Here is a 144,179-nt window from a genome sequence, read left to right on the forward strand (position 1 = left end):
CCTTTACCCCGCTCATGCCCCATGTATCTCTCCGCTTCCCCCCCACCCCCTGCTCATGCCCCGTGTGTCTCTCCCCTTCCCCCCACCCCCGCTCATGCCCTGTGTGTCTCTCCCCTTCCCCCCACCCTCCGCTCATGCCCCGTGTCTCTCTCCCCTTCCCTCCTACCCCCGCTCATGCCCCGTGTCTCTCTCCACTTCCCCCCTAGCACCCGCTCATGCCCCGTGTCTCTCTCCCCTTCCCCCCCAGCCCCCGCTCATGCCCCGTGTCTCTCTCCCCTTCCCCCCACCCCCCGCTCATGCCCTGTGTCTCTCCCCTTCCCCCCACCCCCCGCTCATGCCCCTTGTGTCTCTCCCCTTCTCCCCCACCCCCTGCCCCATGTGTCTCTCCCCTTCCCCCCCACCCCCCGCTCATGCCCCGTGTCTCCCTACTGTTCCCCCCACCCCCGCTCATGGCCCGTGTCTCTCTCCACTTCCACCCACCCCCCGCTCATGCCCCGTGTCTCCACTGTTCCCCTCCACCCCCCACTCATGACCTGTCTCCCCTGTTACCCCCACCCTCCGCTCATGCCCCTTGTCTCCCTTGTGTTACCCCCCACCCCCGCTCATGCCCCGTGTCTCTCTCCTTCCCCCCACCCCCTGCTCATGCCCCGTGTCTCCCTCCTTTCCCGCCACCCCCCGCTCATGCCCGTGTGCCTCTCCCCTCCCCCACACCCCCGCTCATGCCCTGTGTGCCTCTCCCCTTCCCCCCCACCCCCCGCTCATGCCCCGTGTGTCTCTCCCCTTCTCCCCCGTCCCCTGCTCATGCCCCGTGTGTCTCTCCCCTTCCCCCCACCCCCTGCTCATGCCCCGTGTCTCCCTACTGTTCCCCCACCCCTGCTCATGGCCCGTGTCTCTCTCCACTTCCCCCCACCCCCCGCTCATGCCCCGTGTCTCCCCCGTTCCCCCCACCCCCCGCTCATGACCTGTCTCCCCTGTTACCCCCCACCCCCCGCTCATGCCCCATGTCTCCCTTGTGTTACCCCCCACACCCCCATGCCCCGTGTCTCCCTCGTGTTACCCCCCACCCATGCCCTGTCTCCCCTGTTACCCCCCATCACCCGCTCATGCCCCGTGACTCCCTTGTGTTACCCCCCACCCCCCGCTCATACCCCATGTCTCTCCCCTTCCCCCCCACCCCCTGCTCATGCCCCGTGTCTCCCTCCTTTTCCCCCACCCCCCGCTCATGCCCTGTGTGTCTCTCCCATTCCCCCCCACCCCCCGCTCATGCCCCGTGTGTCTCTCCCCTTCTCCCCACCCTCCGCTCATGCCCCGTGTGTCTCTCCCCTTCCCCCCCACTCCCCGCTCATGCCCCGTGTGTCTCTCCCATTCCCCCCCACCCCCTGCTCATGCCCAGTGTCTCTCTCCCCTTCCCCCCACTCCCGCTCATGCCCCGTGTCTCTCTCCCCTTCCCCCCCTCATGCCCCGTGTCTCTCTCCCCTTCCCCCCACCCCCCGCTCATGCCCCGTGTCTCTCTCCCCTTTCCCCCCACCCCCCGCTCATGCCCCGTGTCTCTCTCCCCTTCACCCCCACCCCCCGCTCATGCCCCGTGTGTCTCTCCCCTTCCCCCCACCCCCTGCTCATGCCCCATGTCTCCCTCCTTTCCCCCGACCCCCCGCTCATGCTCCGTGTGTCTCTCCCCTTCCCCCACACCCCTCTCATGCCCCGTGTGTCTCTCCCCTTCCCCCCACCCCCCGCTCATGCGCCGTCTGCCTCGCCCCGTCCCCCCACCCCCCGCTCATGCCCCTTGTGTCTCTCCCCTTCCCCTCCACCCCCCGCTCATGCCCCATGTCTCCCTACTGTTCCCCCCCACCCCCTGCTCATGCCCCATGTGTCTCTCCCCTTCCCCCACCCCCCGCTCATGCCCCGTTTGTCTCTCTCCCCTTCCCCCCGCTCATGCCCCGTGTGTCTATCTCCCCTTCCCCCCCACCCCCGCTCATTCCCGGTGTGTCTCTCCCCTTCCCCCCACCCCCCGCTCATGCCCTGTGTCTCTCCCCTTCCCCCCACCCCCCGCTCATGCCCCTTGTGTCTCTCCCCTTCTCCCCCACCCCCTGCCCCATGTGTCTCTCCACTTCCCCCCACCCCCCGCTCATGCCCCGTGTCTTCCCTGTTCCCCTCCACCCCCCGCTCATGACCTGTCTCCCCTGTTACCCCCACCCTCCGCTCATGCCCCTTGTCTCCCTTGTGTCACCCCCCACCCCCGCTCATGCCCCGTGTCTCTCCCCTTCCCCCCACCCCCTGCTCATGCCCCGTGTCTCCCTCCTTTCCCCCCACCCCCCGCTCATGCCCGTGTGCCTCTCCCCTCCCCCCACCCCCCCGCTCATGCCCTGTGTGCCTCTCCCCTTCCCCCCACCCCCCGCTCATGCCCCGTGTGTCTCTCCCCTACTCCCCCACCCCCTGCTCATGCCCCGTGTGTCTCTCCCCTGCCCCCCACCCCCTGCTCATGCCCCGTGTCTCCCTACTGTTCCCCCCACCCCTGCTCATGGCCCGTGTCTCTCTCCACTTCCCCCCACCCCCCGCTCATGCCCCATGTCTCCCCTGTTCCCCCCACCCCCCGCTCATGACCTGTCTCCCCTGTTACCCCCCACCCCCCGCTCATGCCCCATGTCTCCCTTGTGTTACCCCCCACCCCCCCATGCCCCGTGTCTCCCTCGTGTTACCCCCCCACCCATGCCCTGTCTCCCCTGTTACCCCCCATCACCCGCTCATGCCCCGTGTCTCCCTTGTGTTACCCCCCACCCCCCGCTCATGCCCCGTGTCTCTCCCCTTCCCCCCCACCCCCTGCTCATGCCCGTGTCTCCCTCCTTTCCCCCACCACCCGCTCATGCCCCGTGTGTCTCACCCCTCCCCCCCGCCCCCGCTCATGCCCTGTGTGTCTCTCCCATTCCCCCCCACCCCCCGCTCATGCCCCGTGTGTCTCTCCCCTTCTCCCCACCCCCCGCTAATGCCCCGTGTGTCTCTCGCCTTCCCCCCCACTCCCCGCTCATGCCCCGTGTGTCTCTCCCATTCCCCCCCACCCCCTGCTAATGCCCAGTGTCTCTCTCCCCTTCCCCCCCACTCCCGCTCATGCCCCGTGTCTCTCTCCCCTTCCCACCCACGCCCGCTCATGCCCCGTGTCTCTCTCCTCTACCCCCCCACCCCCCGCTCATGCCCTGTGTCTCTCTCCCCTTCCCCCCACCCCCCGCTCATGCCCCGTGTCTCTCTCCCCTTTCCCCCCACCCCCCGCTCATGCCCCGCGTCTCTCTCCCCTTGCCCCCCACCCCCCGCTCATGCCCTGTGTGTCTCTCCCCTTCCCCCCACCCCCTGCTCATGCCCCATGTCTCCCTCCTTTCCCCCGACCCCCCGCTCATGCTCCGTGTGTCTCTCCCCTTCCCCCACACCCCGCTCATGCCCCTTGTGTCTCTCCCCTTCTCCCCCACCCCCTGCTCATGCCCCATGTGTCTCTCCCCTTGCCCCCCACCCCCCGCTCATGCCCCGTGTCTCCCTACTGTTCCCCCCACCCCCGCTCATGGCCCGTGTCTCTCTCCACTTCCCCCCACCCCCCGCTCATGCCCCCTGTCTCCCCTGTTCCCCTCCACCCCCCGCTCATGACCTGTCTCCCCTGTTACCCCCACCCCCCGCTCATGCCCCTTGTCTCCCTTGTGTTACCCCCCACCCCGGCTCATGCCCCGTGTCTCTCCCCTTCCCCCCACCCCCTGCTCATGCCCCGTGTCTCCCTTCTTTCCCCCCACCCCCCGCTCATGCCCGTGTGCCGCTCCCCTCGCCCCACCCCCGCTCATGCCCTGTGTGTCTCTCCCCTTCCCCCCCACCCCCCGCTCATGCCCCGTGTGTCTCTCCCCTTCTCCCCCACCCCCTGCTCATGCCCCGTGTGTCTCTCCCCTTCCCCCCACCCCCTGCTCATGCCCCGTGTCTCCCTACTGTTCCCCCCACCCCTGCTCATGGCCCGTGTCTCTCTCCACTTCCCCCCACCCCCCGCTCATGCCCCGTGTCTCCCCTGTTCCCCCCACCCCCGCTCATGACTTGTCTCCCCTGTTACCCCCCGCTCATGCCCCATGTCTCCCTTGTGTTACCCCCCACCCTCCCATGCCCCGTGTCTCCCTAGTGTTACCCCCCCACCCATGCCCTGTCTCCCCTGTTACCCCCCATCACCCGCTCATGCCCTGTGTCTCCCTTGTGTTACCCCCCACCCCCCGCTCATGCCCCGTGTCTCTCCCCTTCCCCCCCAGCCCCTGCTCATGCCCCGTGTCTCCCTCCTTTCCCCCCACCCCCCGCTCATGCCCGTGTGTCTCACCCCTCCCCCCCTCCCCGCTCATGCCCTGTGTGTCTCTCCCATTCCCCCCACCCCCCGCTCATGCCCCGTGTGTCTCTCCCCTTCTCCCCACCCCCCGCTCATGCCCCATGTGTCTCTCCCCTTCCCCCCCACTCCCCGCTCATGCCCCGTGTGTCTCTCCCATTCCCCCCCACCCCCTGCTCATGCCCAGTGTCTCTCTCCCCTTCCCCCCCACTCCCGCTCATGCCCCGTGTCTCTCTCCCCTTCATCCCCCCACCCCCGCTCATGCCCCGTGTCTCTCTCCTCTACCCCCCCACCCCCCGCTCATGCCGTGTCTCTCTCCCCTTCCCCCCACCCCCCGTTCATGCCCAGTGTCTCTCTCCCCTTCCCCCCACCCCCCACTCATGCCCTGTGTGCCTCTCCCCTCCACACCCCCGCTCATGCCCCGTGTCTCTCTCCCCTTTCCCCCCACCCCCCGCTCATGCCCCGTGTCTCTCTCCCCTTCCCCCCCACCCCCGCTCATGCCCCGTGTGTCTCTCCCCTTCCCCCCACCCCCCGCTCATGCCCCATGTCTCCCTCCTTTCCCCCCACCCCCCGCTCATGCCCCGTGTGTCTCTCCCCTCCCCCCCACCCCCTGCTCATGCCCCGTGTGTCTCTCCTCTTCCCCCCGACCCCCCGCTCATGCCCCGTGTGTCTCTCCCCTTCCCCCACACCCCGCTCATGCCCCGTGTGTCTCTCCCCTTCCCCCCACCCCCCGCTCATGCCCCGTCTGCCTCGCCCCTTCCCCCCACCCCCCGCTCATGCCCCGTGTGTCTCTCCCCTTCCCCTCCACCCCCGCTCATGCCCCATGTGTCTCTCCCCTTCCCCCACCCCCCGCTCATGCCCCATGTCTCCCTACTGTTCCCCCCCAACCCCTGCTCATGCCCCATGTGTCTCTCCCCTTCCCCCACCCCCCGCTCATGCCCCGTTTGCCTCTCTCCCCTTCCCCCCCGCTCATGCCCCGTGTGTCTATCTCCCCTTCCCCCCCACCCCCGCTCATTCCCGGTGTGTCTCTCCCCTTCCCCCCCACCCCCCACTCATGCCCCGTGTCTCTCCTCTTCCCCCCACCCACGCTCATGCCCCGTGTGTCTCTCCCCTTCCCCCCCACTCCCCACTCATGCCCCGTGTGTCTCCCTCCTTTCCCCCACCCCCCGCTCATGCTCCGTGTGTCTCTCCCCTCCCCCCACCCCCCGCCCATGCCCCGTGTGTCTCTCCCCTTCTCCCCCACCCCCCACTCATGCCCCGTGTGTCTCTCCCCTTCCCCCCCCCCGCTCATGCCCCGTGTGTCTCTCCCCTTCCCCCCACCCCCCTCTCATGCTCCGTGTCTCCCTCCTTTTCCCCCACCCCCCAATCATGCTCCGTGTGCCTCTCCCCTTCCACCCCCACCCCCCACTCATGCCCCGTGTGTCTCCCCTGTTCCCCCCCACCCCCTGCTCATGCCCTGTGTGTGCGCCCTGTAACCCCACCCCTGCTCATGCCCTGTTCCACCACCCCCGCTCATGCCCCGTGTACGCCCTGTTCCCCCACCCCCGCTCATGCCTCGTGTCTCCCTCGTGTTCCCCCCACCCCCCACTGTGTCTCATCGTGTACCCCCACACCACCTCGCTCATGCCCTGTGTGTCTCCTGTTGCCCCCACCCCCCGCTCATGCCCCGTGTGTCTCCTGTTGCCCCCACCCCCTGCTCATGCCCCGTGTCTCCCTCGTGTTCCCCTCCACCCCCCGCTCATGCCCGTGTTTCCCTCGTGTAACCCCCACACCCCTGCTCATGCCCCGTGTCTCCCTCATGTTCCCCCACCCACCGCTCATGCCCCTTGTCTCTCTCCTTCCCCCCCACCCCCACTCATGTACCGTGTGTGCCCTGTTCCCCCACCCCTCGCTCATGCCCCGTGTGTGCCCTGTTCCCCCACCGCCCTGTCCCCCCCACCCCCAGCTCATGCCCCGTGTGTGCCCTGTTCCCCCACCCCCCGCTCATGCCCCGTGTGTGCCCTGTTTCCCCCACCCCCCGCTCATGCCCCGTGTCTCCCTCGTGTTCCTCCCCACCTCCCACTCATACCCTGTGTCTCCCTCATGTTCCTCCTCACCCCCGCTCATGCCCCGTGTCTCCCCTGTTCCCCCCCCACCAGCTGCTCATGCCCCGTGTCTCTCTCGTGTTCCCCATAATAGAATGCTATTTATATCAATGCATTGTTCAATGCACTAATTAGGGTATGATATTTATTGCAATGATCCTTGACACTTGTTTCGCAACATTATAATAAGAATCCCTTGTACACATATTTCATGAAAAGTACATACACATGTGATGTCCTCAGTGATGTCATCAATGACATTTGTGATGTCATCTTTGATGTCCTGGGTGTTAGTCTTAGCAGTGCACGGTGGTGGCGCAAGTTATGGTTGCTTAGCTTACCATAACTGGCGAATTTCAAGGGTTTTTCAGTTTTACTTGGAACCATGACAATGTTTTTTCACTGAATTTCATAGGTTTTTAGTAGCGCAACTTAACCATAACGTCCCTTTTAACAAAGTTTTTTCATTGAATTTCATAGGTTTTTATTAGCGCAACTTAACCATAACGTCCCTTTAACAAAGTTTTTTTACTGAATTTCATAGGTTTTTATTAGCGCAACTTAACCATGACGTCCCGTTAACAAAGTTTTTTTACTGAATTTCATAGGTTTTTAGTAGCGCAAGTTAACCATAAACACCCTTTAACAAACTTTTTTCACTTTACACAGAATGTTGCAAAGTAAGAATTTATGCTCGTTCACAGTGAAAGTCAGCTGCTTCAATTTTTTGCCGGAGTGGCCCACGATTCGCACTATAAGGTTCTATTGTTTTTTGACCTTGACAGACAGGGATCGTGCCAAAAGACTTCTTTTGAAGGAGGGGTGCAAAAACGTAAGAGAGGATAAGGATGACATTTCTGAAACGAAACCTCTTTTATATATTATATCACTATGAGAAAGATCGTTGGCACAGATGGAGTCGTATTTAGGGACTGCATTATGCGTAGACAATGGAAAATGCCAATATAATGTAAGTAACCCTTTAAATTATTTTATACCTGAATATAATAACAATAGCGTGGCGTTAAAGCCCGGTTAAGTTGTACTTGTTTGTTCAATGTGGCATATTGTTTTGTACCGCGCACTATCACCGCCGAAGTGGTCCGCTGGCGCTCAGACGGTTCTGAAAAAAGCACAGGAGAGAGGGTGGGTTAGTGAGAATAAGTTAACATACTCCGTTGCACTATCCTTGCTAGCAAATAGTTTCACGCCCTAATAAATAAAATGAATATTTTTAATGGAGATCGGCTCATGAGACTAATTTATGTTTTTAAAACAGGTACATCCTTCCCTACTGTCAATGCCACGATTTTCAGATCCCGGCCGACGCATTTTTTAACTGCCAGGTGCAGCTCCTAGGGAACAACTTCATGACCCTCACCATTTTATGCGACAATCGACAAGGACCAATATGCCCTAACGCGGTACTAGCGGCTAGAAGCAACATACCAACCGTTATGTTGGTCTAATGCCTCGTTGTTGGGACAGCCTTCCGATTATCAGTGCGACCACAGTCCTTCTTTTATCATAAACCAACACCCTGTGTAACGCAAAGGAACAGCACGTGACTCAAGATTAATTTTGCAGATCGACAGCAAAGACAAATGCAAATCGCTGAATATTCTCTAAACAATTAATGTCAAATAAATGTACTTTACGAAATGTACAATCTTGCTGTTTGCTTTTAAATCACAGTTTCATATTCCGAATTGTGGCGTGCTGTGTTGTGAGATGATCTGTGTTGTTTTCCGGATTCTGTATGAAGTCGCGTAGGAGCAGTGTTGGCAACTCCTTAGTAAGAAAAGTAGCTATTGGCCATCATAAAAGTAGCTAGAATTAGCTAAATGATTTCATAACCTAATTTGCATAATTCACCAGGTGCATGATGGGTGATTGCCGAGGGCATGGTTGTTATAGCCTCTCATTGAGCTCACCCCTTTTTTGTGATGAAAGTCGCGAATGCACAGATGCAAACTCATTACATCCATATGCATACATTCACATGCAAATGCACTAGTATTTAAATAAACCCCACAATGATTAGGTTGTTCTATTGTCGCTTCTTAAACGTGTACTGCCATTTTTAATATGCTAGTATTTTATAATCCATAATGCCTCGTTGTTGGAACAGCCTTCCGATTATCAGTGCGACCATAGTGCTTCTTTTATCATAAACCAACACCCTCTGTAGCGCAAAGGAACAGCGCGTGAGTCAAGATGAACTTTTGCGGATCGACAGCAAAGACAAATGCAAATCGCGGAATATTCTCTAAAAATTTGATGTCAAATAAATGTACTTTATGAAATGTACAATCTTGCTGTTTGCTTTTAAATCACAGTTTCATATTCCCAATTGTGGCGCGCTGTGTTGTGAGATGATGTGTGTTGTTTTCCGGGTTCTGTGTAAAGTCGCGTAGGACTGGAGACGACTGGGTGCGTTTGGCTACGCACCCTGTAACGTCACGGAGAGAGGCGGGGAATATGACTGCTTTGATAATGTCAGGCTTAGGGGCGGGAGATATGATTTAGTGTCGTGAAAACAGGTCAGCCAGGTCGATGGGGCAAGTGATAGGATTATCACATAATGTCGGCGCACAGCAGCCTGATTTATCGTTTGTTTAGTGGACAAAAAGTCGGGTAAGGCCCATAGGAAATTGTAATGTCAGCGGACATAAGGAGGGTTCTTAGAACACTTTCAATCTGAGAACGAACTATACGGACAGCGTCCTCAGGACACCCCCATTTTGTTTATATACCAACATTTAAGGACACCGCAAGTGTTCTTAGCTCAATTTTAGCTTGCTTACGAACAAAACGGACACATACTCCGTCCTCGGAACACCCCACCATTTAGTTTATATAGAACATTTCAGAACAGCCGCGTTGTCCGCAGACAAATCGAACACAACAAAAGCGTCTAGCACATAAAAAAAACAGAACATTGAACCTATCTCATACTCCCCCACCCTCCCTAAACACTCGTACACACCAACACACTCCACTAATTACAATTTTTAATCCAAGTACCACCGCGCTGTCCGCGGCCGTCGGCGAATGCAAGATGGCGGGCGCCACAAAAAATCTGACGCGCTTCACGCGCCACGCCGTCCAATCAGCGAACATGTCACATGTCCGCGGACATCACGCAAGCCGCTTGGCCAATCTGGGCGCTTTCCGCGGAGCGAACAGGGAAGTCCGTCCGCAGAACGAACAGAGATATCAGTAATTTTTTTGCCTTACATTTTGATCATTTTAAAAAAAACTACTGGACGGATTTACACCAAATTTTCAAAAGCACGCTTTTGGGACCAAGCCCCCGCTCCTGCCGCACATTTGGTGTAAATCCATCCAGCGGTTTGGGCTGTAGGCGTGCACAAAGTTTTTTCCCATTGTGTCTATGGGAAAAAACAAAAGTTTTGGGACCCCCCCTGGTCCAAACCTCTCCAAACTTTGCAGAAGAATTCAGAGTGGGCCATATACTTTTTTTTCAAAGTTTGGTGAGGATTCGTCCAGAGGGAGCGAAGTTATAAGCCACCCAAAAAATGCTCTTCCTATGGAAACGCCAACTTAACCATAACTACATGGACGCTACCGCGTCCATGTAATATATATATATATATATAATGGAGTAGAAGTCGAGCCCCTGTTCGCTTCAGGGTACCCAGGAAATTGCATTCTTTTTCCATAAGTCCTGGATCACTGTGGCCAATGGCTTTCTCTGATTCTGGGAATAGGAGTGACCATCAAACCCGAGGGAGTCAGAGTCTTTGCAAATTCTATCTTCTAACCCCTTCTCACAATGTGGTTAACCCATGCATCTAATGATAACACCTTCCCTTCGTTGTAGAACCAGAGACCCCTGCTGGCCAAGCATCAGAATTTCGGGGCATTTCCCAAAGGAGAGGGTTTCCTGGTCAACTGCTGCAACCCCTGAATAGGCATGGATGGCCATCAAAAACTGCCCTTGCCCCCAGACCTAAAACTAACATGCTTCTTTTTAGACTGTCCGACTTGGTAGAGTCCGGCCAGCTCCTTAATGTGTCTATCCACCTAGAAATCCTGGTGCACGTAATCTTCCAGAGAAGTCCCAAAAAAGGTGTCCTTCAAAGTTAATTCTCGGAGCTGCATTTTTTTACGTTCATCAGTATGCATGTCTCGCAGATGTGTCACCTACTGACCGTCACGTCTCCTATTTTGAGTGCCCGATGCCTTTATTACATCATATGGAGAGGCTGATACTAGCTCTACGAGCTCTATGTGGAAGTCCATGTTCCCAATAATTTGTACACATTCTGAACCATCCTCTATTGTCCTGGAATGCTGCGCAAACCTCCCAAGTGATGGTTGTGGCGTATACAATGTATAAGGGCTTGTCCTTGGGATTAGGAGTGATCCTGAATATGGGCCTCATTACAACTCAGGCGTTAAGGGTTAACGCCGTCGTTAACCCTTAACGCCTGATTCCGATTTTAACGGCTGCTTTTAGCAGCCGTTAAAATCCATGGCGCTAAACCGCCTTGGTGCTAATTTCGCCACCGTAATTTACGGTGGCGTAATTAGCGCCTTCCCCACTCCCATTATGCCCTATGGGGCAAAAATGGGAATGGGAAAGGGTAAAATGGGAAATGGGGATTTACCGCCCCACTCACCTTGGAATGGGGCGGTAAATCCGCCATCCACCATGGTGTAAATGTAGTTTACACCATGGTGGTAAAGTTGGCGTACTTACCGCCTGGGTCGTAATGACCCCCTATGTCTTTTTCAATGCAGAACCTGCTTTTTTGATGATCCCATGTTGACTGTTTCGTCAGGAGTCATTAGTGCCCGTCCCTCGGCTTGGGAGAGTGTCCTGAATCTGCAGTGACTGTGCAAGTTCCTATCTTCCCCTTCAGGGCAAACATGTTTGCCTTATATCAAGGGAGACTCACTCTATCTGCTTCATTCCACTTCTTTTGCATCTCTTGTTTTACCTCAGGGAATTCATGAAGCCTCTGTTTATAAGCTCTCTTAAATTACTCGTGAGGGATCTACGTGTTTTGAAAAACACCTTTTTAAACGTGCACACTTTGTGCACTTTTTGGAGAATTTAATTGACCCTTTTTTTTAAATGAATCTTCCTTACCTCAACCTCCCACCAGTCCGCTTCTGTTATCGTTAAGACTTGAATCCCCTTCCGTTAACCCCTCCTCCCCTGGGTCCGTTAAAGGGTTGTCAGAGAGCTCCTCCAGGTCCTTCTTCCTTCCTTTTACGCCAGATCTCGTATTTTTCCCTTTCGATCATGAAGGTATGGGCGGACTCCCCCGTAAGCCACCCTGCCTCAGTGAATGTGACACAAATTAAAAGGGGCACTCTGGGGAGCCAACCCCTTAGATATCAGGGAAAAAGCCTTGCGGCAAAAAACCCTGTAGTCGCAGAAGTTTGTGTCAGTGGATGCGATAGCCAAGAGGATCGTAGTAACGGGAGCGGAATGTCCTCTGATGTAACAATCCACCTTAACACAACGGAGGGAGCCAGTCAAGAGAAGGAGGTTAATGGGATAGTGTAGAGGGCAATAGCAGTTAGCGCAAAGGATGGAGGAAACAGGCTTAAGCAGGAAGCAAGCAGAAGGGAATACAAAGAGAAGAAACACACAAGTGAGCGTACCATCAGCAGCACGGTTGCAACGCTCGGAGCCTTCGGCAGTGAATGTTTACATACCGCGGCGGCCATCTTGAAAATAAACTAGAACGCTGATACAGACGTCTGTAACAGCGTGATGGCCCTATCAATGGCGGCGCCACCTCGTCCATAATCGCCACGGACGAATCCTGACAGCTTCTCACCCCCTCACATACACATATACCTATATATGTCTATGTGATTGGTCAATTTCAACCAAAAGTGCACGAACAAAGTGCACACTTTGAAAAAGATGTCTATAAACTGACATACTACGTTTTTGGAGGAGGATGCTCTTCCACCACTGCTGCAGATTGGAACTCCTCGGGAACCATCAGTGGAATGGATTTGGATGTAGCCTCTTCATCAGCATGTCTTCCTCTCTCTTCCCTATCTTTCTGTGAAGGTACTGAAGAGAAGGAGGTCAAAGAAGAACAAGAGGAGTCAGAGGTACTAGATGAAAAGATGTAGGCGTCCACCTTTCCCTCTTCCGATCACCTTTTAGAGCTTTCTTTCACAGTTCATTCTCCTTGTCTGACATTTTCTTTTGTCCCTTCCTCAGGTTCTATTCAAGAGAGGAGGATGAGAGGCTGGAGATTGATGTCTACTTTAGATGTTTTCTCTTCTGTGACTGCGCCCCCATCTCTGATACTGCCGCCAGGAATTTTAGACACATTTGTTTCCCCTGTTGCCCATTTACATGCTCCATGTGCGCTCACCATGTGCATTCAGATCGTCCTCATCCAACATGTTTTTCACGTCAATCTATTTGCGTGGACCACTCCTCTAGTTAGGGGAAATGGGAGCACATTCTTATCTCCAAATATATGCTTCTCAGCTCCTTGCCTTGCTGGACGCCAACCTCTCTAATGAATGATCCACTCTGTGTGCTGCTTTCCAGGATCAGATCCTGTCAGAACCACTCTGGTATCACTTTTTCTGACATCACCAGCCGTACCAGCGCTGACTCCATCTAGGGTGGCCAACCGTCCCGTACTTTGCAGGACTGTCCCCAATCTCAACCTGTCTGGGAAGGGTAAAGCCCTGCATTTGCTTCATACCTGATCAAAGCATTTTCAGTTCTATGCACACTTTCGTGTGAAAGTTGAAGCTCATTCCAACAGAACACCCCCCCCAGGGGTCTGTGAAGCTCCTTAACAAGTTGCTCTCTGTCAATCGAGCATTATAATGGGCACAATCAGACAATGGGCCTCATTCAGAGTTTGGAGGTAGCCATGGTGCTATTTGCGCCATGGCTGCCTCCAAAACCGGGTCCGGCACCGGTCTGGTTGAATGGGGACTTACCGGGTCATTCCGACCCTGGAGGACCCGGTAAGTCCCCATTCAACCAATCATTCCCCATTCCCATTTGAGCCCCCATAGGGCTTAATGGGAATGGGGAAGGTGCTAATAACGGGCCCACGAATAGCAGGCCCGTTATTAGCGCCCTGGTCCCTTAGCAGGACCCGCAAAGGACGTGTGGTCAGACCACACGTCCTTTACGGTTCCCGCTAAGGGACCTCGGAATTGGGCGGTAAGGGATTACCGGCACAGGTCTCCTTACCGGTGCCCCGTATCCCTTACTGCCCAACTCAGAATAACCCCCAATGAGTGGAGGGAGGGGTCTATTATCAGGGACCTTAAGAAATGCAAAGGGTGAGTGATGAGAAATGGGATGAGTACATAATGCTGCATTCTGTATGAAATAATTACTACAGTTTTAAAACTCAAGGAATTTTTTTTAGGCTCACATTACTTTGCATGGCGCTACTGTAACCTTTCATTTAGGATGGAGAAAATAAAACTAAAGCCATACTTGTTTTGCTCAACATGATTCCTATGATGATTTATATAGTGTAAGGTTAGTTTATTATATAATGTGTGTTCTTTTCAAGTTATTGCTGTAAATAAAGTTTTATGTAGGCATGTGAAACCAAAACCGTAATAAATATGTACTACCAATACTCCAGTGATAGCCCCCTGCAAAGCCTACTGGCAATGGCTTCCAGTTGCCTTCAAAGCAAGGTTTGGATCGCAACGACGGTGACCCCAGGGTGCTCTATTCTTGGAATACAAGTGGTTTCACTCATTTATTTGAAGATGATTCTCTATGGTCTGCTCTTGACCTATTCAAAATACTTGCATTACAGGAAACCTGGCTGACTGAGACCACCGCGCTTGATGGTCGCAAAACTATTCAAAAGGAAGCCACTAAGGGTCCTAGAGGCCGACCCAAGGGTGGCCTGCTTATTACAGTCTGCCATCCATGGCTGATACAAGAACTTCCTAAATCGACAGATCATGTGCTGGGTGGTCTCTTGTCATGCCCTGACCTTTCTCTTTTATTAATAAATGTATACGATCCTCCTGGACACAGGCTTAATAGGCTGAATATTGGTATAGTCGAGAAGGTGCTAACTAAATATGGTGAGGGCAAAGTACACATAATTGTCAGTGATTTAAATACTGACATTATTATTAATGGGTCTTTGTCTGAACCTCTGACCTCTTCTGCTCCAGTGCAGTCTAAGAAAACTGGACCACAAACAAATCTTTGGTGCGCAATGGCCCTAGTCAGTGTTAATGGTCTATAGCTTGATGATAATAAGTGGGCATTTACCCAAATATGTGGTAATGCAATGTCCACTATTGATTGTATATTTGTTACTGATATAAGCTTATCTATCGTTGTGAATATGGCTATAATTACGAGACATGAGAGTGATCACCTTCCGCTCTGTGCGCTACTCAAATCATCCAACCTCTTGACTCCCACAGTAGTGCATGATGCAAATGGCGACCTATATATAAATGAGGGATGCAATCGCATCCAATGGTCTCAACACAATTTGTATTTGTATTTGTTTTATTTATATAGCGCACCGAACCCTGAGGTATCTGGTTGCATTTCTTACATGTACAATTGTTACACATTACATACATTTGAGCCAATAGGAGGTGCAATACAGTTACATAATTGCATGAGTTAATAAGGTACATTTGTTACAAATGACATAAAGTTGAGAAAGGAGGAGGAAGTGAGGTGAGGTTGCATATTCACATAATTACGTAGTACAGAGATATGGGTGCAAGTCTTGCAGGTTTCCTATAGTTGAGGAATTCGGGATTCGATAGTCTGTGTGATGTTACGATTCCTGTGAGGTGAGCCATCTTTTTGCGCTGTTCCTGAAGTTGGAATAGGATGGTTATGCTCTAATGGATACAGGCAGTGTGTTCAATTTTTTAGCATCCAGGACGGGGAAGCTGCTACCCCCTGACTTTTGCAGCTTGAACCTCGGGATCTTAAGACAGTGTAGTTGGGAGGATCTGGTAGTGTGGTGTAAAGACTGGAGGGGGTGTCTGTACTCCTGCTCTCGATATGGTAGAGGAGAGGCACAGAAGACCCCAGCCAAGATTCTCTATATTGGTAAAACGTGGCGAGCAATCAAGGCCTAGCTCTCAGGAGTTGATGCGGGCTGGTTCTTAAGTACAGTGTAGTCCCCAAGCACCCACAAAGGAATGTCCACACACTGTATTAGTGAAAACACAGTCTTTATATAATTAAGGTTCAAGGTTATATACACAATCACAATAACTCACTTTGTGCTCAGTTAATCTAAAATGGCAAATATATAGACAGTTCTACATGGTACCACAATTACTATCAGATTTCATTACAGTGCATCAACTGTACGTTGGTCAAATGTCACACAAATCAATGAATAAAGCGAACCAACAATAGACACAGGAGGAAAGCAGTTGGTTAGAACAATGGGCAGAATACTGAGCCCCTACCACTAGGCACAGTTCTGTATGAGGATCCCCCAACCTGGGCAACCTGTAAATAAAGATATATAGTACAAGCCCAGTCCATATATTGTTCAATATGAGTCTTATTTCCTTTGAAATAGTTCTACAACCCCAATGTACCTCGAATAGCAGAGTTCGACGTCGGGTCGTCGATGGATCCTTCTTGAGCGACTCCCTTTAAGGCAGGAGCGACGGATCATCGAGATCCCACGAGGTAATAGGGTGAACACTGTTGATGCGGCAGCAGCTTTGGTTCTTGCAGTGCTCGTTGACGATTGGTCAAAAACGTCCTGCAAGATGAGGCGTGTGGTGCACCTTGACAACTAGTGTTCATTGCCGCAAGGAGTCAATGAAGAACTTTGGCCCAGCAAGGACGTCGGGTCGTCTGTGTCTGGCATCGGCGAATGGGACGTGACCTATGCTGACTTCAGTAGCTTTGTCGGCATCTCTGAGGTCTTCAGATGGCGGGAAAGCCACCGGCGTATTCTCCTCGGTCGTCAGCAGCCTTGACTTTCTCCGGCAGGACAAAGGTGGTCGACGGGGATGAACAAGGGATTCCTTGGATCAAATGTCTTAGGCAAAGGGAGCACTGCGACTCCGGTCGGCGACGGCAGTCGGCGAAGGTGGACGGCTATCCTGTGCTTCTCTTCGTTCTCCTCAGGGGTCCCCATCTCCGGCCGGCAGCCTTTTGTAGGTCTGTCTACCAAGGAGATCAGACCAAAGATCAGCCGGTGCACGATGGTCCCCCGTAGCATGAGAAGAGGTCTCCTAGCCAGGTCCTCTCTTGGATCAGTTCCTTCAAGGCACAGCAGCTTTCAGATTAGCGAAGGTCAGCGGCAGTAGTTCTTCTTCTTCCAGTGGGCTTCAAAGTTAAGCATCAGTTTTGACTTCAGTTTCTGAACAATTTCTAGCAGTGAGTGGCCCCCAGATATACTGTTGATCTCCCATTCACTCTTCTGGGTCACACTCAGGCAACCAATGATTCAGAAGGGCATTCAGGCAGTCAGGCAGCCAATTGGATCACAGTGCCTTCAGGCAATTCTTCTCCATCCAGATGCTCACAACACAGGATGTGGATTCGGACAAGCACTCTACCATTCAGCACTGCACACTGTATTCATACCAGTTTCGGCCAGGGCTGTCTCAGTCATTGTGTCAAACACCAGATACTAGACACCCATAACACGGAATGTGTATTTGTCACACACTCCATTCACCCATGTCCCCCCCCACGGGGGTACCCACAACAAACAGATCTTGGGAAGGCTCCAGCCAGTCTGGCCTGAACTTCCCCACAACACCATATATGTTGAACAGAAACGGCCCTTGTTGACCTCAAAAGTCAGATTGATGACATCAAGGACAAAAACAAAGCAGCTATCCTACTCCTCCTAGACCTCTCAGCAGCCTTCGACTTGGTTGACCACAAAACACTCTGCAACCACCTCTCTTCTGCTGCCCACTTCTCACCCTCTGCTGTCACATGGATACAATCCTTCCTAGCCAACAGAACCATGAGAGTTTTCTCATCTGTGGCTGCAGCAGACCCTATCCCCACAAATGCGTTGTCCCACAAGGGTCCTGCATCTCCCCTACCCTCTATAATATCTTTACAAAACCTCTCTTTCACAAACTGGACCATCTGGGTGTCACCTACACCAACTATGCAGATGACACCCAGATACTCCTAACCATCACTGGCAACTACATCACTGACGCCACCAGGATCAACGAAATCTTCGCCATCATTCAGGCGTGGATGGCCACACACGGCCTCTGCCTGAATGATGAGAAGACTGAGCTCCTTCTGGTCGGGTCCCCCAATAACCTACAGAAACTCAGCCCTGACTACTCCAAATTCCTCATAGATGGCAACATCATTCCAGTTGTGAATAATGTGAAAACCTTAGGCTTCCACCTTGACGCCAATACTAACCTCTCCAAACAAGTTAATATGACTGCCTCAGCTACCGCCTACACGGGGAAATTAATCATGGCCTGCACAGACCTTTTCTGTCCACAAACAGCTGCCTCATTCTGGCGAGGGCCCTCATACAATCGAAGCTTGACTATTGCAACTGCCTCTACCTTGGTGCCAACCAAGCTATAATCAAGAAACTTCAGATCCTCCAGAATAATGCGCTGAGAGCAGCACTAAATATTCCCAGGAGAGAGCACATCGCCCACATAAGATTATCTTGTAAATGGCTATCTATTCAACAAAAAATCGACCTGAAAACCCTCTGCCTCACCTATAAAGCCTTAAATCACCTAGCCCCCCAGTACATCACCAATAAACTCTCCCTTAAACCCAACACAAGATGCACCAGATCATCCAATACTCTATGCCTCACCATGCCCAGATTCTCCGCCAAAAGAGCGGGGGGCTCGAGCTTTTCCGTCCTCGCCCCTCAACTCTGGAACACCCTACCACTGAGTATTAAATTGACTAAATCCTTCCAATTGTTCAGAAGATTAGTCATTAGCTGGCTTCTGGAGAAGGCAACCCTCAGATAAACTAAGTTCAGTCCTATCCGCATATATTGTACATACTGTGTATAGATAGACTAAGCTTAGTACCTACTGTATATATTGTATATATTGTACATACTTTGTAATGCTTACTACTGCTTGCCTGTGCATCTTATATTTTGGCATTTTAACGCCATAATTGTATAACTGCTCATTTATTGTAACTATGTAACCTGTCCTTAAAGCGCCCGTATACCCCTGGGTCTGGAGCGCTATACTAAATAAAATAAACAAACAAAACAAACAAACAAACAAACAAACAAACAAACCTCCACCCAACAGCCAGTCAGGGGGAAGGGGCAGAGTCAGGGCTTCCCGGGACTTTGGGAAAAGTAATGTAAAAAGTGCTAGAAAGCAAGAGGCCACAGGGGCCATCTTGTTTCCTACCAGGAATCTACTGATTCCAATGACAGGGCCTGGGCATCCCAAAATGGAGGACGCGCAGGGCACCTGTCAATTCAGCACGGATCTTCCACCAGCCCGTGCACTGCTCTGTGGGCCACACAAAGGTGCCCAAAAACATACACTAGGAGTACAGGGTCGTTCTCCCACCCATGGGTGCCATAAGGGTATCCTAAGGGTCTGTTAACCAAACCAAATATAGGAAGAGCCGCACCGCCAGGAGTCCCACATAAACTCCTGCATGGAAAACAAGACAGAACATACATGATAAAAAGCAATAAAGGACAAGGATACGGAGGCTCTGTCCCTCCAATGCATTTCCAGCATCACAGGTGGTCAGAGAGGTTAGGTGAGAATTTGTCACTCAGGTATTTCGGGGCTAGGTTAGTGAGGCCTTTCTGGGTGAGTGATAAGGTTTGAAGTGCTATTAGTTGATTTATGGAGAGCCAATGTGCACTGCGTCTTAGTTCAGATATGTGATGGGATCTAGGGTAGTTCATTGCAGATCTGAGTGTATTGTTTTGCAACATTTGCAGCTTTTTTAAGTTGCGCTGGTTGGTGCCTAGCTAAAGGCCATTACAATAGTCTAATTTGGTTAAGACAAGAGCTCTTGCTATGGTGATACAATTGGTTGTGGATAGGAACAGTCTACAGGCATTTATTAATTTGCAGGTGTAGGCTGTTGACAAGGATGTTGCATTGATTTGTTTAGTCAATGTTAAAGAAGAGTCAAGGTAAATGCCTAGCATTTTTACTTCTTTAGATACCTTTTTGATGTTGCCGTCGATATTGAATGAGTTGAACTGATTTTCAAGTTTGTTGTGTTTGTTTTGTGATCCTACAATGAGTAGCTTGGTCTTGTCGACGTTGAGGCATAGTCCATATTTATCCATCTAGGCTTGAAAGACTAGGTAAATATCATTTAGGAGTTTGGAGTCCGTGTTGTAGTCGCCCGTGATGGGAATGAGAATATAAACAATACTGTGACTTTTCACCATTATATCATGTATGTATGAGTGTCACAAACTTGCAATTTTTGTATGATACACATATGATGATGTTTTTTATTCACAATATGATTTATTGATTAACATAATGGTTATCACTGTGGTTCAATGGGTTGGACATTTGTTTGAAATTCATACTACCACCTTGGTGGACTTTATGGTATGATATTGATGCACGTTATACTGAGGACAACTCTGACCTTCTGTGTTTGGTTATACTTGATTGATTGGAATGGCATTCCCCTTGAACATTGTTGGTATGTAATAACGTGATAAGTAGACTATATATTGGTATATGAGTAATACCAATCACTGGCCCTGACGAAGGACGTGGCAGTCCGGAATGCATAGGCCATACATCTGATGTATCTGCAAACATTGGAATTTAATTATCTAAACACCAGTTAAAGGAATAAATACGAAATTCTTTATGTTAAAACTATCACTGGTACCGTATCGTTTATTGAGTATAACATTGAAAATTTACACCACATAATAGTGGTACCTGGGAGTGCAGCCCACACCGCTGGCTTCACGGCCAAGGTCTTGTTCAATTTCACAATTAATGTCAGAGATCCAATCTAATTTTCTCCCTTTGTTGTGGGTAGGTTTGGAAATACGATGAGTGAAACCAAGTTCGGTAATGCTGTTAGCAACGGAAATTGCATTATCTTCTTTAGGGTCGTGCAGTCCTAACTTGAGATCCACTAGCAGTATAACTTGTGATCCTGGTTTGGTGTTTGCTCTGAGGAGTTAGGTGATGTTTTCCTCGAAGGAGGATGCTGGTCCTGGTGGTCTGTATATGAGGTGAGTGGTGATAGTGCCAGCGGCTGTGATAGGTATCTTAACAGATAATAGTTCACCGGATGGGAATGTTTGGGTAGGAGAGGGCCTAAGGCCTAGAGATGTTTTAGGAATAAAGGCAACACCTCCACCTATTGAGGATTCTCAGTCTTGTCTGATGATGGTGTACTGATATGGTATGGCAAGTGAGAGTGAATGCCCTTATGCAGCGTGAAGCCAGGTCTCAGTAATGGCTAGGAAGTCAAGGTTGTTCTTAGTGATAAGGTCTGCTATAACTAGTGCATAGGCTGTCACAGATCTAGCGTTGATAAGCGCTCCCTTGATCGGTAGGAAGGTGTTGTCTGTGTTTTAGTTTTTAGTGTGACTAGTATGTGGTAAGGAGGCAGAAGAGTGACTATAGATTTGGTCAGGTTGGCCCCCTTACATGTTGTTGTAGTCAGGTAACTATTGTTGTTGTCCATATCATGAGGTTGTTTAGGTTGGGTGAACAAAAATCTGAAGCCTAGTCTTGAATTTCTGATTATTGTAAGACATGGTTGGTTAGGGCTGTTAGGGAGAATTCTCCAGAATGGCTAATTTCCCTTACCTACTGAGTCCCTCAGCAGCTTTGCTGGATTTCTAGGATTTATTTGTTTCACCTGGTAAGAGTATGAGCCTTTTTTCCCACTCTTACATGTGATTTGCTGAGTGTGTTTAACATTTTTGTGTTCATAGAGTGGGAGCCTAACCTACTCCACAGGCCTCCTCTTTTTACTGTGGGTTACACAGCACCTTCAGTGCAGTGACACAAGGGTTGTCTTTTAGACTTCCCAACTCAGACTCAATTTTTCTGGGACTGACTACTGTCTCCCAGAACATATAAAGTTGCCATTACCTTATTAGCCTCTGTAAAACCACAGACCCAGTACAAACCATCTTACATGGAGTACTGGAAAGGGTTAGTAAGTATCCCTTTTTGTCTGTTTCTCTTGGAGCATTGTTTTGCTCCCTTTTCATCAAGACCTGGCTGGTGGCAGTGGTAACTACCCTATTTTTCCTACTGCGGTTATCTTAAATTACCTAGGTATTGTTTTAGGCTATCTTGGTAGCCCCGAACTTAAACCAGCTACCCATATATGTTTTATTATGTTCCGGCTGGGTTTATTTGCCATTTCTTTTCATAAAAGTCTTTCTCGTGTTTTACTCTGTGCGCCAAACCAGATTTGATTCCTTTGTTCACCGTCTTTTCGCGGGCTTCTACGCAGAAGCCCTCCTTAGGCGCCTGTATGTCTGGGGGGACAGGATGTGAGGGAGGGGTTTAGGACTCCCTGCACAGGGTCTCCTTGGAGACCCATGTCGCACTCTGAAATGATTGGCTGTGGTGACTGTCCCAGCGGGACAGCCTCCCTGCTGTGTGATTGACAGCTAGGCTGTGTGAATGGGGGAAAACTGCATAACAAGCAGGTCTCTGGGTCTGGAAAGGCAGAGTCGCCACTGGAACGAAAGAACCGATGAGGAGCTGATGGAAGAGGACCCCTACCACGACTGAACCGCCCGGTGAAGCCCTGCTGCTGGTCCGAATCCTCAAACTCCGACGACAGAGAAGATCCTCCAGGAATTTTCTTCCCCTGAGCTGGTGGGACTAACCAGTTCACCCAAACTGCAAACCAGGACTCCCTCCTCTGGTTGAATTCGCTGTACAGAGCTACAGTGGGCCGGATAGCCAGGAAGGTCAGACCCTGCTTGGGTTTTAAGGAGCACACCTTTTATTTGTTGCTTTGTTCTGCTGCTGGTTTCTTCCCTGGGTAGTACAGGACCCTCCAGTCTTCCTACTTCGTGTCAGTCCAACAGTCGTTCAGAAACCGTGAGCCGGCAGGAACTACCAGGAACGTTTGCCTCAGCTACAGCTTCTTCTCCATTGAAAGGTACTGTTCAAATCCGGTTGTTCGTTTCGTTCAGTCGCGGTGAAAGTGTGTGAAATCTTTCTCCAATCCGAGGGCTTGTCCTTCTCTACTCTTTAACCTAACTTTTCTGCCGAACAACTTCGCCTGGAACTCTTGGCAAAGACTTACCGCAAACTAGCCTGAACTGTGTGATCTTGAGAAAAAGACTTTTGTCCTATTGACTTTGGCCCTAAGCCTTTTTGATTTGATTCTATCACTGTAGTTCCTCTTTCTATATTGGCCTGCTTACTTACCTGTTGGTGCTGTTCAATTTCTGCCTAACTTTGTCTTTCCCTCCCTTTTACATTTCTGGAGTGCCATTTTGCTCCCACTTCATTTTGTGAGCTTAACCTGTCTGGAACCTATTGGGACTGGTGTGGTGTATTAAGAGTGTGATTTTTAAACTGCTTTACCTTAGTGAAATGTTATACAACTGATGTGTAAATAAATGTATATTCTTTTACTCAGAAACCTTGAGTCAGTGTTTGTTTGAATCATAGTAATTGCTGTTCTTTGTGTAATTATTGATACTGCTCACTTAATCTTGAGAAAAGTCTGGCTGCTCAGCCATCGCTACCACTTTTACTGTGTAGTACAGGCTTGTGCCAAAGGTGACTTTGTACTTTCACTTGTAGTCTTAATTGTGTGTGGTGTTCCCAAAGGGTACTGCATACAATTCTGCCTGACAAGGGCTAGGTTTAGAGGCGAAGAGTTTGATCCATTGGGTTGGTGTGAGAGGCTTAGAGTAGTTGAGACTAGTTTTGGATGTAAGATTAAGTTTGTGTCCATAGTAATGTATGGGGGGTAGAAATGGGATTGGAATGATACTATCTGATAGTGTTAGTCTAGTTGCCATAGACATACTGTGTTTCCTGGATGAGGCGTGTTTAGTTGGAGTGCTTGTCTTGAAGTTGTTATTGTTACCAATTGAGGAGGCTGGGGCATATAGTGCCATGGTGAATATTAATTTTAAGAGGCACGTGATGTATGGAAAAAACACATACATGTCAATGCTGATAATGCAGAGTGACATACTGTGGCTAATGATCCTACGCAGGGTTGCCAGGCGAGGATGCTGAATACTTATAGGGGCTGGGACAGTTACGTTGCAAAATGTATTGATATGAAGTTACAAGATACAAGACATTATTTGGCAGTTGCAATATACCAGAAGCAGAGCAAGCATTATGCATAACAATCCGTGAGCAGCGTCTGAAATGGTACATCACATAAACGATTAGTGTTTAACTAGCAAACAGGATAAGTGAAAATAGCAATAATAGGTTAATGGGCAGAACACTTATAGGGTAGCAGGCAAAAAGTTTTAGTATTCTTCAGAATACAGTAGGTATACAATAAAGCACTTAGCCAAGTAGCATGTCACTGTAGTGGGATTACCTTTGGCATACAGGATTGCTCCCGTGGAGAGTGGGTAGTGTCAGAGTTGTTGTCGGCTGGAGCTCTGAGTAGGAGAAATGGAAGGCAATTTAAGCACACGAGTAGCGCTGGGCGGCAATGCTAGGTTGGCCTGTGAATAGGTTTTCGTGGCGATGTACCGGTTTAGGCACAGGCACGTAAGGTGAGTTCTTGGGTGTAGGCGGTAACAGGCACGTACGGCTTCTGGGGGGTGTTAGCGTGGAGTGATATATCTATATATCGTTCGCTATTGACGGCGGTGATAGAGGTCAGCTAGTCAGGCTAGGCTCTAGAGGAGATCTGGTGCTCGCTGATGCCCTTGCAAGCAATCGGCATAAATATCATCAGTTGCATTTAGACATAGCGTGAACAATAGGCCATGGACAATTTCAATGTTAAATATGCGTGCAACAGTTGTTAAGCTTAATGGTGTGTATTATGTTAAATGGACTTAGAATGCGACTAAGGCCGTTGATAAGAGTTAGGTTTGCGCAAAGTGATCAAAGATGTGGCGCTTACCATACTAGTAACAATAACGGGATACTGAAACGCAGTAGTTCAAGTATAGTCATTGCCGTTGTTGTAGTTTGAGAATGACCGAGCAGTCCCAGGTGGCACTCGAAAGTTCGGTGCAGGAAGTTTATGAAAAGGGCAGCACATTTTCGCCGACAGCACACGGCATCTCGGACAGGCTCAGACAGGGCCTTATAAAAACGGGCCTTGGACGAAACAGGGCCAGCTTCAGCCTCCGGTGGGGGCTGTTCAGAGAAGTACACACGGTTGACCAATCAGCAATTATGGCGGCTCTCTACAATTGTGGACAAAATACGGTGGCCATTCCTGCTGTTGCTATGGTCGTCATAAACAAAGACGGGGTTGATTTTTTAAAAAGCTAGATGTTGTGAAGAATGCTTCGGCAGCTATTTCAAAGCACACAGGTAGCAGTTTATGATGGGAATATGATTATCATTGGTAGGATGGGTTCACAACGGGCGCACAAAAACTGCTCCCTCTTCTCACCGTAACTGATGAAGTGGTACTCCTGGTCCGCGCTTCTCCCGGTGCAATGTGTTAGCGGCAGCAGAGAGGGCTCCTGCCCTCTCACGACGTCGCCGGAGACTCAATTGTAGAACAAGGCTCAGTCATGGCCTTATAAACACGGGCCTTGGACGAAACAGGGCCGGCTTATGCCTCCGGTGGGGGCGGTTCAGAGACATACACACGGTTGAACAATCAGTTGTGATGGCGGCTCTCTACAGTTGTGGACAAAATAAGGTGGCCATTGCTGCTGTAGCTATGGTCCTCGTAAACGAAGGTGGGGTTGATTTTTTAAAAAGCCGCGTGTTGTGAAGAATGCTTCAGCTGCGATTTCAAAGCACACAGGTAGCAGCCTACGATGGGAATATAATTATCATAGGTATGCTGGTTTCACAACGGGCGAACAAAAACTGCTCCCTCGTCTCAACATAAGTAATGAAGTGATCCCTCTGGACCACGCTTCTCCTGGTGCGATGTCTTAGCTGCAGCTGAGCGGGCTCCTGATCTCTCACGACGCTGCTGGAGACTCCATTGTAGAATAAGGCTCATACAGAGACTTATAAAAACGGGCCTTGGACAAAACAGGGCTGGCTTCTGCCTCCGGTGGGGTCGGTTCAGAGAAGTACACACGGTTGACCAATCAGATGAAATGGCGGCTCTCTACAGTTGTGGACGCAATACGGCGGCCATTGCTGCTGTTGCTATGGTCTTCGTAAACAAAGGCGGGGTTGATTTTTTTAAAAGCTGCATGTTGTGAACAATGCTTCGGCTGCGATTTCACGGCACACAGGTAGCAGCTTATGATGGGAATATGATTATCATTGGTAGGATGGGTTCACAACGGGCGCACAAAAACTGCTCCCTCGTCTCTCTATAAGTAGAGGCATGGAAGCCTCTAAACTGCTGTTTCCTAAATTCATTTGTGCGTATCTCAATCATCAAAGTCTCACTGTGCCCACTGCCCAAGCTTTCACTGACTTGCATCTTTATGTGTCCTTACTCAGAAACCTAGACAACATAAAGGCCCTTTTTGAGCCTTGCAGTAAATCATTTACAAAACGTATTGATTTTGATTCTTCCATTTCTGCTGAGAAAACAAATCTAAAGTCATTGATGCACAAGTTGGTACACTCCTCTGCTCGACCTCAGTGTTCGGTGACTACTAGTAAGGCAATCAAAATTGCAAGAAGAAATGATCAAATATGGGTCAAGACTCACGAAGCTGCCTCTGAGAAATCTTGATGGCTGAAAATGGTGTCCAGTCAACTGGTCGACTGCAATTTGGTCGACTGCAATTTGGTCGACGCAATTTGGTCGAATGCCAAATGGTCGATTGCTGCCTTGTCGAAAACTACAGATGATATTGCCATATGGAAAATCCTCCAACATAATTCTAAATCCGCTTTACAGATTAATGGTGTAAGTGAAGATGCTTGGATGCGCCACATTAAACTCACTCTAGGGTCAGCACCTCTGGATGAGGTGTTAGTTCCCATTCCGGCTGACGTGTGGGAATGTGTTGATTGAGCGACTTAGTGGATTACAGGCCGTGGTTCCAGATGGGATCTGTAATGGCGTCCTGAAATCTTTCCCTGAGTTGTGGCCAAATGCCCTCCTTGGTTTATTTAAAGAAATCGGTAAAATAGGTAATCTACCTTCTACCTGGCGAGAGAGCCACATTGTAGCTATTCACATGAAAAGCCCTTGTATTGCATGCTTGCGATGTTATATGTACCGCTAAGGTGTTCGCTCATGTTCTCCTTGCAGAACTTAACACTTGGATTGACAATAATAACATCTTGAGCCCTTACCAAACTGGGTTTTGTATGAAATCCTTGACTAGTCATCACATCAGGGCTCAAGTCGAGGGTAGGGGGGGGGCGGAGTCCACCCACTATTTTCAGAGGGGGGACTCAGTCCCCCCCAGCTAAAATGAGAAACATTCAATGTCCTCTTTGAATTTATGAATTAAAGCCGACGACGAGGATTGAACCACAGTCATCAGGTTAGTAGGCCGGAAACGTCACCACCGCACTATATAACCTGATGAAAAACAAACAACTAAAAGGTAAAATGTTCCATTTTGGTACTGCGACTCTCAGGGAAAACATTTGTATTGGTTCTTGGAGTCTAAAACATGCACACATTTTAACGTTTTCAAAAACACTATTCCAAGAAAATATCCTCTTTGTTTTGTGTGTGTGTTGATTTTATGTAAGTCGAATGTCATTCGTCCTGTGCAATTTAGGTGGTTATACAAAGCAAATTTAATGAAATGTGCATGTTTCACCCTGATATGCTAATTTCTGGTGACTTCACATCCCATTGCATTTGATGATGAGTCCCCCCACTTTAATTTTTAGGGCTTGACCCCTGCATCACATCTTAACACGAATATATGCAATTGATTATTCTAAAGTTGAACGTGAATCTGCAGTATACTGGCTTTCATCGACCTTCGTGCTGCTTTTGAGTCGATTTCTAGAATTCGCCTATGGTCTAAACTTATTCAGCTTAAAATTCCATCCCGCCTTCTTAGGATGTTAATGTTACTTCACAATGACACTAACGTGAAGATCCGTTTAGATGGTTGAGGCAAGCTATTCGGATCGATGTGCTCAAATCGTGGTGTTAAACAAGACTGCATTCTTGCTGCGACCTTGCTTAACCTTTATATGTCGATTTGTACAAAGAATGTATGGTCATATCCCATTACCCGGTAAAAGTAGGAAGTAATCAAGTTTGTTGGCTTGCCTACGTGGATGACTTGATCTTGCTCGATCTTACTCCTAAAGGCCTCCAAGCAATGATTTCCGCAATAGGCACATTGGCAGATCAGAATTGACTAAGCGTGAACATTTCAAAAAGCAAGACAATGGTCTTTCCGTCCAAAAAAATGATGAAATATAACTGTGTTGGGGAACTGGATGGCATTCCTTTAGAAAGAGGTAATTGTTATAAGTATCTTGGCCTAAATGTTGACTCACTATTGAAATGGAATGTCCATTGGTCTGACACTAAAGCGAAATGTATGATCATGGCCAATGCACTAAGTAACTTTATAGGAAGAAATGCTGGGATATCAGTGCAAACCGTTCTTCTGCTATAGACTGCCAACATAGTGCCTGGGCTAGCATATGGAATTGACATATGGGGTCATACCTTTGGAATAGAGCTAGTTAAGTTTGAGGCAAACTTGCTATGCAAACTCCTTTGTATGCCATCTGCATTATCAATTGAGTTCTTATACCTGGAATTCGAACTTACAGCAATATCATCTATTGTTATCCAAAAAACATGCATGAATTGGGTGAAACTGCTTAGACTTGCATATAGAAACTGTATAGTTAATTACATTCAGTCATTTTTTTGACTCGGTGATCATAAGAAATTAGGCACAATTGCCAATATTATTCAAGTATATGGCAGATGGCTGCCTGAAACGGACTCACTATCCCTCAAAGTCTTTGTTTCATCCACTAAATTCAAGTTAAAACAGAAACGGTATGCCTTTGTTAATGAGAGAATAGTTTGCTTAGCATATAATAGCAATACTGCCTGTTTTATTGAATATATCCAAACGCGGCCACATAGACCTGATTATATCACTGCTTATCCCAATAGCAGACATTTACGACAATAATGGGTATATCCAGTGATAATCATAACAGTCGCTTATGTGGTGCAGCAGCGACTGAAAGTTTAAAACATAGCTTGACACTATGCGAAGCATTATGCCCACTGAGAAATTACCCAATGAAAATGTACAATAACCAATTAGATTGCACTGATCTTTTACATTTGTGGCCAACTTTTATGGAAGGTAATGACGAACAACCTGATTCATTTTATGACCTTATATTATTGGAAGATTTCTGAAATTTTAAGGATATTACTGTTTTTAGGAATGTGTTATGTAATGCTCTTCTGCTCCTGTATGGAATGTTTATGTGTCGAGCTGTGGTTATATAAAATGTGATGTATTATTTTATGTTTGTGTATTATGATATGATAATGGGTTTTAAATGCATTTGCATTTTTAACATATTTATCTTTTAATTCTCGTTGTTTTGATTCTTCTATTGTTAATTTATTTGAATCTATGTATTTTACATATTTTTACTGGCCCTATTTACAAGTTTGCTGGTCCGGAAACAACGGTGCTGGTAATCTTACCGCCACTGTTGTTACCAGACCGGCAAACTACGAGTCTGCGGGCAGGTGCTGTTCCACCCACTAGGGTCAGACCTGGCCGCCGCCTGCAGACTTTCACGGAGGCACCGGCACCGTTATTAATGATGCTGGTGCTTCAGTGGTCCCCATTCCCGTGGAGTCCTATGGTACTCCACGGGAATGGGGATCAAAATGTTACCGGCGTCTGACTTACCGGACCGCCGGGGCTGTAATTCCCCAGTGATTCCGGCCAGTCAGGTGGCAGTAAATCATTAAAGGTCTGGCGGCTACCTGCTGGTTTTACCGGCACGGTTTCCCGCCGGACCCGTAATGAGTGTTGTATATACAAGGCTTTACAGCCATATGTATATTATTTTTTTTTTAAATAATAATAATATTTATATCAACTAAACAAGGAAAGACATGTGGCCAAGTGCTTAAATTGCCCACATCCCAGTTTCATCGTCACTTATTATTTATTTATTTATTTATTTATTTATTTTTACTATAAAAGTGTGTATGGTTTACAAAAATGAAACCTTTGGCACAGTATATTCCATAGGATTATCAATGTCATCTAAGATGGTATCCACCTTAAGTACATTGAGACCGCTAGTCAACATAACATTACTCACTAATTTTGCATTACGTTTCAATGTTCACTTTACTCCAAATTATTCTATTACCTCATATATTTATCATGCACCACATACACCAATGGTGAGTTTCTGAATAGAGTGATCACTAAGAGTATTAGTAGTGTCGTAAATTCAGTGATATAGTCATTCAAATATGGAGCAACAACAATGTGATTAATCCTACTATACACATGGCAGCTAGACCAGCTGTAATTTGAGGCAGTGCTTCCTGAGTTAAAAGGATCAAGAAAATCTAACCCATAGCCCTTCAAAAAGGAGAGCCAAACTTCCCCCTGCTGCCCCCGCCCCACTCCCTAAGTTACTTGTGGAGAGTGAATTCCAGAGCGTGGAGAACTAATCTCAGCAATGAAAACCTGTGGGGGGCAAACTCTAGAATTAATAGAATTAATAGACTTGCCCCAATCAAGAAATACATCCTCTCCCTCAATTCTTGCAGCTTCACAATAGGAATTGAAATCACCCAGGACAATAAATTGTTTGCTGCGATGATGTCAGTTCCACTCAGCAAGAATCTGCACAATATATTTCATAATGGAAACAGTCTTAAGACTGCCTGGAGGATCATAAATATTAATAATGAGCAACAGAGGATGACTAAGATACGAAGGCTGATATAGTGTGCCACATAAGGCCTTAGGGTGAGTATTCTGGGACACATATTCCAATAAGGACACATTAGATTTAGCTCCAATAATAAGACCTCCAGAGGGTCTGCTAGTAGATTTTTTCACAGCGTGTTTAGAAATTACATTGTAACCATGTAGATGTAGATTGTGGCACAACCATGTTTCTTGTAATGCGAAAAGGTCACTGCTAGTAAGAACTCTATCCAATATGATTGTTCGAAAATGAACGACAGCCTATGGTATTCCATGAAACCATGGTAACGACATCAAAGGATTGACTAAAGGATTGTCAATGTTGATTGCTCAGGAGAGCAGAGGGCAACCAAGACCAATCCTCTCCTGACTCTGATGGTTTTCTCTGTGCAGGTAACACATAAGGTGTGCGAACCCTCCTTCCATTTGAATTTGTAGTGACCTTTATATTATTAAGAAGGTATCCATTAAATGCAATCAAAGGTCCTGAGAGATTGGCATGGGCAGGTACAACCGAAATGTCAAAAATATTATCTTTCAAAATTTCGGAAAAAAAGATGATCAACAATGAAAAGAAAGATCAAATGAATGAATGCCCAGTTTTTTGTGCTGCATAAGCCAAGCAGTTCAACTAGTTCCAAATCCTTTATGCTGATAGTTTCAAGTTGCAGAATACTGTGAAGAAGGTGTATCACCTTTTCTCTGCTTAAAAAAGGACTCTTTTCCGTGAACAATTGAGTTTAGGCTTTGCTTTATTTTGATTTGTGTTTACCAGTTCATAATGATTCATGGTAGAAACGCATGCAATATTGGAAGCTAAGGTTATTGCCAAGGATCCTGAATTCTTTTTACTGAGGATTTGGTTACCATTTGTCTTAACCTCCTTCTTCGCAGTTTTTTCTTGCTTTTCTTATTATTCTTGCGGTTAGATCTTTTCTGGGTACCAAAGTAATGATATCCTCAGTGTCCTTTCCTTTACCATCAGAGAGGGCTCTGAAGGTACTTTCACAGTTCAGTTCCTGTCACCGGATAGCCAGTTACATTACTCTCCATGTGCACAGAGTCAGGTAATGGAGCATCTTCATGCAGCAGTGGATCATTGTGATTTCCAAAGGGTATCATTCGAATATTCGCTGTACCTACCACCTGGTGCGCTGTAATTTCAAATAACCACAGTTTCCTAACAACGCTGCATAGAGCTTTTTGTTCCTTTGAGATATCAGAGCAGAGAGTGAAAGCAGCTTCAAGAAGTGTTAGAAGAATGCTTGATGCATCAGAGAGATCAGACTTGTTGGATACATCAGTATCATCAAAGGAATTCAAAAGTTTGTCCGCAATTCTCTTCAGATCCGTGGACTTCGAAAGGTCAAATCCCATGACGTTGCATGGCACGTCTGTGCCCAGGATAGCTGTACTAGCAAGTGGGAGTCCATTAGATTCACGGTGCAGGCTCGAGCACATATTCAACAAAGAGTTGTTGCCAATAGGCGGTAAATTGATGGGACTATCAGGTTGCGAAGATACAGAAATAATGCCCAGGTCATGGCAAGACACCAGCACCATGTTAGTAGAGTGTTTCAAGGCGCAGGGCTGGATGGAACAATTCAGCGATGTTTCATGCTCCAGCTCTAGGTCCGCTGCTGTAGTACTGCCTGCCTTTTTTTCAAGTTAGTCGGCACTGTGTCAGTATTGGGTTGAGGCTTTTTTCCTGCATAGTCGCTTTCTTAACAGCGTGTGTATTCTGCGCAGAGCTACAAACCTGGTATGCTTCATTTTTGGGCGGAATGTTTGGAAGGTTTACGGAAGCCTGCTGGTTCAAACAATAGCAATGATAAATGCGAGATAAGCAAGGCAAAAAAGAACGAGTGCTGGACTGTACTTGCAAAAGCACTTAGCAACGCGCACGCACCAAGTGCTCGGACTCCGTTTTTAAAGTCAGGATGGCGGAAGGAGGGGCCACCAATCCCAGGCAGGTGATTTCCAAAGGCCAAAAAACAACGTAGAAGAGAGCCAGGGAGCTCGGCAATGCTCGACTGTAATTGCAAAAGCACTTGGCTAGTGTGTTATTCTGAGCAAATTGAGTCCCTGAAAGTGATTCAGTTCATAGCTTATGTTATTATATTATTATGTTATATGCCAGTGTAAAAAAAGACCTCTCTCGTGGTTTTCTTGACTATAGAGTTGAACCACACACACCCCAAAACTGCATCTGATCCGTTACTAGGGGCGCCGAGTACGGGGGGCTGCGGGGCCCAGGGCCCCACCCCCGCAGAATGAAGTCCGGGCTGAGAACCCCCTACCCCCCCTGAGCCGGAGAGAAGAGACGCAGTATGGATGGCCCTTTGTTCCATCCATACTGTGTCTCTCTCTGGCGGCCCGGGTAAAAGCCAGGGAAAAACGATGTTTAGAAATTGTGGGACAGATGCAAAGCAAGAGGCTCTTGATTTGCATCTGTCCCTCAATTTCTAAAAATCGTTTTGGGTTGGGTATACTTCTACATCTGTGCACCAGGGTGTACAGATGGCGAGGTACACCCAAACCAAAACGATTTTTAGAAATGCAGGCGAGGGAGCGAACCTGAGGGATCGAACCTGTGTTGCTCTGTGTCATTTTGCTTCCAAGGCGAGCATGTTGCCCCTGAGCTATCCTTCCGATACTCTAAAGATCTGAAGTACATTTAATGATTTAGAACCAGAACTATTGAGCAAGTCTGTCATCATCAGAATAACTCAACACTGTCATGGTTATACAAGAGCTCATATATTTAAAGGGATGGAATTACTCAGAATGTAGCAGCACTAGTCAATAACCCATAGTTCTTAAGCATGGTTAATGTGAAAATACTACACTTCTCACCGTTGGGACAGTACTGCCATTTCTCACAGGGGCTTCTACACCTTTTATGGGGCAGCACTGATCCAGCCTACTGCTCACATGCTCAGAATTGTCATTTCTCAGCAGGACTGCAACACTATACCATTGTGTTCTGTATGTTGAGTGCTTCTTCACCACCAATGTGGATTCATGGCTCTCTTCCAGTGTCTAAATAGTAGATCTGTCTACATTCAATTGGCAACAGGCATGTCCGGAGCTGCCTGCTGTCCATAAAATGCCACTCAGGATGTTGGGAGCCGTCATGGTGCAAGGGTTAGAAGGCTCGAGCCTGTCCGATAGAATCAGCAGGGTCTTAAAACCTGCTCACTCCTTCTGGAGGGGCCATGGGGCAAAATTAGCCTGATCCCACATACAGGGGTTGTTACCCCTTTATCTCTCCTGAATGAAAGAATGAGCTCTCTCAGACACAATTTATCACCCATGCACACACATTGAATGAATATGGTATGGATCTATAGATCGAGAAAACTGGAGTGACAATTCAGAGTGTTTTAACAGAAATATAATTGTCTTCCCAGATAGGAGACTGACTCCATTAATATACATGGGGTCACTGAGATGACCAAGAGTGAAACTGTACATTCAGTTGTGAGATTACCACAACGGTTGATATTATGCTTCAAGGAGTGAGGTGCCCACTCAATATATCACACTGTTTATAGGTGTGAGACCCATCCTGAATGCTTGCCCAAAGAGCCCTGGCCAGAGTTTCACACTGAAGAAGTGAGCATGTGATCCGGGGTCTGCAGCCCACAACACGCAGGGGATTCCCATGCTCCCACTTGCGAGATTTGCACCAAATTAGTGAGATTGTGCTCCAAGATAGGAGGCACACGAACAGTCTTTGCTCTGACGTTTGACACACTCACAGGATGGGGCGGCATTTCCTTCTCCCATCCTAGTTGTGTTGCTCTGCCTTTTGGGGGCTACTGTTGAGGGTGACTGGCACCACCCGCGCGCATCGCCGCAAGCCCCGGCACCAAGGACTGAGACCCACACGTCTGTCTTGGTTCGGGCTTCCCGGTCGCTCTAACGCGGCCGGGAAACGCCCCGTTTATTTGTACGGCACGCGACGGCGTGCAACGTCACGCCGCCGCGTGCGCGCCCGTCATCGGGCGGCGCCACACTCCTCCTTTTTTGGGGAGAACCAACAATTATCATTGAACTATTCACTGCAAACTATACAACACTGCAATTGAAACAAGTCATGAAAACAACGGGGCAACGAAAACAAATCACAAAAACCCCTGTTCCGTGAACACCCCTTTATTGGCACCCACCCGGGTCCCCTTAGCTAGCCTTTCTCACCCTCCGGATCCTCAGCCAATTGTCCCAGCACGTAATCGGTGAGGCGAGCTGGTTTCCCTCGCCCAGCCCTCTGGGAGTACCTCCGGCTCGCCTCCGGCACGGGTGATCTGTCCGCCGACGGCCCCCGAACTGGGGACTCCGGCATGCAGGGTGGGTCTCCCTCGTTCTCCAGGACTCCTCCCAGGTCTGGATCAGGAGATGGGTCAGTTCTAGGGTCTCTAATCTTTTTTGAAGAAGCTCACATTGCGAGTCACTTCCGACCGTCCATCCGACGCAGTTACCATGGAGCCCCGGACTGCCACGACATCCAGTGGCTCAGGCTCATACGGCAAAGAGAGTTTTCCATGCGGGTGTCGATTGCGAATGAGAACCTCATTGCCCGGCTCCAGCTGTTGTGGGCGAAGCCCTCACCGCACGTTCTCTTGCTCAATTCTCGCTTGCCGGTCCATTTCGACTCGGTGGTCGTCAATCACTGCAGGTTCTCGCTCTCTGACCTCCGGCAAAAGTCCTCGCGGACACCTTCTGAACATTGCCTCCGCCGGGGCCACCCCCGTGGACGCATGTGGCGTGGTGCGGTACACCCTCAAGAATTAGTACAGGGCTCTCTGTAGGGACTGCCCCTGTCCTTGGGCAATTCTAAATGTCTTATTGAGGGTGCTCATCAGGCGTTCCGCCTCCCCATTCGCTCGAGGCCACAGAGGCATGATCTTCCAGTGCACCACCCCGCAGCTCACCATCAGTTCAGCAAACCGTTCACCCTGAAATGGCGCACCATTGTCCGAGCACAGCGTGTGTGGGAATCCGTGAGCCGCGAACAACTATTCCACCGCCACCACCACGTGCTCAAACGCCACGGATTCCACGAACTCCACCTCGGGGTACCGGGAGTACTCGTCCACCAGGACCAGGAAGTGGGTGCCCATGGTGGTGGACCCAAAATCGGCATGAACCACCTCCCACGGATGGGTCCCCCTCGGCATCACCTCGATGACCGGCTCCCGCTGTAAGGGCGAGGCTGCCTGACACCAGACACAAGCCCCACAAATTCGTCCACCTTGCGTTCCAGCTCGGGGAACCACACCTTCATCCAGAGGCGGGCCTTGGTCTTGGCGGCCCCTTGGTGGCCCCGGTGTGCCAGTGTGATCACCTCACCCACCTTTGACTGGGGGACTACAATCCGGTCACCCCGAAGTAGCAGGCGCGACGCAGAGAAAGACAGTTCCACACGAACCTTCCATAGTTGTTCTAAACCAGTCCGGGCCTCCAGAGTGCGTCCCGCCAGGGCCTCGAGCGCTGACTTCCAGGAGCCTTGCTGTATGAACTGCCTCAACACTTTGAAGCACTCATCCTGTGCCGCCGCAGCCTCCAGCTCCTGGAGAGGCATGGCATTCGGCGTGGCTGCTTCTACCACGACTTGGACATGCTCCTCAGCTTCTTGCTCACAGATGTCACGGTCTCCTTCTCCAGGCGCTCCGGGGTGTCTGGATAGGTAGTCAGCTGCGTTGTTTACCCCTGGCCGGTAAACCAGGGTCACCCCATACTCCAAAAGAGCCAGCATCCACCTCTCAATGCGTGCCGGCGGTTTGGATGACGACCCTGCTAGGATGGGCAGCAGTGGTTTATGGTCAGTAACCACTGTCACCGGGCGTCCGAGTACATAGAGCCGGAAGTGGCGGCATCCCCACAGCACCACCAGCGCCTCGCGCTCAATCTGAGAGTAGAGTTGTTCGGCGTCTGACAGCGCTTTGCTGGCATATGTGACTGGCCGGACGCCGCCATCACGGTCAACCTGTGTCAACACCGCACCCAGGCCAAATGGGCTGGCGTCAACGATGATCTCCGATGGTAGGGCAGGATCTAAGAACGACATTGTGTCCTCGGCAGTGAGGGCACCCCTAATGTCATCAAAGGCCGCCTGTTCCAGCGGACCCCAATTCCAGATGGTGTCCTTTCTTGTCAGGGCCCGGAGGGGCTCAGACCTGGATGCCAGGTTCTTGATGAACCGGCCACAGTACGTGACCATGCCCAAAAAGCTTCGCACCTCCGACACAGATTCCGGTGGTTGGGCCTTCTGTATGTCCAGTACCTTTTTTGGGTCAGGAGACACCCCCCCTCCTTGAACATGAACCAAAGAACTCCAGGGAGGGGCGCAGAAATTCGCACTTCTCCTTATGTAGTGTGAGTCCCAACGACTGCAGCCTCTCGAATGTTTTCGCCAGACGCCTCAGGTGGTCCACCTCTGTCCTTGCGAAGACCAGAATGTCGTTGCTTATGTTTAGGACGCCCTCGAGGTCGGCTAGGGCACCCCGAATGATGTTCTGGAATACTTCTGCGGCCGAGGACACCCCAAAACTCAACCTCTTGTAGCGATATAGTCCCCGGTGCGTGATGAAGGTGGTAATGTACCTTGAATCGGGGTGGAGGACGACCTGATGATAGCTGGCCCTGAGGTCGAGCTTCGAGAAGAAACGAGCGCCCTGCACCTCCGCAATGATGTCATCCAGCGTCGGTGTGAGGTGCCTCTCCCTCTTGATGGCTTTGTTGGGGATCCTCATGTCTACGCAGATCCTGACTGCGCCCGGTTGTTTGAGTTTCCTTGCCACCACTATGGGGGACACCCAAGGAGTCGGTCCCTCCACCTTCTCAATGATGTCTAGATCGACGAGGCTGTCCAGTTCTTTGTCTACCTGCTCACGGAGGTGGAAAGGTACCCTCCGATGTTTGAGGGCCACCGGCTGTACCGAATCATCAATGTGCAGCCGCACCGGCACCCCGGCCATCTGCCCAATCCCTTTGAATAGGGCATGATGCTTCTCCAGCAAGTCATTAATGTCTTCCAGGTAGACGGAGTACGCAAAGCTGACGATGCCGAGAGCCTCCGCCGCTGCACAACTCAACAAAGTGTTCTTACTCACTGGGGTCACGTAGAAGCGGGCTGTGATGTGGGAGCCATCGTGTTCTACTTTTGCTATAAAGGCCCCGTCCAGAGGGATGGGCTCCACACCACCGAATGCGAAGATGCGGGCCTTTGGCGTGACCAGCCTGGGCGGCTGATCCATGGCGTTGTAATGTTCTCAGGCCATGACGTTCACCGATGCCCCTGTGTCCACGAGGACAGGGACTGGAGACTGGTTCACTTCGACCACGCACCTTGGTTGTCGTCGGTTCCTTCCTCTTAGAAGCTCCACACTTGAGACAAAGAATATTTTCTCTTCGTCTTCTTCTTCTGCTTCTTCCACCTGAGCCTCCTCCTCGCCCTGGTCCACCTGAGCGACATTGGACGGCCGACCTTGGTGAGCGGAGACAGCTCGGCCCTGGCCCCTTGGCACCAGTACGGGCAAGGCCGCCCTACACACCCTTGAGAAGTGGTCCTGCAACCCGCACCGGTCACAGGTCTTTCCAGCTGCAGGGCACTCCGCTGGGTGAGGCAGGTCGTATCCGCATTTTTGGCAAATCTCGCCTGCCCTCCCAGCTCTGTCCCGTGTGCCGCCGCCATATCTTCTAGCACCTCTCCCCCTCGCCACATCGCGCAGATCTCTTCAGTTTTGATAGGGCGCGACCCGGCCTCCATTCTTGCAGCTCTCGCCTCCGACACCTCGTGGCACCTTCCTAGCTCAAGGATGCGCTGGAGCGTTATCCCAGGCTCCCTCAGCACTTGGCGCCTGAGCTTGCCTGACGAGCACGCCTGGATAAGCATGGTCCTGATCATGTCCTCTGCATCGCCCCAGGCGCAGGCGAGCGACAGACGCCTCAGGCGCCCATAGAACGTGTCCAAGGTATCGTCATCTTTTTGTTTGGCAGAGAGCATCACGAATCGCTCATATTCCGCGTTGGCTAGGGGCAGAAAATATGCCTGGAGGGCGGCCTTTGCATGATCGTAGGTTCCATTCCCTTGTGGCAAAGATTCAAAAGTCTCCTGGACAGAGAGCCCTGCCGAGTACAACATCGTGGCCAGCCTGGTGTCATCATTGACCACTTGCGCAGCCCTGAAATACATGACCAGGCGGTCCACCCACCTTCTCCATCTGGGCCCCAAGCTGGATGGTGGGCCCGACACATCGAATTCGGGGATGGGCTGCAGGGCAGCATGCGCACGTACCTGTGCCATGGCAGGCGCCGCCTGCTGAACACCAGGAGCAGCAGCAGGTTGAACTGGGGGTTGGAGGGCGGGAACCGCTGCCTGACCATCTGCTGGAGCTGCCGGTTGCTGCATTGGAGGTAGTGGACCCTGCGGGGCCACTGGTGCACGAGGATGAAACTGCGCCGCCACACCGTGTGCTCCGTCCTGATCCTCGGTGTCACTCACGAGTTTGAGCGCACAGGCACCCCCATAATGCTGATCGGGGCCGCAACTCAAACATTCAGCCCAAAGTGATGCTCAGCATGGACCACCTCTGGACGCAGTGACTCCTGCCACCTCTGTGATGATGAAGAGGATGAAGATAGGTGGAGTCACCAGGATGATGATGGAGGGGGTGAAAAAGCAGTATGCCTTTGGTTGTTCCAAAAATTGGTAGCCAAAATAATAACTGGATTCAGCAGGCCCAGCCAAGATAGGCCTTCTCCTAGCTTCCACTCGACGTAGGAAACCCAAAATTGAGTCGATGCACTATTTGGGCATAACTCCGTGTAGATGTAGCTGGCAGCTACTGGAATGTCCAAAAATTAGGCCTGATGTCGCTTCAGGGCCCAAACCGGAGCTCCTTCAAGTCCCACAGCCCGTTGCACAAAATGGCCGCCAGCCGCGTGGGCAACGCACTACCCGCGGCATGAAACGAAGTCTGTCTTCCGACCTCGTGTCGGTGAAAAATTATTCCGATGATCACCGCTGGGCCCGGGCATCGTTTATCCCACCTTCGTCGCCACTGTTGAGGGTGACTGGCGCCCCCGCGCGCATCGCCGCAAGCCCCGGCACCAAGGACTGAGACCCACACGTCCGTCTTGGTTCGGGCTTCCCGGTCGCTCTAACGCGGCCGGGAAACGCCCCGTTTATTTGTACTGCACGCGACGGCGTGCAACGTCACGCTGCCGCGTGCGCGCCCGTCATCGGGCGGCGCCACAGCTACTACAACCTGGATGATTATAGAGGGGTTGATTAGGGGCAGTGATGGCCTACTGGAATGCAACTCAAAGGCTTAAATCTCCTTCTTACTTGACTTTAGTATATGCCGTACATGCTAGCCATTGTTTCCACTGTTCTGCACTGCGCGCACCTCCACCCCCCTGCACGCCGTTGCACCAAGTTGGCGACTACATGCACATTTGCGGTCCTATAACTGCCAGTGATGTCACTTCCTGTATTTGGGCCCCCCACCCACCTGGGAACTGTATAAGTCTGCTCCCCTGTCCGTTACTACATCTAAAGTGTCTTGTGAAACATTTTTTTCGTAAAGTTGGCCCTCCCAACACCGCCAGTCAGCCTGCGGCAGCCGTGATTCTCCACAGAGCACCAATTGCTTGGCAGGGGGTCTGGGAACTTAACACCTGGTGCTCAATCCGCTGCTCGGTAGCCAACTCGAGGCCACATGAGTTATCACGTTGCCCCTCCCTTGCCCAGCACTGAAAGGATGTGGGAGCAGTGTAAAGCCCAGCAGCATGTCAGAATCCCCGCATACAGATATGAAGAGCTTAAGCATGATGGGAATGAGGGGGTTTAAGCCTCAAGCAACAAGGGGGTTGAGGTCCAAAAAGAAAAAAAAATGGAACGGTTGCTGTTGTGGGCGATGGAGCATCAGTACTGGGACGAGGAAGAGGAAGGTTGGTGTACTGACACTTAGGTATAATGTAATTCACCAATATATAAAATATGAATCTGTTGACAACGATCTTTAAAAGTGAAACAGTATCTTTTCAGCATTGCAATAGAAAAAATATTCACAGTGGGAAATACGCATTTTGTAAACAGAAGTAGAAGTGAACATCTGGTTATGATTCCATCTGCCTTGCAGAGCTACAGCGTTGTTGGTAGACATGAAAGTTTGTAAGCAGCGTTGATGCCCTGTGCAACCACAGTCTCATAAGGTGCCATTCACTCTACGGCAAATCCTTTTATGACGAGCTTAAGAAGCCGGCAGCAGGCCAAGACGGCGCAAAAGAACTAACTGTGGCTAATGAGGCTAATTCAAACCTCTGAACGTGCTGCTTTCTAGTTCAAATAAACAACCTGTCTCTATGAGAAGCTGTCAAACAAAGAATTGAATCTGGCGCCTATGCTACAGATTTAGCTTGTCAGACGGATTGAAATTTAAGAGACAGTAAATATTCTTTCGCACGGTGCATAATGTATGTCGAAAAAAGAGACGCCTGGGGGTGCTGTTGTACCGTTCGTGTATTCGAAGAAAAACAAGCCGGTGTTCACTGCAGTATCACCAAATCAGGGCCTTTGTGTCTATAGATTTGTATGTAAAGAGGTTTTTGTGGTCCAAAAACAGTTGGATAGTAACAACGTCCTGTTCAAGGAGGAGGGGAGATACCATAGAGGCCGGTAGCACCAACCACGTTGGGGCTGGACATGTTCAGGCTACAACAGGAAAATCCGAAGGAGGCTGGATGGGGGGTGGTTGAGCACCTTACGAAGACAGCAGCCTACAGACCAGAGGAAGCACCTTTAAATTAACAAGCTTCACCTAGTAGTCAGCAGTGCCCTGTTCGAGATGGGTGCGCTTCCCCATTCCCCACCTCGCACGCCACTTTGGCACTGCAGAAAAAGCTTTTAAGGAAATCGTATTTATGCAAGAACCATCGTAAAAGGCATCTATTTCTTGAGATAACTGGAATACCATGCGTGGCGAAATGACTACTTGCAAAAGGATCAGTAGTGGGTAAACTGCCTACTCAGCACACACACTTCTACAAAACAGCAATGATCCCAAACATAAAGGTGAAACAGGCAAACATAGTAGATATATCCCCTTTGCCTTGTGTGGTAACTTAACTTGGGTAGTAAAGTGATGACAGCAAGCCACCCAAACAGCAATATTGCAACGGCCCAAAGGACAACGCAATGTCCAATCAAGGTTTTATTAAAAAAATATAAAAATATATATATACGTTAATTAAACACACCAATATGAAATATTAATTGCACTAACACCCCTAAAAAGAATGACAGAGAATTGTGGAATGAAATGATGCAATCACTCTGTATTTTTAGCACGGAAAAGGCCACAGTCCACCAACAATGCTCAAAAGAATATTTTTTTGTGTGGAAAAAGGTGCAAGAGGGACGTAACCAGCCCCTGGGTCCCAAAAAATGGTCCACAGGGATGGCGTTTCTCAATGTACTTGATTTCAATGTTTAGGTGGTTTGATGGGGGTCGAATGAGGCTTTTCGCATGCTGGTCAAAACAGGTTAGAAGGCAATGAGTTGTTGTTAGGCAACATTGTATGCAGTACCCTTTGGGTGCACTACAATAAACCTGACCTCCTGGCAATAGGGACCCAATCTTTGGTATAAGTCTGAACTACACAGGTGTGGCTTAGCAGCCAGGCTTATCTCAAGAGGGGTCAATGTGAGCAGTAATGTTGTGACACAGAGTTTCACAGTAACTGTTATTCAAATAAAATCTTACACTCAAGGTTTCTTGATAAATCAAGTATTAATTTATTTCAGTCAGTTTTTGTTTTGTTTTATTGTATTTGGTGAGAGCACCTTTACAAAACAATTTGTGCAATAACTCATAAAATCTTGCAGTTGCAATAAAATTACATATTTACATTGAAAGAACAATGTTAAAACAACATGGTAAACTAAAATCGTCAGTACATTTTGTGGGTAGATTACAATATAGGATCTTTTACAAACAACTCAATAATTTCAATTCTCACATCACTTCAGTTTTTCCATGTTGCTAATAGGTTTTAAACCTCTTAATATAATTACAATATTCAAATAGTTTCAAAACAGTTAATCATTTATATGATCAAAGATAGCATTGAAGAGAAGAGTCTCTTGGTTAGATCGGAAAAAAACAACCAAATACAAAACAATTCATGTAAAGCAATTCATCATTTGTGTAGTTGATGATATGGTTAGAGAAAGCTACTTCATGGTTAAAGAAAAAAAGCTACATCGTGGTTAGAAAAGAGATGCATCCAATCATTAAATTGCAGATCAGCTTCTATATGAATTTGGTCTGCCCTGGTGCTGAGCTTTGTTTCTAGAACCTTTAAGAAGCGTATTAAAGCTAAAATTAGAGAATTACTTTTGCCCCACATACATGATGCCCAGAATATTTCAAGAGAGTGATAATAATTACCACTTACATATGGTCTCAGAATCGACTCTCTGCATATTGTAAAGAAACCACAGTGCAAAACTAAGTACTTCAGGGTTTCCGGTTCAAGACCGATTCCACAAAATCTACAGAGCCATCATTATTTTTGTCGCTAATATTTTTCCAATGTTTTGTATGTTCTTTGTGAGGAATAGGTTTAATCTAACCTCATATACATTCTCCTCGCTTGGTTACACAGAAACATAATAAGGTATGCCAAGCGGGGCTTCTGTGAGTGCCTGAATTTGGTGTATTCTGCATATGATTTGTAGCAAGTAATCCCATCGGATGTTTTTGCCGAAACGGATTTGAATAGCTTTTTCTTTCCAGTTCCCAAACGTATTATAAGATCTTCAGGAGTCATGGCAATCTGATCAAGTACAGCCCGCATTTGTATGTTATATAGCAATAAAGATGCTGGAGTCTCGTTGGCTAACATCCCTGCTAAGTCCTCATATACCGAATTTGGGGATGGTACTAGCATTATTGTAAAGTTGATAATCCTTCTCCATTGTAGTTTGGAGGCCAAAGAAGACGGACCAATTTCATGAATGATTATGACATTGGGAACACTTTGAGGAAGACCCAACACAGTTTTCCAAATGATGCCTTGGAATTTGTTAAGTTTGTCACCTATTGGTAGCAAACAAAGATCAAGACTGTATAGAATTATTGCCTCTACTTTGAGAATGTAGAAGTCGATAAGTGGCAAAATTGATAATTTGCAAAATGTGTGCAGAATGGTGCTCATCTGTGCTATTAGCAGAGTAATTTTAATAGATATAGAATTGTACCACTTTCTGATCGAATTAGTGTTGGTCAAGTTATACCCCAGATAAGTCGTTCCCAATGTGCGATGAATTGGGTTGCTTTCTAGGCTCCATTGGTATCTTATCTTTTTTTTTGGTTGGAAAATACCAAGATGTTCGATTTGGAAGAATTCACAACCAGGTATTGTTGAAAATAAAATAAAGAGAAGTAGTGAAGTTTCTTCTGTAATCCAAATGGTGTTCGGTCAAGTAAAATAACGTCATCGGCAAAGGCAAGCCAGTTGATTCGCAGTGCTCCTAACTTTAAAGGGAAAGTGTCATAGTTGGACCACAGTGCATCAATATCGGCAAGAAAGAGATTAAACAGCATGGCTGCTAAACTAAATTGCACCCTTGCTTTACTCCGATCTCAGTTGGGATGCTATCTGTGAGTGACCCAGCCTGGTCGATCCTAACTCTACAGTTGGTTTGGTCATGGAGAAGTGCAATCTTTGCGATGATGTGAGGAGGAATATGAAACCCTTGCATTTTTTCCCATAGAAGGCCTCTGATTACACAATCAAAAGCAGATGGTAGGTCAAGTAATGCCATAATAAAAGGACCCGTTTTTGACCGATGCGAAGATGCTAGGATGTGGGATATGATGGTTTCATTTAATTGTGTGCTCATAACTTTCCTAAAGCCAGTTTGATAACGTGATAATGTGTGATGGGTAGAGGTGAAGCAGTTTAGATCATTTAGCACTAGGGAAGCAAAGACTTTTGCTGCAACATCAATCAGTGCTATGGGTCGAATGTTTGCAGGGACTGCTGTCAAGCCTTTTTTATGTAACAGAATGATTATTGATGTCAACTATGATTCCTGAATCACCCTGGTGAGAGAGATAGAATCAAAGCAACGCTTAAGAACAACAGCCCCAAAGTGTGGATCGTCTTTGAAGACACAGAGCGGCAGGCCATCTGGACTGGCCGCCTTTGAATATTTTAGCTTTTTAAGGGCCCAAACCACGTCTTCCACTTCCCACATGCAAGATGGAAGCATAGATGTTGCTAAATCTTGGGCATTAAATTTGTGAAATCTGTGTGGTAGTCGATATTTACTTTCATAATATTCCATCCAGGTATTATCAGATATAGAGGCCTGAAGTTCGGTGCCTTGCTTACCCATGGGGTTCCTTAGGGAGGCCCAAATTTCTCTTTTGTTTTTTTTTACATAGGAGATTAATCATATTTTGATTATTTTTCAAGTGCTGTTCAGTTTGAATAGCTTTCATCTCGGTTTTGTACTTCGATAATTGCTTTCTTTCAGCCTGTGTATTCAAGATTATTGCCTTTTGTTCTTAGTAAATGTCTGAGTGCTGCGTTTTTAAAGTGCTTCAAGATATTAATTGCAGGGCTAAATGAGTTTGGATGCTGGGAAGTACTCCTGGTGTTCTTGAGTAAGGCTAAGGTGCTAAGATGTTTATGAATCATCTACATATTCCATGCATCAGCAAGCACATTCTCCCCACTGAGTGGACTTGACTCATCGACTATCCCTTAACAAGATAAGTCAGTTGTCTACACAAGGAAGACTTCCATCGCATGGACAACATATGTCTGTCGATTGCTGGTAAGGCTAAAGATGAAATCATAGGGTAAGATGGATTTGAGATACCAATCATGCATTTTAGGATGTAATGATCGCTAGTGTTAGAATTATATAAAGTACAGTGAGATGATTTCCCTGCTAATTCGATCAAAAGAGCAATGTAATCAATACATGAACTGGAGTTACCACAATGCCATGTTGCATAGGACCTATCTTGGTTCGGTAACACCAGATGAATATCCCAACCTTCCAAGAAATGTGTCCATAGCATCCCTCTTTCATGGGAGAGGTTAACATATTGGTTATGATAACTATCAGGGGTAGTAATAAGATATGACTGTAAGGTTGAGTTGAAATCCCCACCAATTATAAGTTTGTATTTCATATTCTTAATGAAGGCTTCTGTCAGCACTGCCTTTAAATTAGATATCATCAAATCAAGAGGCATTGTACTTGTGTTCCAATATAATGATGTGACTAAAATAGTACAAATGGGTTTGGCTTCAGTTATAAGTTCAATGACCAGTAACTCCGGCGAAGCATGGAATTGTTGCGAAATAAATTTGAGATTGTTATTTATCAGAATTGCTATGCCTCCAGATGGTCGCCCAGCAATTCCTCTTTTGGCTTGCTGCGTGAAGGAGGTGTAACCATCTATAAGGATGTTAGTTATCGATGTTGTTTCTTGTACGAGAATAATAGATCGTTTTTCCACTTCAGCTAAGGACTTATGCCATGCAAATACGTTTTTAAATCCACAACAATTCCATGAAAATATATAGTGTACAATTTTATGATTTTTCCACCTGTACATTTGAATTGGCTATAGGTTTAATGAGAGGTTCTAGCCAAGCTAGACCATTAAGAATTTGAGAGAATGATTCAAATTGTTCCTTCATTTTATTGTTCATAACATGTATTTGTTGCTCAGATGAATTAATTTTGGTTGTCAAAGCAGCCACTAGCGGTTGAAACTCGATGAAGCTCGTGGCATCATCCATGGACCGAAAGGCAAATAAATGGAAACCTATGGAGGCCAGATCTGTTTGATGATCCCATAATAGCTTTGCTATAATATAGTATTACAGTTTGCAAAGCATGCGATTGTTGAGACAGCTTGGTAATTTAATCCATTCAACATCGTCTGAGATCAAGATCCACAGCGCTGGAATTTGATGGAATATTTTCATGAGCGCAGAGCGACTTAGGTTTGTTTTGTCTATTCTAGATGGACCGACTCCCATCATTAATTGCATGTCAGATGGCACCTCTTCAAAAGTAGTCAAAGTAACACCTAAGTCACCAATAGCATCGATACAGTTGTCGACACACCTGCTTTCCGGTTGTGGCGTTTTCACTATTGAGGGTATTGGCAATTGATCCTTACCAGAGATTTGACCCATACCAGATTCTGGTTTTGTACCAGTTGAGAGTCGCAAATTTAAGGGCTTGTGACCAATGGATGTAGCTTCCGAGTTATTGACACTGAGTGGCTCACCTTTATTGCTTAAGGAGGAATTCGAAATTGGCGATTATTATTGTTATTACCAGGTTTGTTTGGCTGTGATGGCACTGAAGATTTTTTGTTTGCCGTTAAGTTATAAAAATTCGACATATGTGCTTGGGTCAGAGAGGAACCTGTCTCTAAACTTTGTTGCAACGTGGCACCAACAGATTGTGTTTTTGAGTTTTCACCATTTGCTGACCCTTCTACAGGGACTGCACAAACAGAAATAGCAGGTGCACCTGCATTGGATGACATTTTTGTTTCACTATTCTTTAAGTCTAGGTGCAGTTGACTTTCAGCATTAAGTTGGTTCAGATCTATTATTGCATCATCCTGTGAGATAAGGCCACTTATTTTGATGGCTGAATAGTGCCCTTTTATTTTGATAGGTGGCATATTTTTTGACTTTGCTTGAGAGGCTGCAGGACATGTCAAATGCGGGTTTGACGATTTAGCTAAGAGGCGCTTTTTTGCACTCTTAGATCGATTTATTTTGCTTTTTGTGACATTAATTGCTTAGTTTGTTGCTCTTTGTTTTGGGGAGAGACCTCCTCAAAGGCCTGTCTAGCCTCATCTACTGACCCAACGTTAGCGTCTAGAATGTCAGTTAGTGCTGTAGGGCTATCCGAAGTATCTGACTCCACTTCTCAGGGCCTGATTTTCACATTTGCACCACAATCCTCATTATGGAAGTCCAAAGGGACCATGTTTGCATTGAGCAGTATGTTTTCTATGGCCAAAATTCTGTCGTGTTATAGTTCGGCTATGTTTTTGTTGCTGTATTATATGAGCAAATGATTTCATAGGAACTTCCAGAGGTTGTGTGCTTGCGTTGGTTTGAGTATACTGTGATTGAGTGATTTTGAGAGAGGATGGATACTCATTTGGGTAGGTTCAACTCCCTTAATGAACTGCTTTGCCCAGATTTAATGGCGGTTTTCTTGGGCTAACATAAAGCCCTCTATTTCACTTAGTTTAATTAGTATATCGGCTGTGGACGATGTAAGGGCATTGATAGCCAAATGGGTGTGTTTGTGTCCTCTGTCCAGTAAGTTGAGATTCCGTGTGAGAACAGGAACGTTTTGTAATTCCTGCTCGTTTAGGTCGATAAGAGATTCTTCAAGAGGATGTAATGGAAGAGACAAGTTGGGTTGACGTGTTCCTTTTGTCAAAAAGGATAAAGGTTTCAGGCCGTGTGATATTACCGGAGAGTGAGGGTATGCTGGCTCTATACTGATGGATGCAGCATCAGAGGAGGGTGAACTTGCGTTTGCTTGGATACGCCCCTTAGTGATTGCCAGACCTTCATCACTATTGAGAATGGGTACTTCGTGATGTAGAGGCGGTGTCATATGAAAATGCACCTGTTCCTTAAATCTCAATGAGCTAGCAAATGGAGTGGAAGGACCATTTGATAGTCGAACTCTGTCATGTAACTCTGCCATGACGGTGAGTGCTACTATAAACGTGTCAGTTAGTGGAATACAGTTCTCCTCACTAGAAATTCCAAGTAATGAGTTGTCGGTAATTGGTATATTGGAATGTATTTTCATGAATGGCATGTTTGTGGCGGGAGTCGATGGAGCAGTTTGGATGTTATTTTCATCTTGGGAAAACTCTTTTTCTGAGTAAGATGTATATAATCGAGGGGCAGCATCATTTGTTGCTTCTATATTTCTATATCTAATGGGAGGATGGTTGCAATATCAGCCTCACTATTAGTTGTGCAGACATGCCTCTCGTTCACTACTGACATGGGGCCTCATTATGAGGCTTGCGCTCCCGTAATGAAGGGTGCCGGTACGGGACCGGCACCCTTCATTACGGGATGCGCAATTACGAGGTTCCTTTTGCGGGACCCTGTAAGGACGCCTGGTAAAACCAGGCGTCCTTTCCGGGTCCCGCGAGGGGAAGAGGAAGGTAATAACGGGCCAGTTGTAATGTGCCCGTTATTACCTCCCTCCCCATTCCCATTGAGCCCTATGGGGCCTCAAATGGGAATGGGGATGGGTTCCTGCAAGGAGGAATTACCCGGGTCCTCCTATGTCAGAATGACCCAGTAAGTCCTCATTGCAGGAACCCGGTATTGGAGCCCGGTATGGAGGCAGCCATGGCGCTAATAGCACCATGGCTACCTCCATACTCGTAATGAGGCCCATGGTCTTTTTAATTACCTTGGAAGATAGGGAAGGGATAGTGAGCACCGGGAGTGGTTTGAGCGCTACATCTTGTAGACGTTTCCTGCTCCTTAAGCTCTTATCTATTATCGTTGTCAGAGCTTGTCTCGTAGCCCTTGGGACCTTGTGTGAGGCTTATGAATAGAAGTAGCACATTTTGTAGCTCGCGATTGCGAGTATTAGCTATGTAGTATTTAACCTGTAGAGCGGTCGTAAATCATATAACAATTGAACAAAGTGTTTCTCACCTAATATTCGAATAACACGCAACAAACGGTGTTTACAAACACAATCACTGTAACCAGCAGGTCTCACGCGCCTCACAAACCGCTCACCCGAACAGCTAAACAGCCACTTAGTTCCACTTGCGGTGCGCGCACGGGTGCGCAAGGCCGTTAGCTATTATAGACTTGCTGGGTAGGGAGGGGCGGGGAGAGCATTGAAACGTGAGAGCTGCAGTGAAACAAGAAAGAAGTATAGGTGAGATAACGTGAATCATGCACCAAGTCCATACACAAAGTCCTCGCATCTTAAAGTGAGCAGGAAAGTAAAATATTTACTGGATGATGTCGTCAGGGAATTCTCGCCGCATTTCCATGCAGCGCAAGCTTCTTCTTGAGGACCGCGGTCCCAGAAGATGCAGCAGGAACATCCTGCCACGGCCAAACAGCCACTTAGTTCCACTTGGGGTGCGCATGCAGGTGTGCGAGGCCGTTAGTTATTGTAGGCTTGGTGTGTAGGGAGGGGGCGGGGCCAGCAGTGAGACATGAGCGTGGATGATGTCGTCAGGGAATTCTTGACGCGTTTCCACATGGCGCAAGATTCTTCTTGAGGACAGCGGTCCCAGAAGAGGCAGCACGAACAGCCTGCCACAGCCAAACAGCCACTTAGTTCCACTTGGGGTGCACAGTCAGTTGTATAAGCCTTCTTCAGAAGGGAGCAATATATGTAACACTTATAATACACTTCAAAACACACTCTGTTTCTGTAAATCAGATGACACCCATTGTGGATGGCACACAGACACTTCCTACACCCTCAGGTGACTTAAATAGCTAGGACACTGTGGACATTGATCTATCACTGGTACATTTAGAGCAATACTGAGTTTGGTGTAAAAGATAGATAGGGGAATAAAACAAAGGTTTACACATAATTCACAAACTGGTAAGTACTTTTGGAACCTTCCAATGCAGAGTAAATTAACCCTTTACTGGGGGAAAGGCCAAAGCACAAAGTCAGAGGTAAAGAAGAGTCTCTTAGGGAGCCAGGGCAGCCAATGTTAATTGCACAATGTCTAGGGAAGCTGAAGATCATCTTTGCAGGTAGGTAAAAAGTCTTGCACAATGTTTTTAGAAACGTTTGTAGAAAATAGAACATTTGAAGTTCCACAAGCTGGGAGGCATGTGAGGGCAAAGCTATTGCAACTCTGCAAGGTAACCAAGACAGGTCTCAACTGAAAGCAAGCAAGGTTACACAACAAGAGGTAAGTTCTCTTAGACTTTACAGTGCCTCTGGTTAGACTAAATGGTTCCAGCTGGCTTCTAATCCTGTACAGCTCTGCAGATCCTGTTGTTCCTGAGCCTCAGTCATGGGAATAAGGGGGAGGACGTCTGGGCACTCCTGCTCTGCAATGGGAAGGTCAGCAGCAGCAATGGGCAAACTTTGATTCAGCGGTTCTTCAGTGTTTCAGCTCCTTGCGTTTGACAGCAAATAGCAACACTGCAGTTCTCGGATACCATTCTGGACTTTCCTCGCATCTGGGTCCAGCATTATTTTGGGGTGGCTCAGGCTTGGTCAGTCCTGCTTCATGGAAGTCCAGAGGATCTTCCTGGTGCTCAGGTCCGACTTAAAAGCAACGCACACAATCTGGTGTTCCTCTCCATGGCACTTCGGTTCCAGCAGCAGCAGCAGTGGAAGCACAGCCAGCTCTGAGAGGATGTCCAGACGGGTTTACTTTGGAGTAGATTGGTCCCACCAACTCAAGGGGAGAAGTCATCCTTGCAGGGCTTCTCTAGTCAAGGTGAATTCGGAGCTTCAGCACAGCAGCAGGGCTTCACCGGGCAAACTAACGGTCCAGGAGTTGCAGCAGGCGTCTCTTCCAAGTTATTCTTCGGATTCCTTCGTCCAGTGGTCGACTCTGCCTTCCAAGCCAAAAAAGCCTTGCCTTTTATGCAGGTTTCTCCCATTCATTCCAGCCTAGCTGTCAATTACACAGCAGGGTGGCTGTCCTTGCCGGACAGCCAGCCGGCCAATCACCTCCCTCACTTCATGCCCCTGCCAGACATACTGGAGCCAGAGGCGGGCTTCACTCGTGAATCCCGCCAAAACTAAAGTGAACAAAAGGACCAAACCTGGTTTGGAGGACAGAGTAAATCTCAAAAAGGACCTTTCCAACAAGAAATGCCCAAAAAAGAAGACCAGGGACATTTTGACAAAATGGGCACCCATGGGTGCTTTACTGCAGCTGCAAACGCAGCCCGCGGTAGAAACTCCCAATGGTAGTTAAAAGTAAACCACTGCCACCAGCCATTAATTGTAGAAGGGGTAACATAACATTGTTACATGAGAAACTAGACAAAGGGGATACTATGTAACCCCTCCAGCACCCTATGGTAAGATAGTGTGTGCTGGGTCTAGAAAGTTACAAATGTAAGTAAAGTCAATTTCACTTCACTGCTCTTGGAAACAGTGGTTTATCCAAGAGAAGGTATTTAAACCTGGCACTGCACTGAAGTTGCTGTGTGTCCCAATGTAAAAAGATGATGCCTATGGAGTTTGTCAGACTCCATAACCAAAGGAAACACAGAGGGCCTCATTACGAGGTTGGCTGTCTGGTAATAACGCAGCCGGTAAGGCAATGCAGGCATCCATTTCCAGTCCGTAGAATTACGACTCTAGGCGCCGGTCCTACCAGCATCAACAAGGACCCGCTGTGGCCGTGCACCACCGTACTGGCATGCGGGTGCGCGCGCCGTGCCCATAAAACTGGCATGCCACAAGGAAGAAGACATCACGAGTCACACAGACATGCACATACCTGCATCCGGATGCCGGTAAGAAGGGCCACCATCATGCCACCAATACTGGCATCGCAGATCACCCGTTAATAGGAAACTGCTGTGCACCCAACTGAAACAGGTGCACACAATCAGCACAGGTGGAGGCAATGGAGCCAGGCCCTGCACAAAAGGAGCACACCCACACACCACACCCCTTGCAAGACCAAAATGATACCACTAGCACTTGCCATACTGGAGCTGGAGGATATGCCTGCACTGCTACTCCTTGAGCAGGCAGTACAACAGCCAACACAGAGGAGACGCAGGAGGAGAAGGAGGCTGGGACCGGGCCAGCAAATTCCAAAGGGGAGGCAGTGGTACATCACAGAGAGCCATCAATACCACATATAAGGGCCAATCCATTTGACTTAATCCCAGCACAGATCCACACCCTGTACCAAATGGACAGGGACACCATCACCACCATAGTGGAATTAATACAGGAAGACTTGGTCAGCCTGATCAACATCCGCACAGCCATTCCCCCTCTGCTGAAGGGGGCATCTGTGCTCCACTTCCTGGCCACAGGCACCTACCAGCACACAGTGGGCCAAATGCATGGCATGTCGCAACAATGTTTCTCTGTTGTGCTAAACCAAGTGCTGGATGCACTACTAAGGCATGCAAGGGCCTACATATCCCTACCACGGGCACCACAGGAGGCGAATGCCACCAAAATAGCATTTCATGCACTGGCAGGCATGCCCAATGTAATTGGTGCCCTCGACTGCACCCACATAGAGTTAGTAGTGACACATGCCGTGAAGATGGTGTACCACAATCAGAAGCTATTCGACTCCATAAATGTGCAGATGGTGTGTGATGCCAGCCAGATCATAACACATTGCTGTGCCAGATACCCAGGATGCACGCATGATGCCATGGTGCTCCGGAACTCCTCACTACCCCGCTACATGGAAGGAGACGTCGTACGATGTGGCTGGCTGTTGGGTGAGTCTGCCCTCTGGGCCATGGGAGGAGAAGGCTGGGGGGGCCCTACATGCATATGCAAGAGGAATGCCTTCTAGGCCATGGGAGGAGAGGGTTGGGGGGGCATACATGCCTATGCAAGGGGAATGCCCTCTGGGCCATGGGAGGAGAGGATTTGGGGGGCCTACATGCATCTGGAGTAATACCGTACCCTTCCACACAGCCCTCACATGTGTGCGCATCATGGACCTTGACAATGCATCAGGGTGGCTGGTGGTTCAAATGTCTAGGCCCCTAAGTCATGTATGTCACCCAAGGCTAGCACCATGGATTGGCAAGCACTGTACAGGACAGATAGTTATGTAGATGTGGCTGCCATCGACGGGATAGTGCATGTGAACATGAAAGATGTACAGGCTGAGCACAAGTGGTAACTGAGCACTATCCTTACACATAACACCTTCTGCTCCCATGCAGGTGATGCTAGCTATCCCCGAAAGGCGTGGCTCCTCACCCCTGTCAGGAATCCGCAGAACAGGCACAAAGAGAACTTCAAGCATGCACATACACACACGCGTGTGGTCATTGAGCAGACCTTTGGCCTGTTGAAGGCATGGTTTTGCTGCCTCAGTAGGTCGGGTGGTGCCCTCATTTACGGACCTGAGAAGGTTGGCAAGATCATCATGGCATGTGCAATGCTGCATAACATGTGCATCCGGTGGAACGTACCCCTGCCACCTGACGTGGAGCTGCCACCTGACGTGGAGCTGCCACCACCTGGTGAAGTAGAAGGAGGGGAAGGAGTAGATGTTGGACAACGGCCAGGCGTGATACACTTGAGGGTCGCGCAGTGCGCCAATCGGTCATAGACCAATCATTCTGATGTACTGGGATGCAGAGGGTGCCATGTATGTGGGACTCTGGGCACTGGGTGTGGGGGTATATTGGCGCAGTGCAATATGAAGCAATAAATTGACACACACCAAAGAAGCAATGTCCACTCATGTGAGGTTTTGTGCACAAAGGGTGTATTCAAGTGATGGTTTGTACAACATGATTTAACACTCCATGCCCCCAAAACCCCTCATCCCTCACCCAACACACGCCCCACCGCCCCACACCTCTGCCGTACTACACCCCTTTTCCCCCCTCCACCCTCCCCCTAACACCCAAGTCATCAATGGCACAACATGTGTCTGGATGCGGTGCAAAACAGAATGTGCATGGTGGCCCTGCTACTGTGGAGCCCCCTTCGGAGGTGGGGGTTGCATCTCTGAGCGCTGCACACTTCGCAGGGACATGTGCATGGGGCTGGTCTGTGTGGAACTTGCTGGCGTGGTAGATGCAGATGAGGTAGATGGTTGTGTCCCCAAAGCCGCAGTTTGCCGCTGCTCCAGGCTGTATGCAATCCTGGTGAGGATCTGGCCCAAAGCACTGAATCCATCCTGGACTTGCTGAGTGTTAGGGTTGATGGCCTTGATTATGGCTGCAGTGCTGTCACGGATTGCACAGCGTGTTGCCTCGCCTTCTGCAAGGTACTGTTTAACATAGCCCGGCTATGCATCTCCTCCTGCTGGCCCTCCATCCTGGACAGACATCCTTCAAGGTCCCGTATAGCAGTGTTGGTGGTGGATGGTGGGTTTGGTGGTGTTACTGCAGCCAATACGGGGCTGTGAGATGTTGGAGACCACTCTCCATGGCTGCCCTGTCCTGATGAATCCTGGCGAGGGGTGTCCTATGGGGTGACCGCGGGATTAGGGTTTGACCTACAAGCTCTGAGTGGAGGACTCCTGTATTGGTGTATTCGTCATTACTCGTCACCACTATGCTGTGCCAATGCAGCCGTCTCCCTTATTGAGCTTGCAGCAGCGGACTGTGTGCCATCATTCTCCATACCAGCATATGTGTCCTCACCCTGTGTGGGTTGTGTGTCCAGGTGTGCAGGGGCAGGTGTCTGCTGGTCCTGTGTAGGTGGCAGTGTGGCTGGTTGGCACTGATTGCTGTCTTGCGTGCCGATTGGCCCATCCTTAGTCCCCTCAACGTAGATGGCCTGGTGCCATCATCTTGGCCCTTGGGCCTTTTGGCTGGTGTTGTGGCTTGTGCACTTCCATCAGGTTCTTCGGTGTCTTCATCCGTACCTGTGTGGGACAGAGAGTGGCAGGGCATCAGTGATGGTGGTGCTTGCATCATGCATGCGTTGGTCTTTGTGCAGTTGGCGCCATGTGATCAGTTGCATGCCTGGCTTTGCGACGGGCTGGGTATGTGCAAGGTTGTGGGGTGAGTTTTGCAATCAGGCAGGTGTTCACATGTTCACTATGGTGTCTGTTGTGGGGCCTTGAGGTGTGTTGTGACTTGCCTGCTGTGTGACACGTGCAGGTCATCTGTGTGTCGGATGTGTATTTGTATATGGGAGCGGCATGCAGCATGCATTGGGATGTGATATTGGTAGGCCCAGCATGTGTACATGGATATGTGTAGGTGTGTATGATGAGCCATGTCTTGGCTGTCATCGCTGTCACATTTGGCGGTCAACTGTGATGATTGGTTGTCAGGTGTTTGTAGGGACACTCACCTTCATCTGCCGATGTTGGCTCGCCAAGCTCCGCTCCACCGACTCCTTCAATGGATTCCACATCTATCACTGAGCTGCAAGTTTCCTCCCATCCAGCCAATTTGATAGGTGAGTGAGGCCCCAATCTGTTGCCAGCCCTTGGCTCCGATTGCCGACAAGATGTTCCTCACTCTCAGCCTCAGGTCATCCCAGCGCTTTTTGCAATCCCGCACTGTGTGTGCGGTGGTGCCGACTACACTTACTTTCCTTGCCACTTCCTCCCAGATGGCCTTCTTTCCCAGCTGTGCTGGATGCCTGAGATCACTGCAGAAAACCACATCCGCATTCTCTACTAGGGTATCGGCTAGCATGTTCAGCTTCTCGTCCTTAAATCGTGGTTTCTGCAGGCAGGCAGTGCCTTTCTGGCTAGCCTTTGACATTTTGTCCATGGTGTGCTTGGAGTTTTGCCTGTGAAGGTCCAGTCTGTGGAGGATGGCAGTGGATTGTTTTTTTGAAGATGACCGCCAATGCATGTCCCGTTCCGAAACGATGACGTTGATTCTGGGTCCGGTATTAATGGGCCCGTTCTTACCACTATGTTAATACCGATACTGCTATTTGGGGGTTGCAAATGGCAGACGTGTTATGTGCGCATTCGATGATGCCACTATCTGGTAGTTTGAGGGTCGTTACCGACATGCCGGTACAGCTGTTACCGGCATGCAGGGGTGCGCGTGCTCGTGCACTCGTGATCAACCGCTGTTTGCGGGATCAAGCCTACATGGACATGTTATTACCGGCATGCTGGTAATGGGAGATTTTTAGCACCATTCTCGTAATGAGGCCCAGAGTCCAAATCATAATAAAAATACATGAGAGGGTGAGAAAAAGGGGTCACTCCCACCAGATTAGAAATAAAAAGTCCTGAAGTCCAGCAAAAGAGATGGGGGTCTCTAAGGTAGGATGAATTTGCATATTTCTGAGAATTCTCCCTAACAGTCGTGCTGATCCCAAGCAGCTAGTTGAAATCAATTTGGGTTCGAGATAGTGAGCCATGCGGTTTAAAAGCAGCATCTAGAAATGGATGTTGAAGGGCCTCCAGAAGCAGGTCGACTATCGAGTGTGGTTCAAGATGATGAGTACCACTGGTTTCAGTTGACGAGCGACACAGTGATCCAGCATTTGAGAATCAAGCTGTGATGCGCAGTCCTGGCTGTTTGATGGTTGTTTTGATGACATGGCGGTCTGAGGTTGTCTGCAAGGTGCGCTAGTGTTTGAGCTGGATGGCTACCGAGGCTATGCTGGGGCGATGCAGTGTTGAACTGGTGTGATGGATGCAAACAGTGGTGGTTCGAAGTTCAAATGAGTTCCAAAGGCAGCACCGCAGGTCCTGCTGGTTTGAGCACAGCGAACATGCTTGAAATGCTGTTTGATCAGTTTGAGGTGATGAAAAGCAGGAGTCCTGGCTGCTCAGGCTCCCAACCCCAGGTAGCCTGGCTAACACCCTCAGGGAGATCCCGAGGGCCAGTAAACCTGGCAGACAGGCAGGTCTTGCTCCTGCAACAGTTCACCACCAACGTGGTCAAGGAGGTGAGGACCAGTAATTCTACGGCAGTGCTTGCGATCAAAGGAAAGAATGGGTTTGCTCTCATGCTGCGCACACACATGAGATAACAAGCACAATTGCGGGTTCAATTGGTTGGTTTTAATCAACACCGTTGCAGCCTGACACGTGTTTCGAGCTTCCTGCTCTTCTACTGAGGCTTAGTCTTGGCTTGTCTATAATCTGTGTGCAGAGGTTGGAACTAAATGATTTTGGAATTAAGCCATGGGCTCCCAATATCGTGCAGTTGCACGAAGGGAGTATCTGTAAATTGTTAAATAGTAGCGCGTTCGCTGCCTGTCAAGGAAGCTGGAGCGGTGATCAAGACTGCTCCGTCAGAGGCAGCCTCACTTTTGAATCAGTCTCAGGAGGTTTGGGCGTTCGCGCTCACGGAAAATGTCCATGGCCTAAATGTACGGCGGTTGATGACTTGAAGCCCGTGATCACGGACACTTGCCATCCGAGCATTAGGATAATAAGAATAACCTGAAGCTTTTGTCTCCCACAAACACAGGAATCCAGAGCCAAACCTGACCAATATTTCGAGATACTTGATGAAGTTCGGAGGGTAAACAAGATAAACAGCAACACAGCTAATAACCATAATCCACGAACAATGTGATCTGATCGCCCTTGTTTCTCCACTATTGTGTGTTGGTTTCATCCAGTTTTCACTACATTAATGAATGGAAGGAATTTCCCTATGTAACCTAGCGGTTTGATGGCCATGGACATAGGACACGTGGTGAATGTGCCAATTAACCCTACAATAATGGGGAAGATACATGCACTCTAGAAGTGAAAAGATATGTCTGAAGACTCAAGCTTCTAGATGGGGATCTAAACCACATTGTTTAGTTTCTATGACCTAAATTGATGTTTAGGTTGAATCTTTATAGTTGAACAGTGTTTTTGACAAAACAGATAGCCTCTGATGAATTTCCATAAACTAACTAAACCAAAAGTATGAGGAAAGAAACATGTTGGGTTTTTAGAGGTTTTTTTTAATTAATTTGTCAGGAATTTTGTATGCTGAGAGCGGAATGAATGGTGTGAGAGATGAGTAGTGTTTGAGTCAATGAACATAGATGTGAGTTTGCACAGCACTATTTACTTTACTGGTTAGGAAATCCAAAAGGTTATGCTTCTCCTGCGTTTTGTACTATCTTTTTTTTCTCCACTGTGGCAACACTAACTGTAGTGGCTTATTGTCAAGTATTGTTATGATTTTAATCATGTTGTGATTATATTGAAATATGTAGCTTTTAAATTGTCCCGTCAGTGCTGGATAAGCAAGTATTTTACCCCAATAACAGACATTGTGGCCACAAGCGTTTGGTTGTTTGCTAATTGAAGGTGTTTAACCTATTTGAGGGACCACTTGTGGGTGCTTATTCCCCCATGCCTCTTATGATTGTTGCTTAGGTCTTGCTCCTGCAACAGTTCACCACCAATGTGGTCAGGGAGTGGGTAGGGAGCAGAACTTGCCAAGTGCCAAAGGCAGCACTCCAGGTCCTGCTGGTTCGAACACAGCGAATGTGCTTCGAATACTGTTTGATCAGTTTGAGGTGATGGAAAATCGGAGTCCCGGCTGCACAGGCTCCTAACCCCAGGGAGCCTGGCTGACACCCACAGGGAGATCCTGAGGGTCAGTATGGCTGGCAGACAGGCAGGTGTTTCTCCTGCAACAGTTCAACACCAATGTGGTCGGGGAGTGGGAGGGGAGCAGAACTTACCTCTGCATTGAGGCACTCCTTCACCTCTTATATGCTTTTAATTTAACCTCATTAGAATTGTAATGATTTGGTTAACACTGCCTTTACATTTTGCCACACTAGAATTATACTTATTTAGTTAACGCTGCTCCTAAATTTAGCCACACTAGAATTGTACTGATTTAGTTCCTGTTACGTTTCAATTTATCCACACTGGAATTGTACTTATTTAGTTAATGCTGCTTTTGAATTCAGCCACACTAGAACTTTAGTGATTTGGTGGCCACTGCTTTTGAATTTAACCCCACTAGAATTGCACTGATTTAGTTAACTCAGCCCTTGATTTTAACCACACTAGAATTGTACTGAGTTCGTTAATGCTGCTTTGAATTTAGCCACACTTGAACTATACTGATTTGGCATCCACTTCTTTGGACTTTAGCCACACTAGAATTGTACTGAGCTAGCTAACACTGCTTTTTGAATTTACCCACCCTAGAAATGTTCTGATTTGGCACCCCCTACTTTTGAATTTAGCCACACTAGAACTGTACTGATTTGGTGGACACTGCTTTTGAATTTAACCCCACTAGAATTGCACTGATTCAGTTAACTCAGACTCTGATTTTAACCACACTAGAATTGTACTGAGTTAGTGAACGCTGCTTTGAGCTTAGCCACACTCAAACTATATTGATTTGGCGTCCACTTCTTCGGAATTTAGCCACACTAGAATTGTACTGAATTAGCTAACACTGCTTTTTGAATTTACCCACCCTAGAAATGTACTGATTTGGCACCCCCTGTTTTTGAATTTAGCCACACTAGAATTGTACTGAGTTAGCTACAGAGCTTTTGAATTTACCCACCCTGGAAATTTACTGATTTGGCACCCCTGCTTTTGAATTTAACCACACTAGAACTGTACTGATTTGGTAGACATTGCTTTTGAATTTAAACCCAACTAGAATTGCACTGATTTAGTTAACTCAGCTTTTGATTTTAACCACACTAGAATTGTACTGAGTTAGCTAACACTGGTTTTTTAATTTACCCACCCTAGAAATGTACTGATTTGGCACCCCTCTGCTTTTGAATTTAGCCACACTAGAATCGTACTGAGTTAGCTACAGATTTTTTGAACTTAGCCATGCTAGAACTGTACTGATTTGTCGTTAAGGAGATTTATCATTTGTATGCTTCATCCCCTCTCCTAGTTCATCACTTTTTGCTGGACTTCTGGACCTTTTTCTTTAATCCAGAATGAGTGGAGCCTTTGTCCCCTCAATTATTCTTAGGGGCTCAGTCTTTTGGAACTCGTTCCTTTGTATTTTACTGTACTTTGGAGTCTATTTTTCCTCCCTACCTCTTAAAGGCATCTGTATTTTACTGTTGCAGCCCACAGCATCTTATGGCAGTGTTGCTGGGGTCCCTTAGGATCCTCCTTTGAGATTATTTTCTTTATACTCAAGTAACTACAGTTCTTATTTTCTTTATCCTTAGTTCTTAAGGACATTATAGTCTAAGAGATTGGCACAAACCACCTTCTGTGTAGTGACAAGGGGATACTTAGCATCCCCTTCTCTCTGCTCCTGTGACTTTTAAGTCACATAGACAATCACCTACTTATGGCTGGTGGCAGTGGACATGTCCTACCAACTGTTGTGTGCATTGTCTACTGCAGGCTGTGTCCATAGCCTCAGTGGTGCACAATAGGGGCACCTGAGCACCAACTAAGGGGCTATTTTCTTTTTTTGCCATTACTAGCATGGTTGTTCTTGTACCATTCTGTGAGGGGGAGGCCTGTGTGTTTGTTTTGCCATTGTCAGAAACCCGTAGGTGTCCCCGTCTAGGCTTCAGAGTGTCTGGGGAGGGGCAGGAAGTTTGGAAGGAGTTTTCCACCCCCCTGTCCTTTCTCTGCTAGAGTGCATGAATAGAACCAGCTCCCACGTAGGGTCTGGCTCCTGATTGGACAGCCAAAGGCCCCTTTTTGTAAATTGCTGAGAGAGATTGCAGAGAACAGTGTGTGCTGGAACTGTATAAAAGATGATGCTTTCTGAGTATAAAGCAAGTCGACCACTGGAAGCTGAAGTAACCGAAAAAGAAGACGACCAGAGATGCCTGCAGTCCCTTTGCAGCACCGTGAAGTGACCACTGCTGTACTACCAGCCACCCTATCAAACCTGAGATATGGCTTATATTCTTAAGTTTATCCTGCCACCAGCTTGGTAGTTTATCATAATCATGTAATTTTAGAACAGAGGTGCAGATTTAAACACAGCCTCTATATTGAATGAAAATCAATAATATGTAGGGCTTTTGCACTCTTACCAGATGGCAAATCCTCACACCATGTTTTATGCAACAAAAGCCTATCTTTAGTGATTACCTAATATGCTTTCTTCCCTTGAGGTAACACTGCGTGGAATGATGTGGGAATGTCACACTGATGTGTTAATGATCCACCAGCACAGAGCTGATAGGTCTGCTTTTCACTGCTCTCAGCTGACGAGCCAGAGAAAACAAAGAAAAGGATAACATAAGAAATGTTCCCTGCTGTGCACACCCGAAGTCGTAGGTTTCTGTGTTTGGTGTGGCTCACCAGCCCAAAGTAATCTTTGCATAAGCTTACAGGCAAAGGCCTTTGGGTTTTCATTTGTTACACAGTTTGTGAGTGGGGTGGTAGAGAAGATACTCATTTGACTCATGGTGGCTGCTTGCCTAATCCTGAGGCTTGCAACATTTGATGTATTAGTTTCCTCTCTCCCATTATCCAGAACATGTGAGATCCACCTGCGGCTCTCAGGTTTGCCTGCTGTTCATTTTTGGAAAGTTCCCCTACGGCATAAGCACACTTGTAGCTCTGTTTGCCTGTCCCTTCCTAGACCAAAAGCCATCAGACAACTGGATGGTACTCATTGTATCAGCCTCTGAAGGAGTAATGATTTGCTAGCACATCCGGGATGCAAACGTATCGCCCAGAGCTTGCACACTGATTTCTTTCTGAAGTCATTCTGGGCAGCTTCTCCTCTCCTACTTACTTCTCCACCTGTGCTGTTCCCCAAGGCTCTATCCTCTCACCTTGGCTCTTTAACATCTACCTTACTGAGCTGGCACTCCTCATCTCCTCCTTCTCCCACAAATTCCAGTGTTATGCAGATGACACACAACTCTTCTTCAAACTTCCTGCTGACCCTCTTGCACCTTTTATCATCCCTGATTGCCTATCTGCCATGTAGGCCTGGTGCACTTCCCATGATCTCTGCCTCAATGCCAGCAAAACAGAAATCCTTCCCATTGGGACTCCTGCTCCCAACTTCTTCCCTTCACTCTGGCCTTCCTCCATGGGCTCACCCCCTGCTCCTTCTTCTGAAGCCAGAAACCTTGGAGTCATCTCCGACTCCTCTCTCTCCTTCCTGTCTCACACTCAGGACATTGCCCAGAAGTCCCACTTTTAGCTCTTCCTTCTCAAAGGAATTGTACCTTTTCTCACTTTCCCCCAGTAGCTAAATTTTATCCGAGCCATGGGACTCTCTAGGCTTGACTATTGCAATAGCCTCCTCCTGAATCTAGCTTTGTCCACTCTGCAACCCCTCCAGCAAATCCCAAATAGGGCAGGGAGACTTATCCATGGCCTCAAGCCCAGGGACCGCATCTCTCCTGCCCATAAAAGTCTTCACTGGCTCCTGGTTGCTTCACAGATTAAATTCAAATCCCTCTGTATCATGCATGTCTGGGGCCAAGGACCACACTATCTGCAACTCTCTTACTAAATAGTCCCCCTGTAGACCTATGCACTCTTCTAGCACCAACTCTTTGTGTGTAAAGCATTTTGCTGAACAGAGGGCAGGAGGTTCATCCCTTTCCTCAGCTGGCTCCCTTCTTTGGAACAGCCTCCCCTCACTCTTTGTCCTGAGCAGGACTATCTTAAATTCCGGAAGCTCCTGAAGACTTTCCTCTTTACCCCCTCCTCTGCTAATATCACAGTTGCTTGATTGGTGTACTGGGCCATTATGCATCCTCAGGGCACTGACGTCTCACACCGAATTGCCCCCAGCTTATGTCTATCCTCAGCGCTTGTCTTGGCACACCTTCCACCCTGGAGGCTCGCACTTACCATTGCACTTCATGTGTTGATCACCCATGAGCACCCCATCACCTATACCATGCCCCCTCCCTTCTGTAATTTTACATTATGAACTCTCACAAGGCATAGTAGGTTCTTCCCCACTGTATTTTATAGTTTATTTTAGTGTATTTTTTGTTCAAATTCATTTTATTGGTGAATCAACATGGATAGCATACATCGATTTGCAATTAGACTTTTACTGCTTGAGCTTCGTACCATATGAGAGTTTAAACTTTTTTTTGAATAACATAATCACCCAACCATCCCCTCCAATTCAAACCCCTTCCCCCTCCCCCCGTTCCAGCCATATGCTCTCCAGACAAGACTGTCCTTTGATTTCGCTGGGACCTGTCATTGACTGGCCCCTTTCCCATCTCCCTTCTTCTTTAATTTGGAGTCCACTCTTAACAGTCTCCAGCGTTTCTCACCCTCCCATTCCAGGGTCCGCCGAGGGGTCTACTGACTCCCAGTATGTGTCCATTTACCCCTCTATTCCCCCTAGTGTTGATCACCCCCGTTCTTCAGGCATGTGCAATGTCCCGCACCATTAATTTTGTTATCTGAGACCCCCAGGTTTATTGAGAGATGCTCGTCTGGGGCCTTTCCAGGTCACATCTTTCCAGGAAGGGGGCCCATTCCATTTCCATTGAGGGGGTCAGGCCATGTAACTACCTGGTGAGTTGTTCTATTCGGTATAAGTCCAAGTGAAAGATTGAAAAAAATATCGAGGCTTAATTCCACATAATAGAAATATGCCAGTCATGAGTACTAAGGTACAAGTACACTTTATTTGAACAGGACAGCTGTCTGGCTCATAACACCCCGCAATGTGTGCAAGCAGACAATGTGAGATGAGAGAGTGCTGGAAATTTCAAAAACATGAGTATTTATACAGTTTTCTCACAATCCCGAACACATCGTCCAGCCGCTCTTCGTGTAAGACATTTACCTAAGGTACATAGCCTTTCCACAAAATTATGTTAAAACACCCTTGAATAGCTGGTTGTTTTCTGTTAAACACGTCATATGTTTTTCAAACATTGGACACAAAGGTAACAGTCCTTATTTCATTTACTTATATTGTCTACCATTTGTTCTTAATTTTAAAGTCAGCTTAGTGTCAAGGAGCGAAAACAAAGATTTCTGCAAAAGCACATGTTCAGCTATTCATCATTCTGTTTCGCTATTTGAACGGGGAAGACACTGTTGGTAAAGATGGCATCTAAATTACTTATTAGCATGGCTCTTGTTTAGCTCCAAGGTTTCCTTAGTGCAAGACAAACAATCCACCTTAGCAGCTTCAGCATGCTTATCTATGTTGACACAGTACAAAGTTCATTTTGCTCTGATGGAGCCAAAAACACAAATTCTAACATGGGACAGAAAACAGGAGTTAATCAAAATGGCGGATAACTTAAAATGGTGGCGTAGTCAGCCTATTTCAGGTTCATTCAAATGCGATTTACAGTGCAATGCGAATGTGCTTTGGCCAACGTTCACTATCAGACAGTATACATGCAAAATATACTTTACAAACCCTCCTTTTGGCCTAAGCCAAGAGCATTACTCAAACATTAGCATCATCAGAAAAACATGTATCATCATCAGAACATCCTGAATCACTATCCTCAAAAACATTGATCTCCATTAACTCCTTTATAGCGATGTCCTGCATTACCAAGGCATTAGTAATCTTTCCGGGCATATGTGTCTTAGGTTCTAGTTTAGCAACCTCTTGTGCACAACTTCCCCCTATCATATAACAAATGACAGGAAGACACTGTAAGCAAAAGCAGCAAAACAGTACAATGCCAAGAATCACCATTAGAACTGCAAATATTTTCCAGCCCCAAGATCGTAACGAGTCCCAGAACCATGTGCCAATATCCCAGTTTCCCTCTGGAACGTGTACTTCAGTACTTAAGGTGTGCAATTTCTTAATTGTCTTAAATATGGTGGGAGAGGAATCGGGTACAAAAACACAACACGCAGATACCACCATTTTGCACACCCCACCACGCTCAGCTAGAATGATGTCTAGCACCATCCTGTTCTGAAGAGACACTAATCTAATAGCATTTTGCTCTAGTGTCATGTTGTATAGGATGTCAGTGGTTTCATTGATGGTTTTCTCTAAAACCCTTGCCAATCTTCTAATATCTTGGGAGTTGATTATCTGTCCCCAAAATGGCGCAAAGAATTTAGTAACGTCACCCAGAATCTGTGTGGGAGTGTCACCATCCTCATCCCACCTGGCACGAGTTCTAGAAACTTCAGCAGTGGTGGCAACATATACACCTGGTAATAGTATACCTAAATAACAAGTACCCTCCCAATCTCTTGGCAACCAAGGATATGCCTCATTACTGCAAACAAAGTAAAGGGGATCTCCTATATATAGAGGTCTATCTTCACTAGTTAGCACAGCAACGTTCGTACATCCCCCAAATGTACCCATTGGTTGGGAACCCTCTCTTCGTATGCAAAATGGAACAAAGTTTGGACTATGGTTAACAGTATAGGAAGGAGGGATGGCATCCCTATTACCTTTGGGATCCATTTTAAAGGTAATCATTGATTGGAAAGGTCTGGAGAGTCTATCAGAAGGCCTAATAGAGGCAACATTTAGCTTGCTCCTATTCGCAAACAGAGAACATCCTAAAGGTGCTAAAACTCGTTTTTCAAACTCATTGAGATTAGTCCCATCAAAATTCCCAGTGACACTATCGTTCCATCGGCCAAATAATAATGCCCTAAGTGAAGCATAACAAGCAGTAGTTAGAGGGAGTGGATGTAAATACCAGCCCAATCCCTTTCACCATGTGTGGCAGATGTGAACATATCCAACTATTGGTCTTATTTAGAATGGCATGGGTTGTGTTCATGATCATCAAGAGGGTGTTGTTATGATAACCCCCTCTATGTTGGAGGTCTTGAGGATGTAGGGAGTCCGAATGCACATATGGGGGAGACACAGTGGAGACACTTGCAGTTGGCAATAAAACATCAAGAGGATGTGTACTCTCCAGATACCAAAACCCGAATCTCAATGCAATTATAATACCAACTGTTATTGTGATCAGGATCCATTTCGTCCTCAGGGACATTGACCCTTGATGGCTGGACTCATTATCAGCAAAACGATCAGTATCCTTATTAGTATGAGTGGCCTCTAAAATAGGCATAGTTGCTCAGCGTCCGTTAAGAAGCCTCACTGTTAGGCTTTTTTAGTTAATCTGTGGGTGGCACTTGACCACGTGGCCTATCTTGATTGAAGGTAACTTTGCCGGTCCCTGCCTCTTATTGTATGTAGCAGAGGAATGACGAGGGATTGGCTCAACAGTGGTTTCTTGTGGGTTTCTTGTGGGCACATAATCCTAGCTGTACTTTCCAATTCTATTTACATTAATGTAATGTCAGCAAACTCTAAATCTAAATCCTTTTCCGTAGTCGCAGATCATAGCTTACAACTCCTGGTACTGAATGATCAGTGAACAAAGGGTTGTTGTTTCCTGAAGAAGATGAAACAAGATCGATTGACGGTGAAGAAGAAAATGAAGAAGCAGCAATCTCCCCAGACCCCATGGGCTCAGGAAGGACTTTCGTGACACCCTCAATGTTGATCAAAACAGGCTTGTTGTGAGCATCTGGATCATCATTTCCCTTCTCCTCCCCTTCGTCATAGGGCAGAGGAAAAGGAATCCTTTTCACATGTGTCGCATGGATCCAGTGTTTCTTTCCGGTCACTCGTATTGCAGTTTGCATAGCCAAAAGGATCTGATGTGGTCCTTTCCAACGAGGTGCAAGACAGGTGCCCCTCTCAAAATTCTTCACCAGGACCCACTGGCCAGGTTGGAGTCGATGACCTGGACCCTCGCATTTTACAGGGAGGGCTGCTCTTACCTGTTGGTGAATCAAACGCAAGTTTTGAGTCAACTGATCACAATAGTCAGACAAAAGCGGATATTCGATATCTTTCAACTGCTTGGGTCTCGGAGAGTTCCATACATTGGCTGGTCTCCCCATGAGAATCTGATAGGGGTAAAGCCCTGTCTTTGATTGTGCGGTTGTCCGCATTGATAGTAAGGCTATTGGCTAAGCGTCAGGCCATTTCACATTACTGTGTGCACACACCTTGGCAACTTTGTTCTTTAGAATTCTGTTATGGCGTTCCACAAGGCCTGCACTCTGAGCATGTCTGGCCAAGTGGAACCGTTTATCAATCTGTAATCCCGCACATACTTGCAGGATGACATCAGTGATAAAATGTGGACCATTATCGGACCAAATTACTCTCAGCAAGCCAAACCTTAAGCCTGGTTTTTGCCATTGACATTTCTGTGGCATCTTTCAGTGAGAAAGCCTCAACCCATTTGCTAAAGGCACAGATCACAACTAGGACATGTTTATAGTTCTGACAATGTTCCATCTCAATGAAATCAAAATGGATCACCTCAAAAGGCATTGGTGGGGGACCAAAACTGTCCTTCGGTGTCGGTGTTCCCATTCCCAATGTTATGTTGCAAACATATCATGCAACTCTGGACCAAATGTTCAGCAGTTTTCTGGATATTAGTGTCAAACCAGACAGATTCTAACTATTGGCAAATCCTTTTGGCACATATGTGTGTTGGGCCATGAGCGATGGTGACCATAGCAGTGACATAGGCATTGGGTAGCATTCATCTTTGCTTCTCATTATCCACCCAACAACCCTCATCATCTAGACCAGTGTTAGGAAAGATTTCGTAATTGTAAGTAATTTTCCTTCCATGTGGCAACCCCTAAACTTTTTGCTATTGTTTTTAACCTTGTTCTTGACTTTGCCAGAGAAGTACAGCCTTCTGCCGCACTTCTCTGGGCTTTCGCTCCTTTCTTACGGGGAAACTGACATGCCCTTAAGACAGTCAGTACCGGGGAATGCTGTTTCCCGTAGTTTCTTTTATCGTGTTGCGGCTTTAGTGCAACATGACACAAGAGGGCACTGTAAGCTAAGTTACAGCTCTCTTGGGTCTCTAGCCTTCTACAGGCCCTAGATACTCTTTTAGGATGGTATTTGATCGGTGCAAGTCATTCAGGGACTCGAATGGTGGCAGCGATCGTTTTGTTTATTTTGAGCTCCTTTTGGCGTTCTGAGCACGTTTTTCGCACTGAACCCAAAATGGTGGCCTGGCTCCCAAAATGGCCAGACCACGAGGCTCCTTTGTCTTGTCCACTGACCGTCTTGCTCCCTTCACCTTCCCCAGGTCGAGCGACCCGGGGCCTTCCTTATTTGGGCATGTACTTTCCCGCGAAACGTGGTTGCTTTCGCGGGCTTCTACATGTCGTTTGTGTGCCTCCAGGGTGTGGGCTGGGATGTCTGGTCCCAATACACATCCTGGGTGCCAGAGAGTCTAGGGTGGTGTGAATGCCTGGGAACACCGTGGTCCGTGATTGGTCCATGTATGGTATGTGTGTTGATGAGCGGATCTCCCATTGGCTCCCCTCCGTTTTGGCGCGAAGGGAACCGTGGATAAGAGGGGGCTGGAAACACCACTACCATGTCGATCTCCCGAGTTCTCAGGAACGAAGGAATACAGGAGCCAAGTATCCTGCAACCAAGAGGCTGGACCGAGGAATCGCTGGTGACCCGCTGAAGGAATCCTCCTTTGCACTGCTGTCGTCCTGTGAAACCCTTTCCTCCTTTGATCGAACCAGAAGGCCTGTACTGGTGCTTCGACCTTTGGAATAGCAGGAACAGCTATTCCCGGCGACTTCATCATCTCCTGCCAAGTAAGCCTTCGGAAGTGTCTCTGGGCCATCCAGTTGACTGACCAGCTTACAAGGGAGTCCTGCTCTGTAACTGCCGCCAGGTTGTGTTGTATTTCGAGTCCTGGTCACTCTCCCACGCTTCGTACGCTTGGCGTCACCAAGTCTGAACGGAGGAGTGTACATTTGGCTTGAATACACACGGCCGCTCCGTTGTCCTGCTGCGGCAACAAACTGTGCTGGTTTCGTCGATTGGGACGTCTTTTTGCTCTACACGACTACGAGGCGTTCCCTGCTCTCCTGAACCTGCCAGCTGCTGAAACTAACGTGGAGAAGCCTGGGTCTGCTTGCTTCGGGGACCGGTGAGTAGTTTAGCTAGGATCTGGTCGCCCTCCTGCAGTATCCCATTGCTTTTCCCTGCTGTGTAAAAACAGCACCCTTTTGCCGTACTCGCGCTCTGCTTCTGCTCGCTGTGGAGGCTGCGCTTGAGTTGCGGAACCTGTTCTCCTTCTGCTGTGCACTAACCCGAACTGCTGACTTCCTCCGAAGAGCTTCCCCTTTTGCCCGTTGGCACCGGCGTGGCGGGTACTTTGAGCACAAGGCTCCACTCTTCGCAGGGCTCGGACTTCCATCTAGTTAGGTGCCTCTGAAGGCGAACTGAGTCTAAAGCGTTATCGCACTGCCTGTTTTCCTTTCCTTTCAGGTGGACTACATATTTCGTGCTTTAAACGCTTGCGACTGTGTATTTGTATATATATTGTGTTGATATGGTATGTGTTGGTTTAATATTGTGATATTGTGATTTTCTCGCTACGGTCATTATTTTAAAGGCCTTAAAATAAATGTGTATCTATTTTTGGTATAACTGTTTGGAGTAGTTTGTAAGCGCTCTTGCTTTGTGTGCTCATTGCGGGCTTTCAGTCACCCTCACCCCTCTTGAGACCTAGTCTTGACCGCCGCGATCGCTACCTTGATTGGTCTGGCTTGTCCAGAGGTTACCCTGTTCCAAGTAATTAGGTTGGCCTTCTGAACTTCTGCGCCACCAGGACAGAGTTCAGAAATCCGTCTTAACAAATTGGTGTACAGCGGTGGGATACGACTGAAGGTATCCAGTGTTGCGCTCGAACTAAGGCATTTCAGGTTATTCCAACCAGTACACGTAGTGAATTGTTGTAGTATAACTTTAAAAAGGCCATAGTCCTATCAAACAGTATGGAAACAAATACCTTGTTAACTTTAAATGCTTCCAAAAGAGAAACGCTGAAAAAGATGTGTGCGGAGAGAGGTGTTTCCTCTCAAGGCACAAAATTGGAAATGATCCAGAGAATCGTGGCGTGGCAAGAAGCGCAGCTTGACGCTATAACTTCTGAGGACAGTGCAGAAGGTGGTGGGGCTGCTCTCACTGGTAGAACCGACGGTTCTGCCGCTGCACTGATCCATCGCGACCACGAGGACAGGGAGGATGTGATGTCTAATGTTTCCTCTGTCAGTGCTGATGGGGAGGCTATGCTTGAATTCAAGAAGCAAGAGCTGCGGTTTAGGCAGCAGGAGCTTGAATTCAGCATAGCCAAACTAAAAATCGAACAGGCAGAAAAACAGAAAGACAGGGATCACCAGTTGGAACTGGCCAAGCTTCAGGTTGCAAATGGGTCCAAGGGTCCTGGACATGGGTCTGGGGCTTCCTCTCATCCACGGTTTCCGAAAGATCTGCTCAGTGTGTATGAAGAAAGGAATGACATTATGGACTGGCTGAATGCGTTTGAGTATGCATGCGAAGTTCAAGAAGTTGACAATGCTGATAAGATTGCGTGGTTGCTCAGTAGACTGCCCCCTTCTGGCTGTAGTGCCATCATGGAAATGTCGAAGGCTGAGCGAGCTGATTTCGCAATGTTAAAGCAAACTCTCATTTTAAAGTTTGGGAAGACTCCGGCCCAATATTTAAAGCGTTTTCGAGAGTATAAGAAAAAGGAAGGTGGTACTTGGGTATCTTATGTCGCTGAATCTTTGAAAAACTTAACTGGCTGGGTCGAAGGTTATAAGGTTTCTACCTTCGAAGGCATGATAAATCTTGTCATGCTGGAACATATTTTTGCTTCTTCTTCCCCGGAGCTTAAGCAGCATTTGGCCGATTCGAAGGAGATAGATCCTAAGAAGCTGGCCATTGCAGCAGACTTATGGGTGTCACATCGAGTGTCCCATAAGGACAAAACTCATCCTGGTAAGCAGGAGGAAGGGAAAAAGTCCAAAGATATGGAGGGTGGGGAATCTGCTAAATCTTCTTCCCATAAGGGCCACAAAAAGAAAAACAAGGGTAAGACACAAGAGAACTCACAGGGCAGTGGAGGTGAGCCTCCGAAACAGAACTCTGGTTACAATAAGCCTCCCTACGTAAACAGACCCACTGGGGCTTGTTTTTCTTGTGGAGCAACTGACCACGTGAAGGGGATCCCCGTTGTAAGGTTAGACCTTTGGGGGTCCACTCCGCTAATCTGGCCTTCTCCTCCTACGAGGAAGAAGAGATTACAGGAGCATCCTTCTCCTCAGACTCATTTCCCAGCGGAATAGAGGCTGAGGTAGTTTTAGTGTCCCTGGGTTCCTGGGAGCCTAAAGTCGCAGAGGCTTATGCTAGGATTCCGGATAATACCAAGCACTACTTTAAAGACAGTGTGCTGATCATTGGAGTGGATACTCCAGCTCTTAGGGATAGTGGGTGCAGTCGCACTGTAGTGGATTCTACCTTGGTAGACTCGGAGGAAGTTGCCAGAGCTACTCTGATGCCCACTAAGTTGGCTGACGGCCCCCTCCGTATGTTTCCAGTAATACCTGTAAATCTTACTTTAAATGGTACAGCAGTCAGGATTCCAGTGAGCATTCAGAGAAACGTCCCGGGAAAGGTCTTGTTAGGTAATGATCTCAGAGCTTTAGGGCTCGTAGGAGACACTGCCGAAAGACCCTACACACGGTCTCAAGCACGGGCAGCATTGGCCAAGTCCAATACGCCGCCCCAGCCGAAGGGGAAACCCAAGGCGAAAGGAGTCTACAAGTCAAAACGAGGGAAAGAGGATATTCCCCCGAGCTCGCCTACCACTGCGGTGGAGGAAGTTGGTCAATCGCCCGGGCCTGACGAGGAGGTGGCGATGCCTGAAGTATTCGACCCCAACGATCATCCTGAACTAAAAGACTTGTTAGTTGAAGGAGGTCCTGATAGGGACGAATTCAGTAAAGGCCAACGTGAGTGCCCATCTCTGGAAGGCCTAAGGAGACAGGCCTGCTCCCAGCTTGAGGGTGAACCTCCTGGGATGCATAGGATTTACCAGGAAGGTGGACTCCTGTATAGTGAGCCCACAGAGTCTACAGAAGGAGACCATAGGAGGTTGGTGGTTCCCCTTGCTGTTAGGCCCTTCCTCCTGCAGTTGGCGCATGTCGTTCCCCTTGCTGGTCACCTTGGTATGAGGAGGACCAAGCAAAGGTTATCCATGCACTTCTACTGGCCCAAGATGGGGGAGCAAGTAGAAAGTCACTGCAGGAGTTGTGCCGCCTGCCAGTTGTCTGGTAAGGTTGGCGCGACAATCCAAGCTCCGTTGGTACCGCTCCCAGTTGTGGGGGTACCATTTGAAAGGGTAGGGATCGACATGGTTGGTCCCCTTGACCCGCAAACATCCTCAGGCAATAGGTTTATCCTGGTGCTGGTCGACCATGCAACCAGGTATCCTGAGGCCGTCCCATTTACAACTGTAACTGCCAAGCCAGTTGCAGAAGCTTTACTCGGCATGTTTACTAGGGTTGGCTTCCCTAAAGAAGTTGTGTCGGATCATGGCAGCAACTTTATGTCGAAGTATAGGCAGGCTATGTGGAAAGAATGTGGGGTCACCTACAGGTTCTCTTCTGCATACCGCCCCCAGACCGATGGTCTGGGGGGGCGTTTTAACAGGACGTTAAAGAGCATGATTGGGGCTCTGGAGGAGCCTCAGAGAAGAAAATGGGATCTTCTTGTTTCATGCTTACTGTTTGCCTACCGAGAGGTACCACAGGAGGGTGTTGGCTTCAGCCCCTTCGAACTTCTGTTCGGTCATCCCGTACGGGGACCCTTAGCCATCGTCAAAGAGGGATGGGAGATGCCCACTCCCCCTGTTACTACCAATGTAGTTGATTATGTGCTAGGGCTCAGAAAACGGATGGTACTTCTGGTGGGCTTGGCTAGTGATAAATTGAAGGCAGGGCAAGCGCTGGTGAAACATTGGTACGACCAGAAAGCTTCCCTCATCAACTTTACACTTGGTCAGCAAGTCCTGATCATGAATCCCATAAGGCCTCGAGCTTTACAGGACAAATGGTCAGGCCCTTACCCAGTGATGGAGCCCCTGGGTGAGGTTAACTATTCAGTGGACCTTGGAAGGCCTGGACAGGCTCCAAAAGTGTTTCACGCGAATAGGCTGAAGGCTTTCAGCCCAAGCATCGAAATCGCAGCACTGCTACTGGCTTCAGACGTTGCGGGAGAGGAGTCTGAACCTCTCCCCGACCTGTTCCCAAGCAGTCCTTCAGATAGCTCTTTTGAGGGTGTCCGAGTGGCCCCTCACCAAAATGGACAAGGCTCAGTGGTTTACCTTGGACATGAAGTAGGTGGAGGGAGGAGACAGCCTCTACTCAGTCAGGTACAAGCAGTACAAGTCTGGCCTACCCCCACTACGCAAACCCAAGTGAGAGCCTTATTAGGACTCACGGGGTATTACCGCAATTTTGTGGCAGACTATGGCACCATAGCTGCTCCTCTGACTGCCCTCACGACTCCGAAGAAACCCAAGAAGGTAACTTGGACCGACGAGTGTGAGAAGGCCTTCAATGGCTTAAAAGACTCCTTGTGCCAGGCCCCTGTCCTCAGGGCCCCGGATTATCAAAGACCTTTTATCGTGCAGACGGACGCCTCTGACACTGGGATAGGAGCTGTACTATCACAAGTAGATGAGAAGGGTAAGGAACACCCTATCGGTTTTATTAGTGGCCAGCTTAAGGACAGAGAGCTCAGATGGTCCATGGTAGAGAAAGAATGTTTCTCTGTTGTGTGGGCCCTAAGGAAGCTGAGGCCCTACCTCTATGGGACCCACTTCACTGTGCAGACTGACCATAAGCCGTTAAAGTGGCTAATGAACATGAAGGGGGAGAATCCAAAGTTGCTTAGGTGGTCCATAAGTCTACAAGGCTTCGACTTCACTATTGAGCATAGGCCAGGTGTCCAACATAGCAATGCTGATGGGTTGTCCAGAATGTTTTACCGACCTGAACAAGAGACTCATCCAGGGGTGGATTAGTTCCCCCTGTCCATAGTCTGGGAGGGGCGAGTGTTAGGAAAGATTTCGTAATTGTAAGTAATTTTCCTTCCATGTGGCAACCCCTAAACTTTTTGCTATTGTTTTTAACCTTGTTCTTGACTTTGCCAGAGAAGTACAGCCTTCTGCCGCACTTCTCTGGGCTTTCGCTCCTTTCTTACGGGGAAACTGACATGCCCTTAAGAGAGTCAGTACCGGGGAACGCTGTTTCCCGTAGTTTCTTTTATCGTGTTGCGGCTTTAGTGCAACATGACACAAGAGGGCACTGTAAGCTAAGTTACAGCTCTCTTGGGTCTCTAGCCTTCTACAGGCCCTAGATACTCTTTTAGGATGGTATTTGATCGGTGCAAGTCATTCAGGGACTCGAATGGTGGCAGCGATCGTTTTGTTTATTTTGAGCTCCTTTTGGCGTTCTGAGCACGTTTTTCGCACTGAACCCAAAATGGTGGCCTGGCTCCCAAAATGGCCAGACCACGAGGCTCCTTTGTCTTGTCCACTGACCGTCTTGCTCCCTTCACCTTCCCCAGGTCGAGCGACCCGGGGCCTTCCTTATTTGGGCATGTACTTTCCCGCGAAACGTGGTTGCTTTCGCGGGCTTCTACATGTCGTTTGTGTGCCTCCAGGGTGTGGGCTGGGATGTCTGGTCCCAATACACATCCTGGGTGCCAGAGAGTCTAGGGTGGTGTGAATGCCTGGGAACACCGTGGTCCGTGATTGGTCCACGTATGGTATGTGTGTTGATGAGCGGATCTCCCATTGGCTCCCCTCCGTTTTGGCGTGAAGGGAACCGTGGATAAGAGGGGGCTGGAAACACCACTACCATGTCGATCTCCTGAGTTCTCACGAACGAAGGAATACAGGAGCCAAGTATCCTGCAACCAAGAGGCTGGACCGAGGAATCGCTGGTGACCCGCTGAAGGAATCCTCCTTTGCACTGCTGTCGTCCTGTGAAACCCTTTCCTCCTTTGATCGAACCAGAAGGCCTGTACTGGTGCTTCGACCTTTGGAATAGCAGGAACAGCTATTCCCGGCGACTTCATCATCTCCTGCCAAGTAAGCCTTCGGAAGTGTCTCTGGGCCATCCAGTTGACTGACCAGCTTACAAGGGAGTCCTGCTCTGTAACTGCCGCCAGGTTGTGTTGTATTTCGAGTCCTGGTCACTCTCCCACGCTTCGTACGCTTGGCGTCACCAAGTCTGAAGGGAGGAGTGTACATTTGGCTTGAATACACACGGCCGCTCCGTTGTCCTGCTGCGGCAACAAACTGTGCTGGTTTCGTCGATTGGGACGTCTTTTTGCTCTACACGACTACGAGGCGTTCCCTGCTCTCCTGAACCTGCCAGCTGCTGAAACTAACGTGGAGAAGCCTGGGTCTGCTTGCTTCGGGGACCGGTGAGTAGTTTAGCTAGGATCTGGTCGCCCTCCTGCAGTATCCCATTGCTTTTCCCTGCTGTGTAAAAACAGCACCCTTTTGCCGTACTCGCTCTCTGCTTCTGCTCGCTGTGGAGGCTGCGCTTGAGTTGCGGAACCTGTTCTCCTTCTGCTGTGCACTAACCCGAACTGCTGACTTCCTCCGAAGAGCTTCCCCTTTTGCCCGTTGGCACCGGCGTGGCAGGTACTTTGAGCACAAGGCTCCACTCTTCGCAGGGCTCGGACTTCCATCTAGTTAGGTGCCTCTGAAGGCGAACTGAGTCTAAAGCGTTATCGCACTGCCTGTTTTCCTTTCCTTTCAGGTGGACTACATATTTCGTGCTTTAAACGCTTGCGACTGTGTATTTGTATATATATTGTGTTGATATGGTATGTGTTGGTTTAATATTGTGATATTGTGATTTTCTCGCTACGGTCATTATTTTAAAGGCCTTAAAATAAATGTGTATCTATTTTTGGTATAACTGTTTGGAGTAGTTTGTAAGCGCTCTTGCTTTGTGTGCTCATTGCGGGCTTTCAGTCACCCTCACCCCTCTTGAGACCTAGTCTTGACCGCCGCGATCGCTACCTTGATTGGTCTGGCTTTTCCAGAGGTTACCCTGTTCCAAGTAATTAGGTTGGCCTTCTGAACTTCTGCGCCACCAGGACAGAGTTCAGAAATCCGTCTTAACAACCAGCTGGACCCTCAGTCCACTATTTAATTTCTTCTGGGGTATCTTCAGCCTGAATTTCTTTTGTACAGCTAATCCCTTTGTCCATCATACAAGTGCCAGTAACCCATCTTGTTGGATCGAGCACGTACATCTTTGAGTGCAAATCAATAGCAGTCTGTTTGGCTATTCTGTCAGCAAAAGCGTTCCCTTTTCCTACATCGTCTGTCACTTTATGGTGTGTGGCACGCTTCATTATTGTTAGTTGCGTAGGAAGCGCAAGTGCTGACAGCAACCGGACTGGTACTGTGCCATGTTGAATTTTTGTTCCATGTGAGGTCAAGAATCCTCTCTCAGCCCATAGTCGACCAAAATGATGAACCACCCCAAATACGTACTGACTATCTGTATATATATTTACACTAAGCCCTTCAGAGATTTTACAAGCTCTGGTTAGCGTAATAACCTCTGCAGCCTGCGCAGAATTATGCAGAATTTGTTTAGTCTCCACAATAGTGCTTAACGTGGTGATTGCATAAGCAGCGTTGGATGTACCATCTGGAAGTTTACAACAGGAGCCAACACTGAATAGCTCCCCTTGCGGATTCTTTAAGGGTGTATCAATTAAATCAATTCTGCCCTTAGTTTCTTGTTCTGTAATAAAGAGGCAATCATGTGACATTTCATCACTGCAATCCTTCTCTTGTGGAGAAGGTAATGGTTCAGCCGGATTCAATTAACAACAACTCTTAATTTTGATATGCAGAGAAAATAGAATCAGCTTGTATCTTGTTAATCGGGCTGATGTGAGATGTTGCGTCTGTGTTCTGTTTAATAGAACATCTACGGAGTGGGGTACCATCACAGTTAAAGAATGACCTGAAACCATACCTCACTTTGTTTTACGGATGCAGCAGCAGCAGCTACAGCTCTCAAAGATCTTGGCAAAGCGCATGCAACAGGGTCTAACGTGGAGAAAAAGTAGATGCATGGCCTATTCTTGCCCCAATGTTCCTGTATCAAAACAGTCAAAGCACATCAATCACATTCATTCACATACAAAACAACGCCCTTCTCGTAATTTGGTGTGCCAAAAACTGCTGCTGAACACAGCGCAGCCTTAAGCAGATCAAAAGCGTTCTGGCAATCCATGTTCCACGGTAAAGGCAAAGAAATGTCCTTCTTTGTCAGTGCCAACATAGGTTTTATCAACAAAGAAAAAATCGGGATCCACTGTCTACAATATGAGGCCATGCCTATTAAAGCTCTGACCTCTTTCTGTGTATTTGGAACAGACATATCAGAGATGCTTTGTATCCATTCAAGTGTCAGTCTTCTTACCTCCTTCGACAGGAGATAGCCAAATAGGCGTCCTCATGTCGACAAAACTGAAACTTCTTCAATAAAGCCTTATGCCCATGCTCTGCTAAATGAAAATGCAGAAACACGGTGCATTCTTTGCAAGCAGCTTCAGAATCAACAGCTAGAAGTAGATCATCAACATATTGCAACAATGTGCAAGTGGAATGTAACTCAAGCGTATCAAGCTGTTCTTTCAATGCTCTACTATAGATGCTTGGACTCTCAGTGTACCCTTGCGACACATGAGTGAAGGTGAATGAGCGTCCCCCTAAGGTGAACGCAAACAGATATCTGCTATCAACATGCACAGGGATACTAAAGAAAGCGTTTTTCAAATCCACAACACTAAAATGTGAAGCTGTGGCTGGAATCATAGTCAGAATGGTGGTAACATCAGGCACAATCGGAAACTGTGGATCAACAACCTTATTAATTGTGCACAAATCAATAATAAAAGGAAAAGGAATTGCATTATCCCCTTTCTTGTAAACTGGTCAAATCAGACTATTACACACACTCCCTAGAATTTCCTCAATTACACCTCGGTGTACGAAATCAGAAATAATACTCTTCAAAGCCTGTTCACCTTCAGCTGAAATCTTATACTGCGAAATACGTGGCAATTTAACACCTGGTTTCAACACAGTTTTAACGGGTTCAATTTGTAAAATTCCAACGTCATTATCATTAACTGCCCATAAATATGTCGGAACCTTATTCAATTCAATTGGTAAAGGCATAGACAAAAATTGTGGAATGGAAGTTTGTTGTGGTGAAATCGTTAGGTACACTCCATCTGAATAACAGTAAATCACAGCATTCAATTCCTTTAATAAATTCAATCCCAACACATTTTCACCACAATTTGTCATCAATAGAAATGGACAAAAATCAGTGAATGGTCGCAGTGAAATTGGTACCGGCAGAGAGACCGATTTACCACTGGCGTACCAGAGAACCCTACAGAAATGTTGTTCTGCCCTGACAGTGGAATATCTGGAACCCGTGAATGATCAATAGAACACTTCTGTGCTCCTGTATCTATCAAAAAGAGATGCTCCCTATTCGCCATCTTCATTTTAACCTACGGCCCTTTCTGATCAACGGGAATAGGTATCGTTCCAGATCCTGTTTCGGGCTGTCCTAACGGAACAGTATATCGTCAGATCCAAAATCCTCCGAAAAATAGACATTCGAAGGATTATCAAAAATATTCCAACTTCTGACACTGTTGCAGAATATCTTGTGATGGTGTCTGTTGGTTCTGTGCAAACTGACTTCTACCAGGACCCCCTATCCCAGGACGGCCTCTGGATCGTCTACCCATGGCACCACACGTGCTATTCGATCTCTGCTGAAGGATCGAGCATTGTCCTCACCAATGACCCTCCTGTCTGCAATATGCACACTGGTTCATATGTACAGGACCCAGTTGTGCACCACCCTGTGCTGTAAATGGACCTCTAAACTGTGTATTCCCACCTCTGGCTCCTCTAGCTATTTGCTGCAATACCACTCTAGTTTTCAGATCTCCCTTTTTCTTCACCTTCTCTGTATTAACCCTATTTTCATGGTACTGAGCCATGTGTAACACTTCAGATAGTGATTTTGCTTGCCATGCACTCTCAGAAGTCATGATCTGTGATTGGATTTCAGGCAATAATCCACGCACAAACTTATCAACGAATAGCCTCTTTCCTGGGTCTGTACCTAAGTCTTGACCACTAAAATCCGAAAATACTTTCTCAAATCTGTTAAAATACTCAGTTGCACCCTCTGACTTCAATTCCATGCAAGCCGTAAACTTATCCCATATGATTCTTTTTTCAGGAACCAGAATTTTCAATTTAGTAACTATTCTATCTGGCAACAACAGTATCACCTCTGGCAGTTTCTCACCGGCATTCCTTTCCCCATCTATTCATACTAAGCCATCCCATGTTTCACCCATCCCTGCCTGATCGTCTACAGTTCTAATCTGCTTCCACAAATCTGCAAGAAGGATCACTGGAAACAACAAATCTATATCACCCAGCGTGAAAATTGATGATGCGAAACAGATTCAGTTTCTATTGGATTCTTTCTAATATCTGGAATTGATTGCCTAATGGTATTCACTTCCTGTTTAGAAAATGGAATATGGACAAACTGTGAGACATAATGTGCTTCAATAGTAGTGGCAGATGTTCCTGCTGCAGCATTAGCTAGAATCTCTCCTTTTGGAACAAATGTCGGAGGAACCTCCCTCATCGGCAATTGTAGAGTAGGCAAATCTGAACGTCTATTAAGCAACAAGGCTAAATCAAGTGACAAAGTAGTCAAGGCAGTATCGGGCGAAAACTTTCTTTCATAAATAACCATCAAATCTGTGGGACAACATTCCTTTCTCTTCATAAATTCGTCTTGTAGATACTCTGCCATCACCTGTAACACTTTACTTTGCATTGCTGGAGCATACTGACTAAACGTGTCATGCACTTCAATGGGAGAAATTGAAACTCCCGAAATCCATCTAAGAGCTTCTCTTGTGCAAATGCGCATTTCTTCACTCATTGGTTTCAATGGAGGAAGAAATCACTTCTGCACATATGAAGCTTGCCGTTCATTACCATCCATTTCATCTTCCTGTAATCGATCTAGCTCCCTTTTAAACTCAAATACCTTCTCTACATGCTCATATACTTTCTCTGCAGTGTCCCTTGAGCGGGCAAGGACATTCAAATCCCTCAACCCCTGTGGGACATTCATGTCTGCGAAATCACTCCATATATCAACTAAATACATTCCCATCCGTTCTATCAAAATATTCTGTTCAGGAATACCCCCTTGGTCAGAAATCGCAACTAGAACAGCGGATTCATCACCCTCTTCTATGTACGTTTTAGCCCACGTATATAATTCTCTCTTTCTGCCTTTAGATACTGTGCCACGAGTCACTATTCTTGGATCATCTCCCACCCCTTCAACCACTACAGGTGGAGCATAACCACCTGGGAAAGAGTCAATAGATAGCGGGGGTAATACAGCTGGTGGTGCAGACGGACCTATGAGGACGGCAACTGTTGTCAAGGGTAGAGGTGCAGGAGAGGGAACAACAACGGAAGGAAGAGGAACAACAATGGGAAGAGGAACAACAACAACGGGAGGAGGCACATAAGGAGGTGGTGCAGTTGAAACAGTTCTACGTTTATTCAATAATGGATTAAGTAACTTATCTGATGTATGAAAATCCTGAGAGGGATATATCTTTTGCACATCTAGTTGAAAAGCCCTATCCGTATTTCTAATGGATTCTGACTGTACCTGCTGATCATGCAACAATGCTTTCTCAGCATTCGTCATGTGTCTACGTGCATGCTTTTCTCTACTTTTGAGTTGCTGTATAGCTTCCTTCCTCCAATCTCTAACTGCATCAAATGCTGCAGGCCTAGCCTTTTTTCTCAACAATACAGATTCTAAATGCTCTAGGCTGGCAATTTCAAAACTACCATAGACTGGCCACTGAAGTTGGGAAACATGTCTGGTCTGTCTGCGCCAAATTTCATTAAATACTATAGTTCCTAGGCCATACTTACAATACATTAAATAAGCCGGTGACCCATCGGGTGGTGCCGGTTGGCCTTGTTTCAAAGATTGTCTCTCTCTGCGGAATAATACCCTGAAGCAGGATGACAATTTCCCAGGCATATCAAATCACTGTCCTTACCTGGCGTCGTTTGTATTTGCAAAAACAAAACTGCAACCAATATCAGGACTTTTAAGAATTGGGGCATGACTGTCAGAATGTTCACCCTCACCACCCTTCTCCTCACCTGATGCTTCCTCTTGCTTGTCCTTGGAGTGTTTGGAGGATCTTCGGGGGGTTCTAGTATCTTCCTTGGTAGACTTGTCTCTGGACCTCCTGTCATGCAAGTAGGGTCTGGCTCCCTCGGAGGCCACCTCGACAGGAGGTGGAACCTGTCTTGGGGGGCCCCGAGGAGCCAAAGCCCGCGACAGGGAAAAAACCGATGGGCGGTAAAAAAACCCTGTGTAGTCTTCCGGAGATGGTATGAAATGGGAGACTCCAATGGTGGATGTGGTAACAAGAGATCCGGAGCGAAATCAGGAAACAAGAGGATCCAGCGAGTTCGTTCGGTCCACCAATGTGATGATGACTCGGGAAACAGAAGGCGGAGTCCAATCCGAAGAGGCTTGGCCGAATACAAGGTAGCCGCTACGAGAAGCAATGAAGGAGGAAAGAAAAGAAGGAAATGGGGAAAAACGGACCGAGCAGAGTGGAAAAGGAAGGGAAAGAGGGAGAAGCAGTAAAGTCCCTACTTACCAGAAACGGTTGGATCCACGAAAGGCACAGAGAGGAACACGAAGATACGTGAGGATGGCGGCAGACCGCTAGCGGGAGTGGCAAGATGCCTAAAGTAAAAGTCTGAAAAGAAGAATTGGGCAAAGTGCCGAGAACGGACAAGGGAGCACGGAGAGGCAGAAGAAAAGACAGAGGTATGACAAGCGGGAAGCAATAAGCACTACTGGAGGGGCACTGGAGGGGCACGGAAGGAGCTGAACAGAGTATAACGCTGAGCGCTGGTATCAACTAGGAGTAACAACACAGATACAACGCGCCGGGAGGTGGGCGGGGCTTGCTTAAATAACAAAGGCCGCCATGTTGGATGAGGACTGGACTGCTAAGTGAAGGTTCTCCGCGGCGAAAACTTCTGCCATAGTCTCCAAGGACGGATCGTGACAGTATAACCCTTCTCCCTCCGAAAGCCCCCTGGTTTTCCCGGATATCTCTGGTGAAACTCTCTCAGCAATCTTGGAGTATGCAGATGTTGTCTGGGTTCCCAGGTCCTTTCTTCAGTGGAGAAACCCTTCCAATGGACAAGATATTGGAGACTGCCTCGATAATACCGAGAATCCACTAGGTATTCCACTTCATATTCTTGTGGTTCTACTGTGGACGGACTCTTGGTTTTCCGAAACTTTCGTGAAAATGGATCCATCTTATATTCTTTAAGCAGCGATGTGTGGAAGACAGGATGTACTCTCTGGAGGTTCTTAGGCAGGCGGATTTCGTATGCAACTGGGTTTATTCGTCTCACTATAGGATAAGGACCCAGATACCGTGGAGCAAATTTGCCGGTGTGTATCCACTTGGGTAGATATCTTGTGGATAACCAGACCCTTTGTCCGGACTTCCAGTCTGGGTTGGGTCTTCTGCTTCTATCGGCCCACTTCTTTTGTGCTAGTCTGCTGTCCTCTAATGCTTCTTTTGCCAACTTATGTACCTCTCTTAGTTCTGATAACCGGTCATCTATGGCAGGAGATTTAGTGGGTTGCATTCCGGACCAAGGCATCTGCTGAGGATGGTAACCATAAGTGCAATAGAAAGGACTCATCTTAGTCGAGGTGTGGTAGTTGTTGTTATAGGCGAACTCGGCCTGCGAGAGGTAGGAAGACCAGTTCTCCTGTCTGTTGCTGCAGAAACATCTTAAGTACTGCTCAAGTCCGGCATTAAGTCTCTCTGTCTGACCGTTGCTCTGTGGGTGAAATCCTGACGATAGTGCTCTGTGAATACCCAACTGTTGACACAACGATGTCCAGAATCTAGAGGTAAATTGGGTACCTCTATCCGAAACTATGGTACGAGGCAGGCCATGCAAGCGTACTATATCTCGGAGGAAGACTGAAGCAGTCTTTGGGGCTGACGGAAGACCTTCCAATGCTGAGAAGTGGGCCAGTTTACTGTATGAATCAATAGTTACCATGATTGCGGTCATTCCTTCTGATTTTGGGAGATCGACAATAAAATCCGTAGACACGTGTTCCCAAGGCTGGGTGGGTAGGGTAGGTTGTTGTAGTTCGCCCAAAGGTTTGCCTGTTTGGTATTTGTTGGTAGCACAAATCGGGCAGGTCGAAACATATCTCTCTACATCCTTGTGGAGTTCTGGCCACCAAAACCTTCGGCTTATGAGATCTTGGGTCTTCTTGATACCGGGGTGTCCAGCGAGGGGGGTATCATGACACCAGGAGAGGATCTGCTCCTGAAGTTCTTTGGACGGGAGAAACAACCCAGTACCATGGTAGTACAAGCCATCATCGGCCTGATTGACAGAGGTTGGTATGGTGGATAGCGAACCGTATTGGGAGGTAAGTTCTTGCAAAAAGAGAGAGACACCTGCCGTGATCTTAAGGTTGGGAAATAAGAGATTGTGATCTTGATTGAGGTCAGTTTCTTCTCCTGGACGTCTGGAGAGGGCATCTGCCATCTTGTTCTCTGATCCTGGTAAATTGGTGATGTGAAAATCATATTGGGAGAAGAAATATGCCCACCTAGCATGTCGGGCATTGGTACACTCCATCTGCTGTAACACTCTGAGGTTACGATGATCAGTTCGTACTAGAAACGGGTGTGCTGCTCCTTGTAATAGGTGTCTCCACTCTTGGCATGCCAGTTTGATGGCCAGTAATTCTCTCTCTAAAACAGAGTAATTCCGTTCGCTTTTGGTCAGGGTCTTGGAATAATACGCTACTGGATGCGTGAGACCGTCTTCTACCTCTTGCAACAGAATGGCTCCCACTGCTCCCCCTGAGGCATCAGTTTCCAATATAAATGGTCTTGTTTGATCTGGTTGCACCAGTATGGGAGCGGAGGTAAACAGCTTCTTGAGCTGTAAGAAGGCTCTTTTCTGTTCTGTTCCAAAGGCGTACTGAACCTCTTTTTTAAGGAGACCTGTAATGGGTAACATTAAGTTAGAAAAGTTGGGGATAAATTGGCGGTAGAAATTTTCCAAACCTAAGAAAGACTGGATCTCTTTGACACTTCTAGGCTCCTTCCAGTCCAGGATCGCCTTTATCTTCCCGGGTTCCATCCTGATCCCTTCCTTCGAGAGGACATAACCTAGATAAGAGACCGAGGTTACTTCAAACTGGCACTTTTCTGGTTTGACCAGGAGGTGATTTGCTCGGAGTCGATGTAACACTCTTTTGACTTGTTCACGATGGTCCGGTAGTTCTTGAGAATAGATCAATATGTCATCTAAATAAACGACCACCGAGACAAACAACATGTCAGAGAAAATCTTGTTGATAAACCTCTGAAAGACTGCAGGGGCATTTACCAGACCGAAGGGCATGACCCTGTATTCATACAATCCGAATGGGGTCCTAAATGCGGTCTTCCACTCGTCACCTCTCCTTATTCTGAGGAGATGGTAGGCTCCTCTGAGGTCCAATTTGGTGAAGTAAGAGGCCCCTCTCACAGCTTCAAGGATGTCCCTTATGAGTGGCATAGGGTAGCGGTCACGGATTGTGATCCGATTCAACCCTCTATAGTCAATGCAGGGACGTAGTTCGGTGGTGTCCTTTTTTGGAATGAAAAACAATGAAGCCCCCCCTGAAGACCTTGATTCCTGTACTAGACCGTTCTGCAGGTTGTCATCCAGATATTTTCTTAAAGCCTGTTTTTCTGCTAGAGATAAGGGAAACATCCTGCCAAATGGGACAACAGACTCCGGGGTAAGTTCTATGGCACAATCCTCTGGCCGATGAGGTGGTAGGAGTTTGGGCATAGTGTCTTCGAAGATCTCAGTATATTCTTGGTACTGACGAGGAACCGATGAGACCACCTTGAGTAGAGGGGATCCCTTGTTCCTGTCCTTTCCTTTGACCCAAAGGGCAGATTGACAATGCTGTTCACAGTAGGAAGAATCAAAACGCACACAGTTGGTAGTCCAGTTTATTTGGGGATTATGTCTTCTTAGCCAGGGTATTCCTATCACCAAGGGAAAGTGGGCTGCTCTAATGAGATCGAATACCAGCAGGTCCTGATGCTCTCCCAAATCCAGACGTAAGGGTATTGTCTCGGATTGGATCGGGCCTGAGGATAGGGGGGTACCATCCACTCCTTCTACTGGAATGGGCCTATCCTTTTGTTTAAAAGGGATCTGTTGTTCTCGGGCCCATCCTTCGTCCAAAAAGTTCCCGGCGGCACCGCAGTCCAGCATGGCTAAGACTTCCACACATGAAGTTTTGGTTGTCCAAAGTTTGACTCGAAATACCATCAGGCTGTTATCCTCACTTAATTCTGTTGGTTTGGTAAGGTTGCAAGGACTGTATCTTGTCCCCCCGAGACCTCCCTTGCAAAGGACCGAGGGTGGAAGTTTTCCTTCCTTCTTGGAGGTACTTCTGGGCAATCCCTGAGAAAGTGCTTTGAAGAGCCGCAATACATACAGAGGCCTGAATCCCTGCGTCTCTTGCGTTCTGCAGGTGTGAGAAGGCCTCGGGCTGCTCCTATCTGCATAGGTTCCTCTCGGGTGGATGGTTCCCTCGAAGGGTGAGGAGCTGGGATGGGTGAAGGCTGGCTAAGACGAGGTCTTCTCCTTTCCAGGCGGCGTTCGTTGAGACAATACTCTAATTGGAGAGTGAGTGACATGAGATCTTGAAAGGACGGAGGTCGAGCTACTCGGGCTAATTCATCCTTCAACTCATCCTTAAGTCCCCTCCGAAAGATCGTCTGTTTGGCAGATTCTGGCCAATCTGTTTTCGCCACCAGCCTCAGGAAGCGAGATATGTAGGTCTGTACATCCGTGTTTCCTTGTTCTACATTTAGTATTGCTTCGAAAGAGGTGTACAAAACCTCTGGACGATCGAATCTGGCTTTGAAAAGGTCCACAAAAGAGTCATAATTAGCCAGTGCGGGATCATTTATTGTTACCAAAGGGGTGGCCCAGGCTAAGGCCTTTCCGGTGAGATTAGCTATGAGGAACCCCACTTTCGCTCTGGCTGTTTCAAAGGCGTGGGGACGAAAGGCAAAATATACGTGGCAGGCGTCTAAATACTCCTTTAGACCACCTGGATAGCCATCATACTTTCCGAAGGATAAAGGCATGGGTGGTAGGTCTCCTTGGTCATCCCTATGTAGGACTACTTGTTGGCGTAGGGCGGCATTTTCGGTTTTCAGAGATTGGACTTCTAGGGTTAGTCCCTGCAATGCTGCCACCAGCTCCTGATATTGTTCAAGGGAAGCCATGATTCTGTCTGGGCGTTGTATTCTGTCAGAATGTTCACCCTCACCACCCTTCTCCTCACCTGATGCTTCCTCTTGCTTGTCCTTGGAGTGTTTGGAGGATCTTCGGGGGGTTCTAGTATCTTCCTTGGTAGACTTGTCTCTGGACCTCCTGTCATGCAAGTAGGGTCTGGCTCCCTCGGAGGCCACCTCGACAGGAGGTGGAACCTGTCTTGGGGGGCCCCGAGGAGCCAAAGCCCGCGACAGGGAAAAAAACCGATGGGCGGTAAAAAAACCCTGTGTAGTCTTTCGGAGATGGTATGAAATGGGAGACTCCAATGGTGGATGTGGTAACAAGAGATCCGGAGTGAAATCAGGAAACAAGAGGATCCAGCGAGTTCGTTCGGTCCACCAATGTGATGATGACTCGGGAAACAGAAGGCGGAGTCCAATCCGAAGAGGCTTGGCCGAATACAAGGTAGCCGCTACGAGAAGCAATGAAGGAGGAAAGAAAAGAAGGAAATGGGGAAAAACGGACCGAGCAGAGTGGAAAAGGAAGGGAAAGAGGGAGAAGCAGTAAAGTCCCTACTTACCAGAAACGGTTGGATCCACGAAAGGCACAGAGAGGAACACGAAGATACGTGAGGATGGCGGCAGACCGCTAGCGCGAGTGGCAAGATGCCTAAAGTAAAAGTCTGAAAAGAAGAGTTGGGCAAAGTGCCGAGGACGGACAAGGGAGCACGGAGAGGCAGAAGAAAAGACAGAGGTATGACAAGCGGGAAGCAATAAGCACTACTGGAGGGGCACTGGAGGGGCACGGAAGGAGCTGAACAGAGTATAACGCTGAGCGCTGGTATCAACTAGGAGTAACAACACAGATACAACGCGCCGGGAGGTGGGCGGGGCTTGCTTAAATAACAAAGGCCGCCATGTTGGATGAGGACTGGACTGCTAAGTGAAGGTTCTCCGCGGCGAAAACTTCCACTTCTGCCATAGTCTCCAAGGACGGATCCTGACAATGACTCACCTGATTTCAAATTTCAAAGGGGTCCGATCGGATTACAAATCATCGTGGCTGGCGTTTTTACAAAACAGGCCTCGATACGGGGACCCTCGTTGTGATGTCCTATTAAACGCTGCTCACCGTCGGGCGTGCAGTACTGCGGAGGAATCGCATCTCACTTTGCAGGGGCCCCTGTCACTCTCCAATCCAGCAGCCTTGTTTTCATCTAGCGATGTGACATCAATCCTGAGGGTCCCTATTCGGTGCCATCTGAAAGTTTAAAAGAATATTGAGGCTTAATACCACATAATAGAAATACGCCAGTCACAAGTACTAAGGTACAAGTACACTTTATTTGAACAGAACAGCTGTCTGGTTCTCAACACCCCGCAATGTGTGCAAGCAGACACCGTGAGATGAGGGAGTGCTGGACATTTCAAAAACATGAGTATTTATACAGTTTTCTCACAATCCCGGACACATCGTCCAGCCCCTCTTCGTGTAAGACATTTACCTAGGGTACATAGCTTTTCCACAAAACGAATACATGTTAAAACATCCTTGAATAGCTGGTTTGTTTTCTGTGAAACACTTCATATGTTTTTCAAACATTGGACACAAAGGTAACAGTCCTTATTTCATTTACTTATATTTGTCTACCATTTGTTCTTAAGTTTAAAGTCAGCTTAGTTTCAAGGACCGAAAACAAAGATTTCTGCAAAAGCACATGTTCAGCTATTCATCATTCTGTTTCGCTATTTGAACGGGTAAAACACTGTTGGTACAGATGGCATCTAAATTATTTATTAGCACGGCTCTTGTTTAGCTCCAAGGTTTCCTTAGTGCAGGACAAACAATCCACCTTAGCAGCTTCAGGATGCTTATCTACGTCGACACAGTACAAAGTTCATTTTGTTCTGCTGGAGCCGAAAACACAAATTCTAACATGGGACCGAAAACAGGAGTTAATCAAAATGGCGGATAACTTAAAATGGTGGCGTAGTCAGCCTATTTCAGGTTCATTCAATGCGATTTACAGTGCAATGCGAATGTTCTTAGGCCAACGTTCACTATCAGACGTTATTTATGCAAAATATGCTTTTACACAAGGCCTTAGCGGCCCTTTGCCTTTCACCGGGGAGTCTCATCGCTTTCCAGTATCCTACCATGCATGCTCTGGCCACTAGTAACAGAAAGTGCGGCATATGTGGAAGCTTAACCCAGTCCCCTTCTACCACCTCTATCCTAAATAACACCAGGAGAGGGTCTAGTCGCCTATCCACCCCATCGAGGTCCCTCATCCAGCCCAGGATCTCTTTCCCGTAACTTTGCACCTTATCGCAGGCCCACCACATATGCCAGTAGACCGCCCTCAATCCGCATTGCCTCCAACACTGGGGGCCGACCCCCTGGTACATCAATGATAGCCTCACCGGGTCCCACTTTCATCTGTACAAAAGTTTCAACCCATGAAGTTTATATTGGCAGGCTACTGAGTTGCGGTGGGTGCTCTCGCAAAGTCCTTGCCATTTGGTATCCTCCATTCTTATCTCCATGTCCCTCTCCCATGTTCTCCTATATACCTCTATGTCTCCTTCTTGTGCTTCCAGTAGGGCCTGATATAGTCCTGAGATAGGCCCTCTAGTCCCTTTCCCCGTATCCAGCACCTTTTCTGTGTGTGTCAATTCCATTTGTAGGTCGCCCTTCCAATCTTCAGACATCAGTACCCCTTTGAGTTGTAAATATTTAAATACCGAGATCTTCCCCCCTCCTAGCTTGTCTTCGAGCTCGTTTAGTTCAATAAACACATCTTTTTTTCAGGACTTGCCCCTCCCTTTGCACCCCACCTTCAAACCAGTCCTGGAATCTCTCGTGTCCGGGGATCCTGTCTCTTATAGGGGGTGCCAAGATATGGCTAAGAGGTGAGGGCCAGGTTGTTATCCCGCCATTTCCCTCTTAACCCGGCAGAGGGACCAAAGTGGACCCAGGATCCTATGTATCCTTACTTTGCCTGGGGCAGCCTTTAGTGGTTCCCAGAGCCATTCCCCCAGTGTCACAGGCTGGAATAGGTAGTTCTCAATGTTCACCCAGTTATTCTGTTTGTCTTCCCTTAGATGGGGGACCAGGGCTCTAAACTGAGCCACTCTGTAATATGTGCGCATGTCAGGAAGCCCTACTCCCCCTTTCTCCGTGGGCTGTACCAGTAGTCTGTAGGCTACCCTGTGTTTTTCCCTCCCTAGAGGAATCTTATCATCTGCCTTTTCAGTTCCCCAAAATGTATGTCCGACAGTCCTATCGGGAGCGCCTGATATAAATATAGCAGCTATGGGAGGAGGACCATTTTAAGCGTATTCAGGCGTCCTAGCTACGAGATGGTAAGTTTCCCCCAGTTGTCCAGGTTCCCAAAGAGCCGATGGAGTAGAGGGGAAAGTTTACCTCATACAGTTCATCCAGGTCTCTAGAGACCCTCACCCCAAGGTATTTCAGCCTACCCTCCTCTATTTGAATCCTCAAACCTTCCCAGCTATTTCTTTGCATCGCTGTTACCTCACTGAGTGGGAGAAGAATTGATTTGGAGACATTTATCTTGAAACCCGAAAGGCGTCCATATCTTTCCACCACCCGGAGTACTCTAGGCACTGTCTCTGTCACTTCCGAAAAGGTACACCATAATAACATCTGCATAGATGCTCAGTTTGTGGGCCACGTCTCCTACCCTTATCCCCCTTATCTGTGCATCTTTCCAGATCTCCTCACCCAGGGGCTCCATCACTAGGGCGAATAGGAGCAGGGACAGGGGGCAGCCCGGTCTAGTGCCCCTACTCAGCCTGAATTCCCTGGATTTTGCCCAGTTCACCACTACCCTCGCCTTAGGGCTGCAGTAAATGGTGTGAATAGCCTTGCACATTCTCTCACCCACTCTGATTTTCCTCAGCACGGCAAATAGAAACCCTCACTCCACCCGGTCAAATGCTTTTCTGTATCGAGGCTTAGAAGCCCATGGTCCCCCTGGTTACCTCCCACATGTTCCATCAGATCTAAGGTCTTCCTTACCGCATCGGGGCCCTGCCTGCCCGCTATGAACCTCATCTGGTCTGGGTGTATATATGGTCGTCTGGAACGGCCATAAGCGATATTTTTGGGGGGGATCATTTTTGGAGGTTTTTGGAGTGGGGTTTGCAGGGGTGTCCCCGCTCCTTTAAAAATAATGCAGTGGGTGTCCCCCGCAATTTGCATGCCTTAATATCGGCTCAAAAATATGGCAATATTTTTGTATGGCGATATTTTTGCAGGGATATTAACACATGGAACCAATTTCTCTTCAAAGTGTGATGCTAATATACACGTGTAAATCTTCTTGTCCACGTTAAGTAGCGAGATGGGGTGGTAAGAGGCGCATTGCATGGGGTCACTGATATTAATGCTTTGCTAAAGGTATCTGGGACCTCTCCTGTTTCCAGAATGTGGTTATACATCCCTATCATATGCCAGGCCAAGACCCCAGAGAATTTCTTGTAAAATCCTATGGGGTATCCGTCTTCCCCCGGGGCTTTACCGTTGGGGAGGCGGGATAGTGCTTCCTGTACCTCTTCTATTGTTATGGAACTTTCCAGATATTCCGTCTCTAAGTCGGTTAGCTTTTGGATATCTATCTTGTCCAGGTATTCCCTTATTGCTGAACTACCCTCTTGCGTTTCAGACTTGTAAAGGGTTTCATAGTATTGGGCAAACCCGTCTGCTATCTCTCTAGGAGAGTCCCTGAGCCCGCCAATGGGTATACCCACCTTTCTGCCCTCTGTGCTCGGAGTCTCGCTGCGAGCAGCGCATCCGGTTTGTCCCCTTTCTCATAGTATTTTTGATGGAGGTACCTCACCTTACACACAGTTTCCCCCATTCCTAATGCTTTCAATTCTGATCTTTTGGAGTGTATTAGATCATTAATTTCACTTGTGTCCCCCTCCACCAAATTCATCCTCCCCTCCTCTTCCACTATTTCTCTCCTCAGCTTCTCCTCCCTAATGTTCTTTCCCTTTTGCGTCTTGCTCCCTCCCTGATAAGCAGCCCACTCCAGGTCGACTTTCCCGCATCCCAGAGTACTCTGTTACTTACTCCTCAGAGTCATTTGTTTTGAAGTATTCCGTAATTGCCTCCCCAGCTGTTTATAAAATGTGGGGTCTTTCCAAACGGTTTCATTGCACCGCCAGCTGTTGCCTGGTCTGTAAAGCCCTGTGATTTCTAGGGACATGAGGACCATGTCGTGATCGGTCCAGCATTCTGGTCTGATTTCACCAAGAGTCACTCTCCCCGCTTGGTACCTATTGATGAGGAGATCATCTATCCTGGTATATGTGTGGTGTGGGACTGAGTGGAATGTGTATCCCTCTTTCCCCGGGTGCTGTTCCCTCCAAACATCTATTAACCCACCAGGCCACCAGCATGCGTCCCAGGTGTCCTGGTTTGGCACTCCCTTCCCCTTGTATTGCAGTGCGTGTGGTCTTTCTGTCCCTTACTTCATATGCCGAGGAGTTAAAGCCCCCCCATATTATGTAGAGGTCTGCCACCTGTTCTTGTATTACATTAAATGCACTTGTTATGAACTGTGCCTGTCCCTGTTTGGCAACGTATAGCTCGGCCAGGAATATCCTTGCACTGTCCAGTACCCCCTTAAGTATCAGTAGCCTCCCCTCCAGAAGGCGGGTAGTCGTGCATTACCATAATCTGCATTGTTTGTATTTTTGTGTATTTTAATGTTTCTCAGCCCCTTGTCCTCTCACTATTGCTCTGTGGGCGCTTTGAAACGTAATTTACCTACTGTAAAAGCGCTTTACAAGCTAACAATAAATAATGGGGCATCAACCAGCTGACTTATCTAGCACACTTTATTCAAATGATCTATTCTATGGGTTTGACTTGTAGAGTATAGGTACAAAATAAGGGTTGGTATATGAGAAAAGTAATTTAGTTTGGGAAAGTAGAGTAAAAACCCCTTAAAATGTGACATAACTGGGTTTTGTATAGTGCAACCTTTTCCATTTCGGCAGCTTTTACGCTACAAAGGGGATGATGGGAGGCTTTTCATTAATTCTGACTGCTATCATTGTTCTGGACAGCCTTTCATATCAACATTATTTAACCTGACTACACATTTCTGGACCAGCCAGTCGGAAACCAGTCTTTGTCCTGCCACCCTAATGAGTGATGATGGAAAGCAGACTCATTAATAAAACAAGGCTTAGACAGTGGTGGACTAGCCTCCAGGGAACTCTGGAGATGTTCCCCTAGCATCTACGCTCCAGGCCTCTTTTATATAAACAAACTGGTTTTCTGCTCTTCTTACCTTCTCTCCCAGTCCACACAGCCACCTCCTTACAACTCTTCTCACCCCCTACATATTTTTGGAGGAAATCATTTGTTATGGGGCTTTCAGTATGTTATTTCTTAGTCCTAACAAATGTAACAAATGTTTTATGGCTGTTTTTGTTATGTTTAACTACATTGTAATCCCTGCATAAGGACACATATTCTTTACAATGCACTGTTTGGACCCATTGTTCCACACTATATATGACAGCTAAACCCCAAATCCAACTTAGTGGGGCTGGGCCTGCTCGGATGCTGTAATATGAGGCACTTGAAAAACATTGCCAGGGTCCCTTTTGGTTCCCACTCCAACCCTTGGGTTTTAACTAATGCATCACACAGAGATATCTATGATCTCACGTCCTGTGATGTCACTTTCCATGACATCACCTGAGTCAAATATTGTGGCAAAATATTCAACCCCACGGGTACAATTAAATGTGTACACCCCTGCGTTTACACCCCTGCTGGAGGCACTGGGCATTGCAGTGAGCCCAGTGGGTGTGTCAGAGGCAGATGTCGGGGAAGACTGTATGCACGTATGTATATCCAAATAGTGAGTATGAAAAACAACAAAGTATTGCGATGATGATAAACATGAGGGTGGATTGCAGTACGTCATCTAGGACACACATACCCTTATTGCCTAATGCAAACAACTAGGATAAACAAAAAAGATGACTGATTGCACCACATCCTGATTTATGAGATCGTTCACTATTTTTTACTTTTAGGACTAATATCCATATCAAGAAATTGAACCAAAAATGAATGTGTTAAATTATATATGTTCCCATTAGGATTGCAATCAATGTAACTAGACCAATTAAAAAACGTGTTACGTGTGTATGTATGGATGCATGCATGTATATGTGTATGTGCGTTTGTCTATGTTTGTCTATATATGTATGCCATAGAAAAATATACAGCTCAAACTCCAGGTTCCCAAAATGACATCAGACGCTGCAGACGGGCAAGCCTAGCAGGTGTCTGTAACTCCTAGATTCTCACATGCCATGTTGTGCCTTCTTTTTTTTGCATGCTCAGTTAAGCATTTTTTTCTGTACATAGCAATACAGATATATACTTAAATATAGCAAACAATCTAATAAGCCTCTTTAACAAACAATTATAAACACTTAACATTTGTAGGTTATTTCTCCCCCTCCTATTCAATAACCCTTGCATCCGCACATTTTATTTAAAAATAATCATAATAATAATAATAATAATAAAAATAATAATTTCAATTAATCAATTCAATAAATCAATAAAATAAACCTATCTTATTGTCCAGATTCCTCCAGTTCTTCTTCCTCTAATACAAACTCATTCCAATTTGCAATTCAGAAATCCTCTCCAAATTGTATCAAACATTTAGAGGCCGATTCATGGAATAATTAGCGCGGCGCAAGTGGCCAAAAACGTGCGAATCGCAGTGGAATAGCGAAAATCGCAGTGCAAGTGCGAAAATCGCACGAAAAGCAGCGCACATCGATTCATGGAAGGCCGTGCGCGAGAAAACCATCGGATGTGCGATAATGAAGTGCGCGGCGCACGTTAGCGCACAGGCCATCTAACTGCGTGCGCCAGGTCACAGCGAAAATCGCACAGGCCACAGCGAAAATCGCACATAGCGCGGCGCACGCAACAAAAGTAGGCGGAACACGGGGCGTAACACTCGGAATGGGGAACAACTTGCCAAAATGTGGGCGTCACGGGGGAGGTACAGGGTACAAGTGCGGGGAACGCCCACACGCTCGCCTACAACACGTATTCATGGAATAGAATAGGGCAAAAAAGCGCACGTTCAAACCAGCGCACAGGCACAAACACGACCGCCACAAGAAAGCAGGCGGTAGCGTCTCTGCGCCTGTAAGAAATGTGCGCCAAAAGGTGCGGCAAAAAATAGCACCTGTATACTGCCATGATGAATGTCCCATACTGTGGCCCTCCAGGGCAAATGACGTGCAAAGGGGTACCCACAAACACAGACACCCGCTGACAAAAAATACGTGTGCGTGTATACCGGGGTGCGCGGGAAGTCTCACACGCGAATTGGCAGGGCATGTGAATTCCAGGGGTTTGCGGGAAGTTCCACACGCGATTTGTCAGGGTACGTGGATTACAGGGGTGCGCGGGAATTCCACACGCGATTTGGCCGTGTACGTGGATTCCAGGGGTGCGTGGGAAGTTCCACACGCGATTTGGCGGGGTACGTGGATTTCAGTGGTGCGCGGGAAGTTCCACACGCGATTTGGCCGTGTACGTGGATTTCAGGGGTGCGCGGGAAGTACCACTCGTGATTTGGCCGGGTACGTGGATTTCAGGGGTGCGCGGAAAGTTCCACACGCGATTTGTCAGGGTACGTGGATTTCAGGGGTGCGCGGGAAGTTCCACACGCGATTTGGCCATGTACGTGGATTTCAGGGGTGCGCGGGAAGTCCCACACGCGATTTGGCCGGGTAAGTGGATTTCAGGGGTGCGCAGGAAGTTCCACACGCTATTTGTCAGGGTACGTGGATTTCAGTTGTGCGCGGGAAATTCTACACGCGATTTGGCTGTGTGCTCCCAGGTATTCCCTGTACACCCTCCACGGCCCCTGCAGGCAGCACACACCACAGGGGACTACCCTGCACACCTGCTCATGTCACCCAGCACCCCCACCCCCCAGCATCCAGGGGCACGCTCCACCAGGACCCCACTCATGTCTCCCACCACCCCCACCCCCCAGTTACCATGGGCAGCCCCCACCAGGCCCCCACTCATGTCTCCCACCCACCCCCACCCCCCAGCCACCATGGGCAGCCTCCACCAGGCCCCCACTCATGTCTCCCACCCACCCCCACCCCCCAGCCACCAGGGGCAGCCCCCACCAGGCCCCCACTCATGTCCCCTATCACCCCCACCCCCCAGCCACCAGGGGCACCCCCCACCAGGCCCCCACTCATGTCTCCCACCCACCCCCACCCTCCAGCCACCAGGGGCAGCCTCCACCAGGCCCCCACTCATGTCTCCCCCCACCCCCACCCCCCAGCAGTGCAGGGGCACCCTCCACCAGGCCCCCACTCATGTCTCCCACCACCCCCACCCCCCAGCCACCAGGGGCACCCTCCACCAGGCCCCCACTCATGTCCCCCTGCACCCCCACCCCCCAGCATCCAGGGGCACCCTCCACCAGGCCCTCACTCATGGCCCCTATCACACCCACCCCCCGCCACCAGGGGCAGCCTCCACCAGGCCCCCACTCATGTCTCCCACCCACCCCCACCCCCCAGCCACCATGGGCAGCCCCCACCAGGCCCCCACTCATGTCTCCCACCACCCCCACCCCCCAGCCACCATGGGCAGCCCCCACCAGGCCCCCACTCATGTCTCCCACCCACCCCCCAGCCACCATGGGCAGCCTCCACCAGGCCCCCACTCATATCTCGCACCCACCCCACCCCCCAGCCACCATGGGCAGCCTCCACCAGGCCCCCACTCATGTCTCCCACCACCCCCACCCCCCAGCCACCATGGGCAGCCCCCACCAGGCCCCCACTCATGTCTCCCACCCACCCCCCAGCCACCATGGGCAGCCTCCACCAGGCCCCCACTCATGTCTCGCACCCACCCCACCCCCCAGCCACCAGGGGCACCCTCCACCAGGCCCCCACTCATGTCTATCACCACTCCCACCCCCCAGCCACCAGGGGCAGCCCCCACCAGGCCCCCACTCATGTCTCCCACCCACCCCCACCCCCCAGCCACCATGGGCAGCCCCCACCAGGCCCCAACTCATGTCCCCTATCACCCCCACCCCCAGCCACCAGGGGCACCCTCCACCAGGCCCCCACTCATGTCTCCCACCACCCCCACCCCCCAGCAGTGCGGGGGCACCCTCCACCAGGCCCCCACTCATGTCTCCCACCACCCCCACCCCCCAGCCACCAGGGGCACCCTCCACCAGGCCCCCACTCATGTCCCCCTGCACCCCCACCCCCCAGCATCCAGGGGCACCCTCCACCAGGCCCCCACTCATGGCCGCTATCACCCCCACCCCCCCGCCACCAGGGGCAGCCTCCACCAGGCCCCCACTCATGTCTCCCACCCACCCCCACCCCCCAGCCACCATGGGCAGCCCCCACCAGGCCCCCACTAATGTGTCCCACCACCCCCACCCCCCAGCAGTGCAGGGACAGCCTCCACCAGGCCCCCACTCATGTCCCCCTGCACCCCCACCCCCCAGCATCCAGGGGCACCCTCCACCAGGCCCCCACTCATGTCCCCCTGCACCCCCACCCCCCAGCATCCAGGGGCACCCTCCACCAGGCCCCCACTTATGTCTCCCACCACCCCCACCCCCCAGCCACCATTGGCAGCCCCCACCAGGCCCCCACTCATGTCTCCCACCCACCCCCACCCCCCAGCCACCATGGGCAGCCTCCACCAGGCCCCCACTCATGTCTCCCACCCAGCCCCACCCCCAGCCACCATGGGCAGCCCCCACCAGGCCCCCACTCATGTCCCCTATCACCCCCACCCCCCAGCCACCAGGGGCACCCTCCACCAGGCCCCCACTCATGTCTACCACCACCCCCACCCCCCAGCCACAAGGGGCAGCCCCCACCAGGCCCCCACTCATGTCTCCCACCCACCCCCACCCCCCTGCCACCATGGGCAGCCCCCACCAGGCCCCCACTCATGTCCCCTATCACCCCCACCCCCCAGCCACCAGGGGCACCCTCCACCAGGCCCCCACTCATGTCTCCCACCACCCCCACCCCCCAGCCACCAGGGGCAGCCTCCACCAGGCCCCCACTCATGTCTCCCACCACCCCCACCCCCCAGCAGTGCAGGGGCACCCTCCACCAGGCCCCCACTCATGTCTCCCACCACCCCCACCCCCCAGCCACCAGGGGCACCCTCCACCAGGCCCCCACTCATGTCCCCCTGCACCCCCACCCCCCAGCATCCAGGGGCACCCTCCACCAGGCCCCCACTCATGGCCCCTATCACCCCCACCCCCCGCCACCAGGGGCAGCCTCCACCAGGCCCCCACTCATGTCTCCCACCCACCCCCACCCCCCAGCCACCATGGGCAGCCCCCACCTGGCACCACTCATGTCTCCCACCACCCCCACCCCCCAGCAGTGCAGGGGCACCCTCCACCAAGCCCCCACTCATGTCCCCCTGCGCCCCCACCCCCCAGCATCCAGGGACACCCTCCACCAGGCCCCCACTCATGTCCCCCTGCAACCCGACCCCCCAGCATCCAGGGGCACCCTCCACCAGGCCCCCACTCATGTCTCCCACCACCCCCACCACCCAGCCACCATGGGCAGCCCCCACCAGGCCCCCACTCATGTCTCCCACCCACCCCCCAGCCACCATGGGCAGCCTCCACCAGGCCCCCACTCATATCTCCCACCCACCCCCACCCCCCAGCCACCATGGGCAGCCTCCACCAGGCCCCCACTCATGTCCCCCTGCACCCAGGTCCTCACAATCACCAACCATGTGCGTAATGGTCAGCCTCCACAGCCAAAAGGCCCTACCAAGTAACCCATTCACCCACATGGAAATGAAAAGTACATGTTACACCCCCAACGTACATAAAGCAAATGAACCCATGTCTGTCACACACAATGGTTGCAAATGAATTTGAAAACACCCAACATGACATGCATGAAACCAATGAGATGATACCACACAGTGAAGTATGAAAACAAAAATGTATTAAAAAAATATGAATGCAAATGAAATGAAACAAACTACAATGCAAATGAAAAAAAGAAAAGATGCATGTCCGTCCCAAAAAATGAAAAACACCAAATCCAAAAAAAATGTATTTCAAAGTCACATTAAAAATGAAATCAATCCGACAGAAAAAATAATAAAATCCAAACACCATTGCTCCATGGAGAAGAAAAAATAAAATTAAAAAATAAAACAATCCAATGAAGAACTATCTACAAAATATCCAAGGGTCCATGAGCCCAACTGAACAAAGGAAACCTACTAAAAACCCTAACAAAAAAGCAACTATATACAAAAAGTGGAGCTGTGTCCGTCGACTCCAAATCATAAGAATAAACAAATGAAACCTAAAACTAAAGAACTATATACAAAGGCGGCGGGCAACTCCAGCGGCTCACTCCGTAGTGTTCCGGGCCAGGGCATCATCAAACTCCTCATCTATGTCCCGGAGGCGGTCCTGTTCCATGGCCCCGAGGGTCCGCAGGGACGACGCCATCTGCTCCTCCAACCCCCTGCGGATTGCCTCGAGGCACTCGGCCCACCTCAGGGCCCTCCGCATGGAGTTCTCCGCCCTGACCATCGTGAGCCGCTCCTCTTCCGCCCGCCGCCGCTCCGCACCTATCTGCTGGCCCAACCGCAGCCACACGGAAGACACTTCCTGTCCTGGGTCCTCCTGCCCTCCGGCCGATGCCTGCCCCTCCAATGTTGATGGCCCCGAGCCATGATGCCTCCCACGTTGACTCTGCTGCTGCCTCCGACGCAACTGCCTCTGCCAGCACGACGGCATCCAGGCTGATGGAATCCACCGACGCCGTCGTGCACGTGCCCTGCCTGATGATGCTGGCACATCCTCCATCTGCTGGGGTACAGTTGCTGTGGTGTCCACCCCTGCTTGACGTCCGACTCCCGACTGTGGCAGGGATGGGATCCCCACCGAGCTGGCTGCATAGGTCAGGGCAGGTCCACAGGGGGCCCTGGTGGCATCTGGGCCAGAAGACGGCAAGGAGAACGACTGGCGTATAGCCTCCACAGAGGAGGAGAGGGCCGCCAGATTGGCCGACACATGCAGGAAACCCCCGAACATGGAAGATCCCAATTGGGCCACGTTGGCACGGTGCTCTTCGTGATGATGTGCGTGCTCCTCCCGGGAAGCACGCACGTCATCACGAATTGCACCCGCGCGCATCGCAACCCCAATCAGGACCTTCTCCATACGGACACGGGTCCCCTCGTCCGCAGGTGGAGGGGAGTCAGGTGACATGGACATCCCCTCTACCTGCGGACGGGCCTGGGACGGGGCAACCCTGCTGGTGCATGGTGGTGCACTCACAGGGTCAGGGACAGCGACATGCACAGGCCCCTCCACGGTGACCTGTGCTGCCTCCTGCCCCTGGCCCTGGACTGCACCACTTGCACCAGCAGGGATGCCCCCACCAGGCCCCATGTGTGCCCCTGTGGCGGCCTCCTCCTCCTCTGTGGAAACCACCAACCTGGATGGCTCCTCACCGTCTTCCACCGTAGCAGGCCCCTGTGGGGACTCACCCACCCCTTCCTCTGCAGCCGTGGGGGCATCCCCGCCGCCTTGCTCCACAGCGCCGTCTCCGCCCTCTTCTTCACTAGCCGCTGCATAGAGGGAGACAAAGAACACAAGCAGCAGGGTACTGTACAATGGTCCCCTAGACATGAAGCAATAGCAGATTAGTACCACTGTCAAAGTACACTTCCATCATGTCCCTCCACAACACATGGGTCAGTCCAGGCAAAACACACACAGTAACAGGCATGGTGCATGCCATGGACATTTCCATACATGTCCAATGGACTCTTGAAACATACAATGATATGGAACTCACATGCATCATGGGTCATGCCTATCACATGCACACACTTCACCTCAGTCACATCCATCTGGCCCCATACACCCCAAACACAGCGGATACAAGGGTAACTAGGCTGCATCAGTGAATCTGTGCATTGTCACACACATGTGTCATGCATCCATGGCATGCACAAGACACAGACACGCAGGTCAGGCACACAGACATGGCTACCATATATGTACCTGCCATCAGCACCCATCCCTCACCCCCACCCATGTCCAGGAACAGAGACTGGCATGCTCTCATGTCTAAAATCTGCATAGGGCTCCCCATGTGGCATTTAAACACATGCAACAACCATGTGGTTCACACATCACTGGTCGCACATGCATTACTAAGATGTCCCTGCACACATACATGCATACAGTATCAGAGAACCAGCACACCGCAACATGCCCTGTCTCACACAGCAATGCTTGGACACTTACCGCTCAACTCCAGACGGGTCTCCCTCTCAAGGATCTGGACGTGGAGCGCTGGGCGTACGCGTTCCAGGACCCTCATCTGGATGGAACTCATGCGGCCCCGGCCCCCCTCCATGAGGCGCCGGGCCTTCACGAGGGTCCTGGACCTCAAGTCCTCCCAGCGCTTCTTGATCTTCTGGACGTCGCGGGTTGCCACCCCCTCCGTGTTGATGGCAACCACACAGTCGGCCCAGATCCTCTCCCGTCCTTCCTTGCTGGCGCGGGACGATCCAAAGAGGGCATCATACTGCCCCAGGACATGCTCCACCAGGACACCAACTTCAGTGGCACTGAAGCTGGTGCCCCTCTGCCCCTCTGGCCTGGGGTTGCCACTGGTGCCAGATGTGGAAGTGCCCGACATGGCAACCCCAGAGGCAGGTGTGGGTGGGCAACTGGGTCCTGGGGCTGGGCTGTGGAGCTATGTAATCCCAGTCGGGAGTCTTCAGTTCCAGCAGGGCTGGACACAGCAACTGGACCCCTGCAGATGGCTGATGTGCAGGCACCAAATGGCAGGGCACGGTGGCAGCAGGCAGGCAGGCAGGCAGCAGCAGATGGCACCTGGGAGGCTGCTCGGGGCACTGGGGGGCAGTAATTCGGCCTTCTGAGCAGGAGCGTGGTCTTCCGTGTGTTTTCGCGTGGCCAGCTTGATACGGAGTGATTTGGCACGTGAAAATCCTGCACGTCAGCGTGAAATTCGAGGAAAGGCCCTTAGCGCGTAAGTGCGTCAGCACGCATACGCGATTCTATTGGACCAAAGGCCCTCAGCGCGTAAGCGTGTCTGTGACGTGACCCACACGGGTGTTTCCCACACAGTACGTGATGACAGAGCACACGTGGAAAGACTGCACGTCAGAGTGTCATTGCGTGTAATTGGACAGCACATCAGAGTGTCATCGCGTGTAATTGGACAAAAGTGCGCGTACACGCGATTGGCCTATGTACGTGTATATCAGGGGTGCGCGGGCACTTACACACGCAAGTACGTCAGCGCACCTGTATCCCGGGGTGCGCGGGAATTTCCACACGCTATTGGACTGGGTACTTGATTTCAGGGGTGCGCGGGTCACACGCTCGCCTACAACACGCGCAACGCATAAATTTGCGCGCTAACAAAATAAGCTCAGACCCAGGATGAACATACCGTTCCTAGCAGCAGTGGGCGTGGGCTACCAAAGGAGGAGGAGGAGGAGGATAGTCAGGGCCAGAATATTCACACCCAGAACCAGCCTTTTCGGGATGCCTGATGACCAGGTGTATGGGAGGTACAGGTTTCCACCACACATAATACTGGACCTGGTGAGTGAGTGGGAGGATGACCTCACATCACCCACCCTGTGCTCCCAAGCACTCAGCCCCCTGGAGAAGGTCCTCAATGTACTGCACTTCTTAGCCACTGGATCATTTCAGCGGACAAGTGCCATAGTGGGTGGGGTATCACAGGCCGCCCAGTCACGCTGCCTACACCAGGTCTTGAACATCATCACTGCACGCCCATCAGTCCGCAGGCACATATACCTGCCCAGAACACCTGCAGAAAGGCATGCTGCTGCCCTGGATTTTTACGGTGTGGCACGATTCCCCAAAGTGCTAGGTGCCATCGACTGCACCCATGTGGCTCTACGTCCCCCCAGGGCATCAGAGCACATCTATAGGAACCGCAAGCACTGGCATTCCATCAACGTGCAGGTAGTATGTAATGCCAAGGGAATCATCACCTCAGTATATGCCAACTATCCCGGGTCCACCCACGACAGCTTCATTTACCGAATGTCCACCCTAAGCCGGGACCTAGAAGCTGGGCGGCATGGCGATACATGGCTGCTTGGTGAGTATGAATGCCACTGCACATGCATGCATGTCAGACACTGAGCAAGGTCACAACCCCACCAATGATACCAATCACCACCTCCACAGGGGACAGTGCCTACCCTCTCAGCCCCCACATGATGACGCCAATTCGGAACCCCACCACGCCACCCCAGGTAAGATATAACACAGCCCACATTACAACCCGGGGCATAGTGGAGCGCACATTCGGAGTGCCAAAGTCACGCTTTCGCTCCCTTGACCGTTCTGGCGGCCAGCTGTTGTACGCTCCCCCAGTAGTGTGCAGGATCATAGTGGCAGCATGTGTCCTGCACAACGTTGCAACACGCCGGGGCCTGGCCGTGGACATGGTGGTGGCCCCACATCCCCAACCACATGCACAGCCGCTGCGCATGGGAGGGGAAAGGGCACGGGGGGAGGCAGCCCGAACACAGCTAGTGGCTAATTACTTCACATAGAAATCACACCCCTGTGGAGTGCACACTGCCCTGGCACATTCCATCTGACAATCAATGATGACTCAACCTGACACTGATCCTGAATGTCTGGAGAATCAACCGTGAAAACCATATCAGCCTGAGATTGTTCACCTGGAAGTGTTACAATGTGTGCATCCCTACCCACACAGACACCACCAATGCAGTTTTGTGAAGAAACACATTCAAGCAGCTAAAATGAATACCCACTTGCAAAATGCAACAAGAGGACAGTGCCATGTCAGCCAACCCATCCCCAGCACCGCCACACGACACACCGTGCCATGTCATGCTATTTGCAGGTAAACAAAGTAAACCCCACAACATGACACTAGTGTCACAATGTACAGTGTCCCTAATTGAAACTTGCAACACCTGAAATGCTCACAGTAATGCAGGACCAACAACAAACTTGAGCAGGTACTACCATTAACATGACATCACAAATGTAATAAATTAGTAGTCTCACCACCTGGAAATGCCTGCACTCCCACCACTACCAACTGTGCAGTGTTGGCGCCATGTAGAGTTGTAGGTGCACTGCTGCCAACATGGACCCCATCTCCAAACTAGAGGGCCTTGTGTAGACATGAGGAAGGGACCTGCAAATTGGGAGGTAGACACAGATGATGAGTTAAACATCAATGCAACATGCAGTGTACAACACAACAGCAATATGCACTAGGAATGTATACATAGTATTGACTAGACTACCCACACATGTAGTGGGAGTCCAATGTCACCATGTACGTCAATGTCACTTGGGCACACCCTTTGCAAGCCCATGGAAACGGGAAGCAGGAGGGGTGTGTGTGACTCAAACCCAAGCATCTGAACCAAATACATGAGAAGCCCGCATGTGCCCAGCCACAATGCAGCGTATGCCCACAGGAACCACGGAAGGCAACAAATTGTCCCAAAAAAATTGGGAAAAAAATAATTAAAAATAAAAATAAAAATAAAAATAAAAAAAATAAAAAATGGCCATTGATGGGCCCGGGGGGGTTGGGGAGGCCACCCAGGAGGTCCGAGGACAGGGTGCACACCAAAACCCACCTGTGTGGATCCTGGGAAAAAAAAACACCTCCATGGGCTCATGGCCCACACGGCTACCCTATTGTGGGAGTATCACTGCTGTCGCTATTATCACTCTGTGCAGCTGCATCCGGAGGTGGTTGCACTATGGGAGGCAGCCCACGCAAGGCCCTAGTCTGCTCCTCCATGGCTGCAAGCATGCGGGTGTGGTAGGTCTCGTTCTGGAGGATGAGTGTGCGGAGGTCCCCATGCAACAACTCACGGGATGCCCGGACCTCCGCCCTCGTTGCCTGCATCTCAGCTGAGAGCGTACGGGTGAGACGCTCCAGCTGCTGTTCTGTCCTTTGGTGTGTTGAAGCCTCAAGCTCAACAAGAGTTGTCCTGAGGTGAAGGAGCTCCTGCCTCAGGGCTTCCCTGTGGCCCTGGGACTCTATGGAGATGGCCTCCTGCAGAGTCGCCAGTGCCGCCCGCCTGTCCCTGTTGGACGCCAACATGTCCTCCCTGTGTGACTGGCAGATGGAGTCGGTTGCCTGCTGTAGTCGCTCCATCAGCCTTTCAGGGGGGACAATGGAAGTGGCCACCCTATCCATGGCCTGAGCCATCATCTCGGATGATGCTGCCTGTTGGGTTGCCATACCGTAAATGGATTGCTCCCATGCGGTATTGCCAGGTGGCGTACGGCCACCACATCGGCGGGCACCACACCTGTCTGGGGCAAGGCGAACTGCGCCTTGCTGTGCCGGCACTGCCTGAGGCTGCAGGACTGCATTCCCCCTCTGATCTGCTGGCCCAGGAACAGGATCAGATGTCGCGGAGTGTGACCCTGCATCCGTAACCACCAAAGGTGTAGCTGCCAACACTGACATCCCCATTGAGGGTTCTGACCCTGGTGCAGGTGGGTGGGACAGAACAGAATCCCTCCCTGGAACACTCACCTGCGACGGCACGTAGGTCTCATCATCCGAATCAACACCTGAGTACAGCTCGGGGGAGGTGCAGCCAGAGACACCCCTTGAGAGCACGACCTGCAGCACTTGTGGGTTCTCACCCACCACCACACCACGTCCCTCACTGGTGGTTGGTCGGCCCTCGGACCCCTCCTGGGTCTGCACCATCTCCACAACCCCAGCAGTATCAGGTGCGTCTTCCCAGGCAAAGACAAAAAAACAAAGAAATGGAAACAGGCATTAGCACCATGGCACACAATGAGGGCTGAGAAGCAAGAAAACCAGTACTTGATTGACACATGTCCCACATGACTAAAACCCTCCCATGCATGCACCCTCACTGCGTATGAAGGGGAGGCAAATGGCACACATTGATGACACCAAGATGGAAGATGAACACATTTTCTGCATGCTGCCTGGCAGTGGCATCACACATTGGCCTGTGATTGCCAGGTGAAACACACATGCCATCACACAGATGGCATGTACCATTGCTATTGAGTGAAGATGGAGAGGAGGGCAGCACCTATTCATTCAGTCCAGTTCCCGCATGTAATAGCTTTTCTAATTCAAACAGGTCAGATTTTTCTCCTGGAGCTGCCAGTCCAAAATGGTCCAATTGCACAGGGACATGTGTGAACAAATGATATCCAGGTAACAAAGTCACTCCACTTTACCATACCATGTCAGACATGTGACTAGAGGACTGCGAAATGCCTAGTAAAAGTGGTGGAATGCAAACAATCTGACTGAATGAACAGTGAAAAATAAGCAACAATGTTGTGGCAAGGTGACACTTCAAGGGCAACTGGCGTGCAGTTGGGCTAGATGTCTACTGTTGGCAGAAGGGATACTGCTATGGCCAAATGCAGCTGCGCAGGATGTATTGCATGAAGCACATGGCTGACCCATACGACTCAGGCGCACACACTCTCACCTGGCACACAAACAGAAGCCCTCACACACACACCATGCACATGGATGACACACACATGCATGTGCACTCACCGGACAATGCCTCGTAATCAGGCAGATCTCCCACGCCTTGGATCTGTTCCTCCGTGACGTAGGTCCCAGCGACTGACTCATGTGGAGTGAGTTCCATGTCTACTACTGGAGACCCACCTCCAGTCACTAGAGTTGCGGCATGACTTGAGGCCAGCTTACTCTTTGCCCTGCGCTTTAGGTCATTCCAGCGCTTATAGCAATCATTGGCTGTGCGCCTCACGATTCCAAGGGCACTTACGATGTCCGCAACGGTCTGCCAGTGTGCCTGGCATTGTGCAGGTGTGGTCTTGGATCCTGCAACAATGACCATCTCGTTATCATGTGCGGACACATACTCGACAAGTGCATTCAGTTCGTCATCCGTGAAGCTGGGCTTCCTCGACGGGCCGGACTGTGTAGCCGTGTCTGGGGCATCAGCCTGTGCCGGACGAGCACTCTTCCTCTTCCGCTTGGAAGGTGGTGGTGATCCTGAGTGTCCTGCGCCGCTCTGGACACTAGGGGCAGGAGCCCTGGTGGACTCTGTATCAGGAGTGTGGGATTGCACACTCAGCATGGGAGTTGGTGCAGGCATTGGCTCAAGTGTAATGGTGTCAGGGGGAATGTCAGCAGGATGGACTAGGACCGACACTGTCCTGGCTGGGTGTGTGAGAGCTGGGGTGGATGGAGCCGCAGCTGCCACTGCAGCCTCTCCGCCCTGCCTACTTGGGGCAGCAGATGACCTTGCTGCCCCAGATGCACGTGGCATGATGACATCAACGTGCACCAGCGCACGTGTCATAGGCCTGCTGACCTGGAAGTCAGCCATGGAGTCAGCCAGGTCTGGTGCCACAATGGGCTGGTCCAACAAGGGCTGAGCATGGATGGTGTCAGCCACATCAGCCTCAACCGGAGGGGGGGAGGGGGGGGATTATGGGTGCCCTTGACTGGTCCTCCACACATGGGGGGACAGGCTCACCCTGCAAGTAACGACCATGCCCCCTACCGGATCCACCACGGCCACCACTTGTGGCTCTTCCACCTTTGCCACCCTTATGGAATCCTCGCCTCCCAGCCATGGCACTGATGTTAATGTGCGTATGGGAGTGGCTGTAAACTATTGTCCTGGCCAATTGGGGGTCAAAGGGGTTGGGTACCAGATGGTAATTGTACCCTAGTGCTCTAGTAAGGCTGAATGTAACCCCTGGGGAAAGATGACGGGTCACGCTACGCACAGGAGCCCCAAAAAAGGGAGATGACGTGCACGCAACCCCTCCTAGACCACGTGTGCAGAAAGAAAAACCTGCACTATGCTGTGGCACCCAGTAACACAAGAATGAACGTATGCGTGTCACACGCAGCCTAGAATGACCTCTGAAGGGGTAGGCGACACACGGGGCAAGCACAGATGTTAGATACGTGCGTGACTCACCGTCTGCCAGGTAAAAGAGCGTGAAAAAGGAGCGCGTTTGGTTGGCAACACCCCCGCCAAAAGAAGATTTGTACGCTGTCTGAGGAGACAGGACAACAGTAGAAGGGAACGCTGTTTGAGGGAACAGGCCCAGGTAAACCAGTAAAAGAGAAAAAAGAGAAAAAGCTGTCAGAGGTAACAGGGAATACGAACTTTAAACGCCGTGAAGTAAATCGCGTGTGAAACGACAAGAAGTACAGAATTCACCCACTCGCTCTCCACGAAAAGCACGTACAAGGAAATGGTGTTCTACACGTACCATTTATACAGGCCCACACGTCCAGCGTCACTTACGCGGCGTGTACGCGCTAGGGCCATTTCCACCAATTACATGCTTTGTCACTGCCGCGTGTAAGCGCTAGGCCCATTCCCACCAATTACACGCTTTGACACTCGGACGTGTCTTTCATTTTTTTAACACGCAACATTTTCAAACGTGTGCCCAATTCAACGTGCACGTGACTTCATAGACGCGCATACGCTGGCAACGCCTTTACGCGCTAAGGGCCTTTGGTCCAATGACATCGCATATGCGTGCTGCCGTGCATACGCGCATGGCCCTTTCCTCGTATTACACGCGGACGTGCAGTTTTTCACGCGCGCTGAAATGCACATGCACGTCTGTACGCGTCACGTCACAGGGGCGCTTGCGCTTGAGGGGCCTTCTGTCCAATGAAAATGCGTATGCGTGCAGACGCGCTTACGCGCTAAGGGCCATTCCTCGAATTACACGCTGACGTGCAGATTTTTCACGTGCCAAATCACTCCGTATCAAACTGGCCAGGCGTATGCACACGGAAGACCACGCTCCTGCCCAGAAGGCCGAACTACTGCCCCCCCAGAGCCCCGAGCACGCTCCCACCTGTCATCTGCTGCTGCCTGACTGCCTGCTGCCCACCTGCACTGCCATTTGCTGCCTGCACATCAGCCAGGGGTGCTGTTGCTGTGACCACCCCTGCTGGAACCGAAGACTCCCGACTGGGATTCCATCGCTCCACAGCCCAGCCCCAGGACCCAGTTGCCCACCCACTCCTGTCTCTGGGGTTGTCATGTCGGGGCAAACACCATCTGTGACCACTGACAACCCCCGGCCAGAGAGGCAGAGGGGTACCAGCTTCAGTGCCACCGAAGTTGGTGTCCTGGTGGAGCAAGTCCTGGGGCAGTATGATGCCCTCTTCGGAAGTTCCCGCGCCGACAAGGAAGGACGAACTCGGATCTGGACTGACATTGTGACTGCCATCAACGTGGAGGGGGTGGCAGTCCGCGACTTACAACATGTCAGGAAGCGCTGGGAGGACTTCAGGTCCAGGACCCTGAACAAGGCCCGGCGCCTCTTGAAGGCAGCGGATGCCAAGGGGCGCCGGGGCCACTTGTAGGAAGAACAGATGAGGGTCCTGGAACGCATATCCCCAGCGCTCCACGTCCAGGTCCTAGAGAAGCAGACCCGTCTGGAGTCGAGCAGTGAGTGTACATGCATCCTGATTGTGAGCAGTGCGTGTGGTGATTATTCGGTAGTGTGCAGGTTGCACTTCTGTTTGTATGGGGTCGAGTATGGCTGGGGGTGTACAGGGCCGTGGGGCTGACACATGCGAGGGCTGTAATGTGTGAGACATGGATGGTGCTTGTGTGTGTAGGCTTGCATGCCAAATGCAGTTGTGTGGGCACACATGTTTGGATGAATGTGTATGTAAGTAGACATGTCCGTGATGTCACGCATGTATGTTGTTTTCGGCTGCATGTATCAGCACTGTGTACATGTGCATGTGTGTGTATTTGACAAGGGTGCAACAGTGATGAAACATGGATGCATGTGACAGCGGTATGTGGAAGCCTGATTGGCAGATGTGACATGGATGCCCGTCTGAACAGTGCGACACTTGGCAGAGGTGTACACATGCATGCAAGTGTGGTGGTGTGTGTACATGTGTGGTGCACTTCCTGTGTTGCATGTGATGTCGGGCTCACCTTTGGCTGCTCATGCTGTTGTATGTGTAGGGATGGTGGTGGCAGTTGCGATATGGCTGTGGTATGGCTCATGTGTGTGAGTTGTAATGACATGTGTGTTGGGGATTGTGATGACATGTCTGAGGTTTGCCAATGCCACTCATGTGCAACTGTCATGTTTGTATGTGTCCATTGTACAGTGCCCTGATGCCTGTGTTTTGTTTCTCCCTGTCTGCAGCGTCAACTGATGAAGAGGGCGGAGAAGGTGCTGTGGAGCACAGCGGCGGGGATCCCACCGCCAGCCGGAGACGCAAGGCCCGGCTCCCCTCCCGTGTTGTCATCTCGTCGGGGAGTGAGGAGTCCGGTGCCGCGTCCCAGGCCACAGCTGCCGGGGGGAGGTCCAAGAGGCAGAGGTTGGACTCCTCGGCAGCAGAAGGGGCAGCTGGGACCCCACAGGGCCCAACAGAGGAAGATGGCACAGAGTCATCCAGGTTGGTGGGGGGTTTGGTGGAGGAGGAGGCCGTGCAAGCACCAGAGACGGGGTCTGGAGGTGGGGATCCCACTGGTGCTAGTGGTGCAGTGCAGGACCAGGGACAGGAGGCAGCACAGGCTGCCGCGGAGGTGCCTGTGTGCAATCCTGTCCCCGATCCTGTCCCTGCATCATCTTGCACCAGCAGGGATGCCTACGTCCAGACCCGTTTTCAGGCAGGGGATGAGCTGACGTCAACTGGCCTTCCTCTGCCTGCGGACGTGGCTATTCAGGTCCGGGTTGAGCCTGTCCTGGCTGGTGTGGCGTTGCGTCAACGGGCCATGCGAGGTGACCTGCAGTCTTTTCATGGAGAGACTGCACGTCATCTCGAATGGCTCGTTGACCACGTCAGCCTGCTGGGACAGGTCACCCAGGCTGGATTCCTCCGTCTGATGGGGCTTGCTCCAACCCCCTCCTCAACTGGACCCCCTACGCGCCAGTCGTCCTCTGTACCATCTTCCCACCCATCAGTCACCTGGGTGCCCTGTGGAGCTGCCTCTGAGGGTGCGGCCAGGCTGGTGGAGGAGGCATCCCTGCCACAGTCGGGAGTCGGACGTCCAGCAGGGGTGGCCACATCTACGACTGCACCCCAGCCGGCGGAGGATGTGCAGGCAGCAGGAGGCAGTGCACGGGCAGAGGCAGAGCAGCAGCAGCAACATGGTGGGAGCCATGAAGGCTCGGGGCCTTCAACATCGGAGGGGCAGGCATCGGCCAGAGGGCAGGAGGACCCAGGACAGAGAGTGTCTTCCGTGTGGCAGCGGTTGGGCCACGCCATAGATGCGGAGCGGCGGCGGGCGGAAGAGGCGCAGCTCACAATGGTCAGGGCGAAGAACTCCATGCGGAGGGCCCTGAGGCGGGCCGAGTGCCTCGAGGCATGGAACAGGACCGCCTCCGGGACATCGAACAGGAGTTCGATGATGCCCTGGCCCGGAACACCACGGAGTGAGCCGCTGGACTTGCCCGCCGCCTTTGTATATAGTTCTTTAGTTTTAGGTTTCCTTTGTTTGTTCTTATGATTTGGAGTCGACTGACAATGCTCCACTTTTTGTATATAGTTGCATTTTAGTTAGGGTTTTTTGTAGGTTTCCTTTGTTCAGTTGGGCTAATGGACCCTTGGAAGTTTTGTACATAGTTCTTCATTGGATTGATTTTATTTTTCATTTGACTTTGGACAACATTTTTTTGGATTAGGATTTGGTGTTTTTATTTTTTTAAACGGACATGCAGCTTATCTTTTTTTCATTGCCATTGTAGTTTGTTTCACTTCTTTTGCATTCTTATTTTTTTTAATACAATTTTGTCTTCATACTTCACTGTGTGGTATCATCTCATTGGTTTCATGCATGTCATGTTGGGTGTTTTCCCATTCAATTGCAACCATTGTGTGTGACGGACATGGGTTCATTAGCTTTATGAACATTGGGGGTGTAACATGTAATTTCCATTTCCATGTGGGTGAATGGGTTACTTGGTAGGGCTTTTTGGCTGTGGAGGCTGACCATAACGCACATGATTGGGGATTGTGAGGACCTGGTGGAGGCTGCCCATGGTGGCTGGGGGTTGGGGGTGGTGGGAGACATGAGTGGGGGCCTGGTGGAGGGTGCCCCTGCACTGCTGGGGGGTGGGGGTGGTGGGAGACATGAGTGGGGGCCTGGTGGAGGGTGCCCCTGCACTGCTGGGGGGTGGGGGTGGTGGGAGACATGAGTGGGGGCCTGGTGGAGGGTGCCCCTGCACTGCTGGGGGGTGGGGGTGGTGGGAGACATGAGTGGGGGCCTGGTGGAGGCTGCCCCTGCACTGCTGGGGGGTGGGGGTGGTGGGAGACATGAGTGGGGGCCTGGTGGAGGGTGCCCCTGCACTGCTGGGGGGTGGGGGTGGTGGGAGACATGAGTGGGGGCCTGGTGGAGGGTGCCCCTGCACTGCTGGGGGGTGGGGGTGGTGGGAGACATGGGTGGGGGCCTGGTGGAGGGTGCCCCTGGTGGCTGGGTGATGGGGGTGGTGGGAGACATGAGTGGGGGCCTGGTGGAGGGTGCCCCTGGTGGCTGGGGGGTGGGGGTGGTGGGAGACATGAGTGGGGGCCTGGTGGAGGGTGCCCCTGCACTGCTGGGGGGTGAGGGTGGTGGGAGACATGGATGGGGGCCTGGTGGAGGGTGCCCATGGTGGCTGGGTGGTGGGGGTGGTGGGAGACATGAGTGGGGGCCTGGTGGAGGGTGCCCCTGGTGGCTGGGTGGTGGGGGTGGTGGGAGACATGAGTGGGGGCCTGGTGGAGGGTGCCCCTGGTGGCTGGGGGGTGGGGGTGGTGGGAGACATGAGTGGGGGACTGGTGGAGGGTGCCCCTGCACTGCTGGGGGGTGGGGGTGGTGGGAGACATTGGTGGGGGCCTGGTGGAGGGTGCCCCTGGTGGCTGGGTGGTGGGGGTGGTGGGAGACATGAGTGGGGGCCTGGTGGAGGGTGCCCCTGGTGGCTGGGTGGTGGGGGTGGTGGGAGACATGAGTGGGGGCCTGGTGGAGGGTGCCCCTGCACTGCTGGGGGGTGGGGGTGGTGGGAGACATGAGTGGGGGCCTGGTGGAGGGTGCCCCTGCACTGCTGGGGGGTGGGGGTGGTGGGAGACATGAGTGGGGGCCTGGTGGAGGGTGCCCCTGCACTGCTGGGGGGTGGGGGTGGTGGGAGACATGAGTGGGGGCCTGGTGGAGGGTGCCCCTGCACTGCTGGGGGGTGGGGGTGGTGGGAGACATGAGTGGGGGCCTGGTGGAGGGTGCCCCTGCACTGCTGGGGGTTAGGGGGGTGATAGGGGACATGGGTGGGGGCCTGGTGGAGGGTGCCCCTGGTGGCTGGGGGGTGGGGGTGCAGGGGGACATGAGTGGGGGCCTGGTGGAGGGTGCCCCTGGTGGCTGGGGGGTGGGGGTGATAGGGGCCATGGGTGGGGGCCTGGTGGAGGGTGCCCCTGGATGCTGGGGGTGGGGGTGCAGGGGGACATGAGTGGGGGCCTGGTGGAGGCTGCCCCTGCACTGCTGGGGGGTGGGGGTGGTGGGAGACATGGGTGGGGGCCTGGTGGAGGGTGCCCCTGGTGGCTGGGTGGTGGGGGTGGTGGGAGACATGAGTGGGGGCCTGGTGGAGGCTGCCCCTGGTGGCTGGGGGGTGGGGGTGGTGGGAGACATGAGTGGGGGCCTGGTGGAGGGTGCCCCTGGTGGCTGGGTGGTGGGGGTGGTGGGAGACATGAGTGTGGGCCTGGTGGAGGGTGCCCCTGCACTGCTGGGGGGTGGGGGTGGTGGGAGACATGAGTGGGGGCCTGGTGGAGGGTGCCCCTGCACTGCTGGGGGGTGGGGGTGGTGGGAGACATGAGTGGGGGCCTGGTGGAGGGTGCCCCTGCACTGCTGGGGGGTGGGGGTGGTGGGAGACATGAGTGGGGGCCTGGTGGAGGGTGCCCCTGCACTGCTGGGGGGTGGGGGTGGTGGGAGACATGAGTGGGGGCCTGGTGGAGGGTGCCCCTGGTGCCTGGGGGGTGGGGGTGGTGGGAGACATGAGTGGGTGCCTGGTGGAGGCTGCCCCTGCACTGCTGGGGGGTGGGGGTGGTGGGAGACATGCACTGTTGATCAGTAGTGCAAGGTGACATGTGGGTTGGCTGGGGGGCATGCCCATGGTGGATGGGCTGCCTGCGGGACATGAGCAGGGGTGCAGGGTAGTCCCCCGTGGTGTGGGCTGCCTGCAGGGGCCGTGGAGGTTGTGGAGCGTACACCTGGGAGGACCCACACGGCCAATTCACGTGTAGTACTCCCCAGAACCCCTGAAATACACATACCCTGCTGAAATCGCGTGTGGAACTTCCCGCGCACCCCTGAAATACACGTACCATGCTGAAATCGCGTGTGGAACTTCCCGCGCACCCATGGAATACACGTAGCCTGCTCGCACTGGGCAATAGCGTGTGGAACTTCCCGCACACCCCTGAAAGACACGTACCCTGCTGAAATCGCGTGTGGAACTTCCCGCGCACCCCTGAAATACACGCACCCTTCTGGAATCGCGTGTGGAACTTCCCGCGCACTGCTGGAATACACGTACTCTGCTGAAATCGCGTGTGGTACTTCCCGCGCACCCATGGAATACACGTACCCTGCTCGCACTGGCCCAATCGCGTGTGGAACTTCCCGCGCACCCCTGAAATACATGTACCCTGCTGAAATCGCATGTGGAACTTCCCGCGCACCCCTGGAATACACGTACCCTGCTGAAATTGCGTGTGGAACTTCCCGCGCACCCATGGAATACACGTACCCTGCTCGCACTGGGCCAATCGCGTGTGGAACTTCCCGCGCACCCCTGAAATACACGTACCCTGCTGGAATCGCGTGTGGAACTCCCGCGCACCCCTGGAATACATGTACCCTGCTGAAATCGCGTGTGGTACTTCCCGCGCACCCATGGAATACACGTACCCTGCTCGCACTGGCCCAATCACGTGTGGAACTTCCCGCGCACCCCTGGAATACACGTACCCTGCTGAAATCGCGTGTGGTACTTCCCGCGCACCCATGGAATACACGTACCCTGCTCGCACTGGCCCAATCGCGTGTGGAACTTCCCGCGCACCCCTGAAATACACGTACCCTGCTGTAATCGCGTGTGGAACTTCCCGCGCACCCCTGGAATACACGTACCCTGCTGAAATCGCGTGTGTAACTTCCCGCACACCCATGGAATACACGTACCCTGCTTGCACGGGGCCAAACGCGTGTGGACCTTCCCGCGCACCCCTGAAATACACGTTCCCCGCTTGGCGTTTGCTGTTTGCCAGCCCGGTGAACTGGTCCAGGGTTAGCGCAGCCCTTTGCGATGATTTAGCGATTTTGATGGCTTTTCCTTGCGCGAGGGCGTTCTTGGGGGCGTTACTGGCGCTGCTGCAGGGTCGCTGCGATTCTCTGCGCCACGGCTGGTTTGGGAGCCTAAAATCCATGAATCCGCTGTGCGCGGAAATGGGTTTTAGCGCACGTGCCTGGCGCAGACAATCGCACGCAGACACTCTGCGCCAGCCGCTTGCGACACTTTTCTGCGAAATTCTATGAATTACCCTGTTAGTTTTTCTTCTCCAAGTTCATAACTACTCATTCATATTGCTTATTGAATACATTTCCTCTAACCAAGCATCACTAGTTGGAATGATTGTTGTTTTCCAGTTCCGTAGAATTATCCTTTTTGCAACCATAGAAGCCTTCAAGATCCACGTCACTTGATATGACAGATCTTCCAGGTCAGTATGTTCACCCAAAATTAGTGTTCCAAAATCATATTCTCTTTTTTCTCCCCGGACTTTATTCATCACATCTGCTACCCTGCGCCAGAATGCTTTTACTTTATAGCAATAAGTGGTACATGCAAGTAGGCTGTTTGTGGTGACCAACAGAGAGCAGGCAAGTCTTTCCTCTGTGACATTGCTTTCCCTGGGAGGAGCCACAGGCAGCAGCTGCTCCTTCAAAACCCACTGCACACTGCAGAACGGTGTGTGGAAGTGATACGTGCAAGTGGTCTGTTTGTGGTCCATTTGGGGATCACTGTGGATGGCAGACGTCCTTCCCCCCCAGGTGCTCAAGGCCCCCTGCAGAAGTAAGAACAAGGTGGTGCTGCCATCTCCAGGATCAAGGTGAGACAAGAGAAAATACTGTTTAGCCCCTTGCGCCACACATCACATCAATTACTGTGCGGCATCTGTTGAGAAGTGGAGGCATGTCTCTGATATTATCTGTTGTAAGATGTTGGGGAAAGCCCAGGGGCATGTGAAATCCTCACACACTCATACTTCTAAGGTATATGGCCTTAGATCTGGAAAGGTGCCACATTGGCAAATTGTCGGGTGCTACTATGGATACGAATGTTGAACACTTAAACCCGGCAGCAGCAACTCTCAGAGGGGTAAGGGGTACAATTAATGCCTATTTTCCCATCAAGTTTGGGGGATAAAAAAAGACACCTAATATGTCTATTGTGAAGGAGGATTCAAACTCCCACCAGGAGAGCCAACGTTCTTGACTTCATTAGATTCATAATAATTAATTGCTGAGGTTGTTATACGCCCTACATGGATGTCTACAACACATACCCAACAAGGAAGTAATCCCCCCAAATATATCTGTAGTGGAAAGGAATGCTACTAACTCCGGGAGAAATGAAGCTGTGACTGCAGGTGGCTGCAACAGTAGCATAGATGTTACCCACTCTGAACCTCTACAAGAGAGAATTTAGGGTAGCCCAAAAATGATTTATGAGACAAACATGGATTTTGCTCCATCCCCTGTTAGTATTAATGTAAGTCTGCATGCCAACGTGCTCGATGACCCCAAGAGTGACTTCAGTATTGGTGCTTTCCAATTTTCAGTCAAAATCCTGCTGAAACTTTGTGGGGCAATACATCAAGACCTTAAAAATCAAGGGGCTATGATGACTCGACTTTTAGACCTGACCTGCCATAATCTTAGTAACTGTGCACCTTGGTTTTGAAGCCACTACTGTACCATCACAGCAAGGTTTTAACATCGCTGAGTGGAACCTAAAATTGAAAGTGATGCAAATGAAGTGAGCCAAATTTCGCAGACCAGCCTTATTACCTGTAAACAACAACGGCAAATAAAGCGTCAAAAGAACTTGGCAGCTAAGGTAAAAAAGGGTCAGCATTTACAGATGGTTATTATCGAAACCCAGACCCTCAACTCTACGGCAAAATCAGACATCCTTATAAACACAAAAAAGTCAAGGAAACGTGTTGCACACAATAATAGGAGATCCGCACAAGGTGTGGGCACCTTGTTGGCTGATGAAGGAGGATGGCCCACAACAGTCAACTACCCCAGCGTCATCTATGCCTATTAGTCGGCCTATTGGACTGCAGTCAAGGATAGCCCTGCCAATTGCCATCAAAGAAGATGACGAAATCTCTCGGAACTTGGAGTCAATAAGTTCATCCGCAGGTGAAGAACATGAGATTTGTCCTTACCACTGGGCAAGCGACAGCTACGAAGAGTAGTTGGAACCTCAATAGACCAACGCTTATGGCTCTCCTCTGTAAAGGCCCTTCCTTGAGACTTTTGAATTTTGGTGATTTTGACTTTATTGAACCCCTTACTTCTACAGCAGGCAATGGGCCTCATTCCGAGTCTGGCGCTATCCATGGAGTAAATAGCACCATGGTAAGCAACCATGGAGCTATTTACTCCATGGAAATCCGGCATGGTGAATGGAGTAATTACCGGTCCATTCCAAGGTTGGAGGGACCGGTAATTCTCCATTCACCATACCGGTTCCCCATCCCCATTCCTACCCCCATAGGGCTCAATGGGAATGGGGAAGGAGTAAATTACGGCACCGTAAATTACGGTGCCGTAATTTACTCCAAGGTCCCTTTGCGGGTTGGATTTTTAACGCCTCCTAAAAGCAGGCGTTAAATGCCAACCCGCAAAAGGGAACTCGGAATATGGTGGTAAGTGTTAACGGTCACCGTTGCCATTAACGGTGACCGTTAACCCTTACCGCCAGCCTCGGAATGAGGCCCAATGTTACCCATATCCACTGTTGCCTGCCCTAAACAGCCTCTATGATACATCAGCATCAAGCATCCCTAAAGTTCTTGGAATTTGAGCTGACAAAAAGGAGCATATAGACATGGCCTTGTGTAAGGGCCCACAACCTACTGTGAAAGCCCCCACAATAAAATCAGCAACTGACTTGAGAGCCAATTTTGATTACATCAAAGGATGGGAATGGCTGCAGAGAGTCCTTCCTAAATACCGGCATAACCATTGAAGGTGTATGATCTTGAGCTGGAATACCCATGGCTTATCATATTGGATGCACAAAGCGGGGTCTCAGAATGCCCCGCTTGAATTTGACATTTTTGCTCTCCAAAAGACCTGGCTAATATTTGACATCAAGATCAATGTGTTTGTCATATTCCAGTCCAAGGCTATCAAAGGGAAGGTGGGATGCCCATCTGGGGGGGTCTTGATTGAGGTTAGGAACGATCTAAACCCCTCTTTAGTTGAACCCCATGGATCTGGGGGAAATTACCTAGCGGTCAAAATTTGGAGGACATTGGGGAATGGCCAGGAGCGTATGTTAATTATAAATATTTATGAACCGTCAGGTGGGGATGCTGACGAGGATGCATTTGACTATTTAGATCATATTCTGTCTGGCTGGGGAGATTTGGCAGCCTTTAACCTGTAAATCCTGTGTGGAGATTGTAATTCCAGATGTGCGGATAGATCAGAAGGACTGGTTTTCAAGAATGTGTCCAAATTAAGCACTATGCCCCATAAAACATCAAATTCCAGGGGGTTGAAGTGGCTTAGCTACTTGAAGGATTGGAACCTTTATTTGTTAAATGGCCGGATGAAAGGGGACTGTCCAGGCCATATAACCCGGTCTGTAGGGGGGAAAAAAGTCAATATTGGACTATTATGTTTGTAACAATTGTCTTTTGGAACTAGTTAACACCCTTAGAATTGTTCCAAAGGAAAACAGTGCCCAAGCTATGCTGATGCTTGACCTAAATGTGAATGTCAGAGAATGTAATACCCTTAAGTGTGGCTATGTGGACCTAAACCATGCAGGGAACCGACTTTGGGAAATTGTGTGCAAGGGTTTTTCATAGGGTTATTTTGACTGGAAAGCGCTTCAAGGTAAAAAGGCCAATGATATTGAAGCATGGCTCCCACTTGTAGCATGTAGTGGTTAGTAACACCAAGCCCATTCAAGACTTTGATATAAAGATTTGTGATCGTAAGTGCATTGTGCATAAGGATATTCACTGCCTTAGGTCTAGAATCACCTTAAGTGGGCAATTAGGTTCTTGTGCCTCTGAAATCACGGTAACTAAAAAGGAATATCGTTCTTGGCAACAAAAAAAAACATAAGGATATGGTCAAAAAGTTTAAATGGGAAGAGTTTGTCCAGCTGTGTCTGAGACAGGATTCTGGAGCCTTGTGGAAATTACTTGCAAAGGTTAGGAGGGAAAAGAATAAGAATTGTGTTAATCCGATTTCAGGGGCCATTTGGTGTGCCCATATCAGTACACAATACTATAATTCCTTGGCCCCATGTGTATATCCTCAGGCTGTTCTGACCTGGCCCTTAGAGATTAACCGGATGAAACTTGTGATAGCCATAAATAAATTAAAGAAATCAAGAGCCCCACGGCCTAATGGCCTGGCAAATGTGCTATTGAAGGGGGAGTCAGAGAACTGGGCACATGTTATATTTATCCTTTTTGCCCGAGTTTGCAGAGAACATGTGATACCGTTCTCATGGCAGCAGTCTGTTTTTATACCCATCTACAAGAAGGGTGAACAAACGGATGTGAACAACTACAGGCTGCTGTCCATGTTGGATGTCAATGGCAAACTCTTTTCCACAGTGGTATTAAAAGAACTACAGAAATGGGTGGCCGAGAATAATATCTTCCACCCATTCCAGACAGGATTCTGTCCTGGGTCAGGGACAGCCCACAATATCAGAGCACTAGACTCTCTTATCCAATCCACCCTTAGGAATAGTTTAGCAACCCTATACCTGGCCTTTGTAGATTTTAAATCAGCATTCAACCAGGTTAACGCCGAGATCCTGTCGGCTAAACTCTGCAAATTGGGGTGCCCGTCATGTTTTTTTCAAATATTAACAAAGCAACATTAGGTTGGATAATGGAGGGACGACGACAGCCTTGACCAGAGTAAACAGGGGAGTCAAGCAAGGCTGTGCGTTGGCTCCCCTGTTGTTAAATTTGTATATATCGGATCTTATTAGGTGTCGGCTTGTGAAAGCTAATTGCTCCACCAAGATTGGCTCTATGCCTGCTGTTGCCATGGTGTATGTCGATGATTTGGTCATCTGTGACCGTACTTTAGTGCGAATGAAGATCTTGATTAATGAATTGGCAAACTATGGCAACAGGCATGAACTGGCCATTAACCGGACAAGACTAAGGTCATGTTAATATCTAGAAGGAAAGTCTGCAGAGTCACAATGGAGAGTGATAGACTATGTACCATTTTACCAATATTTGGATTTGGAACTAAATGTCTTGTGCGGTTATGACCAGATCATTGCAAGTAATATTTGGCCAAACAACTGACATATCAAGTAAGAAAGTTTGCACATAAATATGCAGGATATACAATCAAGGGCATCATAGCTCTGTACAAACAATGCCTTTTACCCAGAGTTCTTTATGGGCTTAAAACCCTGGCCATACAGAATCTCTCATGGTTAAATAAAATGCAGAGCTTATTTTGGCACACAGTCCTGAGTCTTTGCCCCACTTGCCCCATGGAATATCTGCGCTTAGAATTAGGACTGGCCTCACTCAGGGGTATGGTGATCAGGGCACGTGCTTGTTTTTACATGAAGTCTAAGGCTAACCCCGGTTGTGCCTTGTTGACTGGGTGATAGTGGAGACAAGAAAGTAGTCTTTAAGGGTATCAGTTTTATGAATTTAAACCTTGACATATTTGATAAGATCAATTGGGTAGCCAACTATGATCTGGGAACACCTTATGCAACCCTGAAGGAGGCCTTTGTGAGACGTCTCAATAGATGGAACTGGTGCAATTACTACCTTCATCTCTCTAAATTAAAGGAATATGAGACTGTTGTAAACGTGGTGCATAGGTATAGGAAAACTCAGCCTTATTTATTGCCATGACCAGACAGATAAGTAAGGTTTTTACTTTACAGCTCCCAACTAACCAACTTCCTGTTCTGGATGTGTATGGCTCAAGCAAACAACTAGCCGTTGATGCACAGTTTTGCCATATCTGTAAAAACCCAGAAAAGAGAGAGAAAGCCAGACATGTACTGATACAGTGTGCTGAAATGGGACCCATATATATGTGCACACTACAGAGTATGGTTTATAGGTATGAAGCAATTACAACTGAGACCTTTTGGAACTATTCTCTAAATACTGACTCTATTTCCTCGCAGATAACCTTATACCGAGTTTGGCTTCGGGTGGCCTACTCAGTGATTAGCAGGGTTGAGGGCAAGTTAGAAATATGTGACCCAGGGAGTTAATGCTAAGTGGTCATGGTCAGGACTGGTCAATAAGATGAATTTGTATGAACTCTTATGAAATGTCAGTTTTTTAGACTTTTAGCATTAAGGTATATTTGTTTGTTTATTAAGAACATTTTATGATGGAATTGGTTTAAACACTCATGTTTTTACGTTCTGTTTCAGGTACTATGGGCCTCATTACACGGATGGCGGTAGGGATTTACCGGTACCGGTAAAATACCGGTACCGGTAAATCCCTACCGCCTTACTACGAGGTCCCTTAGCGGGTTGGTGCTTTAACGCCTGCTTTTTGCAGGCGTTAAAAACCAACCCGCTAAGGGACCTCGGAGCTAATTACGGCACCGCAAAATTGCGGTGCCGTAATTAGCGCCTTCCCCATTCCCATAGAGCCCTATGGGGCAGAAATGGGAATGGGGAAGGGCAATGGCGGAAGGGGGATTTACCGCCCCTCCAACCTTGGAATGGGGCGGTAAATCCCCTTTCCGCCAAGGCGGTGCCGGTATTTTACCGGCATGAGCCATGGCGCTAATAGCGCCATGGCTCACCGCCTACCATGTAATGAGGCCCTATGTCTTGTGTTTTATGATTTAGGATCTATGTAGTAATGCTACAGAAATTGTAGCAATTGTAGATGATTATTTTGGATTTGAATTAACTGTTTGTATTGTGTAAAGTAAATCTTGTGTAAAGTTCAATTTGAACTGAATCACATTAAAGATTCTTATTATTAGCAAATGGCTCAATTAAGAATGGTAAGAAGTGTCTTGCTGTGAAAGCCTAATGATATCTGGCAAAGTTCAGAATATTTAAACCTCCTCTTTCGCTCTGGAGCTATAGTTTCTAAAGCTTTAACCTTGGCACCTTTTTTTCCCACACCAGAACGATTGAATCATACCATTGTAAAGGGGGACCCTCTGCATCACCAGCTTTGACATGTGCAGACTCAAGCACTGGAGACTTGGACACAGATAAAGGAACGGACGCCTCAACAGATTTCACAGCCATCTTTATTACAGGTTCAGAAGACACTGGAAACAGCACACTGAGATGCTACAATCAGCTTGCTTATATAGGATTATTTCAGTGACATAATGTTTTCATGCAAATTTAGGATACATTTCTAATTGGTTCTCTTAACTAGAATATAAGCCCTCCTTGTTTTTGACTGGTTGGCTTAAATGTCACTCACAAAGCCCACATTAGCTAATTTTGGCAAGCAATACTTGATTGACACATGACCTCATCACGAGTTGGGCTGTATCCCAGCTGTACCGCCTGCACTAATAGCGTTACCGCCTCCCGGTTCAGTACTATTAGCACCGGATCAAGGGTTGGCCAGTAATGGTTATTCCCCATTGGGTCCTTTGGACCCAATGGGGCATTTTTGGTGCAATTAGCGCGCTCTAATAGCACGTGCCAAATGCACCCGAAAATTGACATTTTTCCAGTGCATTTACCCCCACCTTGGAGCTGGGGGTAAATGCTGCCAGACTTGTGTTTGGCGGACCCTTAAATGTGGCGGTAATAGCTTTAATAGCGTTACAGCCGCATTTAAGAGCTACCACCCAACTCGTGATGAGGCAATAGCTTGCATGAGATCCAGCTGGACCTAATTATCTATCCTTCAATTCCTGCAAAGAACCGGCCCTTATCTGATTCTCAAGGCCTGCCAAATCTACTTGGCAGGTAGTACCATGAACACCTCCATGAGCTAATCTTATTTGTTGCCAAGTAAGCAGCTGTTCTGCCAAATTGATAACCTTCCCATGCTCTTTATCTGATTTGCTATCAATCATTGTCTGCTTTTCTTGCCAAGAAATTCTAAATATACCAATCCCAGACATGCTTATCTACAGTGAGCTACTCCCAAAGGAAATTCCACCATCAGTATGAGCTCTTTTAATATCTGACTCCGAAGCCATTTTGTTTTCTGGCATCCATTTTAGAATCTATTTAAGCCTGCTCAGCCTAGATGTCCGGCTACCAAATGGTAAACCAATTTACTTTTGAGCATAACTAATTTTCGATACGTTTTTTCAGATTCCATTGTTAGATATTCATGATGTGTGTGTAATACCCGAGACACCCTTTACTTCCTGACTCATTCTGACCCCAAAATATATGTCACCCCGTATGCACTCTTTATCTTCAAAAAGCACTATAATTCTGATTTTTGCAATACTGGAACCACTGATTAGCCTACCATGCCATCCACACCCAGCTTGGGGGATCTAGCACCTCCTCTACACCATCATGTTTTTTCAACATTGGTTTCCTTGTCGGAAGGGGATCATGCTCATGACATAAGTTATCTTTGGCGCAGCTGTCATTTTTAGTGCATTCACTTTTCCACCTAGTGACAACTTAGAGAATCCCATTGTTCAAAGTCTGCCGACAATTTCTCCATCTGTAATTTCATATTCACAGCCATCATGTTTTTTATACCTCTATTAAGCCAAATTCCCAAATATTTCATTCTCGAAGGGCAGCACTTGAAACCTAGACTTTGTAGCTCTGAACTAACTATGCACATCTGCGAACATGGCAGAACCTCTGACTTTAACCAATTGATTGTATAGTTCATGCTGTATATTTCAATCAGATCCATGAATGCTCGGATAGATGTTGTCAAATCTTGCAAAACAAGAAGAAGATAATCTGCATAGAGCCATAATTTCTGTGTAACTCCCTAGAAGTTAATCCCTGCTATTCACTTTTCCGATCTGATAGCCACAGCCAAAGGCTCCAAGGAAACAACAAAGCAAAAAGGCGACAGTGGGCAACCTTGATGTGTCCCTCAGAGCAATTTAAACTTTGGTGAAACTGTGCCATTTGTTAATACCTCAGCTGTTGGGTCCGTATGAAACAATCAGACCAAGCTCTTCAATTCCTTACCAATATTAATTATCTCCAGAGTTCTGAATAGAAAGTCCCAATGTACCCTGCATCCAGCGAAATAGCAGCTGATCCCACTTTTAGCTTGCTTGATTCTGGTATTGTTAATAGAAGCTTTTGCATACTTGTTGCGGCACTCTTCCTTTCACAAAGCCGGCCTGATTCGGATGTCAATTTGATAAGACTTTCTCCAACCTGCCCACCAACACTTTTGAAATGATTTTCCAGTCAGAGTTCATCAAACCTATTGGTCTGTAGCTGCTCAGATACAAAGTAGGCTTACCCGATTTCAAAGGGACTGAGATCGTGGCAAGTCTAAGTGAGGGTGGAAGCCTACCCTTTTCACTGCAGCGTGAGTAAGTAGTCTTCAGCAGGTCTAAAGCCACCTCTGGCATTGCCCTATAGAATTCTGCAGGTAATCCATCTGGTCCTGGGAATGTTCCCATAATCAAAGCACACACAGCTTTTCTAATCTTATTGATCATTATTTCTCTTTCCAAAACCAACTTTTCATCCTCTGTTAAACATTTAAAAGGTTGATTTTCCAAGAATTTATCAATCAAGATTGAATCATCCTCCTGAGTTTCACTGTAAAGCTCCTTATAAAAATCTCTAAATTAATTCATAATCTTCTGTGGATCATAAATTATATGACCCCCATTTTTCTCAATTGCACACATTGGCCCTCATTCCGAGTAGGGCGGTAAGGGATACCGGGCACCGGTAAGGAGACCGGTGCCGGTAATCCCTTACCACCCTACTACAAGGTCCTTTAGGAGGTCCCTTCCTTAACACCTGGTCTGACCAGGTGTTAAGGACAGGACCCGTTAAGGGACCTGGGCGTAAATAACGGGTTTGGCATACGCTGGCCTGTTATTTGCACCCTCCCCATTCCCATTGAGCCCTATGGGCGTTCAAATGGGAATGGGGAATAGTTTGGTAAATGGGGACTTACCGGTCCCTTCAAGGTCGGAATAGACCGGTAAGTCCCCATTGAGCCAAACCGGAGTCGGTAAATAGCACCATGACTACCACCATACTCGGAATGAGGACCATTGTCTTGCTTCCGGCAACCACTCTCAAATGACGTGCCAATGAAGACAGGGTCCCAGGAAGGCCCCCTTCATCCCCATGAACATGACGGCCCAAAGAGTAAAAAATGCACAAAGTGACTCATTATTCAGATAACCCCCAGTCCAGCAGACCAGAAGGGCGGCATGGCAGCTTTGGGAGACCAGGTAGCTGACCAGCGTCAGCAGATCATGGAGTGTTAGTATTGACTCAGCCATACAGCAACTAAGGGGAACGGGAAAGTAACTGTGGTGTGAGGGTGGTATTGAGTATTTCTGAGTATCTTTGGAGTATTGTTGAGTATTGTTTAGTAGAGTCGAGTATTGTCCAATATAGTAGGCAACAGAGCGGAGGCTGATGTCATTTTTATGGGTATGGCACATTCGGTTTTGAGGTAAAAGGTTCTGATGAATAACCTAGACTATTGATTTAAGGGCACAAATGACAGGAGTTATGCGAATATTGGATTTCCTGTGGGTTGGGCATTTTAGCTTGGTTCATAGATGGTGGTATCCCCGTTAGCTTTAGCAAAGGGAGCTGCCCTAGATTGCGGGAGGTGTTCATCTGGTCAAGTCTCATAGAGACATTTTATCTACAAGGACACGCTGTAGGTACAGATTGAACACAAAGAATATTGGTATCCCCTGTTAGGAGGCAGGAAGACAGCTGTGGGTTCATGTTGGGGTTGTGTATATTTTCGTGCAATGGGATCTAGCATTGTGCGCGCTGTAAGTGATCTTTAGCGCTACCTTGCTTAGTGAGTTGGTGACGTCACCCATTAGGTCTGTGCATTGGACTCGAGGAGCACAAGGTGTTTGTTACTCACTGTACATTCACAGCCAGGGGCGTTGTTGTCCTGTGATAGAGGTGAACGACAGGGAGCAGGATAAAGGTCTCGACAGTAAGCCTGATCCACCACATCCTCTCCGTATACAGGCCTCCTCAACTTGAGGGAACTCTTTTTTACGATAAACCCCTATGCTGTTCAAACAAGACAGACAGAGGAGTTGATTCCACAAAAGAGCAGGGAACGTACGCACCGCTTGTACCAATGCTGTAAAGAAAGAACAAGCATTAATGGAGTCACAAGACAACAATTGCAGATCACTATCCTTCAGCCGTAATTATGGAGTACCTGTGAGTTATCTTCCTAATGGCAGAGGGTCTGAACCTGAAATAAGGAGAACTAATTAATACTTAGGGCTAGATAAAAAATGGCTCAACCCCCTCTTCCTAATGCTCAGTTCTTACCACCAGATCAAGAGGAAGTCAACTTGAGCACCACTGAAACAACGACAGGATAAAATAATAAACAGGAAGGTTAGTATGGGTCAATCTACCCCGGGCGGCACGAGGGACACACTGGGTTTGGGATGGTGCACTGGCAGCAGAGCGTTCACTGTGCACGTGATGAGCAGAAGAGACGCAGTACTTAAAGTATTGGTGTTCAGCAGCAAAGGTAAGAGTGTGAATGATCTTTCAGATAATGCAGTACAAAGAGCAAAGAAACCCCCACCCCAAGGTGGAGGGTAAGTCTTACTGAGATTTCCGCAACACACGATTCTAGGGGAGGATGTGTGATGACTCAGGAGGAGTCTTAGAACACAGAGGTAGTAAGTGACAGCGTTCCCAACCAGGTATGCAGGTTGCGTAGGACTCTGAAAGCAGGAAGTGAATGAGTGCAGAGCTGGAACAGAATCCAGGTAAGGTAGATTTGTATCCAAATCGAAAGGCAATTAAACATAGGAATGTACGCTTACTAATAGTTCTTCTTTTAAGAGAGTGAGCACAGACATGTAGGGTGAACAGATATCTGATTCTATAAATCTGTCAACTAATTTAACACAGTAAAGTTTCCTTAATACGGAAATCCTAGGACTAAATCTGACGCAATTCAAAACTTTCCACTCATGACGTGTGCTTGCTGTATATTTCAACAAAAGCATATAAATGGTAATGACAATTCTTAACAGGTAACTAAACACTATGAATATAAAGAAAAAAACAATCAACTCTAAATTCATAAAAGGTGTGAATCATATATTTTTTAGCAAAACAGTATAACAAAAAATCAAATGTGATTACAGTCTCAACCAAGGACATAAAAAGAAAATAAATATATCCACATGATACATACATTGAAACATTCAAAAATATTGTGAGACAAACATATGACAAAAGCAGAAACAGTAAATAAGAGAACAATGTCATTTAGTTAATTCACTAAAAGAACATATGTAACAAATACCGGGATGCAAAAAAGAAGAAACAGATGCCTGATAATAGTTCAATAGATATTTAGCATCATGGCTCCCAAAGGTGGGGACTTTTTCTTAGTGGTCCCTTATGTAATTGTTTCTATGCAAAGCAGTTAATGCTGCAGGGTCTTTGGATATAAGATATCTTTTATTCTTGCCACCGTGAGGATTGAGTATTGGAACAAAACAATGAGTTCCAAAGGGCAGGGATGCATGTGTTCAGTTGGGTTCCCTGTCTTCTTCACGTTTTGGCGGTAGTCTATTGAAATAGGTCTGCCTTCATCAGGGCTCCTATGGGGGGACTCTGTAGAGAATATAGGGATATCAGGTAAGTGGGGTTGAGGTGTGGAAGCCCATGATAGGAGGGCATTGGTATACTCACTGGAAAACTCTCAGCACCGGTCGGGAGGCTTACCTGCCAGTGCTTCAAATCCCAAGTGCTAAGGTACAGGCCACACGGAGATAGCCACCAGGCAAGTCAGAAGCAGTCATGTAACTGACCACTGGGGTGTTTTAGTCAAAATCACACATCTGGGTATTTTCTATAAGGAAAAATGTAAGCAAAAAGAAGGAAGGCTTGTTTAGATGGAGTTCTGAAGCCTTGTGTTATAATGTTAGTTTATTGGTACTTTGTATCACGTGGTTAAACAAGGAAACATTACAAAAGGTTCTAGGCTGTACCTGGTGCAGATACAAAATCACTGCTTTGGTGTAATCCAAATGATTTGATGGCAGGTACACGTAGTGAGACAATGCTGGCTGGTAAATGGTTCCTGGGAAAACAAGAACAAAGGCAAAATGCCAAATCGAAAGGCAAGGCAGGGTCAGGGCAGTCCACATTACGATAATCAGAGAGAAAGCCGTAACAAATTCGAAGAGCAGGAGCAAGTTAAGTAGGCGGTCCGGAGTTAGGAATCACTGGAGGCAGTTAGAAGAGCTTCTGGATAGACAAAGGATTTGTCTGGCAGCAGTCACGACCGTAACGCTAAATAGAACCACCGGAACAAGGGAAGGAGTGGATTTATATTTCCGGCAGGGGCGGAGTCTTTACAGACACAGCCCAACTAGGAACGTCGGCTTCCCACTTGACACGGGAGGTACGATTTGGTTTTCAGTTTCCAAGGCAACCTCCATTTCTTCCACAAGGAAGTGCTGACACTGCGAAAGAAACCCTGAGGCCGCTATAATCCACTTGGTGTATGTGTGCGTTGCGCAGAAGGCGCAGGGACACGTGTGACAGTGTTATGGAAACGGTGTTGAGAAACTTCAGATTGACAGAGAAGGTTGTCCAGTGGCGGTGCGCGGAAGGCACATGCGCAAGATCAGTGGCTGTGTCTGAGGAGGTGGAAAATTGCAGAAGGGCGGTGCGTGGAGCACGCCTGACAGATTACTTGCGCCAGAGAGGCTCTAGAAAAAGTAGAACTGTCATTTTATTGTGTTTTGTTAACAGCAGAATATCGAAAGACTTCACTTGAGGTCAATTAAGTATAAGATCAATGAATCAAGGAAAGAGCGGGGGACGCACTTGTGTAAGACCCTTCTGCCCTATAAGGATAAGATTTGTAAATATAGGGAAGAATGGACAAAAATCACACAGGGTAAATTGACAAAGCCATGGCCAAAATGTGGGCGTTTCTCCAAAAATGTGCTGCAATCACTACTGACACACTTACAGGACACTTTTGCAGTGAAGATAAAGCTGAAGTCAGGAGCAATTTTACTACGAGTGAAACAATACCCACTCTCAAGGGAAGCAGACAAGGGCATCTATGAACCAATTGCTAGTGAAGCAAGGCATCTTAGTGCCATCAGAACCACCATGCAACATGGCTGTGTACCCTATCAAGAAAGCAAAAGGCGCATTGTGTCATTTTATACAGGTCTTGCACCCTCTTAACTATATTGCAGAAGCAGAATATTCTTTAGTTCCAAATCCAGCGACAATTTTGTGCAGCATTCCAATGGAATCTGCCTGCTTCATGATCATAGATTTGGTGAATGCTTTCTTCTCTATACCACTACACCCAGACTCACAAGACCTGACTTCCTTCCTATATAGAAATAAGATTAGGAAACATACAACACTTCCTCAAGGGTACTGTGAATCACCTTCCATATTCAATAGGGTCCTCCAGATGGACCTAGGCACTGTACAGATGGAGAGTACAGTCATACAGTACGTTGATGACATACTGATTTGTAGCAAGACAGAAGAGCAGTGTAGGAATGACTCAGTGCACATGCTGACAGTGTTAGCCGAAAAGGGCTACAAAGTGGACAAGGAAAATTACAATATTGCCAGACAGAACTGCAATATATCGATCAGATGATCTCCCAAAATGGCCAACGGGTGATGCCAGAGAGGGTGGAGACAATATGGAAGACCGCAAAACCCTCAGCAGTTCTTAGGGTTATGTAATTACTGCATAGCAAATCTAGAAGAATTAAGTGACACTCGCAAGGTACGTGCTCTACATTGACAGGTCTTCAAACATTGACCAGACAGATGGGGTAAGACATATTGGGACTGCAGTAGTGAAGGAGGACGGGATAAGTGAGGTAGTGATTAGCGCACAATTGCCATCACATTACTCACCACAAGCAGCAGAATTAGTGGCCTTGATATTGGCATTAGAGCGCAACAGGTGGAAGAAAGTCATGATTTATTTAGATTCAGTTTACGTGACATCCACAGTGAATTCTAGGCTGTCACGCTGGATGAGAAGGGGCTTCAGACGTGCTGATGGGTCACCAGTACAGCACGCGCTCCTATTAGGCAGGCTGATGGACGTCATACATTTCCCAGAACTAGCTATTGTGAAATGACAAGTGCACACAAGAGAGCAAGATCCTATCTCCAGGGGAAACAAGGAAGCAGATGCAGAAGCAAAATGCACTGCATATTTTGGGGACCTTCTGGAAATGGATGCCTCGTCAGAGGCCTGTGATATGATATAATATTTTATTTATAGCGTGCCTAAACACAATTGTTTCAAGGTGCGACAAGGCAAGGGGGGAACACGGGAGAACATGACAACAATCTTACTAGGCCAAGTGGCATTGAGATTGCACAAGTGCGGGGAGAGGTAAGGGGAAAAGTGAAGGGGGAAGGGGAGGAGGAGAAGTGCGAGTCATGGGATCAAGACATAGGACAAATAGTGCAACCAACAGGTGGCGGTGAAGGGGTTAAGTGCAGACAGCAAATGTTGGATACGTGCAAGTAGAGGGACTGTAGGGATGCAGATATACCGCCCCCAAGTGCAGGGTTGGCAGGAGGTAGTGCAAGTGTAAAACTGAAAGGGCAGGGACCTAGGTCCATGATTAAGAGGGTAGCCAGGTAACCAGACATATTCAGACGAGAGATCAGCAGGCAAGTGGCAGAAAGAAGGCAGATGCAAAGAGGAAAGTGTTGACCTGCTTCCAGAACCGGAGATGGTTCTGTTCATGTTCCCGAGAGGCAGGGAGGCTGTTCCAGAGGGAGACACTGGCCGAAGAGACAGATCTGTCCCCAACTCATTGCTTAGAGTAGCAACTGACCCTCAGGGAGTTGGAGGTGGAAGAGCGAAGAGTATGAGAAGGAAGATACTTCTGAAGAGAAAGCTGGAGGTATTTTGGTGCCAGGCCCCATAGGCCTTGTGGACAATGCAAAGGGTCTTGAATTTGATTCTTGCAGCCACTGGGAGCCAATGGAGAGATTTCAGTGCTGGAGAGATACAATCCATGGGCTTGAGGCCAAGGACAAGTCTTGCAGTCCTGTTCTGGATGAGTTGCAGAGGATGATTTAAAAAGAGGCTGTTACAGTAGTCAAGCTTAGAGAGTACCAGAGCTCTGGAGACAGTGAGCTTTTGACAGGAAGGACACGAAAGGAAGAATACCTCTGAGGAGATGCAGTTGGTACTTTGACTTCTAAGAGACATCGGAAATGTAAGGGAAGAAGGAGAGGGTGGAGTCAAAGATAACCCAGAGGTTCTTAGCCTCACAGGTGATAATGTAAGAACAATGATACTCAACGATGGTTACAATGTATTGCCAGCGACACAAATCATCGAGCTGCAGGTAGCTGCACCCAGGGAGGAAAAGGAATTTCGGCTTAGATGGGGATGTACTGTATCCACAACAGATGCTATATGGCGGCTGAAAAACACAGGGAAAGTGGTAATGCCACTTGAATGATTACATATGGCACTAACACAATTACATTATCCAACACATACAGGAAAGGAAGTGCTTGCCGTCCATATTGGAGAAACATGGTTCTGTCCTAATTTGGCGGAACAGATGGCCGAGTTCATGAGTAACTGCTTAACCTGTGAACAGTTTACTGCAGGACATACATTAAGAGTCATGAGAGGAGCCATACTATGCCCAGTTAGTCCATTCCAACATCTCCACTTCGACTATGTTGACATGATCCAAGTCTGCTAAGGGTACCGCTACGTGATTGTTGTTGTGTGTTCATTTTCCCGTTGGATGGAGGCGGGTTCTTGTTCTCATCCTGACACCCTTAGAGCAGTGAAATTCCTGGCCCGAGAAGTATTCCCACGATTGGGCTTGTGTGAAGTCCTGCGTTTGACAATGGGCCTCATTTCGCCAATTAGATGTTTCAGCATATTACAACGTTGCTGGGCATCCATCTCCAATTCTCCAAGCGAACGGGGTGTGTGAATGCCTCACTGGCCTGCTTAAAGAAGCCATAGCTAAGAAAAAAAAAAGAGTCTCAACAAAATCTGGCTGCACTGCCTGCCTTTAACCCTGTTCGTATTGTGAAACAAGCCGGGGTCTGGACAATATTTGACCCCCCATGAGGTGGTGACAGAACAGCACATGCAACTCCCCCTGGCTCCTCGCACTAGGGCCATGAAGGACGCACAGGGTGCTGCAAATGAATTGGGTCAGGAAATGTATGAATATGTGACTTCCTTGATTGCTAATGCCTCTTTTATCTCTCGCCAGATATGACACGAGGGAGGCCCTGAAGTCAGCGAGGAATGCAACAGCGTCAACAACCTAGAGGGCTTACTTAAGCAACCACCTGTATACCCCAGAGAAACGGTTCTACTTCATAGTTTCTCCAGATGTTGCGTTGCACCCAAGTTCACTGGTACCCACAACATAGAGGCAGTGACTGAGAGAGCAATAAAACTTGTGGGAAAAAGTGTCTGGAATCATATCAGTGACATCAAGCCCTACAAAGCTGTGGAATCACCTAGCAACGATATCAAGAGGGCCAATGATCCTCAACAATCAGAGCAGAGAGACAATTTGGAAGCAGCACTGCTGAGCAGAGGACACGCAATGGTTACTCGCTTATGGGCAGCAGAGTTAGGGCAAGGACTACATCCAGAGTGAGGGTACACCGTCAGTTTGTTATTTATCTCTTTAAATACATTCATTGTGAAAGTGCAACTGTTTGTATTGTATTTTTTCCATGCTGCCCTCTGAACACCTTCCTGATATTTTCCAAATCCAATTTGTCCAACTTATTAGAAGGTTCACCCGATTCCGAGTACGTCCTCCTAGTCTGTATTATCACATAGCACATTTTTTCCCAGGCTTATCCACAACTCTAACAAGGAAACCATCTGTCCTTGCAATCCTCAGAGACCCTAGTATTCAAACTGTATGGGAACAACTATTCTTTGCCATGTCAGATTGCATGATTAATAGGGCTTGAATTAACACAACACTAAACAAATAACTCTCATTCTTTTTGGCATTTCAGGGTGTAACTGATATCTTCAAGCTGCATAAGGATCCAAGCAGCACAGGTAAATGCAAAGGGTTATTAAAAACATGATCATCTTGTCTTGTCTCTTAATTCCAAATTGTGTTTTTGCATTTCTCTTTTGGCGAATATCTCTTGTAGCCATTGAAACTGCTGTATCCTCTACTAACATTACCCCAACTCCAGCAGGCGGAATGACCATGTCAGGTGGACAGGAGAGTACTGTAAGCACGGTAGGGAGAGGTAAGTGTAGTGTTGATACCGACCTGAGGGGGTAGAGCTATATCTCACTGACACTGTTTGAGTGTCTAATAATATGTGGTACAAACCTATGACCAAAGTAAGTAAAGAAAACACTGGGGAGAGCTGCTATGTCTGCTCACGAATCCCCAATGCCACAAGTGCCTCCAGAATGGTTATATCAACTGAGAAACTAGCAGCAAGAGCACAATGCCTCATGTACCTATCCATGGTTACAAGCCGAGGAAGATTCCAAGGGAAAATGGCAACAATGGGATGGATGTCTCAGACAACATTCCCCTATGAAGTCAGTTACATAAAGCTGCTCAACATGATGAACTATTACTGGCAGTTAGACCAAGCTATAAATACATAACTGATAGCCTGCAATAAGGAGAGACAACGACAATAACACTAAATAAACTACCATGTCCAAAGAGGGAGTAAAAGAAATAGGTGGAGAACCATGATGCTGGGAAAGACCACAGATGCTCATGTATGGGAAAGTATACACAGCCGAAGGATGGAAAGAAGGAGTAGGAGCAAGCAAGGCACACACCTTAGCACAAGTACCAGTGAACACTGTGCAAGGAGAAAATGATAAGTGCCAGAAGGAGTGGGATGTGATCCCTAAATTGCTTACCTGGGTAGACAATGAAGCTGGACCAATGTCCATAATACCACTGAAAACACCAGCACTTTGTGACAACGAATGAAGATGCAGTAAAGGTTGGAAATAACACTGAGTGTAGATACACAAAAAAGCATCCAGCGCTGAAGGTTGGCACAACAGTATTAATGGCCCACTATTGGGTGTGTGGGTCCAAGGGATATGAGAAGCTTCCACCCAACTAGGGAGGAATTTTCTCATTGGTGCACATCAATATGCCAGCAGTAGTGCCCCCAGAAAGACGTAAAGATAGATGACTTCCCTAAGATGGATGAAAACACAAGAAAGAAGAGGTCAGTACAAATGAAAGAAAAGGGAAGAAAGAAACATAAGTGGAAGTGAGTAAAGTGGAAAGAGATAACTACTTCTCATCAGAAACAGAAGCATGACTAGACGTTGTAGCACCTGAACATCAGTTATTCAGCAGGACGGAAATGTTCTTTGTGTCAGTGGTTCCAGCTGTCCAGACATACACAAACACGAAATGGTTGCAGATAATGAGATGGGGGCTGATGCAGACGATAAACTCTACAGTAAATGGCTTCAATGCAATAAAAGAAGAGCTTAGAGCAGTAAGGTTAATGGCACTCCAGAACAGATATGTTCTAGCCCTTCTCACAGCTATGGAAGGAAGGGTTTGCGCCCAGATTGGTAGTTCCTGTTGCACATTCGTGCCTGCCAATGATGGAGAGAATGGCACCATGACAGAAGCAGTGACAAGATTATGGAAGATGCATGTAAAGATGGAGGAAGAAGCCAAGGGGACAGGAAAAGACCAGAGCTGGCTGTCATACTTATGGCACTTGATGCCATCATGGCTGGCAGATGGACTGAAGGTATTACTAGGAGTACTAATATTAATACTAGTGGGACTGTGTATGGTGAAGATCTGCATTACACAATGCCGCAAAACTACTGAGAAGGCAAGAGTTATGAAGGTGCTGGCGGATGTGAACATGGGAGAAGAAAAAGACAAGATAGTGGAAGAAAGAAATAGCCTTAGGGCCAGGATACAGGAGTACTCAATGTTCCCGACAGAGTTAATCAAATTCGACAGCCCATACGACAATAACAGATACTGGGTGAAGTGGGTGTGGTGCAACCCAAAAGGAGAATGTACCTATATGACCTGGAGTTTTGATAATCATACACATTTCCATGGACATCTTGGAGGAGTAACAAAGATATGGCTACCTAAAGCCAAGGTGACGAGGTATGGAGGATTGGTCGACAGGTCGACTGGAGGGGGGACTGAAGAGATGGTCCCAGGAATGTGCCACCTCATCCCCATGAACATGATGGCCTGAAGAGTCAAGAACACACAAAGTCACTCATTATTCGGACAACCCCCAAGTGCACAACTGACTGGCACGTATGCAGAGAGATATTCTCTCAGACAGCCATTACAACCTTATACAGTGAATGTCTTTATGGATACATAAGAGCTGGTTGTTTGTGCTGGTGATTCGCACTGTACAATACATAAATTAGAAAGGTCATAAGTTGTGCTGCTAAAGATGTATTCTCTTGTTACAACCGACACGTGTTTCGACCCTGGGTCATTTTTAAGGCTGTTAATTTGTACAGAATCATAACACAATCATAACATGTGGTTACAGTATCAGAAAGAAAAGTAAATTTACATACCATATTCATAATTTATGGGGAGGTAGGTATGGCATGAGGAAAATAGACAAAAAACATGTCCTTCAAATATTAGTATTCTTCCTGTTGGCAATAGCCTCATTTGCTCAAAAAGATTTTTGGGTAAGGATTGTATGAAGCACTCAATAACCTATGCCCGGTCCAAAGGGCCATGCTAGCTTTTTAGTGCTCATAGTACACCGAAAACCATTTTTTGTGTTTGTGTCTTGGAACAAATGTTCCCTAATAGGCAGTGACATGGGTGATTGGTGCCACCTGATTCATAAACCCCAGTGAAGCCAATTCTTGTGTCCCAGGAGAGTAGGCGAACAAATGGTACATAGAACTCACCACTGGTCATATAATAGTGTTGCCTCAAAAATAATGAATGTGCACGTTTGAGTCTCTGCATTTACTATGTTATTAACATGACATCTACGATGTGCATGCAAAATTGGCTTGCTTACCCAGAGGGTGTATAGTATCTTGTCTTGATTGTCCAATGTGTTATTAGTCTCCTAATGTTAATCTTGCTTCATTTGCTAAAAGAGAGTGATAAGTACTGTACTTAGTGTCAGTTGTATGCTACGCCTCAATGGTATGCAGGGCTGTCAAATAACCTACCATAACTTACCTCCAACAGTGTTTCTTTCCATTCCTGTTGTGACGTGAACTGACTAGAACATGGCCTGGTCTCTTGAATTTATGCTGTCAAGAGCAATGTGCCATGAGCATGCAGCTTCGGATGATTTTTAAGTTGCATACATTTACAAAAGTGCCCTATCAGTTAATCTTTCTTCGTGTGCCTGCATACAATTATTGGATCTAACTTCATATAGCTGTTATATTGTATTTGATTTGTCAGTGAAATACGGACTTAGTACGAGCACAATAGTGCCTCACACGATATTCTTTCCTCAGCCAACTGTAAGAGCTCATCGATGCCTTCTCAAATATTCTTACTGTAGCTAGTACGGCAAATGCCTGATCCCTCAAGATTACCCCTAAAAATATTTTAAAATTCTGTTGCTGGTCCTGTAAGAGGCTGCAGGTTTGTTGTCCTTCTTTTTGCCTACAGAAAACCCTTCTTTCAGCTAATCGGGATTGATCCCAGACACCTCACGCATTTAGGGCATGCAGGCGCCATTTTGGTTGTTTATTTCTGGAGTACTGTGTGCGTGTGACGTCATACGCAAATTGCATGTGACGTCACGGCTATGTTTACATCATCGTTTTCTTTGAGAATGCTTATTCATCCACCACATAATCCAGATTGCTGCGGTTTAGTGTTCAAACTCCCTTGTGTGTTGCTAGTTAATAGTACTCATATGTTTTAACAGTGATTTGGTTTTTAATAATTTACTGTGAGTGGGCAATGATCCTGCAGAAGAAGGGTTTTCTGTAGGTAACAAGAAGGGCAACAAGCCTGCAGCCTCTTACAGGACCAACAACAGAATTTAAATATATTTTAAGAGTAATCTTGATGGATCAGGCATTTACCACACTAGCTACAGTACACATAGTTGAGGACGAATCAACGAGCTCTTACTGTCGAATTAGCTTAGAAAAGAATATCTGGTGAGGCATTGTTGTGCTCGTACTAAATCCATATTTCACTGACAAATCAAATACAATATAAAAGCTATATGAAGTTACATTCAATAATTGTATGCAGGCATACGAAGAAAGATTAACTGGTCGGGCACCTTTGTACATGTATGCAATTTAATAATCATCAGAAGTTGCAGGCTCATGGCACATTGCTTTTCACGGGACAAATTCAAGAGACCAGGCTATTTTCTAGTCAATTCATGTCACGACAAGAATGGAAAGAAACACTATTGGAGGTAAGCTATGGTAGATTATTTTGCAACCTTCCATACCATTGAGGCGTAGTATACAACTGTCACTAAGTACAGTACTTATCACTCTCTTTTAGCAAACGAAACAAGATTAACATTAGAAGACAAATAACGAATTGAACAATCACTAAAAGATAGTATACACCCTACGGGTAAGCATCCCAATTTTGCATGGACATTTTAGATGTTATATAAATAACATAATGCAGAGACTCAAACTTGCACATGAATAATTTTTTAGACAACAATACTATATGACAAGTGGTTCCATTTACCATTTGTTCATCTACCCTGTGGGGACACGAGAGTGGGCTTCACTGGGGTTTATGAATCAGGTGGCACCAATCACCTATGTCACTGCTTATCAAAAAATGGTTTTGTTTGTACCAAGAGCACTAAAAAGCTAGCATGGACATTTGGACCGGGCACGGGTTATTGAGTGCTTCATACAATACTAACCCCAAAATCTTTTTGAGCAAATGAGGCTACTGCCAACAGGAAGAATACTAATATTTTGAAGGACATGTGTTTTTGTCTATTCTCCTCATGTCATACCTACCTGTCCATAAATGATGAATATGGTATGTAAATGTACTTTTGTTTCTGACACTATAACCACTTGTTATGATTTTGTTATGATTCTGCACAAATTAACAGCTTTGAAAACGACCCAATGTCAAAACATGTGTGGGATTTAACAAGAGAATAAATCTGGAGCAGCACAATTTATGACCTTTCTATTTTATGTATTGTACAGTAGAACTTGTGGAATATTTGTGAATTAGCATACATTACTTCCAGGCATAGCGCAAATCACCAGCACTTATAACCAGCTCTTACTCATCACAAGAGGTTTAGGGTAAAACCTCTTTGTACTGGAGACGCAGCTTGCCACACTGCAAATGCAATGGCCTAAGCACACTCACAAACGATTATACCTGCACTTACCCCCCTCTTTATGGATACAGGTGCTTCAACAGTGATTATGGATCCAAACGCCATAACGGAGAGCCTTGACTAAGTCCCGAAGAAACCATTGTGCTGACATCACTAGTGACACCAAGACATAGCTGCGTTACACTCGCAACCATACACAGCTTAACACGAACACACACTTGTTTGCCCAAAGAACATGCTTACACAGTTCTGTAGAGAGAGGACAGATACATATACATACTGTCAAAGCTTTTATTATTTTCTCATTAGCCAAGTAGGTAAACGCTGAATGCAAGGAAATGAAGAAACACAGAGCCAGCTTGCAGACGCTTATAGCAACTAACCCTATGAACTACAGGAGCAAATAAGGAGCCTGATAGGACCAAGTACACCTAACCTTTAGGAAACAGCACAATACAAGTGTATAGAAATCGTATTATAAGTCTAATGAAAATCTCATAAGGCCTCAAGCCACAGGACAGTGGACGAAAAGGAGCAGAACCAGGCTGCACAGAGCAGACAGGCCGGAGTTCACAGCCAAGGTCAGAGATCAACAGCACATTCCAAACAAGGGACGACAAAGAGCCACCTGCAGAAAAACCAAATAAATCCTTATATTTGCATATGAGAAGAGCTCATATTAGTGGTTCTCAAACACTTGATGTAGCCGAGCTAGACAATGGGGGTCATTGCGAGATTGGAGGTAGCCATGGCGCTATTTGCGCCATGGCTGCCTCCAATACCGGGTCCGGCACCAGTGTTGTTCAATGGAGATTTACCGGTCCATTCCGACCCTGGAGGGACCGGTAAATCCCCATTGAACAAACCAATCCCCATTCCCATTTGAGCCCCCATAGGGCTCAATGGTAATGGGGAGGGTGCAAATAACGGGCTCACGAATGGCAAGTCCGTTATTTGCGCCCTGGTTCCATAGCGGGACCCGTAAAGGATGTGTGGTCCGACCACACATCCCTTACGGATCCCGCTAAGGGACCACAGAATTATTGGGCGGTAGGGGATTACTGGCACCGGTCTCCTTACCAGTGCCGGTAATCCCTTACCGCCCACCTCGGAATGACCCCCAATGTGTATTCACCCGAGGTGGGAAGAACAGTTCTCAGCAATCCAGATGAGAAGTGAAAGAAATGTTGCAACATGGAGCACACTCTCGTAGGCAAAAGTGGTATTGCTAACAGATACAATGGGTAAACATAGGGCCTCATTCCGAGTAGGGCAGTAAGGGATACCGGGCACCGTTAAGGAGACCGGTGCCGGTAATTCCTTAGCGCCCTAATACGAGGTCCCTTAGCGGGTCCCTCCTTTAACACCTGGTCTGACCAGGCGTTATGGATGGGACCCGTTAAGGGACTTCAACGGTACCGCAATTTGCGGTACCGTTATTAGCTACTTCCCCATTCCCATTGTGCACTATGGGGGCTCAAATGGGAATGGGGAATGGCTTTTTCAATGGGGACTTACCGGTCCCGCAAAGGTCGGGCTACACCGGTAAGTACCCATTGAACGAGACCAGTACCGTTATTGGAGGCAGTCATGGCGCAAACAGCACCATGACTACCTTCAATCTCGGAATGAGGCCCATAGTCATTTCACATCACCTTGAAAAGATGCACAGAGGACTGAGGACCGAATTGGGACCCAGGCCCGGGGAGACCATTCCAGCCAATCAGGGGACAGAAATCCAGGGGTGGATGGCAGGGGACAAGGGTCAATGATAATCCTGCGACTCTGCAACAATGTAATAGATAGTTTCATGGGGAAGAGGTAGATTATCCACCTAAAATGGGAGGTCCAATAGACTAAGATGTATATAAGCGATCTATACTCCCTACCACTCCGAGCACCCCATCAATGCTGGTGATAGGTTTTTGCGGGAGGGCCCCGTTGATGACCCCTTTTCGTATCAAACCAGGGGAACACAGTCGTTGAGTTGGAGAATATGGAAATCCTTGTGACTGTCCTGTATGATCCCTGTCAGATTTTGTAATGAACGACAGTTCTAACTCGCTGAGCCCTCCGTTTATTCTCGGGTAAGGGTTGTTGGGCCCTTGCAATCCGAATCTCCAGACCTCTGGTATACTGTGTCCTCTCCAACACCAGCAATCAGCTACATTTCTCGCCACCTTCATAATAGTTGTATCCTCCCCTAAAAATTGCACGCTTGCCCAACTCACTCAGGTTCTTATTTAATTTATATTTTAATTTAATAAGCTTTAACTTTTTATTTTCATTCAGCAATCTCATCGCAACGTTCGCCAAATCATTCACAGATGTGCTCAAAGTAATTAGTTCTTTATCTTTTTCTTTTTGTTTAATCCCAGAGAGCCTCATTAGCACTCCCCTCATTACACATTTGAAGCTTTGCCACACAGTGTCCACCTCCACCTCACCATTTACATTAAAAATAATGTATTCCTCTGCCTCTCTCACCAATATCTCCCTCAATGACTCATCTTCCAATATTAAGGTGTTCTTTCTCCATGTGTGTGTTCTCCGAGACCAATAATCTAAATTTAAACTCATCCAAATGGGAGGATGTTCTGAAAATCATAATATTCTCAATCTCGCAACTTTTGAATCCCGATGTCATTATGTCATTATGTTGTTTATCCTCGAGTAAACATCATGTGCCCCTGAATGGAAGGTGTATTCATGACCTGTTGGATGCTCCAGTCTCCATACATCTCATAATCCAAAGTCTTGCATGAGTAAGCCCAATGCCTCCCATGAGTAAACCCAATGCCTCCCTCTCCTTTTTCCCACCACCTCGAAAATGTTGACTACTCCTGTCCAGGAAGGTCATGCAGAGAATTGGAGTGCGCACCTTTCCTTGTTTTTCCATTTTTCACAGGACCTTGAGGGGTGGAATCCTCAGGGCCTGACAGGGTGCCGCACCAGGGTTATATATGCCCGGCTTTGGAGTGTCTCACTTGAGGCTACACTCCCCCCCTTTCTCCACTGTGGGATTGGGCGTGAGCGTTTTCTCTGCTGACCAGATGACTACATCTACCAGTAGACCTTGCAGCAGATTTTTATCACATGCACCTGCGGTGAGCTGCAAGTCCACCCAGCATCCCTGATGACGTGTATTGGCACAGAAACCGGTCGGAGGAGTACACCAGTGGCCTGGAAGGTCATGCAGAGAATTGGAGTGCGCACCTTTCCTTGTTTTTCCATTTTTCACAGGACCTTGAGGGGTGGAATCCTAAGGGCCTGACAGGGTGCCCCACCAGGGTTATATATGCCCGGCTTTGGAGTGCCTCACTTGAGGCTACACTCCCCCCCCTTTCTCCACTGTGGGATTGGGCGTGAGCGTTTTCTCTGCTCACCAGATGACTACATCTACCAGTAGCCCTTGCAGCAGATTTTTATCACCTGCACCTGTGGTGAGCTGCAAGTCCACCCAGCCTCCCTGATGACGTGTATTGGCACAGAAACTGGTCGTCGGAGTACACCAGTGGCCTGGAAGGTCATGCAAAGAATTGGAGTGCGCACCTTTCCTTGTTTTTCCATTTTTCACAGGACCTTGAGGGGTGGAATCCTCAGGGCCTGGCAGGGTGCCGCACCAGGGTTATATATGCCCGGCTTTGGAGTGCCTCACTTGAGGCTACACTCACCCCCTTTCTCCACTGTGGGATTGGGCGTGAGCGTTTTCTCTGCTGACCAGATGACTACATCTACCAGTAGCCCTTGCAGCAGATTTTTTTCACCTGCACCTGCGGTGAGCTGCAAGTCCACCCAGCCTCCCTGATGACGTGTATTGGCACAGAAACCGGTCGGAGGAGTACACCAGTGGCCTGGAAGGTCATGCAGAGAATTGGAGTGCGCACCTTTCCTTGTTTTTCCATTTTTCACAGGACCTTGAGGGGTGGAATCCTCAGGGCCTGACAGGGTGCCGCACCAGGGTTATATATGCCCGGCTTTGGAGTGCCTCACTTGAGGCTACACTCCCCCCCTTTCTCCACTGTGGGATTAGGCATGAGCGTTTTCTCTGCTGACCAGATGACTACATCTACCAGTAGCCCTTGCAGCAGATTTTTATCACCTGCACCTGTGGTGAGCTGCAAGTCCACCCAGCCTCCCTGATGACGTGTATTGGCACAGAAACCGGTCGGAGGAGTACACCAGTGGCCTGGAAGGTCATGCAAAGAATTGGAGTGCGCACCTTTCCTTGTTTTTCCATTTTTCACAGGACCTCGAGGGGTGGAATCCTCAGGGCCTGACAGGGTGCCGCACCAGGGTTATATATGCCCGGCTTTGGAGTGCCTCACTTGAGGCTACACTCACCCCCTTTCTCCACTGTGGGATTAGGCATGAGCGTTTTCTCTGCTGACCAGATGACTACATCTACCAGTAGCCCTTGCAGCAGATTTTTATCACCTGCACCTGTGGTGAGCTGCAAGTCCACCCAGCCTCCCTGATGATGTGTATTGGCACAGAAACCGGTCGGAGGAGTACACCAGTGGCCTGGAAGGTCATGCAAAGAATTGGAGTGCGCACCTTTCCTTGTTTTTCCATTTTTCACAGGACCTTGAGGGGTGTAATCCTCAGGGCCTGACAGGGTGCCGCACCAGGGTTATATATGCCCGGCTTTGGAGTGCCTCACTTGAGGCTACACTCCCCCCCTTTCTCCACTGTGGGATTGGGCGTGAGCATTTTCTCTGCTGACCAGATGACTACATCTACCAGTAGCCCTTGCAGCAGATTTTTATCACCTGCACCTGCGGTGAGCTGCAAGTCCACCCAGCATCCCTGATGACGTGTATTGGCACAGAAACCGGTCGGAGGAGTACACCAGTGGCCTGGAAGGTCATGCAGAGAATTGGAGTGCGCACCTTTCCTTGTTTTTCCATTTTTCACAGGACCTTGAGGGGTGGAATCCTAAGGGCCTGACAGGGTGCCCCACCAGGGTTATATATGCCCGGCTTTGGAGTGCCTCACTTGAGGCTACACTCACCCCCTTTCTCCACTGTGGGATTGGGCGTGAGCGTTTTCTCTGCTGACCAGATGACTACATCTACCAGTAGCCCTTGCAGCAGATTTTTTTCACCTGCACCTGCGGTGAGCTGCAAGTCCACCCAGCCTCCCTGATGACGTGTATTGGCACAGAAACCGGTCGGAGGAGTACACCAGTGGCCTGGAAGGTCATGCAGAGAATTGGAGTGCGCACCTTTCCTTGTTTTTCCATTTTTCACAGGACCTTGAGGGGTGGAATCCTCAGGGCCTGACAGGGTGCCGCACCAGGGTTATATATGCCCGGCTTTGGAGTGCCTCACTTGAGGCTACACTCCCCCCCTTTCTCCACTGTGGGATTAGGCATGAGCGTTTTCTCTGCTGACCAGATGACTACATCTACCAGTAGCCCTTGCAGCAGATTTTTATCACCTGCACCTGTGGTGAGCTGCAAGTCCACCCAGCCTCCCTGATGACGTGTATTGGCACAGAAACCGGTCGGAGGAGTACACCAGTGGCCTGGAAGGTCATGCAAAGAATTGGAGTGCGCACCTTTCCTTGTTTTTCCATTTTTCACAGGACCTCGAGGGGTGGAATCCTCAGGGCCTGACAGGGTGCCGCACCAGGGTTATATATGCCCGGCTTTGGAGTGCCTCACTTGAGGCTACACTCACCCCCTTTCTCCACTGTGGGATTAGGCATGAGCGTTTTCTCTGCTGACCAG

The sequence above is a fragment of the Ambystoma mexicanum genome, chromosome 14 (assembly GCF_040938575.1).
Source record: "Ambystoma mexicanum isolate Mex_15411 chromosome 14, UKY_AmexF1_1, whole genome shotgun sequence".
Lineage (NCBI taxonomy): Eukaryota > Metazoa > Chordata > Amphibia > Caudata > Ambystomatidae > Ambystoma > Ambystoma mexicanum.